The sequence below is a fragment of the Pseudonaja textilis genome, chromosome 1 (assembly GCF_049901715.1).
Source record: "Pseudonaja textilis isolate UNSWEBS1 chromosome 1, rPseTex1.2, whole genome shotgun sequence".
Classification (NCBI taxonomy): Eukaryota; Metazoa; Chordata; class Lepidosauria; order Squamata; family Elapidae; genus Pseudonaja; species Pseudonaja textilis.
In genome coordinates, this window is record NC_141990.1 from 61,520,288 (window position 1) to 61,629,902 (window position 109,615).

Here is a 109,615-nt window from a genome sequence, read left to right on the forward strand (position 1 = left end):
TACGCAAACAGTAAGCATAGGCTGCAAAGCTTGCAGATGCTTTAATGCTTCAAGCTTTTGTGTGAATGCTTTGTCTTGCTTTACTGAATATAGTCAAATACTTTATTTTTTGCACTATAAGACACTCCAGAACTTAAGACACATCTAGCTTTTGGGGAGGAAAACAAGAAAAAAAAAACTGCCTCTGCATCCCAGCATCCATCCGATATTCATCTGGCTCACATCCTTGCAACAAACAGCCTGGTCAGCTTCAGCATGTTATCGCAGCCCCAACATGGGGCTTGACAGGGCTATGCTCCATTGCGCCAATCACCAGTCAACTGAGCTGAGCTAGTGGCGTCATTGGAGAATGCTGGAGCCTTCGCTGTCGAGCAGCTGATTGACAGATCAGCTTCCCAGAACATTGCCAATCAGCTGTCCTAGGCGGGAATCACCGCCTTCGCCATTCACCATTGCCACTGCTGTTCAGCAGCGATGATTAGCAGCAGCAATTGGCATCAGTGGTGATTAGCTAGACCAGCTAATCGGTGGTATTCCGGGAGGCCGATCCAAACTGCCAATCAGCTGCTCTGCAGCAAAGGCTCCAGTGTTCCACAGCAGTGGCAAATGGCAGCAGCAGGGACAGGCGGCGATCTCCCTCCCTGCGCAATATTCGCTCTATAAGACGCACAGACATTTCCACCCACTTTTTAGGTAGAAAAAGTGCATCTTTATAGTGCAAAAAACGCCGTACATTATTTTAAGTTTGGGCTAAAAATTAGACATTCTTATCAAAGTTGGGCAATTCCAGTTTTTGGAGGTTGGAAACAGGATAGTTCAATAAATTTAAAATAAAAATTTTGATGACAAAGTAGCACAAGGAACTACAGCAATTCATGTCCTGTGCCTTCTACTCTTCATAACGTTATATGCTACCAAAGGTACTTAGCTCGCATACTTCAAAGACATACACAATAATATTCCTCTTAAGAGAAGATTTCTTGCAGCTTAATTTTTCTAATTCAACTAGTTTATCAATAGGCATTTCTCTCCTGTTTCAATTAGAAATTCTGTATCAATGAATAATGGATTAAACTGGAAGGATATTCGGGTTTTGCCAGAAAGTAGCTTAAACGTACTACCTTAACTTTGGAAACAGTTGGAATCTCAAGAGAATACTTAGGATGAGAGGAATATTCAAGGTGGTATTTCCCTCCTTTAAACAGAGGCATGTGTCCCAGTAACTAAAAGGTAACTTTTTAAAATAAATGTACTGACAGAATGTTAGGAATAAATATTTTAGATCAGCATATACTGATATTATGCATAAATGTACTAATGACAGCTAGCAGGATTAAAATTCTTAAAAGAATCAAGTATTTTCATGGATATTGACGCAGAAAACTGTACAGCCCAGACACAGATTAACTGACTTGGGGATTTTTTTGCTGACTCTAGGAACTATGCCAGATCATGAAACTGTCATGGTATATAGTGCCAGATCAGCAAAAAGGTAGTATGTAATAGGTGATCCACTACACAGCGGTAAGATTTCTACAACACTGTTGTAATGGAAACTAAGACTAACACAGGAAATTGTACAGTTCACTCTAGGAGTTTCCATGTGCATGTGATTGCAAAGCCTTATCAAAGAATGGCATCCACCATTGCCGGACCACAAATCCTACACAAGGCACTGCGTTATCCTGAATTTTGGTTGTGTCGGTGTTGTGTAAATAACTGTAACAATTGTTCAGCAACTATTGTTCATTGACATCTCGGAAGTCTCATTGTCTTACAGATTGATGCAATCTTGATTAAAGTTGTTCCTCTTCAAATCAGACATAGGGATTTTGATAGCGGTATTTCCCCACAAGAATCTTTAGCGTTCCCAACTTTATTTCTTCTGGATGGATTTTAGCTCCTCTAAGAAGCGCTGGCATTTTCCCATTAGTACTTTGATTGCTTCACTCACCAACACATCTGGAGGCAAGATGCCTGTGGATTCTACAGAGACTGGGGGAGGGGGGGTGAGAAAGGGTCTCAGTTTGAACTATCATAAAGCATAAACAAGATAACATATTAAACTGTTAAGTAGCAGATGGAAGTTGAATAGTAGGATTCATTACTAGGTGCCAAAATACTGCTGTGCTTAAAAGTCTGTGAACCCTTTGAATTTGCAATATTTCTGCATAAATAGGACCCAAAATATCTGTTCTCCATACATGCCCTAAAACTAGATAAGACGAACCCAATTAAACAAATGAATCAAAACCCAAATTGTCTATTCCAGAGCCATATTTTCACTTCTTTTTGAAACTCAGTAAGGATGAACAATTCTTTTTGAAAAGAAGGTGTTCTACAGGAGCAGCACCATCCCTTAGAAGAGCTTCCTGCAGATTAGTGTTTCTCAGTCTGGTCAAGTGTAAAACTTGTGTTCTTCAACTCCCAGAAATTCCCAGCCAGAGAAGTTACTTTGGTGATGGGACCCCAAGAAAGGCTTATTTCCTATATCTTATAGGGTAAACTTCACTTTGGAGCAAGCAGCCTTGGAGATAATCAAATTAAGTATATAAATCAGATTATTTTTAATAAACTATGACAACTGAGATTTGTTCAGTACGTCACAATTCACTGATACATGAATACAAGTTATGACCTTCAACAGAGCCAAGAGAATAATCTACTTTTGGGGCTTTTCAAATAAGTCATGTTCCCAAGATAAGCATTAAGACCTCACTTGCACAAATGTTTTCAGATTTCGAAGCACTGAATGAAGGACTGGCTCAAGCAGATTTAAAGATAGAATTATATAATGCCATTAAAATGACCACTGAGATTATTTGGTTCTATATCATTTTGATGCAAAAACTAACTATAAAAAAAAATACAGAACTGTAGAATAAAAAGCAAGGAAATTACACAAGGTGCTTTGTCATTTGACATTTCGAAGCTACCCTGTTTCTCCAACAATACTGCCTCCCCCAATAGGAAGTCCCAGCATGTTTTATAGGCATGAAATGAAATTAAGCCCCTCCCCCCAAATTAAGGCCTATATTAAAACATGTGAAATGGGGAGGGTTGCCATGAGGAAGTACTTTTGTTGCATACCTGGATATGGTGCTGCCTGCGTTGACCCCGATACGAAGTGCCCCAACAACACGGAGGTCAACATCCAAGCCGCCCGCCCACCCAACGATGCAAGGGGGGGGAATTAAGTCACCCCCGAAAAGACGCCCTAGCCATTTTTTCAGGGCTCAAAAAAAATAAGACCCAGCCTTATTATATGAGAAACACGGTAGTGGTTAACAACAATATTAGACAACCCATAAGTGCAGGCATCCTTCAGCGCAGTCCTATTATAAACTGGCTTTCAAAAGGCTGGCTTTCGGTGGTACTTTTTTTTTTAATCTACAAATTAATAAGGCTGACTGAGCCCCACCAACAACTCTCATTTCTATTATTTCAGCCTCCAAAACAGTCCTAAATCCTATCCATCAAACTTGATAAGTTTAAAAACAAAACTGGAAATGAGACCCCTTTGATTTTCAGAGGCCCAGAAGTCCAATCCTTTACCCCCTCAAAAAAAAAACAATACCATGAAACATTCACCCCATCCTGATGCCAAAAACCTTCTGCTTGTTATTGCCTCCAGGAAAAGGAATATCGCTCCTGATCCAAGGAAAATTGTGTACTCATTACACAATCCATAAAGATCGATAACAAAAGAACATGTAAATTACTCACAGATGTAATGATCTCGTACCCGAGCCAAACGTACAAGATTTTTCAAGTCATCATGACGAAAAATTTCTCTACTGAATGTGTCCAATCGAGCATTAGCCACTCTTGCTACTTTCTTTCCTAGGGGGAAAAAAAAAAAGAAACAATACCTAAATTCCAAAAAATATTAACATATCTTCAATGAAGCTTTTTTATATACAGCTGGATTATGTTTATTCGTCTCTGCTTCAACTCAACTACAAAACAGATTCCAAATAACATCTTGCCCATCTAAATTGCTGATTAATAGGTTGGAAACCTGGACAACAAACCCCGCTCCCTGGGCAGACTGATTCTATGTAGACTTTTCCAAATATCCCTCAATGAATTTAATTGAGTTTTTCTCTTAAGGTTTGTAATCAGTCTTCACTTTTCAGAACCAAACATCAGGCCTTCATTCGATTTTCCGATAGTTGAGGAAAACAGCCTTAGTCTCTGCATAGCAAATAGGAAAAAAAAAGGGAGGAAGGCGTTCAACCAAGCATCCATTTTTGTTGTGGCTATTTTGCCATTTTTTGTAATACAGCCGCCACAGAGCTGATTGGAAGCTCACAAATTAGACCATAAGGAAGGCAAACATGCACTTCATCATAAAGAAGATAGAAAGTTCTGTCATTGCAGGGCGGGGAGGAGAGAAATTGGTCAATGAAATACAGTTTGTGATTTTGTACCATTTAAGGAATGAAGAAAGAAATTTACCTTTGATTTCCTCAATCTCAATAACTCCAGAGGAAAAACACTTTTTCAGCCGCTCAGCTGCTTCCCCTTCAACAGGCTGCAATAAAGTGATTTCTGGCAACAAACGGTAACTGGCTGTGGCAACTGGAGAAAATTTGGCATGATCTTTGCCTAAAGAAAAATGGTGACTTTTAAAAAGCAAATGAATGCAATCAGGCAGCAGTGGGATGAAGTGGAGGCAGAGAGAGAAAGCTGGCAGAAAACTGGATTTGTTCTGCACATCTGTCCAACCCTCTAGATAATAAAAATCAGTTGCACTCTTCTAAATAGGCCATTCATCTTCCATAACATTTGTCAGTAATGCTGCTTGCACCAAAGAAGCTGAACATAGGCAGCGAACACACATGGCAGGGATTCTTAAACTCTGGTGTGCAGAGTGCCAGCATTCCATGTAGTCTTCCCACTAATTCATTGCCAATTAGCTTATCAGTACCCTATTCACCTCAGCCCTTGTCTCCAACCTACTACTACTACCAACCTTTACAATGCGCTGCTTTCCAAAAATGAATTGTTGACTGAAAACAGATTCACTGAAGCACACAAGCGGTAATACAAATAACAACAGGGATGCTACATTTCACATTATTGACTTTATCTAACCCAAAACTCAAATGCAATCTTTATAATACTAAGACAGGAATGACAAAGTACTGTGGACCAGTTATGCTATCTCATAAAGAAAAAAACTTGAGTGATTAAACAAGCCAGAATAATCCAAATGGTAAATCAACTACGCCTTACCCTCTCTAAAAAGGACCCCATCTCCGAGATCTAGCATCTATTGAGAAAATATCAGCCCCATGTACAAAGTGAGTATTCCCTCCTCCTCCCCTCCCCCAAATGAAATTGCCAAATGTATATCAGAACTTTAGCTGTCTCACCAATGCCCTTTACGCAGTGCATAAGTACATCGATCTCTTGGCCAGGACGCAACTGAGCAATGAGGATATCATCATGGACAGGGCGGAAATTTGCATTCATGTTGTCAGCTTGAGATCCTAGTGGTACCCACTCCATGTGTTTGCTGTAAACTATAAGAAGACTATTTTTAAAAAGAGTTGTGCTTACAACTACAAAGACAAACTGTGGCATTATTCAATTATTTGCTGGGCCCTATGCGCTGTTCCAATCCAGCACGGCATCTTCTTAATCAAAAAGGAATAGCTAACAATTATATTCAAAGTGGAGAGAGGGGAAAGAAAAACCACACACACACACACAATCAATTTTGCAAGCCCTGAGTTCCAATTTAAAGAGAAAGATTTGGTAGACTGAGAAGGCTTGAATATGAGATCATGTCAAAAGTTTGTTTGCATTATAAACATAGAACAGTAGAGATTGGTGACTTGAAGCAAGGATTTTACCTTTATGGTTAATATAAAGCTCATTAGGATCTGATGATTCTCTAACCGCCTGAAGATTCTTGCTGCATTTTATTTTCAACCGAAACTGCAATGTGTTAATTTCATCGCATTCATCTTCTGAAAAAAGCAAGGAAGAACAAAGTAAAGCAAAATGCACACACATTGTTTTAAGTTCTACTCAGGAATAGCCAGTTTCAGCCCCTGACAAACACCTCCAACATTATCTTACCTTCACTCTTGTACTCAAAGAGACGAGGATCTGCACAAATAGGAATCAGTCCCAAACGGTGAGCTAGGATTTCATCCTGCACAATGGAGGTGTTGTTGTATACAAAGACTTTTTCCACAGCCATAGTTGGCACCTAAGTAACAATTTGTCAAAGCAGTGGTGCTCAGTATCTATGAATTTCTGGTGGCCTAACATACTAATCTAAACATCAACTCAAGTTAGAAATGTTTAAAACAGGCTTTGTAGACTCCCCAATGTTCTTGTATTCACAGCCCACCTTTATTTCTGAAAAGTTTCTTCAAGCTCCAATAGAAGGAATAGACAATTTTAATAATAAATGAGATCCCAAAGATATCTACTCCGTGTACTTATACCTACTATGCAGATGTAATATAATACTGCCAGTTTGGCTTAGTGGTTAAGGTACCAGGTTAGAAATCAGGAGACTGTGAGTTCTAGTCCTGCCTTAGGCATGAAAGCCAACTTGGATGACTTTGGACCGGTCACTCTCTCCCAACCCAACTTACCTCACAGAGTTGTTATTGTGGGGAAAACAGGAGGAAGGAGGTGTATTAAGTATGCTTGCCACTTTGAGTTACTTATAAAAATAATAAAGGTGGGAGATAGATAGATCAAAGAGAGCAGGGAGGGAGGGAGAGAGAGAGATGATAGATATCACTGGGCTTGCTATTTTGGACAACAGCTTTCTAAAATTCAATGACCTTACCTATAATAATACTCTTTTTCTACAAACACAAAAGTATTTTAAACTTCTACAATGAAACTGCCTAATTTAAAAAACCATTCTAAAGACTTTGTATTACAATTTGTCTTTCACAACAACGTATTTGACAATCCTTCTCAATGCAAATGTTGTGATATTTTAAAGGATATTCCTATGCATTAAAATACCAATATGACTATGCTAGCATTATTTCTGTGGAAAAAAAATCAATACCTCAGCAAGCAAGATCCGTCGGAAAGCATTAGCAATGGCTGCATCAATCCCTACCATGTCAAATTCCAATGTACTTTCATCCATATGGATCATATCTATTCTGAAATTCTGTGGAAACAAAGTTTGAAAACAGGAATCTATAAGCACCTTCTTTTGGTCAAAAAAAGATTTTGCTGACAAACAGTAAGAGACAACAAATCTATTCTTTAAATCGAACCCTGCTATGTACACTGAATATCATTTATTGGGTTTGTAAGCTATAGTTAATAAAGCATGAACTGGTTGAAGAAGTCTTACCATACAATTAAATGATGTCATTATCAATGCTGAATATTCTGATATTTTACAATATTCTACAAATATTCATTTATTCAATTCACATTCTTCCCAGTTTTTCCAGTCAGATAAGCACAGAAAATGGCTCGTGCACATCTTTCATAAACAGCAAGGAATTGAACTAGGTTCTCCGCCATACAAGCAATATCTACATTTGAAAATACACTACAACTTGAACCAAACTACAAACAAGCTAATACGATTCAGAAATAGTGTTTTGCACTGATTTGTTATCAAGTAAAGTTCCAAGGAAATAGGCAACTTTTGACTTTAAAGTGCTTCACAGAAAGAATCACTTCTTTCTCACCTTTTCAAATCTTTGCTTATCCCAAGCATCATTGTATCCTGAATAATTCCCAGGAAAATCTGTTGTGTGGACCTGGAGAGGAAAGAACACTTGGTAACTCTTTGATAGAAAATGCAGATTATGCCAGGTTCAATCCCTGAATAGAGCTGAAATCCTGAACAGCTGCCAACCTGGGTATGTGTTCAATAAATTACAGGTAGTCCTTGACATATGACCATAACTAAGCCCAAAATTTGTTGTTAAGTGAAAAGCTGTTAAGCGAATTTTGTTCTATTTTGCAACATTTCTTGCCACAATTGTTAAGTGTTATTAATACGTTAATAATATGTTTGGCTTCTCCATCGGCTTGGCCTGTCAGAAAGTCACAAAAAATGATCATATGACCTGGAACACAGCAACCGTCATAAATATGAGTCAGTTGCCAAGCATTCAAATTTTGATTATATGACCATGGGGATGCCGCAAAGGTCGCAAATGTGAAAAACGGTGGGTCACTGGTCACTTTTAACTCTTGTAACTTCAAATGGTCACTAAAAGAACTATTGCAATTCGAGGACTACCTGTAATGGCTTAATTCGACATACAGTAGTTTCCAAATTCAAAACCAAGATGACTGCTACAAAAAAATCACTTTACAGAATTACGGGGACAATTGGTGGAGGTCATGCATACATCTGTGCATCTTCAAGCAGCAACCTGCTTTTACGTGGGTAAACTGTCAAATCGCAGTGAATTATCCCAGACAAAATTCGCAAATCCCTTCCTCCCTGTATCACGACACTGTTCGAAGCAGCGCTTCATTCATTCATTCGGCTGCATTAGATTTATACTGCTTTATATTACATAAGTCAGGCTTCTGTCTAGGAAACAGCCACTCAACTCATGAATAAGACCCGCTTCGTGGCCAGACAACACTACCCCTCCACCCGTCCCTCTGCTTTCTTTCGCTTACGTTGCCAACGCCGAATTCGCCCAGAACCACGCGAGTCCGCATCGCTTCCACGCTCCCCGGTGCTGCCATCCTTCACGCAAACGCGTTACATACGGTACAGCCAAGCCCAATGCGCAAGCGCAAAGTTTTACCTTCGAGCAGGAAGGCGTCCTCTCTCACGTGACATTCGAATTCCGCTTGAGCGGCTCTTCCCACCGAACGGAAGTTGGTGGCGGGGATGCCGCCATGTTGTGAGTGGCGCTTTCCAAAATAAACATTTGTGTGTGTTGTGTATATGTGGAGGCGTGCTTTAGAGTCACGGGTCAAGAGGGCGTTTTGAGCGCGTTGTAGACGACGTCTTGAGGATTTTTTTTCCCCGCTTTTCTGTACGTCCTGTCGTTATAAGTTCCTTTTGCGTGGAGTTCGTTTCGTCTGGAACAATCAAGATGGCCCCGTACTCAGGCCGGCTCCTGAGAAATCTCGCGAGAACACCTGAGTCTCCACGTTTCCCCCCCCCTCCTCCGTGCGGCTCTTTAACCCCCCCGAGCGCGGATTGCTCTGGCTTTGCTCCATCCGGGCTTTTTCCGCCTGGGCTTCGGTAGCTCTTCCCTTAGCGGGGCGGGGCGGGGGGAAAGTGAGAGCGCGCCCGGAGGCTTCGGTGCCTCCGCAACCGCTGCTGGGGAAATGTCCGTCCCTGGGGCAGCCGCGGGCGCCGGGGGAGCGAGGAGCGGGGCTGCGACAGCGACTGCGGAGTGGGGAGCCTTCGAAGACAACATGCAGGTAAGGGGAAGTCGGGTAAGGGCTTTCCCGTTTCTTGCGATCCCATCCCCCTAATTCGACTTGGGCTCCCTTCCCCACAGCCGCCGTCGCCCCGTTCCTGGGTTTGCTTCTGGAAACACCCACGCAGGGTAGTCCTCGACCTACGACCACAGTCGAGCCCGAAATGTAGGATGTTAAAGGAAACTTTTCTTAAGTGGCTTTTGCCCCGTTTTACGACCTTTATTGCCCCGGCTGCTGAGTGAGTCTCCAAAGCTTTAGAATAGAATAGAGCTGGAAGGGACCTTGGAGGTCTTCTAGTCCAGCCCCCTCGGCTCAAGCAGAAGACCTGGCCTAGACCATTTCAGACAAGTTCAGTTGCTAAGTTAGCAACAGGGTTGTTAGGTGAATCTGGCTTCCCCGTTTATTTTGCTTATCAGGTGGTCTGCAAAGGGGGATCACATGACACCCCCCCAAGGACCCTGCAACCGTCCTAAATGCGAGTCAGTTGCCAAGGGTCCGAATTTTGATCAGGGGACCGTAGGGGAATGCCGCGAAGGTCATAACTGTGAAAAATGGGTCGTAAGTTACTTTTTTTTCAGTGCTGTAACTTTGAACTGTCTCTAAACTGACTGCCTGTATTATATGGTACACCTCCCAGAGCCCTTCTCTGAGGGAGATGGGCGGTTAAGAAATATGAAATAAAAATAAATTAAAAACACCAACAAGGCTGGAAATGTGCCTGTGTTCTCTGCGTGATGGAGGAGAAGTGGCTGACACTCCCAGCAATGTCCCTTGGAACATAGGCAGTCCATAAAGAGAGTCCTTGCGTGTTGTGCGGACGAGCAAAAAATCATGAACGGTGTCACAGCAAAATAAATACAAGGGAAAGGTCCCAAAGGCGGTTTGTGCCAGAAAGAGGTTAGATTCCACACTCAGATATCCAATCCACCAAATTGCTGCTTAACTTTTTTTTTTTTTTTTTGCAAGCACCTTGCGTACGCTTAGTTCCTGGTTTCTAGGTAGAATTGGACAACAATTGCAGCTGAAAAGATATTCACAACATTAAGTTTAAGCTTGTGCTTGGGTTGCCTATTGAACTAATAAAGGACAGCGATCCGCATTCCATTGTTGTTCTTTGTTTGCCAGACTTAATGAACATTTGGCAGTTTTCACAGGGAAGAGCCCCACCTCCTTGTTGTCAATATTTCTACCAATCCACCCAGGCTCTAGAAGCACTTCTGTCGTCCATTTCTGTTGCCTTTGCTATACTCATAGTTGCACAAGGTTCAAAAATGTATCCATAATGTTGAATGCATTAAAGCAGTGTTTTTTAAACCCTCTGAGAAATCTGCAAAATCAAAATTATTTGCCAGATCTTGAAGGTATTTGCAAATATTAGAGACAAGATCACTCTTTATTATTTTTGTTTCTTAAAAAGTTTTTTCATGAAAAAAATAGTTTAATATTGTTATTTGTACATGATTCAATACCCGAATGTTCTACAAATTATTGTTGTTAGTCATTAAGTCATGTCCAACCTATCGCAACCCCATGGACAACGTTCCTCCGGGCGTTCCTGTCCTCTACCATCTCCCGGAGTCCATTTAAGCTCACACCGACTGCTTCAGTGACTCCATCCAGCCACCTCATTCTCTGCCATCCCCTTCTTCTTTTGTCCTCTATCGTTCCCAGCATTAGTCTCTTCTCCGTTGAGTCCTTACTTCATTAGGTGGCCAAATTATTTGAGTTTCATCTTCAGGGTCTAGCCTTCTAAAGAGCAGTCTATAAATGGATCAGTTTTAATTTTCAATAAGTAAATATTGATACATATAACACATACTGACAAAAGTTCTTTTGGGGTCCTCCATAATTTTTAAAAGTGGGAAGAGGTCACAAAAGCAAAAAACAAACAAACATCGTATTACACAATAAAATGCAGCACACACGGGGTATGGACAAAAGCAAAGAAAAGTTTACAAGAGTAAAATAGTACGAAGTGGTAAAACAGTAAATGGCACTGATATAAATTAAATTTTGGTGGTTGTTCTTTTTCTTACCTTAAATCTTTGGTTACTATTTCTTTCTCTTTTCCTTGATTTTGCATAAATTGTTTATTTACAGTATTTAATTGCTCATTATCATGTATTCTTTTCTCCTCCTATTTCCCTACAACAACAAACCTAATGGGTGAGTTGGGTTGAGAGAGTGACTAACCCAAAGTCCCAGCCAGCTTTAACGCCCAAAGAAAAAACTAAAACTGGAAACTCTTGGTTTCTAGTCTTGTGCTTTAACCACTAGATTAAATTGTACTCACAGTATACTGCCATTATACTGTACTATCAAAAGAAAAACAGTGCATGCTTTTAAAAGGGAAGATATGAATATGTTTCTGAGTACAACAGTATTTGTCATTTTACTGTTGATTTGGCAAATAGAGCAATTTACCCTAAACCAATTGAGCAGGTTTTCTTTCAGGTTAAGGTAAATACTGTCTAAAGATATATGTTCAACATATAGTTTTGGGCTGAGGAAACTGGGCAGCTGCTAGATGCAGCAAAAAGTTAGCATGTTCTGTATCTCCTTGATGGCCTTTAGTGATTGTCTGGATTTTTGTAGTCCAGATATGATAATTCTATCAACTTCCTCTTTTGTGTTTTTTTTTTCTAGCTTTATTTTTCTGTCATTTTCCATTTCATTCTCGGACATATTACCAGAGTGCTTTTTGTTATTTCAGTTTAATCAAACATAAAAACAGAAACAGACTAAACATATAAAGGCAAGCATTGCAGAACAGTAGTGCCTCATTTACTGAAGGGAGCTCACTGGGCCCAGCTGAGGAAGAAGCATTTGGGATATTTTTAAGGACTACAAAAAATGAAGGTTCTAAGGCCTTCATTTGTTTGTTTAATCTTTGAAAAAAATCAAAAGTGGAGATCAGGCAAAAGATCCCAAATATGTGGAATATTTGAAAAAGGATTTTCTCTAGGTCCTGGTGAGTCTACCGAGATAACAACTTATGTGTATTCTCTTTCAGATAGATACAACTCAGAATTTCTTCAATGTCTACTGCCCAGGCCATCATAGAGACTTAAAAATACTACAGTGGAACCTTGGACTGCGAATGCTTCTGTTCACGACCAGATTGGGTAATGACCAGAGTTTTTGCTTCTGTTTTGCTTCTGGTCGTGAACAGATCTTTGGGTGGCGACCAAGCAAACTTGAAAATTGCCACAGCCATTTCCCCTTCGGCGCCATTTTATTTTTGTCCACGCATGCACAGACGGTCATGCTTCCAGTCACAACCAAATCGGGTTACAACCGTAGTCCTGAAGCGGATTACAGCCACTACCCAAGGTTCCACTGTACTTTGAGTTTAGCTCAGAAGCAGACCAGACCTGACCTAATAAAACACTACAACAATGATGTTATAGGAATGATATGATTGCTAGGATCCCATCCCCAGTGGGCTGTGACCTCACAGATATGTTCCACACCACCTGCAGTTTCTAAGCCAGGCCTGTTATAGGACACTTTGTGGTCTGGTTCACGGGTTTCCTGAGCTGCATGTTGTCTCTTACCTTGGACTATTCTTCAGGCTGTTACATTTTTATATTGAAATAGTTTCCAAGGTTACTTAGTGATGTTGAAAACAGCACTTTTGTGAATACTTGTTCTTGCAACTATACATAGAGCTTTTGTTCGTAAGTTCCAGTAATAATCTCTAATTATATCCAGTATCATAATTATATCAGTATGTATGGAAGAATGTAACAAATAGTGAAAAATAGGGTTTTTCCAGCTCTGAGTAGTCTTCATTAGCTGTATAAATTAATATGAAATTCTAAACTGGGAGTAATTCTTATTCTAATGTTTGTAACAGTCTGTGCCTTTTCCTGGTAGACATTTTCTAACTGGATCCTTTTTCTTTGAAGGATTTTTTTTTGGCGGGGGGGCGGTTTATAATCCATAGTTCTTGTTAAGAGAGGATGATTGTGTACCTGTCTTGAGCTGCTGCTTCATTTTTGCGTTATCCAGGGTGGAGGCTCTGCTGTAATTGATATGGAAAACATGGATGACACCTCTGGTTCTAGTTTTGAAGACATGGGAGAAATGCACCAGCGCATGAAGGAAGAGGAGGAAGTAGATGCAGAAGAAGCTGCTGCAGATGAAGAAGATGGAGAGTTCTTAGGAATGAAGGGTTTCAAGGGGCAGTTGAGTCGGCAGGTAGCTGATCAGGTAAATGGAAGCCGTATTGGTTTACTAGTGTTCCTCTGATTTGACGACATTTGAGCTCAGTAGACTCCTGTTTCCAATATGCTTCTGACTCTAGTCCTCAAGGGGACAATGTTCTGATCTTTCTTTCATAATACCCCAAATCTTGGGTCATTAGATAAGGCTCATAATACATTTGTGATACTGTACAAATGATATCATTGTGATTTATAAGTTAGGGTATCATTTGACTCTAACAATTCAACTCAGGCAATTAATTATGTTTAATGAAAACACAGTTTAGTGTAGTGTATTAACAAAATTGCATAGTCAATACTACTTATTTATGAAAAATTGGTTCTACTTCCTTGTCATCTCAGAAGTAAAATAAATCTTGTTCATGGAATTAAGGGAGGGGGAATGTCCAGCCCTGTAGTATCTTTCTGTACATTATAATCCTATACTAAGTAACTCTGCTTTGATGTAGTACGCTAGAAATGCTCTTGATTTGCATTTTTTTAAAGTTCTCTAATTCTTCAGAAGGAGAAAAGAGAGTGAGTTTAATTAATATTTTCCCTTTATTAAGATGTGGCAGGCTGGAAAGAGACAAGCCTCAAAAGCCTTCAATCTCTATGCTAATATTGATATCCTCAGGCCCTACTTTGACGTTGAACCAAACCAAGTTCGAAACAGGTAAGCAAGCCTGTAAGCCTATCAGCTGCCTTATCTATCAGTGCCATTCATACAGGTGCTCCTTATTAACAGTTCAATTAATAGTTTAATTATGTTAATTACAGAGCTGTCATTGTGATTGAAATCAGTTATCCACCATGATATTGTTTTCTGCTAATGAAAAAAGGCCATTCAATTACATAAATATTGTTCAGGCCTAGAAATTCTTTTGTTTTAGTTTTCTATTGGAAGTCTTTTTCAAGCCTTTTTTTTCACAAGTGAAAGGGTATTCAAAATATTCTTAGCTTTGTCTTTCTTTTTCAAAGAAGAGTTTTTAAAAAGCAGAAGGTGAAAGAATGACATGCAAAATTATAGAATATTAATTTTATCAGATGTATTTGATTTAGCACTCTTATTCAGTAAATGTTGATTCAAAGTTTTATTAATCTGTCCCTTTACTAATAATTAAAAGTCAGAAACTTCATTTCTGAGTACGTTAGCTTCTGTGACCATTGTTTCGATCGCAGGGAAACAGCAAGAAATGCAACTTTATACAATAGTTATATCTTTATCTTCTTTTCTTTGCTATACCCTACGGCTTAGTGTTGATATGAGCCTGGCTATGTAAAGATTATATATGGAAAGAGAATTCTATTTCTGTTATATCAGCTCTGGCATTTTTTTTTTATAATCTATTTTATTTGCTACGAAAACCAACAGATGTTTAAATGGGATGACTGTCTTAGTAATCAGATGCTTGCTTTCTAGCTATTAATCTGTACAATCTGTTTTAATTCAGATTGCTGGAATCCATGATACCTGTCAAGATGATCAATTTCCCCCAGGTGAGTTGATTGCTAATGTGAGCTGCCGAAAATCACTTAGATGAGATGGGTGATCAGAAAAATCAAAATCTTCATTATACTACTTCATTTTTTTCAGCTATAAAATTAGTGTAATAGAGTGGTATCTACCTTATGTTTCACCAAGGTAGCCTTCTGTTTTCTAGTTGATAAACTGCTCAAATAGAAGAGAGTAAACAATGCTAAAGAATAATGACCATATGCAAAATGTAGTGGAGCTGTGCTTACATTGCTTCATTCAACACTATATTGTCACATATCTTAGTTTACATTTAGTAAATAGCCTTTCAGCACAGTAGGCAGTCAAACTTGTCACACCATTCAAATGTAATTGTCCCGAAAGACAAATTCTTAGGGCATCATAATTAATTGTAGAATTTGAATTTCAAATTGAATAAACTCAAACTATGAAATTGATTTCATCTAGAACGATATAACATGGCTTTTCATATTACATCAAGTCATTTGAACACTATCAGAATCATTTCACAAACAATTACATAGAATAACTTGCCGTTTATGAAAATAATATAAAAGTTCTTTCCTGATAGTTCTGTTACTCTTGCAAATATTTAAGAAAACATGAATGAGATTTTTGAATATATTTTTAACCAACTGACATAATAAGTTACTTTGAACATTGTTAAATGGCTACCATATATTATTTTCCAGAAGATAGCTGGTGAGCTTTATGGTCCTCTCATGCTAGTCTTTACGCTGGTGGCTATTTTGTTGCATGGAATGAAGACATCAGATACTATCATTGTAAGTAGAGGGAAATTGCTTTCCTGTCTGATAAGTAATCAGTTCTATGTATCTTTTGAACTTCCTTGATGTTGCAGTCATACATGCGTTATTGATGGAAAAAGATTTCTTTGGAGTACAATTAATGCTTATTGCAGACTTCACTACATGGTATATTTATGGGAAGTATTAATTGATAGCCCCATTTGCATTTTTCCTAGAATGCCTGTCTGATATTCCCTTGCTCTTTCTGCAGAGGGAAGGTACATTGATGGGCACAGCAATTGGCACCTGCTTTGGTTACTGGATAGGTGTTTCCTCCTTCATATATTTCTTGGCATACCTATGCAATGCTCAGATCACCATGGTCCAAATGTTGTCACTCTTGGTAAGTAAAAGTCAGTTTTCTACCACAGACTGGTCTATTGGAGTGTAGAGCAAGTTTTCCCAATCTAGAGTCATCTCAAAAGAACATAGTTAAGATAGTCCACCATATCTGGCAAATGTTGAATTAAAGATAGTAGGTTTAACAGTACTGCTATACTTCCATTTTAAGTAAACTGATGTTTTTATATCCATATCAAGTATAGATGAACAACTTTTTGTTAATCCTAGAGCCAATAACGCAGTCTTTATATTCCCAGAGCCAACAGCACAAATTGAATGTTCATGGTATCCATCTTGGGTTGGTTTCTAATTGCTTTTATAACTTTTACTCTTTTGTATCCTGCCCAAGTCTTTTTATTAGAACAGTCTAAAAACATGTAAAATAATATCACACAACATTGAAAGAAAGTTTGTGAGTCCCTGAATGATTCATAATCCAGCAATATTGTGATTTACAATGTGATTTGAGCTTAACCAAACTAAAGCAAGGTATTGTGACATGAAATTTATAAAATTCACTGTTCTTTTTAGATTCAGGCATTACAAAACATTAGATTTTTGATCAATTTCTAAACAATATATTTTCATTAGTCTGCGTATTACTGTTGGCTGTAATAGCCAGACGTTATTTCAATAATCTGCAGATCACTGATAACCAGTTACTATTTTTTTCACTATTATCAGGAAGAACAGCAGAATGAATATAATGGTGTTATTTTTGAGACTTTTCCCTGGCTTCATGCTCTTATAAGCTATGCTTTCTTCCTTCATTTTAAGGGCTATGGACTTTTTGGGCACTGTATCACCCTATTTGTCACCTACAATATCCATCTTCACTCCCTTTTTTATATTTTCTGGCTGGGAATTGGTGGTCTCTCCACACTACGAATGGTGAGTAATAGTCATTGGGAGGCTCTGTGCAAGGGTTCTGGGGAAGGGAATGTTTTCTAAGCCCCTGTCTCGTGAGAGGATGGGCAGTGCTATCCTAGAGGGGGATGCTCCGTCCCCTACATGTTGCCAGAACCTCACTTGCTGCCCTGGATACCGAAACAAATGACCATTGGCCCAAGGGCCACCCTGCCAGTGGTCATTTCCACCAGCTGCTTTGACACTCAACAAATTAGGTTTGGATTGAGATGATATGCACATGAGCTGAAGATGATGATTAATTACACAACAAAAAACTGGGAATGATGGAGTTTTAAGTGGAATAGCTGTTGCACAGGGAAAGTGCCACTCTTGGTACAAGAGACCTTAATCCAGTGGTGTGGATAGGGCTGGAAATATCTCGTGCTGTGGTGGATGATTAGGATATCTAAATGTTTTGTGTTCTTAGTGGCCCACAATGCTTGCTGGACCCACCTTTTTTTTACTATTGGATCATTGATCAGTTTCTGGCACTCAGTCTGTGAGGGCAGATTTTACAAGCTGGGATAGATAAATCCTCTATCCCACTGAGAGTCCAAGCCCCATCAGCTAACTGATTTGGTCCAAAAGCCGTTGTGGCTGCTGCTCATGTTACTACAGCTACTTGGAGCTACAGATGAGAGCTAGGATACAGATGGCAACTATAAAAAGAACCCTGCATACTGTGTAAAGTTTAGAATACTGTATTTAGTTCTGGTCACCATATCTCTAAAGGGATATTTTGTAAGGCTAGGAAGGTGTATAAAAATGATAAATTATTTGGAACCTAAAATAGCTTCCTTTTCAAAAAAAATGGAGAAGATGTGTGGTTCAGAGATAGGAAATACACGTAAATGAATCCTAGAAATTGATATTTTTGTTGTCCCTGTGCTGTTTAGATTTTATATCTGGAGATTGTAAACCGTGAGATCTGATTTCTGTTTTTCCTAGGTGGCTGTGTTGGTATCACGCACAGTGGGACATACCCAACGACTCATCTTGTGTGGAGCACTTGCCACCCTACATATGCTCTTCCTTCTTTACCTGCACTTTGCTTATCATAAGGTTGTGGAAGGTAAGAGAAGAAGTTAAAGCTGTTGGGTTTGGAAGAACTGCCCACTTGTTTCTGACCTTGTAGGGCTAAGCCGCCTTCTTCAGCAGTTCTCCATACTGTTAATCCAGTGCCTTGGTTTTATATGATGACCCCATTCTTGCTTTGGGCAATTTCACACATAATGGCTTTTTTTTTTTAAAAAAACCATCTGTAACTTTCATATGCAGTGGGTATAAAAAGTCTACCTACCCCTGTTAAAATGCCGGACTTTTGAGATGTAAAATCAGACCAAGATGAATCACTTCAGAATAACATTTAAGCTGTACAATTCGATTTAAAAGCAAACTAAAAACTTAGGAGGAAAAATAAAAATAAACTCAAAAATAACATGGTTGCATAAATGTGCGCACCCTTAAACTAATACTTCACTGAAGCACCTTTTGATTTTATGACAGTGTTTGGTCTTTTGGGGTAGAAGCCTATCTTGTCTTGGGAATCTTTGCCCACTCCTTCCCTTGCAAAACCACTCTGAATCTGTCAGGCTATAAGGCAGGGGTCCCCAACCACTGGTCCCCGGACCAGTACCAGTCCGTGGATCATTTTTTACCGGGCCGCAAAGCTTGGGCGCTGCCATCTTGTTTCGACGGCGCTTCCAGGTTTTCGGTTGCTTCCGGTTTTCGGTTGGAAAGTGCTTCCAGGTTTTCAGTTGGAAAGCGGCGTTTGGGTGCTCGTGCCTTAGTTTCGTCGAAGCGGGGGGGCAGCTTTGAAACAAAGAGCTGTCCCGATGGTGGTGGAGTCTCATGTTACTCAGGTACCGGTCCGTGGAAGAATAAATAATTGTGAAACCGGTCCCTGGTTCAAAAAGGTTGGGGGCCACTGCTGTAAGGGTATGCATGCCCTGGTCACCCCACAGATTTTCAATTGGATTCAGGTCTGGGCTGTAGCTAGGCCATTCCAAAGCTTTGATTTGTGGGGGGGGGGAGCCATTCTTTTGTAGATTTGGAGGTATGCTTTGGGTCATTGTCATTTTGAAAGGTGACATTCCTCTTCTTCAGCATTTTAGCAGAGGCCTGAAGGTTTGTGCCAAAATTGACTGATATTTGGATCTGTTCCTAATTCCCTCCATTTTAGAATAGAATAGAACAGAACAGAATACTTCATTGGCCAAGTGTGATTGGACACACAAGGTATTTGTCTTGGTGTAAATATTCTCAGTATATATAAAAGAAAAGATACATTCATCAGGAGTCGAGAATCATAAGGTACGACACTTAATGATAGTCATAGGGTACAATAAGCAACCAATCATACTAAGAAATTTGATTTAAAGCCCCAGTTCCAGCTGAAGAAAAGCATAGTGCTGCCACCACCATGTTTCGCTGTGGGCAGAGTGTACTTTTGGTGATGCAGTGTTGTTTTTACATTAAATTGGAATTATGGCCAAAATGTTCAACTTTAGATCATAACATATTTTCCTGTATGCTTTTGTCAGACTTGATACTGGATGTAGCCGGAGGGATGTTTTTCTTTGTAAGAAAACCCTACCCCACAGCCAAGACATACAAAGAATGTGGGAGATTGCTTAAATGTGGAAAAAAATTCTGAAGTGATTTATTTTGGTTTGATTTTTCTTTTACATCTCAAAGACTTAGTCTATAGGCTTTTTATATCTACTATAGGGAAAGTATATGGCAGGTATGTACCAAATCTATTGTTCCAGAAATGAAAATCTAGCAAAAAACAAACAAACCCTCATGTCCCAGTAGATCTGTCCTTGTCTGATCCTAAAGCCATGTCTGGAGTCCCATACCATGAGCAGCTTCTAGATTGATAAGTTCACTTTTAGAAAATATTAGGTTCCTCCTGAAATAAGCTAGATCAAGACTGAGAGAAAGTGACCACTCCAGAGTTTTCCAGAATGTTTCACTCCTAGAACAATAACCTTTCTTATCCCTAATTCTTGTCTTCAACATATATTGTAGAAAACAATTCATATCAGTAAAAGCAATTCAACAGTGGATCCAACTGTCTTTAGAAGTTGTGGGTTCAGCAGAGGTATTCAAACAGAGACTAGATAGTCATCTGCCAGAAATTCTTACATTTAAATTATCCATGAAAAATAAAGTTGAATGACCCAAATGGACTCTTCTAACATAGTCCTCTGACACTGCAGCCCTTATTTCCAAAATATGTATACATTCATTCAAGTGAAGCAGGTTTTGACTTAAGAAGCATTACAGATAGTCCTTGACTTACAATGATTCATTTAGTGACCATTTGAAGTTAAAACAGCACTGAAAAAAGTGACTTTTTTCACACTTAATGACCATTGCCTCATCTCCATGGTCAGGTGATTAAAATTCTGATGCCTGGCAGCTGACTCCCATTTATGACAGTTGCAACCCTTTGCGACCTTGTACTAAGCGAAATCAACGGGGAAGCCAGGTTCACTTAACAACCATGTTACTAATTTAACAACTGCAGTGATTCACTTAACAAATGTGGCAAGAAAGGTTGTAAAATGAGGCAAAACTTAGTTGTCTCCCTTAGCAACATAAATTTTGGGCTCCATTTTGGTCATAAATTGTATTAGCACAAAGCCTGATTGGAGAGGAGCCAGCTTTGCCTTGAATTGTATCTAAACTATCAGTTTCTTGCACTGCTGATATTTATAAAAGGAATAAATCCCATCTTCATAACTGTCATAATTGTTACATTTCAGCAAGCTGTGATCATGGTTTCCATTGTTCCCTCCAAGCAAAGTCAATGAGGTAACGGGCAGGACATCAGAAGTTGCTATCACTTGGTTAACGATGCCAAGCAGGACTGCTGGAATTGGTCATTGCCAAGAGATAACTGTGTAGTTTAGTGACAGCGATTGTGCTCCCAATTATAAGCTCATAGTCCCATGTACACATAGGGATTAGGCTGAAACAAAAAAAGTAAGGTAATGTAAAATTAACCATGATGAATATTATAGCCTGGTATTTACTACTGATTATTGATTTTTCTCACTTGTAGGCATCCTGGACACATTGGAAAGACCCAACATTCCTCCCTTTCAGAGAGTTGCCAGAGACATTCCAGCCATTTCTTCTGCTGTAATGAATATAACAAACAAAGCAGTTGCTGCATAGACCTAGCCTTACAGACTGGTGTGTTCACCCTGTTTTTCATTGGCTGCTGTTACCACAATAAATGGACAAAGTAACAGCAGTAGTAACTGGCTTATCCGCAGATTTGCTTTTGGAAGAAGACTCCAAGGACATTTCAGAAGAGCTGCCCTTGTCCAACTTTGGCCAAAGTGGATTGGATAGAGCCCTATATATTTAATTGGGATTGCATAAGTCACCCTTTTTCTCCATATATTCTTTGTGCTTGCTTTTGTCTTTTTAGACTATGTGTATCTTCTTTGTCAAGGGAAGAATTAAATTAAATGGATATTGGTTCTCAGTAGTTTCTTCCATTGGACCTTCATCACAAATTGAGAACAGGTACATCACTTAAATGCCCACCGTCATCTTCTGAAGCCAACAATTAGCTGCATCCTGCGTACAGAGTCTTGTATGTCAGGACTGCTATTCTTTGGTTAGCCTAGTAATTTCTTAATGTATGATACTCTAACATTTAATGAAGGCCTCATTTAGAACAATGTAACATTCTTAGTTGAGTAATTAATAAAAGTCATGCATTTGTATTTATAACAGTTTTAGCTCACCCTCTTAATACTATTACGTTATATCTTTCCAAAGCAAATTTAAGCTTTAGCTAATTGTCACCAATTATTTTTGCTTTTAGAAAGTCTCCCTAATATATCATCAGGCTTCTGTATTGTGTTCGTCTGTGAGTCAGACTTTCACAGCCATGGCACAACTATAATGACGTCGGATTTCCATAACTTCCCTGTTGGGTTCTTCCCTAAAGGAAACACATTCCTTGTCTACTATTTAATCAAAAGCACTGCAAAAATGACACTGACTTTTGACTTCTGCTTTTTAAAATAATGCAAGCAACATATAGATCCCATCATTTCATTCTGCTATTTGTTTTCATTTTTTTCCAAACTTTTGAAAGAATTACTGCAGCTCATAAGATGCAACTACTGTATCCTACAAAAACTTGTAGCTAATAAGAGATGACATTACTTGGAACTTTGAATAATTCTACAGGCATATTTTAATTATTTCTTGAAATTAATAGCAAAACATAGTCTGTCATTTGGTAAAGTTATTTTGTCATATCTTCAGAACAGTCAGAACTGGGGAAGGCTAGATAAATGTTTAATCATGATTAGAGAACATTTCATAGTAACCATATCTGGATTAGATGGACATTTACTTTTGACTTCTGCTTTTTAGAAATGGTACATGCAACATTGAGTAACTATCTCTTCATTATGCTATTGGTTTTCATTTTGGTTTCTCCAAACTTTTGGAAGAATTACTGCAGCTCATAAGACCATATCTGGGTTGGATGAACGTGGTACCAACCACAGGTGGAAGGGATAAGCGGATTCCTTCCCTTTGCAAGGATCTGTATTGGTATTGGTGCTTTGTAACTTATTTACAAATAGTGGCAAGGTAGCCATCTGTGCTACAAAACCAAGCAACTTCAAGTGATTAAAGAGAAAGTAGAGCTCCAGAATAATATATCTCAAATGCATATATGAGAGATGGAATATCATCTCAAGTATGGTCTGTATTGTCCCACCAACAGCTAATAGTTTGCATGATTGCACTGCAGAGAGTTGCAAGCCTATAACAGTGATCACAAATGCCATAAAGTGTGCGGAATCTGTAATGCTGAATGAGCGACTATTTAGCATATGTCTTGCATTTTCTACCCTTCTCCCAAGTAGTCATTTATAACCCTTCATTTAGCAACTGTTCCAAGTTACACTGGCCTTGAAACAAGACTGGTTCTTATACTGCTGACCACTGCAGAGATCAAAATTTGGGCACTTGGCAACCAGCAATTTTTGCAGTGTCCCAAAGGTTTGGAATCTTATAATCTGGTTCCTGACAATGGGGGAAGCCAGATTCATTTAATTTTTTTACATTTACTTGTATCCTGCTTTTTTATTATTTTTACAAATATCTCAAGGTGTCAAACATTCAATACATTGTCCTCCCCACAACAACGACTAATGATTAATCCCTAATTACAGTGGTTTGTTTAATGACCATGCTAAAATGGGTCATAAAATTAGTCATGACTCCCTTAATGACCACCTTGCTTAGCAATTCCAGTCCCAATTGTGGTCTTGCTCAGGATTAACTATAGTTTGTCTTGAAAAGACTACTTCGTTACAGCAAAGGCAAGTAATGTATAGTTACATTTCTTTTCCAAAGAGACAAGCATTTGTTGATATTTAAGACTAGTCAACTTTATTATATCATAAACTTGCTGATCAGATCTATTTCATAAATATCTGTGAATTAGGACACCCGCTTGTAGACGTACAGTAGATTACAAGCTAATTTACAAATTCTGGTAAGATATTTTCAATTATCAACCACCATTTAATATCCTAAGAAAGGTACATGCTGCCAACTTGTATTTCTCTAGGAAACACACTGACCACTATGGAACTTATGAGATTGCAATTTAAACAGTGGTCCATAGCCAGAGGAATGGAAGAAAGGAGAGTAGATGGAAACAATTTTATGTTTCTAATTACAATAAGTTCCTTGCTTTTGTTCTCCCCCTTCTAAAGAGTGAATTAATTTTTTTTAACAGTCAAAAAGGTTTACTAGCCCTTAGATAGTAAGAATGGGGAAAAATAAATATATATTTTATGTAGATTTCTTTCAGTAAATAATAAAGAACTTTTAATGGCTTTGACCAAACTCCTAGAGTCCCTTTCCCAATATTGTTCTATCCAACAATAATAAGGCGATTTATTTTAGGGTAGCAAACCAGTTTGAAAACAAATATTTGTTATTTACTATGTACAAACAATTGCGCACAAGATGTAAACAAGGATAGTTGGGGAGAAGGTTCCCAATTTTTATTTTGTTGAGAGCCACATATCTCAAATAATTCATAGTCATACAAGGTAAGAATACACAAAAAGAATTTATCAAACAAGCAATATTTGGTCATAGAATTGACTTGTTCTTAGACATTTAGCAAGCCATAGGTAAACAAATTATTAGGGCCATGTGCCTTTCAAAAATTATTTGGAAGAAGCCTGGAAAAAAGTGACTTAATGAGTAACAGAGAATATATGCTTATTCGAAAACATAGGTACTCCTTGACCTAAAACCATTTAGTGACCAAAGTTCAACAGCACCTTAAAAGTGATGTATAGTAGACAATATTTTAACTGCTAAGAAAAGAAATACTTAGCTATTTTTGGAGATGGAAGCCTAGATAGAAAGCAAACGCATTGAGTGTGTCAGGTAAAGGTAAAGGTTCCCCTTGCAGATATGTGCTTGTCATTTCCAGCTCTAGGGGACAGTGCTAATCTCCGTTACAAAGCCGAAAAGCCAGCATTGTCCGAAGACATCTCTGTAGTCATGTGGCCGGCATGACTAAACACTATTTTTCTACTTGCATTTTTACATGCTTTCGAACTGGTAGGTTGGCAGAAGTTGGGACAAGTAACTGGAGCTCACTCCATTACGCGGTGCTAGGGATTCGAACTGCCAAACTGCCAACCTTTCTGATCAGCAAGCTCAGCCTTAGCCCCTGAGCCACCGTGTCCCTATTGAGTGTGTTACAAACAACATTTAAAAGTTTGAAATAATTTCAAATTTCATACTGAAATTCCTGTTACTGAACAGGTCCAATTAGTATTCCCTGCTCCCCCCCAAAAAAGCTTAGTTGGCTTCTCCTAGGCCTCTCAGAGTTGACTTTTAAATGGAGAAAGCAAGAATATGTTAATCTATTCACTGTTAATCTATCACTAGGGAAATATGTAAACTGCCAAGAATCATCCAGTTGCAGTGGGATGTACAAGAAATAAAATAGAAGTTGCTTTGACTATATTGTTGCTAGTCAGTCATTTCCAGTTCTTCATGATCTAAAGCAGGGGTCCCCAAACACTGGTCCCTGGACCGGTACCGGTCCGTGGATCATTTTTTACTGGGCCGCAAAACTTGGGTGCCACCATCTTGTTTAGACGGCACTTCCGGGTTTTCAGTTGCTTCTGGGTTTTCGATTGGAAAGTGCTTCCAGGTTTTCAGTTGGAAAGCGGCTTTTGGGTGCTCGCACCTTAGTTTCGTCGAGGGGGGGCGGCTTCGAACAAAGAGCTGGCCCAATGGCAGTGGAGTCTCACGTTACTCAGGTACCGGTCCGTGGAAGAATAAATAATTGTGAAACCGGTCCCTGGTTCAAAAAAGGTTGGGGGCCACTGATCTAAAGCATGTGTGTCAAACCCGATTGCATCACGTGACGTATCGTGACTTTTTTGCCTTTGCGGAGCCGGAGTGGCTGTGGCCTGTGCGTGACGCATCCATCACGCGGGCCGCCAGTTTGACATCCTTGACCTAAAGGATATCTGTGAGGGAATGGAGCTAAGTTTGCTGTCTGCACTTAGAAAAAGCACTTGCAGCCCAGCAGAAATACTTCCCATCCCCACCTCTCTGATGCTCTCTCTCAAAGGGCCATAAATTTTATAGTGCCCAAAACTTGAGAGAGTTGAATTCGTTCCTTCCTTCAACCACTCACAAGGTTTATTCAGAAGCATCCCCACAGGTCTTCCAGGTGTCTGGCAAATGGAGCCAGGATGTTCACAGGCAGCTTCACCCCACCCAGGCCCGTAGCCTACAAATCTGTGGGTGTGTAGGAGAAAAGAGAAAAAAATGGCAAGCTGAAAAGGGAGTGGCAGCAACCTCTGGGAATTTACAACAAATTACAGGTAGGCAAGAGGGCTATGGTATCAATCAACTACCAGGACCACAAGTTATGGGGAGCGGCTTATCTTGGTGTGATAACTTCCTGCAGCTCAACTGAAGTGCTCAAAAGCCACCCTGCCTAAGGGTGGAGCTCAGCAGCATTCAGAAAAAAATGTAATCCTACTGAAGCACCCTTTAATCCCAACAAATGTAAGAACTTTCAGTAGGAGACTGTGAAGTTGTATGCCACTTTACAGATGCTGAGCTCTTGTTTGCTTTAAGGACTGAACATTAAAGACGTATTAATATTATTATTATTATTATATATATAAGGCTATATATATAAGCCTTATATATAAGGCTAAGAGGTTGGAGTTACCCTAGAGTAAGAGTAGCTATTGGGGAAGAGGTGTGCTACAACAAAGCATTGTGTAGAGTTATTTGCTATGCTATGGTATGTCCAACCCTTGAAAAACAAAAAATCCTCACAATACCTCTTCAATTTGCTGCCATTGCTTGTTGGGTAAACTCAGGCTCATGCTACCTCCGATCCATAATAATCTAAGCATCTTATCTTGGATTTGTGTGTGTAATGAGTATGTGTGTTATCAGTGTATTTTTTTTTTCTGTGCTTCATATTTTGCTTAGATCTACCTCTTTCTCCAAATTAGCAGACATTTGATTGTTAATCACCATCAAATGTAAACCTTTGAACCTAGATAGAAGTCTATTATTACTTTAACATCTTATTTGCCTATTTGCCTGGGAATAGGCATCACCTATTGATTCAATCTTCCTCTTTTAAAACTGAGCACCCAGCTCTTATGCTGTCTTTTTTCATCTTTAGCATTAAATTCTTGAAGTCTTCAAAGTCATCAAAGTGCTTTTGTACTTTAATCTTGTGTGGAAATACTATGGTTGATTATCCTGCTCTTCCTAGTCTAAGACAAATGTTTTTTCTTCCTTAACTGAGGGCTGAGTATGTTTTTATTTTCAGGTTGCCATTTTCTTTTCTTTGACTCCTCATGATTCTCTACCCTGCAATAATCCACTGAGCAAGAGGAAAGGAACAGCAGGAATTAATTCTGCTTTCCTCTGCATTTTCTGGAATTTAATTAATCACATAAAGCTTCAGCCAAGCAACCACTGCACAGTTTGACTGCTAAAGTAAGCAAAGCTCCTTTATGAAAACACCGCCTCCCCGTTTTATTTTAAAACCAGCTGCTACTTTCTAGGATGAGGATGAACGAAGTCATGGCTAGATCAACTCAGACGCTAAACTTTGCAGGAAACAGACTATTTTCCTGAACAGATGGCCACTGCCAGTGAATTTTTATTGTACTACACTCAGTCACGTTTGTGAGATGGGCAGTTATATAAATGTGAGAACGAAAATAAATGTCACCTCCTATAAATGAAGGTGAACGTATGTGTCCTAGGATAATGTTGCCAGAACCCATCTGGATCAGTCACTGGGACCAGAGGTTTAGTCTTCTGAGCTTTTGGACTTGTGCTGGAGCCCATCCTCAGGGAACTTCTCTCTATCAGAATGTGTAACTTCCTGGCTTTTTCCAAATCTTCTGCCAGAGGAAATCTTAAACGCCTCATGTTCCAATATATCCTTAGCCACCAATCTGTTTCTCACCAAGGATATTGTAAATGGGAATGGGTAATAAGATTGTGTACACAGTCTTTCCAAGGTGAGAGGAATCGCTGTGGGAAGGGAATCCTGCTGCTGTGGGAAACTAATAATTGATTTCCCACCTTCTTGTCTACATATAATTGTATTCTTAGCTCCTCTAAGGGGGGAAAGAGGGGAAGGGTTTCTCAGATAAGCCAATCCTACTCAGAAGGACTGTTCTCTGCCTGGCTTTCTAAGTCATAAGCAAATAAATTGCAGCTATGTAATTTCAGAAACTGGGCTCATGAGAGCAGAAAAAAGAATAGAGTATTACTATATGGTGACAGTGGTGACAGCAGCTCAAAGCGATTCCACAAGAGGATTTCATTTGAAACCAGTCCAGCTTGCCCCTGATCCTGTGGCATCAGCAGTGTTGGAGAGCTAATCCCAGTCATTTCTGATTCCTCAGCAGCATTTCTGAAACGGCGATAAACCTAACCTTTTCCATTAAAATGCTGTGGCTCTGCAGAGCTGGTGGGCAGTCCATGCCCCCATTTGCAAAAACTGCTACCTCCCTGTGGGCCACCTGTCCGTGCAGATTTTTCACAGGAAAGGTGGCAGAACAACTTTTCAACTTGGATAAGGAGGACGTCTATTTCCCTTTGACAGAGAACAGGTGTCAAGAGGATTTTTAGGGCAGAGGAATAGCTCTTTGCTTCTCACTGCAGCAAGGAGAGTAGAAGATTGTGATGATGAGTCACTATTAGCACTCGGGGGAATGGAAAAAAGTAGTGTGTGAAAATGTACTAAGCCAAATTCTGAAGCCTGTTAAGCCTGTCAGATCAACACACTCACTATAGATGGCATAGCCCAGCTGAGTTCTATTTGATCATTCCCCAAAAGTAATTCCCATTGAGATTTACACCCCTTCTCAACATCTATTCAGTTACAGCGTCCATGTTTTGTTTGGAAACAATACCAGCATCTCCACACGAAAAAACAATACTGCCCTTAAAATGCCCAACAGCCGATACCAGACAGTGCATGGAATTATGAGATGATGGAATTATTATGTAACTAAGTCAAAAATTAAACTGATGAACTGGGAATTGGGATGATGAGTTTTTATCCTAGATTGTTTTCCTTTAATTTTATTTGTCTACTTTCCTTTTTCTTCTTCTTCCAAACACTGTTTTGATGCACAGGCTTAGGCAGAACCCCCTAAGTTGTAAGTCTTCTCCAGCAAGATCCACCTGGTACCAAATTGTCTTTAGGATGCCAGGCTAAGAACTTTTATTCTCCCATGCCTTTTAATAATGTGGTAGTCGGTGCAACAGTGATTTTTGTTTTTGCTGTCGCTTCTTTTTCCTTCTGTTACTACTTTAATGTTGATCATAATTTTTAATCTTTTTGGATTTTTGAACTCCGCAAAGTAGTTTATAAAATTAAAACTTTATTAAGTAAAGCTACCTTTTCATTGTAAGTTTTAATTATTGTACTATTTTTACATTGTTAGAGGAAGATGGAGCTATCTTTCTCATGAGTGGTTGCACTAGTGTGCCCTACCACGATGCCTTTTTCAGCACGGTGTGCATGGTTTGTGTGAATGTCAAGGGAGTACTTTGTGTAGGACAGTAAAAGGCAAAGCTAATAATGCAACAGTCATACTGATGTCCTTAAAAGATCCCTCTATGAAGGCTATATATCTTGACTCAGATAACTAAGAAAGAGGCCAAGCATTTTGCTGATATCACACTGGTTTAGATATCATGCTAAGTCATGAAATGGCTTTTCCTATGTGCTGTATGAACTTCACACGCTATCATGACCCCAGGCAATTGTGGCCTGCTAAATTATCTGTGATAGCACAGTCAATAGCAACAATGAGTACTGAGAGAAGGGCCATTATTTAAGCCCATCAGCATCTAGGATCGCCAACATGATTGTCAACGTCCAAGTATGGATATGACACAAGAAGAATCATCATCTAACCACCCATTGAAACACCCCCTACATAACATGTAAACAGAGTGGCAAGCTCTTGTGCCTTAAAGCTGCATCAGGTAGCAAAATCTGGGACCAGGGATTGGGCTAACAAAAACTCTTCCAGATGCACGCTTGCTCATGCATATGTATACCAGACTAGTATGAGCAAATTAGCAAGAACAAAACCAACGATTATCAAAACCAGTTGTGGCCTAATTTTCTTAACAACCTTGCCTGAAGACTACTGATTAATAGCTTCTCAAGATTCTTTTCCCAAGACTAAACATTTCCAGTTCCCTTAATCTCTTTTTTAGGACATAGTTTCTAGACTCTCGGTCATCCCTGTTGCTTCTCTCCAAACATATCTAAATTTGTCTCAATCCATCTTTAATTGTGGTACCCAAAATTGGAACCTGTACTGAAAGTGAAGAATGATTAATGCAAAAAAAAAAAAAAAACCCTATTTCTGATAATGCAAGGTAAAATAAATTTGTATTATTTATATTGCAGTCATTATTTATTGAATTTATATGCCTTCCATCTCAGTGATAATTCAACTCTAGACATCATGTTATATGACTGACTCACGTTCAGTTTGTAGTAACATAACAACATACAATTCAATTTTCTTGATGAATATCATTGATAGCTAGGAAATTCTGGGAACTGAAGTCCACCCACCTGGAAAGTTACCGAGTTTGAAAAACACTGTCCTAATTCCTACATGGTTTTCCCTCGACTAAGAAACAGACCTTATGATTCACATTCTGGAGGATGGTTTTTGATTTTGTAAATGGAAAAGGAAATTTAGCTCTTCCTTCTGAGGTGGAAGGACTGAATTGTTGGAAGAAAAATCCAGGTCCAGTTCCAAGCCAGGAATAAAATGGAGGCTGATTGGAAAGAAAAATTCTGTTTATCGGTGAACAGAACCAACACACACATAGCGTTCAGTTCTGGGACAGCTGACAAAATGGAGTTGAAAGTTTTATCCCTTCTGGATTCCTATGGGGTCATGTAGGAGTCATACAGTCATGGCTGTATAGGCAAAAAGGGAAATGCAAATTCTAGGTGTTTGTCTGAGCTAATCTTGTCAACCTTTGACTTGTTGCTTATGTGAAGTTTCTGTCTGACCCAGTCTTTCTGAATGGATTACCAAATCTGCATTTCTAAAAGCTAGCCTCTTTAGTTTCTGCTTGGGGCAGGGAGACTGGGCTTGTTTCTGCCTCCCTTAACATGTTTTTTTTTCCCCATTTCTCCTTTAGGGGAAATATTTTATTCTGGCTTTTTAATATTCCCCCCAATATTTCATTCTCGAGGAGGGTAGGTTAGTGCTGACTTTCTACAGAATCTGGTTAAGGAAGAAGAAAAAAACCCTCTGAGCATCCATAAAGCAAACTGCGGACTCTCATCTTTGCCCTTTGGGATCTGGTGCTCTTCCCCAGCTATTTTCACCCAGAAGCATCCACAAGAAAGAAGTTTATCCAAAATTAAGTCACCCCCCTCGGATCTAGTCCAGCTACTGCTTTCTAAAATAATTGCGATTCTCTCATCCAGCCCTACCTGGATATTTTTATTTTTCTCTCTAGACCAGGGGAGGAAGAGGATGCTTATGGCTCCTGCAGGGATCGGGCCGCGGAGGGATTTAGTGTGAAAAGTAGTGGCTGGAGGCGCCGCCGAGCGGTTGTCTTGGCAAGAAGCGGCGGCTCCAGTATCGGAGGGTAGCCATAGAAACCGGCCCAGCGCCATATCAAGCTGGATCCTTCCTTCCCCCGGGACACCAGGAGGGAGGAGGCAGAACCGGCCGGCTCCGCTCCGTGCGTCGGTCAAGCTGCGTCAAGGGCTGCAGCGGTAGCCGCGCGTGCGGTAAAAGCAGGAGGAGGAGGAAGCGCCAGAGAAGGGAGGCAGAGCCTGGAGGAGGCTCTGGAGGAGTCGGGCCTTGGTTCCTGCCAGAGGAGAGCAGGTGGGGCCGCGCCAAGGAGAGAACAAGGCGGCAATCAGCCCCCAGGCTGGCGACTCGAGCCTTGCGGGTTGGAAGAAGCGCGCCGGGGGAACGCGGGGTTTGTCTGAAACGGGAGCAAACCCGGAAGATACTCCGCGGACCCTTCACCGGAGGACCCCTGGTTCCCGCTTCTGCGAAATCCAGAAAACCCGCCTTTCCCTGGCTTTTAGATCCTGGAAAGACTTTGGCTCCGATTTGGATTTTGCATTTCTTATTCCTGGGATTTCTGCTGCGCCGCCTATCCGTCCGCTCACTTTCCCATCCATCCTTATAAATGGAGCGCGCTCCTTTTCCCCCCTGTCTAGACGGCAGGCGCTGTTAACCCTCCGGGCTTTCAACTCGGGGTTTTGCGCGGAATTTCCTTCAAATTGCGCGGGGATTGATGCGTCTCCGCGGGTCTAGTTCGGTGCAACACCCCCAGCAGGGTTTTCCCGAATTGCAGATGGTTTTGATCAATGCATTCCTTTTATTTGCAATTGCACCAATCCTCCAATTTTACACGGGGTTATAAGACTGTCGGTTCACTCTTTTCTGTAACGCGGTGTTTTTCTCTCTTTTTAACTGGATTGCCGAGCGCTCCCGGTGCGCTAATCTGGGTTTCCCATATTTTTTGACTGCAGCAATCCGGATTAACGAAACTGTGGAAGGTGTTTGCTGGTTTTCAGGGCGATGTTGCCAGGGTCTATTCAGATCTCTGGGGAGACTTTATCCAGTGCAGAAATTCGGGATATTTGTGAGAGCTTGCGGGAGAACTCCATCAAACTGCTTTCCCTCCGTGGTTGCCAACTATCCGACAGAGATTTCGGTCGCATCTGCAAGGGGGTGGCAGAGTCTCATTCCCTGGCTCAACTTAACCTTAACTTGGGGATTGTTTCCAATATCAATCGGGTCAAGCAATTGGCTGAAGCTCTGAAGACAAACCGCTCGGTCCAATCTTTATTGTGAGTAGGCCCTCCATTTAGTACCAACCGAGAATGTTGCCTCTTAACTCCGGTGGTGCAAATCCTGCAGGGCAAATGCTGTGCTGGTTTCTTGAAAAGTTGTGTTTCAGTGACGTAAATGGAATTTATTTTTTCATTTTATTTATTTTGATTTGTCAATTGCTTACAAGATAATAGGTAGAAGTATATACATAATATGAATACATGAAATGGGTACATATAAGAAAAATAAAAGAAACAATAGGACAGGGATGGTAGGCACATTGGTGCGCTTATGCACACACCCCTACAGACCTTTTAGGAAAGAGGTGAGGTCAATAATAGACAGTCTAAGGTTAAAGTTTTTGGGGTTTGGGGAAGAAACCACAGAGTCAGGTAGAGTATTCCAGACATTGACCACTCTGTTGCTGAAGTCGTATTTCCAGCAATCAAGTTTGGTGCGGTAACCTTGAGTTTGTATCTGTTGTGTGCTCTTGTGTTGTTATGGTTGAAGCTGAAGCATTCATTGACAGGTAAGTCATTGCAATGTATGATTTTATATTCAGTATGTATGAATGTACTCAGGCGAAAATGAGGGCTACTAGAATTCCTTAACGTAGTTCAGTTATCCTTTCAATATTGTTAAAATGGTTATAACTCCAAAGAAACATATTTTCCTGTCCTCAGAGGCAGAATTTGAATGCATTGTAAAGAACTAGAGGTCATCCAGTCCGAAATATTGCTAATTACAGCAATTGAATTCTGCAGGGTAATAGGTAGTCTTTAGTAAATGCCACAAATTAGAATGTTTGCTATTTGAGCTGGAGCTGATAGGTCAAAATCTAATACATTTTAGTAGGAATGCAATCTCCCTACCTTTGTTTAAGAAAGCATGAAAACATAGACCGATATTTTGCCATTTTGATGCATTATGTTGGTGAAACAAATGAACTTCCAAATCTTGTATTAATTTTCAAAAGTCAGTCCTCTTAAATTTATTATATTTTTTTAAAAAGCTGCTTCAGTCCCTATAATTGCAGGTTGTATGATTTTCATTTACCTGATCCAAATACAGTAGTACCTTGGTACTTGTCATTAATTGGTTCCGGAAGTTGTGATCAGTACCAAAAGCTATGATTACTAAATATATTTTTTCCAGAAGGAATAATTAAAATAAAATTAATGCATTCCCAAACCAAGGACAATGCACATTTTAAAGGTAATATATAAAAAGATAGGGTTGTATATCATTACTTTGCATGAGAAATAAACCTAAAAGCTAATAGATTGAATAAAATAAAAACTTTGGCAATAGCTTAGAGTCCTTATATACTGCTTTACAGTGCTTTACAGCCCTGTCTAAGCGGTTTTTACCGAGTCATCCTATTGCCCCCAACAATCTGGGTCCTCATTTTACTCACCTTGGAAGGATGGAAGGCTGAGTTAACCTTGAGCCTGGTGAGATTTGAACTGCCAAACTGCAGTCAGCTGGCAGTCAGTGGAAGTATTACTCTCTTACCACTGTGCCACTGTGGCTCAATAGTACTTTACTTATACTGATGAGGAAAACAAATGCAAAAAATATACAAAATTACCACAGAAGCTAAGAAGAGTGCAAGGAGATGTGTAGAGGGCAAGAGCTACCACATGACTATTGGCTGGAAAGGGTAGTAAATCACAAGATAACCAACACCGACAAGGTCTAGCTTGAGTACCAAACAAAGGATAAGTACCAGGACAAAATGTTCTCAACAGAAAGCATGAAACAGCAAATTCGATGCTATTGGGTACCAAGGTACCACTGTAGTCAGAAAGCTTCAACCAATAATGGGTATGGCTAATGCCAATTATGAATTTGAAGTTTTAAGAAGAGTACATTATTTCTTAAAACTTACCCTATTGGTTCTCAAATAATGACAGTTTTCATTCATATTTTTTAAATGTATTTTTATCAGGATAATAATACACAACCTTTTCTGATATTTATTGTCTTTAGAAAGGTGGGGAATGGTTGCCTCTGGTATAGAACAGTTGCCCTGAACTTGAATATTTGTTACAAAAAAACCCGCAGCAGAATGTTTTATCATTTAATCAATGTTTCAAATTCTCTACCTGTTCTAATTAACAAGTAAATTAAATTAAATTAACAAGTAACTTTCATGAATAAGAACCTACCTAAGGAAAGTCTCAGGGGTGTCCAGCCATGGCAGATTTGTGCTAGCTGGGGAATTCTGGGAATTGAAGTCCACAAGTATTAAAGGTTGCCAAGGTTGGACATCCCTGCTTTTCAAGATCACTTCCTACAAAAGAAATAGGTTCCCAAACAAGACAGTTCAGACAAAAATATTATTAATGGGCTTTTAAACAGTACATTTTATTGATCATTTTCTCTGCCTCTTTCAAAAGGCTCAGGTGTTCTTGTCCTCCATTGTAACCTTCCTGTGTTTTTCTACCAGTGCCTGGTTTCATTCTAATTTCTGGAAAACAAGTATATAGGCAGTAAATATGCCAACTAGTGATTCTCAATGTCAGCCACTTTAAGATGTGTGGATGCTGGCTAAGAATTGTGGGAGTTGAAATTCACACATCTTAAAGTTGCTGACGTTGAGAAACACTGACTTAGGATTTATTTATCATTTGCAAGTCAAAGAAAAGAGAGTCTATAATTCCTTTTTCTTTATGCAGCCTTCATGGAAGTCCTCTGACAGATGCTGGTCTGGCCATTCTCAACCCAGCTTTATCCATCCATCCATCCCTCGTGGCCTTGGATTTGGGGGACTGCATGCTGGGGGATGAAGGTATCAACTTGATTTGTGGCCTTCTTCCTCCTGATGGGGCCAAGTCAGGTAAGGAAGAGAGGACATGTCATCTTTTGCAGCTGTCTCTTTGGGGGAGGTTTATTCCACCAAAGCAAAAGGGACTGTGGGAGTGACAAGAGTACCTTATCCAAAAGAAATTATGGCTTTGGTTTCTTAGTGCAATGGGATCAAATGGAAATCCTCTGGTAGATGGCAAGGCTTTAAGGGAGTTAAGAATAAATGAGTTTCAAGCAAAATGTTTTTAAATGTTTAATAAAATTATATTTAAAAATGATTTTCAACTCTTCACAGGCAATATTAAGAACAGATGTGTACTTCTTTCATGTGAAACTAGAATGGGTTTTTGAATACACATACACACACAAATATGTGAAGCATTCTTCTACAACATAAAAAAGGTTTTCTGTAAATACGATGCATTTGTTTTCAGCAAAACAACTAAATATAGCAAAATTCAAACAAATCTGGAATTATTAGAAATAATACCAGAGAGTGCTTGACTGAGTAAAATGCCCCCACTCCCCCATTCTTCACTAATTTCTAACCCAGATTCCAGTAGGAATTCAAGAGTGGAAATGCTGAATGTATATTCTGCTGAATATGGTTCTTTGGTCTAATACAAAAATAAATGAATAAATCTGTACTTATATATACATATAATCACACACACACGTACACACACACACACACACACACACACACACACTGTAGGGGGTCTGCTCTGATTTAGGTCAATCATATTAGAATGATAACATCCAAGCATAAAGTTTTGGTCAGGGCATCGAAGATTTGATAATTGGAAATAATACCATCATGTGGAGTTTAATAAAGTCTGGAGTTGTCTCAAAGAGAAATGGGCGGCAAACAAAGTCTAATCAATAATACCACAATGACTAAGTTCTGTTGGTTTTGTTTGTGTTGTTTTCTGTAAAAACTCAGCTAAGTCCAGGACAAAATCATAAGACTGGATTTCTTTTATTTCCAAAACTCTTTTTAAAGGATTTAAAGCATTCCAGCTAGATTAGGAAACTCAAACCAACAGAGGAAAGATTAGTGTAATCTAAACATTGTGTAAATAAATTTGTGCTCAAGCTTCATTTGTGACCAATCTAGACTGCTGATACAATAGTGTGCACAATACAAATGTAGCTGTTAAGAAGTTGGATGGAACAGTTCTACCTGGCCAAAACATTATAGGGGCAGATCTGGGTATCTCTTAACAGCTGAGCAACCACTTTTGCAACATTTATAGGCAGTTAGTTCTATTTACCTAAGGAAGAAAAATTGTTTGGGGCATTTTCAAACAGTTTCTGCCTGATAAGAAACCACTGCTGTATAGAAAGCAACGTACCGAGATCTATAAAATCTGATTTGCTCTGCATACATATTTTCAATTTGCCTACTGTCTGTTTTTGATTAGGGGTTTTTTAAACAACCTGCCTCCCTTTTTTCCATTAGGAAAATTGATAATTAATAATTCCTCAGTACACAATAGATTGCAAGAGGTTATAAAGCTCTCTTGCACTAGCTGATGTTAAAGAAAGTACCACTATCTTATTATTCAAATATAAACAAATGGAAAAATGTATATTGTTTTTTCTTTTCTTTTCCAAGTTGGAATTAAATAGATAGAATAGAATTCTTTATTGGCCAAGTGTGATTGGACACACAAGGAATTTGTCCTGGTGCAAATGCTCTCAGTGTACATAAAAGAAAAGATACATTCGTCAAGAATCATAAGGTACAACACTTAATGATAGTCATAGGGTACAATAAACAATCAAATCATACTAGGAAACAGTCAATATAAATCATAAGGGTACAAGCAACAAAGTTACAGAATTAGACTGTGACCATGATTATTACTTTTGACCTTCAGTTAAGGACAAAGTTTTTTTTAATAGAAAACAATCATTTGAGGTTGCTGGTAGTAATTGTACTTTTTTAAGCATTCATCCTTAGGAATTCAATCAAGTGCTGATTTTAAATGGACAGAAGTTACATAAATGAACTTCCTAATGTTATGGTATATTTTAAAAATTAAGTAATAAGTAATGCAATGTTGTTTTTCTGATTATCTAAAACCATAATAATCTTCCCCGGAACATATAGCTGTATATCTTTATTTGATTGAATATTGTAACATCTTGTCTAATTATATAGTCTCTATAGTATAGTATGTTTGCCCACATTATCAGTTCAGCTGATCAGACATATGCATTCATATGTAGAAGTGTACAATGCTAATCAGCTGTGGAAATGTATACCTAAGTCAAAGGGTAATGAATATATACAACATTTTAAGCACATATTCACAATATAGCTTAATAAACAATCTTCTGTTTTGAAAGTATATTTTTGTTTATAGCATCCTGGGCTTGTAGACGAGACATATAAACTGCCATGCAGGTCAATCTGTTATATTTATCTTTTTAATTTCATAACCTCAGTTCTCAACTTATGACCACAATTGAGCACAAAGTTTCCGCTACTAAAAAGGCAGTTGCTGAGTAAGTTCTGCAATAGTTGTTAAGTGAATCATAGTTTTTCAGCAAAGTTGACTTTCCTCATTGTCCTTGCTTGGCGGAAACCGGCTGGGAAGGTTACAAAAAGGTATGACCCATGACCTCGGGTCAGTGCCGTTGTCATAAATACATGCCAGTTGCCAAATTTTGACCAGTCATAAGTGTGAAAAATGTCACAAGTCACTTTTTTTAGTGCCATTGTAACTTTGAACGGTCACTGAACAGAAGGGTTGTGAGTCAAGGGCTACCTGTAGCTATTGTTTGGATTGGAGAATCAGAGAGCAGAACTTCAAATATTCCTGAAACAGCTTTCCCCAATCTCGTGCTCCAGAAGTTGTAGGACTGCAAGTTAGGAATTCTGTGGTTAGGATTTTTGTTCTCATTTCAGCACATCTGAACAGCATTAATTGGGGGAAGGTGGAACATGATCAGATATTTAGCTTATTGTTCCATTATTGTGACAATTGGGGTGGTAAAATAATAACACTGTTGAAGCTTGCCTGTCAGCCACTCAAGCAACTTGAGCTTCTTTTGCTCCTGAAAATGTTTTGCTTCACTTCTAGTTTCTCCATATCTAACATGGATCACCAGATAATTGTAGTGCTAGTTTGAACAATAGCGTGTTGAAAGTATATTTTGAGGTTAGTTGATCAGGGTTGGGTAAGTTTCATCTGCATTAATAATTCAGTGATATCAACTCTGAATGGAAGAGGCTTTGTAAAAGTTGCCTTGAGGTCACTTGGCTCTTCTTTCTTTTATACCTAGGATTGAAGGAACTGACTCTCAGTGCAAATTCTGGCATCACCCCCAAGGGATGGGGACGTCTGGCTATTGCAGTGGCTCATAGTTCACAGGTGCGAGTGTTGAACTTGGACTACAATCCCCTGGGTGAGAGGATTATTTGGATTTGGATACTTGGCAGTGTTTGTGTATCCTTCCGGCTATTAGAGATCTTGTTTGGCTGCTACAGGTTATAACATTTAAGGCTTGCATCTTAAAATAAATCCAGATAATACCCAACGGAGCTACTTAGAAGGCCATTATGTCTTCACGGTTAGGGAAAAAAGTCAAATTGTCCTATGCCATGGATGCCCAATTTTTGGATCTGCCTGAGCCTCATTGACTGAAGTGGAATTGTCTTGGGCAGCATATAAAATATGTAGTTAATGGATGTAAATAACAAACTTTAATTTTTGTTATAAATCTCGTAGGGCTGCCTTATTTGCTGTCCAGGCGGCCTGTGGATTTGACATGGTTGCCTTATACCAACAGTAATTTAAAAGTAGTTTATTCTGTCCTCTAATCAAGAGGATCTAAGGACTATGAGAAGGCTACTTGGGGAAAAAAAGCAAACTTGCAGCTGTGAAGCTGGTTTCTACAAAATCCGCCCAATTGTGCCAGCTTATCCGGTGTTTTCTATCCCAACCTTCTATAGCGCATTGTCTTCTGGATGTGTTGGGACTGTACCTCCCCCACCTGATCTTCAAAGGCTGGTAGGGACTTGGTAAATTTTCAGTCAGGTCTCCCCACAATCTAGTTTTTTTTCCCCTTGTCTGTAAGCCAGGACCATTTTGTCAGGAATAATCTTCTATCCACATGCTTAAAATAGAAGCAATAAAAGAAGGCTTAAGAAAACCACTCCATAATTGAAAGCTGAAAACACAAAACCAAAACTGCCATCGTCACATAGTCTATTCTGGAAAAGTAGGACGGAGGACTACCTCATTCTACGCAAAGGAAGGGCAGCAGAGCACTGTTGGGCCATCTGGAATCAAGATTATGAGCTTCTCCTTCAGACTCTGTGGCAGTACCTCGTTTGCGGGGTCATTGGCTGGATTCTATCCCACATCCTGTACATCTTTACCCCTGGGCTTGGTGAGCATAAGTTATCCCTTTCCCAGCTGCCGCTTCAAAAAATAGCAAGGCAAAGAGGCGTTCAAACAGTGGTTGCCATGGAAACTTCTTCTCTTCCCGGCTGCATTGCTGAGCTGATTTGGCAGCTGGTGAGCCAGGCTGCTCTGTACTACTTACCCCACTAAAGGAGATAGATGTGAACATCTTGGCCATACTTGTGCATGCCCTACCTCACCTTGCTGTCTCAGGATGAATACCCCCCCTTTCCTCCCCTCCATCTCAGTTCCCATGGAGAAGTGCATATCTTTTTATCTGCTAACCAATCATAAGCTGCTAGAGCTAGAGGGCTACCCAGAGACAAGGAGAGAATGATTACTGAAGAGATTTGCTCAGTGTCTAAGGATTTTATTTGATTTTTTTTTTTGCTATTGTTGGGTTATAGTTTGCCAAGGATGAAAAGCAGGAGGAAAAGGAGAATTTCCTCACCGTTGCCTAGCATCTTGCACTGTCAACACACAGTAAAGTATTAACTCAGCATCGTGTTTATAAAGCTGCAACTATGGAATTCAGCATTAGAACCATAATCTGAGGGAAAGCAGAGAAACTTTCAGCATTCAGATGAGTGCGGATGTCCTTCATATTCTGCTACTCTTGAAATGGGTGCATCTGGTGGAGCTGCACTATGTTTTTCTCACATCTCCTGTCTTTCTGTTCCATAGGTGACCAGATAGCAGCAATGCTGGCTGTTTCAGTGGCATCCAGCCGCACCTTAGAAGTCTTAGACTTGGAAGGGACAGGACTTACCAACCAGTCAGCTATGGTAAGGCAGTATCTTTGTTGCCCTTATTTCTCAGTCCTGAAAGTCAGTGTGACAAACACTTGCACATAATCGCCCACCAGTGTATTTTTCCTTTTCTCAAGGAACCCAAGAATTTGCAATTACTTAAAACTTTATGGTGTGGAAGACATCCTACCTCCCATTAGATTTTGGTTTGATGTGAAGGGAATGGGTTTATTTGGTGTTTTTTTTTCCACCAAAAGAGATGGACACACTCACAGGTGTTGGATAGGGTGAATTAGTGATAAAAGAACAGTACCATTCTATGCAGAACTTGCTCTATGTAATTATTGTAATTGGGAATAGGAGGAAATATAACTGTTTTAGGTTAATTGGCCATTCCATCCTTGTTAACCCCTCGTCATCGTAAGTACACTTTAGATCTTGTAGGAGTCTGTCTAAGTTGGTCACCAGGACCAAACGTTTATTCTTCCAAGCTTTCAGGCCCGTGTTGAAGCTCATCCTCAGAGAACTTTTCTCTTCAGAATATGTGCACATGACTGTTCTGAGTTGTATTTATATGATGCCTCTGTTGTATGTGGCTTTTCGTTGTTCCTTCTATTTATATGATGTCTGTGTGTGGTTTTTAGCTGTTAATTAGGGTGCTGATGGCCGGCTATTAAGTACTTAGTTGTTGTTTCCTTGTGCCACCACACTTGGCTCCTAAATACATGGTAAGCTGGTGGTGGTACATCATCACCCCTATTGACTGATCAAGGGCCCGTTTCCCAGGCTTCAATAATTTCTCTGGCTATTTTTGTCCCTGCTCAGCCAACAATCTTAATAGCTGCAAAATTGAATACATGTCCTTGTTCATTGCAATGAGTTTAGGTCCCCTCATCTAACTGCTTGCTCTTGTTCTTGCAGTCTGGTGGTTAGCTTCCTTCCAATCTGTCACAGGGGCAAATCATGCAGGGAATCTGGTAAATTACTTTAAAAGTTTCTCCCACCTCCAACTGATGTTTGTAGTGCATTTTTCTCCCTTGGTTACCTGGTGACTAGAGTGAGCTGTTTTTCATGATGCCCCTGTTCTAACTCAATTCAGATCCTATTGGACATGGTGGAAAACTATCCAACAGCTCTGAAGACATTGATCCTGGCAGAGAACAACATTAGTCCTGAACTACAGCAGCAAATCTCAGACCTTCTTTCAGAGGGAGAGGAAGATGATGAGACTGTGAACCATGAAGTGATGGCCAGAGAGAAGAATTCCTGGATCTGTCAAAGCAGTAAGATTAGTTCCCTCTTGAGAATGGGAGGTGACACTGTGTGGGAGATTTACATGCATGTGGAATTAGGATACTACTTTTTTTGTCTTTTATTTGGAAAGAGGAAAATAATTTTCTTTACTAGAACACTAATCATTTAATTTTTAGAATGTTTCTATCATACTGTAAAACTAATTTGTATTTCAGTCAGTTGATCTGACTTTATAAGGGGGAAAAGTATATTTAGCTATGTAGAACAGTTTAAACAGACCAGATACTTAAACAGCCCACTAGTTGAGACTCCTAGTGATGAGATGCTTTTTCAAAAATAGAGGAATTCTATATTTCAGATCACCATATAAATTGATGGAGAATGGACATGTTCACATTCTTGTAATATTGAAGTTTTGATACTTGTATCTCCAAATTGTATTGTTACTTCATCCCAATATTTATTTGTATTAGCATAATTGGCATAGTTCATCTGGAACTGAAATTCCTCTTTCAGGATGAAATCTTAATAGAAGCCGATGGATACTAAATTTGAATATAAACTAATAGTTAATGCTTTCATGGAGATGGCAAGCCACTTCCAAAATCTTTTCAAGAAAACTGCAGGGAAGACTTCTGGGAAAGAAATGACAAGCTGAAGATGGCACCGCAAAGGTTGAAGCTGACCATGACAGAATGAAGACCCAGCAAGTAGACTGCCTCTCCATAATTTATCTCTGGACAATGAGAGGACTTGAGATCACCCACAAGTGCTCCAGATAGTTGGTCCTCATGGGGAGATCACAAGAAAGTGATCTCAGTAGCTTTAAAGCTCTGGGAGATGAGGGAATAGCTATCTTGTTCAAACTCCATTTGGCTCCTCAAAAAGACACTTGGCTTGCATACTTCCTTTCCTAATCACTTTTGGAAAATATTTGTTAACTGCTTTTCAGCTATTAGGAACTTTCAAATCAACAAATTTTACAACACCCAGTGAGTCTCCTTCAATCCTTTATAAGTTTGAAATAGCAATAGCCTTTAGTCTTATATACTGCTTTACAGGGCTTTACAGCCCTTTCTAAGCAGGTTACAGAGTCAGCATATTGCCCCCAACAATCTGGGTCTTTATTTTACTGACCTCTGAAGGATGGAGTCAACATAACAGTTGTAAATCTGTTAAAAAGTTATTATCCAGGGTTATTCTGTCTTACTATTTGTAATTCCATTTTGTCGGTCATCTCCAACTTATAGTCCAGAATTTATTTCCAAGTATTTCTGCATTAATACTTGTTCATCCCTTTCTTGTCAGTCTTCCAAAATATTCCGTCACAGTTATTGTTTCTTTTTTGGAAGTAATACATTCTTATACTGTAGGAAAACACTGTTGCTGATTAGCTATCAGACGCTAACCCCATTCTTCAAAAATTTCCTGAAATGTCTCAAATGTTGTTTGTCATTGGTAGGTTTCACAAAAGACTCTTTTCTTTTCTTCTGCCTGAAGGCTTTAGTCCCCTCTAGTGTTTTATTTTTAAAATTGCAAAATTTAAATTTCTATTGCTTATTTTCTAATAGACTTAATTCATATTCCCATGAAAAATACTGGATTTAATTATTTCCCAAAGCATTTAACAAAATATTTCAAATGTCTGAACCCCTAATTTGTTTCTGACTTTTTAAGATTAAGTTCTTATTCAGCTTTTTGCTGTTTACCTCAATTTTTTTTAATTATTCAGGCTGTTAATTTATCTTTTGTACTGAAACAAATGTTAACTCACTAGGTGATTTTACAAACTTGTTGCTTTGAAGATTTCTTGCAACTTTACAGTAATTACACTTTCAATGTGTTTAGAAAGTGAGACTTAATGAACCTGGTGTTCTTAAAAGGTTCTGCTGCAGTTGAGGATGGCTTCCTTTGACTCCTAGTGCTGAAACCTGCAGGAAACTGCGGTTATCACTAGATAGAGATGGCTGGATTTTTGCTGTTGTGATTTTGAGACGAAGTTAAAAGAAAAATTCACAGGCTGAAAATTAACCATTTTGCTTTTGGATTTTGGAAGCACTATCTACGGGGCCGAAAGGAAGATAAAAAGTTGCCAGTGTCAATGCTAAAGAAACTTTTTTCCATTTCAGATTCTAGTTCCCAGATGGTCTTGGTAACATCAGGCCTTGGAGAAAGTCTATTAGCGGAAACAGAGATGTGAACAGAATGTCTGATGAGAAAAATATTTCCATGTACTGTATTTGGAAAGATCACATATTGGTAGAAATGTGTATTTTCACACATCTTGTGTAATGGTCTACTGTGCTTCTGAATTCATGTGTGCACAAAGCAGAGATAGGAAAGCTGATATGCCTGTATGCAGATACTGGGCTGTGTGACTGAAGATCCACTTCTTTTCCTACTCTGGAACCAGATCCTAATTAATCAGTCCTTATCATCTGCTTTTGATGATTCAGTTGTGGTATTTTTATATTTTGCCACACTTAACTGATCTTGAAGCTGCTTTTTTCAGATGTATATATTTATGTATAAGAGATATTCTTTTTATTGCTTGTATTTATGCTTGGGTAAAATTTTATAAAATTCACAAAAACATGGCAGAGTTCTGATCTACGTATGGATGAAAAAGCTAGAAGGGATGAGATGTACACTAAAAATAGTAACAGCTCACCTGAGCATAGCATTAGTAAAACACTTTGGCTGCTTGACTCCAAGAATCTTATTGTCTTAATGAAAAGCAGAACACTAATAGAATTATGCTGTAAGAACTTTTTCAGCCAAGGCCTACACTGGACTCAATTTCATGTACTTTGCTGTCTTTACTTTCTCAAATCCATTGTTTCACAAAACAGCAATAGGCCATTAAAAATAAAAGCTACAGCAATCACATAATTGATTGTGGAAATAATATTGATAAATTAATTTAATAAATAAAATGTTGATGCCTACCAACTCTCAAATGATTCTGGGTGGCTCTTCCAAGTTGGGGCTGAAATGAGAGGGTGTATACAGTAGTTACCAAAGACAACTTGTCAGTAAACAAGTTGCACTGCTCAGATAGCTAAGGCCAAGTAAGATGCCCAGAGTAGCACATTATCCATTTTTGCCTTCCTATCCCGCTTCAAGAGGGGACACACAGTCAACTATCCAACTAACAAAGCTGCAGGCCATAAACACATTCCACTTTCAACTCCAGAGCGTTCATCCCCTATCCCACGAGTATTACAGGGGATAGAAGCTGGCAATGCTAGATACCTAGCCCTCTCTGTCCTCAAATGGAACACTGGTGTTGAATGACATCCTCCTCCCTGAAAGTCATAGGCCAGAGATCTCTAGGATCAAGCAGGAATTCACAAAGTAGGCCCAGATTTCTTAGGTTAAACCTTCCTACTCAGCCATAGAAGTGGAGAAAGATAGAAAATACCACTATGGATGATTCAGAGCCAGATTAACTTACAGAAGCAAATATGAGAGAGAGAAAAGTAGCACGGTTCTCCTCTTGTCCCCCTTTCTTCCTCCCCAGACTTCCACTGCAACAAACTAGGCTGACTGCAAAGGGAAGACATATGATGTCAGGTTAACAAGTCATCCTGTCCTCCCACATGCAAATTTGGTTGAAGAGGAAGAGGCAGTTCTCCTTAGATGGAGCAGAAGACTAACATTCGTGCGTCAGATCCATCAGGCTTTTCCAAAAGGCAATCTTTCCACAACTAATTGGGGTGGGGGGGTAGTCTGTAAGTCCCTAGACTAAAAGAATCAGAATCATTTGCTTCTATGGATCCCGTGTTATATCTGTTGTAATTGGGTGTTTGTAATAGAGAGAACTTCCTTTTTTTGCTTCCATTTTCTGAAGTACCTAATACTGTAACGTACTCAAGACAGAATGAGGAACTCCAGGGATGACAAAGTGGGGCTTTGGCCTACAAATTCAATAACTTTCCAAAGGCATTCCTGGACCTGTTCCCATGATACCTCTGATTTTGGAAACTAAAAGTATATAAAGATGAAAAAGATGCTTTTAGGATATCCACAGGACAGAGTGAAGGTTATGTAACACAGAACCCATTAACTGCCTTAGTCCTATTACTAAGAGCCCTCCTTGCCTATTCCATTTTTCCTAGATTTTTGATCCCATGGCCAAGGCAGGAGAAGGCATAATCATAATAGCCAGCCTGGCTTTATGGCATATATTAACCTAAATGACAATACAGGTAGACTACAGGAAAGCAAAGTAATAAAATCAGACCTCATATTGGGACTTTTCAAACAAGGTAATCTATTTAGAAAGCGCTTCTAGAGATATGGATCTTACTGAGATTGAAAAAAGAAACTCCTGACCAACCAACCAGCATATACGCCTATCCCTAATCACCAACGACAAAAAGGCAAAGGAACTAGGGCATAAGACTTTCCTATTCCTTCGGCTCCTACCACACCCAAAGCAGCAAATGGCGAGAAGGGATGCAAATTATTTGGGGGAGGCACAGAAACCCCACATGTGTTGTATTAGCCTTGGCTCCAGCTGGGGAAATAGTTTCTCCCACTGGCAAAAGGGAAGAAATAAGCACCAACCACTATTTCCAGATAAGTGGTGTCTAATAGAATTTGCCTTCCTGTGGGCCCCTTGTAACTTTATGTGTGTGAGTCCTAAAGACTCACTATGAATGCCTTGGGACACATCTGTAGAATTGCCATGCAATACTCTGTGTCCTCCTTTATAAAAACCCCGTGAGCATAACTATTACAATGATTGGATGAAGCATTCTTTGGCAGAGCAGAAGGTAGTTTCTAATAGCAATGGCTATTAACTGTCCAGATGTAAAATTCCACTGTCAGGGACAGCTCTGATATACCATAAAATGCCCTGATTTTGCTAAAGATGACAACTACATTTGACTTACACAAAGTTTTTTTTACAGCAGAAGTGGCATCTAGCTTGTCTAGGTGTTGATACATACCAATTTCAGTAACTACTGTAATTCTATATAGTTTAAAACTACACACACACACTATATTTTTCGAAGCATGTTTTCTTTAGGTAATCCTGGGATTTATCATACCAAAGCTGGTGGTGGTGAAGTGTCTTCCCACAAAAAGCGTGAGAATCTTGTGGTTCTGCCCTGGGTGTGAGTAGGAAGAAGATACCACACAACAAAATCCTCTGTCCATAACTAATAAGTCCAATGAACCAACTTTTTCTTGATTAAAAATAAAATCCAAAGCAATTATATTAAAGCACACATAAATGGATCAATTAAAAAAACTTTCAAAACCTTCATTCCCCCAGGAATGTATCAACAACTAATTCAGAACCAAAGTGATAACATTACAATAGACCCGTGATGGTGATCCTATGGCATGCATGCCACAAACGGCACACAGAGCCATCTCTCTGGGCATGTCAGCTGTCACTCATTGCTCTTCTGGGTTCCAGCACACGCATCTGCGCTGGCCAGCTGGTCTTCGCATGTGCGGGAGCCCCAGAAACGGGAAGAGTATCTCCCTGGTGTGCATGCGTGTGTTGGCCAGCTGGTCTTCGCGCACACATACGCGTTAGAAACCGGAAGACCAGATGGCTGGCATACATGTGCGCACTGGGAAGCTGAGGTTCTGGTTTGTGGTGCTCCTACATGCTGCGCCAGGGAGCTGCTCTTTTGGTTTTTGGTGCGTGTGCGCTCCCGTTTTGGCACTCGGTGCCAAAAAGGTTCGCCACCACTGCAATAGACCATCACACTTTCAGTTTGAGTGAAGATGGAAAAGCATATTAGAGATTAGTTGTGATTACAGCTCATTATCTCTACTAATTTTTATATATTGGCCTTACTTCTATGTATACATTCACTTTGGTCCAACAACTACAGTATATTATTGTACAGTATTACCGTTCTAGAAAATTATATATCTCCTTTGCAAATAAAACATGAAGACCTTGAAAACCAATAGGAGGCAGCAGTGTCTGCATTTTCTAATTAGGATTTTTTTCAGTAAACCCTTCCATGGTTTATAGTTGACTTCCAACCAGAGATGTTTTAGATTTCAAATACAACCTTCAAAGTGGTTGAAGGTGAGATTGAGGTGGATATTAGAGAGCAGAATATCTAGAAGGACTCATGTTGGGAAAGGCTGGTATAAATGTATATCAAGAATTTGAAGGGATCTAAAAACCAAATACTGAAAATTAAAAAAAAAAGAATATATGCTTCTACTTTAGTAAGGGTGCCTCATGCTACACGAAGGTCTTCAGCATCCTGCTAAAGACCAAAGGTCAATTGTTACCTAACTGATTATTCTAGGGGGAAAAATGCGATTTGAATACAATCATAAAGGAAAGTTAATCTTGGTGTAATTTACAGGGAGAGTTGTATCTCAGTGGTAAAGCAAACTTTTGCATTAAGGTGGTTCCAGATTAGATCCCGTGCATTTCTGGTTAACATCATTTAGCAGGTTTTGAAAAATACCTGTGATTGCATCTTTAGAATTTTTGCAGAAGATTTCTATGGTCTGTTTCTGATTCAAGCCACAAAATAAAGAACCAACTGCGGAGACCTATTTTTAAAATAGTTTTATTTCTGCCTTTAAAATATACATTATCAGTTTGAAAATCTCAAAACAAAATGAAAAAAATCCAAAAAAACCCAAAACAAAACACACACCACCACCACCAAAACATTTTACTTGTAGGTTAACAGTCTTGAGTTGGGACTCTAAAGTGTGGGAACAGCTAAAATAAGTCAAGTTCTCCAACAAAATACTGCCAGAGGTGAAGGACTAAGAAGCCAGATTGCACAATTCACCTGATAAATTATACTATTCATTTATAATAATAAAAAAAATATTTCTTTTCTTCTGGCTTTCTTCCCCCAGCCTTTAGCCCATTAAGTTATTACCTACAGGACTACCCAAGTGCTTGGGCGGCATGTCAACAGCACTTCAAAGGTCACTTATAGAAGGGGTTAGCTTAAGGGGTTAAATGGGTACCCATAACCTCTGCAAGGTTTACATTATCCATTTTTGGCTCTTAAACCATATCCAACTTTTTTTTAAAATGTAAAAAAATCCAAAAATTTAAATCCCACCCACTTGGAGGGCTGTGAGGGCCAAAAGAGGGATGGTAGCGACCCTGAGATGATATTTTATGGGTTCCTTCTTTAGCTCAATGTACCTAAGGAGAGGAGGATTTTTTTTTTTTTAATCATCTAGTTATCAGCTATACTTGTGTCAGTATCGGAATGTTTTATGCAGCCAAACACAGAAAGGAGAACTGAATCTGGATTTAACATATTGTAACCGTAATCATCTCAAATCGATTCCATTGACCCAATTAGCTCATGAGAATTATTTCATTTCAACTAGATAAGATTCAACCAATACTGGTTTAAATAAATGGTCACCAAGCTGCCCTATCTCCATCAGTAACCTGATTTAAAAGAATACAGGAGGACTGGAACAGAAAAAAAAAATAGTGACCTTTGTCCTCTTCCATGTAGTGCAGAGAAAATTCAAGGAATTCACAAGCTAAATCAAGAGAATGAACGAAGAAGTAAATAAATATCAGCTGAAGAAATCAGACCACTAAGTATTATGTAAGCTAAAGGAATAATATATTTAGCGCCAGTTTATTAGCAAAAAATACTGTGTTACATCTCACTAATACAATGTAGTAGCTAGCAGCTTAACTAAAGGAATGGTCCATTAATAAGAATTTAAACACGACCATATCCAAAAGGTCAGGTATGACCAGATTGCTGTATTTGAAAAGAAAGGCCATAATATTCTCTAACAGAAAATTACCAAAATCTCATTCAAACAAATAACTGGCAAACAATTAAGGGAAGTAGCCAAGAAGTTTCTCTGGTTGCATGAATAGCATGGCAGGCTAATGAATTCAAATATGGAGGTTTGATTCTTTGATGAAAAATTCTTAACACTATGAATTTAGTCCCTCCCCTCTGACGCGCAAATAACACACAAAAACATAGCCAGAAAGGAAGAACAAAATACTGAATACAAACAAGAAACAAAAAAGGGGGAAAGGGAATAAAAGACCTTGGATAAGGCCTTGGAAAGGCACTAGTGTCAGTTTGGACCCCATATGGGGATGCCCATCTTCATCAGCCATCTCCAAGGGGGCAAACAAGAAGTATCTAATTTTGTGCCGAGAAGAGTCATCAAGAGGCAATCTGGCTGTATGGTTTAGTCTTAGATTAATGTGGATTTCTTCCTCAGCTAGTGAAATAGTTTTATTGACCAGACGTAAGATGACTCAAAATCAAAAAGCTGAGCTGTCTCTTCTACAGCATGTACCACCCCACTCCACTACACCTTTCTGCTCACCCAAAAATGGAGAGATAAGTACATATTAATAGCTGAAGACCTGAAACAGCCTTCCTCAATTTGGCATCCCCTCAGAAGTGTTGAAACCACACAAGCCTATACAGTCACACTTGCTGAGAATTTTAGCCCCTACACATCTAAAGAATAAGAGTGAGGAAGACTAATCCAAAGGAAAACATAGATAGTATACTATCACCAAGACACGATCCAAAGTATCCAAGTGATAGCTAAACAGACAGCTACACAGACTCAGTTCATTATGGCAAACAATCTAGCCCAAGTTGGGAGACTATGGCAGGGAGTCTGAGGTCTAGTTTGGCAGAAAACCCCAAGTTCCCAAATATGGAGCCCCACTCCTCATATGCAACGTGTAAAGAAATGGTAGCGGTGATCCCTGTGCCTCATCTGCCTTGCTGACCAATGCATACAGCCACAGGAATCCTTGGAGAAACAAACAGGAACTCGTCAAAATGTTACAGAATTCACCAAAAGCTTACAGAACTTCTGTTCACTCACAGAAGGCTTCTCACTTCATTCATCTTCTTCGCCTGATGGCTTGGTGGGAGATTGAGGCAAGAAAATAGGGACTAAACATTCCTATCCTGGGCCACAAGCCAAAAAGGTAGAAATACAGGCTTCAGGTGTCTCAGGACTTAATTTGAATCAATTGGAACTGATCAGTAAGTGTGAAGGCAGAATTTTTGAAGAAATGGAAGTCAGGTGGAATCCCGCACCATGCATTTTGAGAAAGGATGCATGGAGGGGAGATAGAAAGCATATCTTTGTTTTAACTGCTCCGTTGTTCTTTTCCCTTAAGAGGGAAAGTCTGTAAGGTAATTACCACCAGATTCAATTTCACATAGTTGAGTGCTTGTGTAGATCTAAAATTGTGCTGGTTTTCCAATCATATATATTATTATAATTGGACTCAGTGTAACTATTTTCTAGATCTTGGCCTTCTAGACAAGGAGAACAGGTTGAAGACGGTAGGCACAGAGAGCACAATTCTATCTCTTATCCACACCTGAGGAGTGCTTGAACAGTCAACATAAGCACAGAAGAGTTGCCAGCATACACCCAAGTGCATCCTGGTGTTAGAGCTGCTTCCCCCTTTCCCATGTATTAAAAAGACAGTAAATACTTAAACATTGCCTAGAATTCCTGGCAAAAAAACCCGAGATGGCAATGCTTTGAGCCTCAGGGCTTGAAGGGCAACCCTGGGAAGAAAATGCAACACTCAACCTGGGTAGCCAAGACAATTCTTCTTCTCCATTCTCAAGTAAGTAAGTTGCCTTGCTCCTGAGCGTGGGTTAAGCTGTCCTTCCGATGTAAATGATGAACCCCCATTCTTTTGGGGCTGCGATGTGGGCGCCCAGGAGGTGGCTTGCTCTTGGCATCCTTGCTCTGCTCAGAAACCCCCTCCTGGCTGTTCACCCTCCTGTCCTGGAACAGCAGTTCCGGTTCTTCAGCTGGGCTCCCAGATGGGTAGTCTATGTAATCTTTGGACTTCTCTGGTGAAGAAATGACAGGCTCTGCCACCCCCTCAGTACCAGACCTTTGCAGTAATTTGCAGCTTTCGTCCTGGGAGAAATCTGTGCTGTAGTCAGAAGAGAAGTGGTTCCGGCGACTCCGAAACTCTGTGCTGTCAATGTCCACGCTTGAGTCCCTGCTTACAGTCCAGCTGCAGCTCTGCACAGATTCTTCGCCATCTGAGTAGGCGGAAGCTACCCGACCTAACTCTTGCATGGAGCGGCTGAAACGTTTCTGGAGCTCCTGTGCCGTGTCGCGGCTAAAAGCAGTCCGGTTTACTAGCACCTGCTCTGTGGCAGGAGGAGCCTTATCTACAAACATCCGTTGCCAGTTGGCTAGTAAATCCTCCTCGGAGCTGGCAGAGCTGGCAAATGTGCTGGGAACCTGTGGGGGGCTGCTGAAGGGGCTGCTTTGAGAAGATCCAGGAACCCGGCTACACTTGGGGGAAGGTTGGTAGGAGCAGCTGGAGGCAGAGCGTTGACCTGAGGCTGGGCTGCTGGGAAAGGGGCGCTGCCTGTCACAGTTCTCATCCTCCCCCTGGACTAAGCTCAAAGAGATAGCTTGGCGGGTAGCATAAGTACAATTGGGCAGCGGGCTGTTCTTTGGAATCCGCACCTTGTCCTCGGAAAACTCAATGACTTTGCGCCCTGGATACATGGGGTGGGGAGGGGGAGGGGTGGGATATGGGCTTAGTTTCTCAAAAGTAGGCACCTCCTTTGGCAGACTCTCCAAGCAGTTCTGTGACTTGCAGCTTCCATTTTGCTGTCTAGATCCCTCCTTCCCCTTGCTTTCTCCTTGCCCCGAACTCACACAAGTTTCAGGAAGAGTGCCACTCATATCTACGTGCACAAAAACATCTTCAGCCATAGAGCAACTTCCACTGCTGGATTTGGCTGAGTTCAGCACAAGTGATTCTGGCTTCTCCAACACTCTAGCAATGACTGAGGTGGGCACAACATCAGAGGGAGCCAAGGTGTGCAGTTCCTCCTGGTCAGGGCCTACAGAATCCTGAGTGTTTTGCAAGTGCTTGTTGACCATATCTTGCAGCTCAGATGGAAGCTAATAAGAAAAAGACAATAGTAGTCTGGAATTAAAATAGCATATAGGAAACAGGGTAAATGGGATGGACAAATGCACCAAGGTGTCTGCAGAGATTTCTGCAAAACCCATGTAAATTGCTTGTTATAACTAAATATAACTGAAGAGTTTTTCAAATATGTTACACCCACATTCAAAATTCTTCTATTTCTATCCCGGAATCAGGGGAAATATTGTGTTTCCAATGTACATTTAGAAGAAATAGAAATATTGCATTCCTTGCTTGTGTTAGGCCAACACAATACTATTGATTGGTGGGGGAAAAAAGCTGATTGTCACACTGAATTGAATGACCAAATCCCTCCCTGCCCTTGTTATAAACTACATCTGCCAGGAAGCATCTAGTAAGTATAGGCCACTGTCTTGGCCAAACTGCCCTACAATTAGTTCAACTGATTTTGGCAACAGAACCACTTTGCACTCCCTGGAAGAATTTTCATAGACAGTCTATCAAGCAAATTATAAGCAAGGAGTATAACATTTTCATCAGCTTTCAACTCTGCAGTCACACAAATAGATTCTCTGCAGAACATTCTACAGCTGAGTTTTTAGCAGAATGTGATCCTTCCCGGCTCTCCTAAGATGCCTTCCTGCAGGACTCAGCTCTTGTTCTTTTCTCAATAAATACTGCAACAATTCCTGTAAACCATGAAAAGAAGAATGACTGGGAACATGAAAACCAGCACCAACGGCAGAGATAGAATAGGGTGAATGCAGAGGTGACATGCAGAGTCTTTGTCCCTGACCAAATGCCCTGGTGATGGGCCAGATGCATTAGGATTGCAACAACAAGCATTGTGTTAACATAAATATCCAACAGTAGAAATGTGTAAACAATGATACCTGAGAACATGATGTACCATGCTTGCAAATATAAATGAAAAAACCACCCTTATATAAATAATAGATAACTCTATATCCTAAAGGGATGTCCACAAGTCATCCGTAGGGTGAGTAGCTTGGCAGTCTATATTTGAAATAATCCATTTTTTAAAAAATGTTGAAAACCAGCATGTACATGAATCTCTTAATATTAAAGCAAGAATGTGATGGCTTTCATCAAGGCACAATTTCAATACAATGGAGCAATTTTCTTATGCAGCGGGGGGAAAAAACCCAGGCTCCAAAGAAGCACTAAAAATAAAAGTACTACTTTACTAAATAAATGCTGTACTTAGGAAAATTAATATGCAAAAAGAAAGCCCAAGAAGGACTTCCAGCTTGAAGGGCTTCGGCGACAGACAGAGATCCGCGATCATGCACGGTTTCTGTCTGGGCTCGCCGCTGGAGCGCCCTGAGCCGACTGGTTTCGGGACTAAGCCACCCCGTAGAGGTGGTGAAGAGGGGGGAGATCGCCAGCAGGGTCGAGGAGAGCCGCATCTCTCCTCCTCAGCTGGCCATTACTCCGTTTCGCGAAGGCGGTTGCAGCGGTGGTCAGAAATGGCCACCACAAAGAAGAACTCGACCGGAAAAGAATGTGCAGGAGGAAGATAAGAAGTGAAAGTTTTGGCTGACCGGGTTAAATTGTAAAAGCAACAACCAAGGTACCCTGGAATTTAAACTTAAAAAAAATAACATCGCTCCCAAAGAAAAGTCGGAAGCAGAGAAGGAAAGTGAAAAGGGAAAGGTTTGGCTTTTTTTTTCTTCTCTCTCCTTCCCTATACTGACAACTAAGAGACTTAAATAAGAAATCGGAAAAATCCGCTTTGACATCAATAGGCAATTAAGCTGAAAATAAAACAAAATGCCAAAGGGATAATAAAGATTTCTGGACATTAAAAACTTTCTTTTTCATAAGCAGGAAGGGAGAGAAAAAGAATAAGGGCAGGATCTGGAAGAGGGAGGAGACTGCCTGGAATTAAAAAGAATCTAAAGTAAAACTTCAACCAGACTTCTAAAAGATACATTTTAACTGAAACTTTGCAACTAAATAGTAAGCCCAGGAAGAGAAATTGAAAAAAAAAAAGAGCAAAAAAGAAACAGCTTGTGTGTATTTGGATTATTTGGTGATCTTTGGATTTTTGATTATTATATTTGAATGACTAAAATCAACTGGGTGGTTGTTTAAAAATTTATACAGTGGCACCACTTCTGGATGAATTGAAAATGGAACTTCAAAAGTACAAAGAAGATGCACAAGAAGGGAAGGGTTCTTTTGGCTTCGTCTTTCAATTCTTAGAAATGGAGATTTGGAACTATGAGAAACAAGAAAAGACAGCAAAACAAGAAGACTGGGACAAAGAAGAAGCCATCTTTAATGAACAAGTAATTCTATGTGGGGAAGAAAAAGGAAATGGGGGAAAGAGAATGGAGAATTTAAGACTTAAAAAAACAACCAAAGAAAAGAAAAATAATTCAAAAAATAAGTATAATACTGGAAAACAACAGAAAGGGGGAATACAGAAGAGAGAAATAGAGGTAGAGAGACAAGGGGGTAAAAAGAGGAGAGAAAAGAAGAGAGGGAAGAAGGAAAGGAAAAGAAGTTACAAAGGACCGGAACAAGATATAGAGAAACAGGACCTATTTAGAGATAATGGGTGAAAATCTAACTGAAAAAGGGATTCTGTAAAAGTACATAAGATTGTATTGTTATATTCGTAATAGAAATAACTTTAGAAAATTGGAAACAACGTATGATTAAAATGAGGGATAAAATAGTTAGTGTAATTTAGTGAAATGTTTGTGAATAAAATAAGTGAAATAAAATAAATGAGAAAATTGAATTAGAAAGGAACGGGAACATTTTAATTAGTTAATGTTTTATAAAATATAAGTGAAGGGGGGGGAATCAACTATGGAAAGCTTATAATTGTTCCCATAGAAGTATGATATTTAATTGAAAAGTAATGTTAAAGATGTTTAATGAATATTAATATTAATGATAGAATTGAATTGGAATGGAATGTTGTTTTAATTATATACATTTATAATTTTTTTTCTTTTTTTAAGAATATAGTGTGTATTTTAAGAATGTACCAAGCAGAATCCGAATGGAAGTTATGTATTATATTGAATTACAACTTTAGGGAAAAGATATAAAAGCGTCATACTCCAATCAGTAACTACAGGAGAAATTTTGTTTAATGAGAAAAGATAATATATAATTGAAACAGGACAGACAAAAAATATAAATACAATGATTTGAATTGAGATGAGATAATTAAAATAAAATTGAGAAAATTAAAAGAGGGGAGAAGTTATACAGAAAATGTAAAATAGTAATAAGATATGGAATAGAATATAAAAATCAGCATGAACCTGAATTTGTATCTGTACGAAGAAATGTAACTCGGGATTATGCTGCTTTCAAAAAAGATGTTTTATTTGTTTGTTTTCTTTCTCTTTGTGAAAACTCAAATAAAATTTACAAAAAAAAAAGAAAGCCCAAGAAAAGTCACTTAATCTAAATCTCCAAGGCAGAATGTTCAAATAATCTTTTGATGCTGTTGATGCCACTGGGGCAATAAACGGCAGGAAAGCAGCAGCCATGTCGTTTGAGCATAAGCTCAAATTCTCAAGCACAGGAATGAATCAAGTGCTCAATTCTACAATATTTTCAAGAATATTCTGTTCAAGTGTAAGGCCTATCTGTATGGTACATAAAGAACACAAAGAAGCACAATGACATCACTAGAATTCATAGCATATTCAATATCTATAGGAATTAATAGCATTTTGGTCTGGTCTCCATTAGCCTGAACTGAAAGCATCTCATTTTAACTAAAATAATATGAAATTCTTGAGATAGAGTGGGATGTTTGAAGATGTCAGTAGCAGCTGATTCTAGACATCAGAATATATACAGGTTAGTTGAAAAATTCATGAAATAATTGATTCTACTGGTGTGTTATTGCAATATTGAAATGGGAGAAAGCAAGTGTTTAAAAATAGTTTTAATGTATAAATGTGTTCTATATACTTATATAATTGTAGAGGTGCCATTTAATTATGGAATAATATAGTATAACTGAAGATGAATTTATCTCTTCCAATAAAGAAAGGGTAGATTTCATATACTGATTTTCAAATCTATCAATATATTTTAAAACGTATTATGCAAACATCATCTATTAATCTTGTTCCTATTTTTAAAAGCTGCAATGAATATAAGTATATGTATAAACAAAGTATAAATGTTTCAACTGTATTTGATGTTAAATCTTGGTCCCAATTCAACTCCGAGTCCAATGATACACCAGTACCAGAAGACTTTCAACATCTACCCTGGGAATAAATCTAACACTATAAAGATCTGTTGGATAAGTAAGGAATCCTTCTCAGTGGTGATAACAATACTTTAGAAACACTGTCAAGAGACAGTAAGTCCTTTCCCTTCATATATTTTGTATATAGCTTTCTGTTTAAGATTGCCATCAGTTTAACTCACAGATTTTTACCCTGAAAGCAGATTTGAACAATATATCTTTTTTTTTTTTTTAACAAAAGCTGTTAGGACTTCTAGTTGACCATGATTGTATTTGTATACTATTCTGCAAGCCTGAAAACCAGCAAAAATATACTCACCGTAATGGTAAAAGCAATAGCAAGAACATACTGAACTTTGGAACAGATTTGTGATATTTATGAAATCTGGAAATCTACCAGATATTTAAACTTCCTAGTCTAACTAGTTTCCTTATTTTCTGTCCTGCTACTAAATTGCCTCCTCACTTTAGTTAAAAAACCCTGTAGTAAACAGATACTTGTACTGGATTACTAGTTCACTTATAAATAACTCATTGTGCTGAGGATTCACATAGAAATGGACAGCTGAAACAAAAAGAGTAAAGTTAGAATGAAGCAGGAAACCTGCAATTCATGAAACTCTTTTCAGGAACCTACTGAATTTAAAGCCAATCAGGCACTGAGAACGAGAAACAACATGTACAAAATGACTGTCATTAACTGTTTTGCAGGAAACAGAAATCCCAGAAAAATAAGGACATGCAGTTCATCCCAGGCCATTAAAGTGATTCACCAGTCCTCAAACCCATTCAGGTTTTTACTCACATCAGCAAATTTGTGGTTTCGAAAGTGAGATTTGTTGCACTTCAGGAGCTGCACTGCTAAGTTACAGTCTAGCCGGTATCGCTCCTGTCAAGACAACACATCATAATTGAAGAGACATAGCTTGAAATGGTTCACAACAATGTGATATCCCAGGCAAAACTACAGAAGTATTCCATAATGATGAAAACGAAACAACTGAGAACTTGCAAGTTTACAGCAACCCAGAATCTGGCAGCTGAAGGCTAAGGGCAGAACCAGTCTTGATCATATCAATTTCCCTCACAAGTCCCAATGAACATTTTAGAAAAATAAAAATGCATTAAAATGTACAGCTACTATCGTCTACTACCTGTTCTAGCTACTAGCCTCTTCTCCATTGGGGCTGATTAAAACTTTTGCAATTTGACAAGTTCATTCACAAACAAGAATAGTTATTTTTAAAACAGGCTTTATGAAAGAAAACTACTGTAAACGGAGAACTTTATAGCTTTAGAAACAGAAGTCAGTAAATAAGGCCTAAGAAAAGGCCTAGACCAGGGGTGTCAAACACAAATTCATTGAGCGCCACATCAGGGTTGTATTTGACCTTGGGGGAGGGCAGCTTGATGTCACTCGTGTCAGGGGCACCTATGGTGACCTGAGAGCTCTCTGACAGTGAAAATGGGCTCCTGAGTTCTGTTTTTACTGGCAGAGGCACCACAGGCCAGTCATTTGCTGTTTCCAGGACAACCCCGTGGGTGAGATCTAAGCATCCCAAGGGCCAGATCTGGCCTGCGGGCCTTGAGTTTGACCCCTCCAGACTAGACCATATTTAGAGATAGGACCATATAGAAGTGATATGTAGGCCAGGCTGATGCATCAGTGTACAAAGCTAAAAGGAAAAATAATAAAAATTTAAAAAAAAATTAAAAAAACAACTCACTGGACAAAAAATGTTTCAGAATCCTTGGTAAAAGTCTGATAGAATAACCCAAGTTATATGGCTGTCAGTTAATGCACTGCATTTCCATACCTAGGTCCTCAAGATATGCTGGCATATGAATCATATCAAGTGGCAAACCCCATATTCATAATTTTTGTACATTTGAGAAAAGCTGTTCTAAACGAAACACTGATAAAGCATCCCAATTTTCACAATCTATCTTCTTGAAAAAGTTTAGCATCAATATGTTGCTTGGATAGCAATTGGACTCTCTTATACACTGCTGGTCTTTTTTTTTAGAATGGTGTTTATTGATCTTTAGCAGGCTGTCGTGTGCTGCTGTTAGGAATGTAAGTCACCTAACAGCTATTTGGGTTGGAAATATATGAACCAGGATAGACATTTTAATACTGTATCTTTAAGAAAATGCAAAAACTGTAATTGGATATGGTTTCTCAAACAGCCATAAGGTGGAGCCAGAAACCTGGGTTGTTTTAGTCTTAGTCTCAAAAGAGTCTCAGAAGAGAGTGTGTCTCAGTGAGTCTGTTTTCCTTCTGTTGGAGAGTTTTGCCGTTCCCCCTAATTGACTGTTATTCTTGAATTTGATGTAAGTCTGATACTGAACTGTTTTTTGATACTGGACTTTGTTATTGGATTATCTCTGGACTGAAAACTGACTGATCTTACCTGTGAATGACTTTGGACTGCTTATTTTGAATTTTGCTTAAACCTTTATTGAAAGTAAAAAACCTACATTTACTCTACAGTGTATCTGTGTGCTGTGTGTGTATTATTCAAACACTTCTCTCAATACGTCTCCCTGTATGCACTCATTCTCCTAATGGGGAATTACCTCAACAGCTGCTCGTCACAGAACTTTAAACACTAATATACTTAAGGATAAGCCTATTAATTATTTCTATTTCTTACACAAGATCAATGCTTTGAAAAAAAGTTTGCTTACATTAAGCTCTTCTAGTTTATTGATAGTTGTTTTGGCATCCAGAAGCTTATTGGTGAGCTCCACAATTTCCCAATCAAGAGTTTTCCGATCCATTTCAGCTTTTTTAATCTAGAGAATAGCAATATACAGGTGATGAGTCATATTAGTCAACAATTGGGCTGCCTTCATATCTTTGCCCTCTTCTCTTCCACACCCTACCCAACTCTAAAAATCAAACTCCTTTTGTTTCTTTAGCAAAAGAAGATAGGAGGTTTACGTAACCCGGGTAATTTTTTGTGTGTGTCTTAGGAAGGCATTACTTAGGAACGCAAACTATGTTTGAGTGTTCATTGACTTCTTCATAACTGTTTGCAAAAACATCATGCAAACATGAAGAATACTCTTTAAATCAGGCATTATGTTTTAAACTAGGCTGGGTGGGCATGAGAAGAGCCGAGCGAGCATCTCTGCTGCTGCTACCCTTGATGCTCCAGCCTCAGGCACTGCAAGTTTGCAAAAGTCCCGGTGCGCAGCCCGTTCCTGCATTCCAAGCGCCCAGGCCGAGCTGCAGCTGTCCCTCTCTCACCAGCGCCAATTCCAATAACAGCGGCAGCAGCAGCGGGAACCGTGGAAGTTACGGAGGCAGCTCCCCCACCCAAGAAGCGGCTGAAACACTTCCATGGTTCCCGCCGCTGTTGTTGGAGAAGGCGCTGGCGAGAGAGGGACAGCTGCAGCTCGGCCTGGGCGCTTGGAATGCAGGAACAGGCTGCGCACTGGGACTTTTGCAAACTTGCAGTGCCCAAGGCTGGAGCACCAAGGGTAGCAGCAGCAGAGACACTTGTTCGGCTCTTCTCACGCCCACCCAGCTGCTCGGGATTAAACCAAAATGCAGTGCACGGCGCTCCCAGGTACCTCAAAATGTTTTTTTTTCTGTTGTTACGGGGACAGGGGAAAAGTGGGAGCGACAGACACTGTTGTTGGAGACGGCGCTGGCGAGAGAGTTGTCAGCACCGGTGGGAACTGTGGAAGCTACGGAGGCCTGAGAAGTGTCAGAAACGCTGCCAGACATCCACGCCGATGCCGCCCGCCTGCTGACCCGGGTAAAGGTGGGGTAAGGGAGCCCTCCATGCTCCACCATGATTGGCTGTTAGGAGCGGCTGATGGTGAGGCGTAGCTGCCCACGGGGCACTCCTAGTGGCAAGTTCCCCCCCCGCCTTCCCCCCCAATTTCAAATGTTTTAAACTAGGCCTAAATTTGGAGGGAGGGGCTTTCCTATGGGGGGGCGTATTGTTGGAGAACACTATATATATGGCATTTAGCTTTGTTCGGGTATTTTCCCACGTCATTGTAGTTGTGTATGGTGTTCGTCTGTGAGTCACAATACACCAGCCTGATGATGGCAGATGAGATTCTGCTGAAACGTTGCTACAACTTTAAAAGCACAACTACAATGACATGGGAAAATACCCGAACAAAGCTGAATGCCATACATGTAAGTACCCGCGAAAACTTAAGAAAATACACACACACACACACACATATTCTTTATAATAAAAGTGATGCGATCAACCAAAAATGAAATACATCTTGGAATGAATTCAAACAAAAATACATACTTTGAGCAAGGTGCATAGGGCAGGTACAATAAATAACAATGATTGAGGGTTTGTTTATTTATTTCTATTCCATCTTTATTATTTTTTATAAATAATTCAAGCGGCAAACATACCAATACCTAATATTTCTTCTTCGTACTATTTTCCCACAACAATCACCCTATGAGGTGAATTGGGCTGAGAGAGATTGACTAGCCCAAAGTATCGCACGCTGGCTTTCATGCCTAAATCAGGACTAGAGCTCCTAGTCTCCTGGTTTCTAGCTTGTGCCTTAATCACTAGACAAAACTGGATAGTGTTTAAAAACTGGATAGCTTTTAAAAAACAGGTAATTCAGAGACTGTCTGAGGGGCAAAAAGTAATGTTTAAATGCATGCCATATTGATAAGAAATAGACTTTAAACTGATTTGTGTATCCTAGCCTTCAATTATTTCTTGAGTCTCCAAGACCATCCTTTTATCCCAACTTCTTCCAAATTAAGATATTTTGCTAAAGTAGCAAAACGTAAGCATTTTAATTATGTATCCTAGGAAGGGAAAATTCTGCTATGAAATTTCAATAGGCATTGGCCTTTCATTTTCAAGCCCTACAAAAGTACCTTACCTTTTCCACAGAAAAGCAGCACAGTACCACACAGGTCATGTGTGCCTCACTCAGTCTAATAGGGTTTGCTTTCAAATAAGTGCACAACAGCCTTTAAATACTAGGTATAGGCTCTTTCAATGGGTGATCAACCTTCCAGCAGCTGAGACCCACCCTTTGGAGCAAAATGAAGGCAATGGGTAGGTTGATGAGGCAAGTGGTTGGGGCTGAGATCTGGCCCGAGTTTGAGGAATGAATGTTGAGATCTGTCTATTATTTTAAGGCTACTTTACTGCTCAATTGCAATCCCACCCAGTAAAGCACTCATAGTAAAGGAGTATTGGTCAGGATGGGATTCAAGGACCAGGAAAATATACAACTGAAATTTGTCCACTTGTGCTTTCCACGAAAATTGATTCTCAGAGTATTCGTTTTGCATTTAAAGTAATACCTTATTGTGTTAAAGCCCACTCAGAAAAGCAGAATTCCTATAACCTTGCTGAAATATATGTTTTGTTTCTTTTTCCAGCTCAAGTTATACAACCTGTGATATAAAATGAGCAGGATCAGAGGCTTTCTGTTATTTCACATGATCACATTTATTTTATTTTCAACTTTATTTGCCACCCATCTCTCAGTTCAAGTGACAAATCATATATCTTTCATAGTAATACAAAGATTACTGGCACTTTTATGCCACTTTTTTGCTTCAGCATAAAAAACATTTTACTGAATTTGAAAAACATGAACTTGTTCCCACGCCATTCTGTCTTGTGAAGCATGAATGTTGATATTGGATTAAAATGATAATGATTTAATACTACATTTGTACTAGAATGAGAAATCCTTAGTTTTGGTTATGGTGATTGAAGCTTCTAAGAACTATACTACCCAACTCCTAGTTCTGCAATGATAAGGAAAAGTACTGTATTTCATGTCAGTTTATGGATTAATTTTTTGGGTAGACAAATGGCATACAGCCCCCCTAAACTATGACATCCCATAATATAGAATGGAGCAAGTCATGCTAGGAAAGGATCAGCTATTTCATTCAAACCCAAGTTGCTGGCTGATTTTCTGGATCCCATCAAACCCAGCTTTTCTGGATCCCATCAAAGACAGTGCAAGTGGGGCTGAGTAATGCATGGACAACAATGAAACTGGAAAGGCTGAAACATGTGAAGAGGAAAAGAAAAACACACAAACGAAAAGACGCAACTGCAAAAATCCAGTTTTGACTGAGAGAGGCCTGAGAGGTGAGCACACCCAGCATGTGCCAGCAGCAGCGTAGGAAGGAAAGAAACAGAGAGAGAGAGAGAAAGAGAGAGGAGAGAAAAAAAGCCATGAGTGTTATGAATGCACATAATATACAAATGTTGGCTCCACTCTGACACCCCACATTTCATGACAAAACCATCCCACCCGGATTCTACAATAAGCAGCACATAATGACACCAAAGACTCTTAAAAAGCTACAAGACAAAACTACAAATAGCTGCACTGCAGGAGAACCCAAAACCCTATTACACAAAACACAAGACTTGGAAGCAATGCCCATTTTCATCAACTCTAAACTGAAATTCTACTCCAATTCTTGATGCATTGCATTTTGATATTACTATACAGTACTATTACTCTTTAAGATTTTAAAAAAGTTAGACCTGCCCATTCTACTCAATATAGGGCCATACAATCACTTACCAGGGCATGCAGCTTCTCCTCCAAATCCTGATTTGTTCTTTGTGAAGCTGTGTAACTATTTTGCAATCTAAGATATAGAAGAGTACCCATGTTACTGAATAGGCACAGAAGTTTCCCCAGGGTGAACACCAGATATGACATATTATACAATGGACTGTGGTATTGTATTTATGGCATGCCTTAAACTCTGCCATGTTTAGGTATTCCATCTCCTTCTGCACTAAGCTGCAGGAAGCTTGAGATAGGAGGTAAAAAATTGGGGAGAAGGTGTAAGAAGGAATAGAGAACAAGCTTGATAAGGAGAAATTATTAAAATTCACTCCAGTAAAAAAGCAGAAATGTTGAAGATTATGATCAAGTAAAGGTTAATCTCTGTCTCTTACTTCACCATCTCATATTCCCCTCCACCTGTGAAGTTGCTATACTAATGATTGCACATTTGTCTCTATTGCCCCCGTTTCTAAGCTGATAATCCATGTGTGTTTACTAAGAAGTGGACTCTCAGTTTGGTTTAAACTACGGTATCCAGGCCTGGTTACATCTAATAAACATCTAATAAATAAATATTGATAAGCAATGAGAAAGGACCCCTTCCCCCTACAACAGTAAGGCATCACTCATGTCAACAACTTTCCCAAACGTAACAAAGCCCTAGATTAGTATTTCTCAATCTTGGCAGCTTGAAGATGTGTGGACTTCAACCCCTAGAAGGGGTTCTGGCTGGGGAATTCTGGGAGTTGAAGTTCACACACCTCCAAGTTGCCAAGGTGGAGGTACAGTGATCTAGATGATGGAAATAAAGTGTGATATATCCCAACAGGTATCACTGATTTCAAGATTCAACTCCAATTGAGACAATGAAGCCATCATATTAGGGAGTCATGGAGAGTCATTTGGATTGGACACATGCCTATCACAATATTCAGTAAAGCTCATTTCTTTCTCTGTTTCCAGCTTCCTATAACTGTCTTCAGTTATTAACCAAGGTATTAAAAAGCCTGACCAAAGAGTCTCTATGTAATTACAGTACAGCTCTGTAAGTCCATGGGTCTTACATAACATTAAGCTATCCAATAGCAAGCCAAATGCTAAAGGAGAAAAAAAATCCAGCTTTGTAAGTGGTGTCTGCATGCCTCAGGACACACATTTCACGTAGAACAATTTCCCTGTACATAATGATCTACAAGAGAATACAGAAGCCTGTGACTTTCCATATGCTATCAAACAACTACTATGAAGAATAACAGCCAGAAGCTTATTGGGAATTGTAATTGAACAACACCTGGAAAGCCCAAGGTTTCCATGATTTCATTTGCAGTATTTCTCTAAATGGCAGAGTATGCTAAAATATATTGCAGAATAAGCTAAACACTACCAACTAAGGAACTGGACTGCTTTGTTTCCTCTCCTCCTCCCCACCTGATGTTCTAAAAGTCACATACCTACGGAATTTGTCTTTAAATTTTTCTAGCTCTTCTCGATTTTGGCCCAACTCCATCTCCAGGTAGTCTTGCCCAGACTCCAACTCCCTCTCCATTGCTTCCATTTTATTGGTGACATAGGTCAGACGTCGACGCAGCTCCTCATTGTCATGCTGCAGCAACCTAAGGTACAAAAAGCAGAAATTTATTTCCAATTAAACTACAGGAAACTTTGCTGCCAATATAGCAATGTGCCTCTGAACAAAGTTCAATTGCATTTCTGGAATCTGGAAAATTAAAACTAGATAAATACATAAAACATAACTTCAATTGTCACCTAATTTAGCTGCCAAGTGAACAAATGAGCTTTATAAATTGAAAAGTTGCTTAAAACAATTGGCTAATTATAACTCACACTCATAGGCACCCAAAACACCATCACTTCCGCATAATATCCACAAGTCCTGTGGACAGAGAATTTCAGTCTTTTTTCTTTCGAGTTGAACATCCAAGGTTCCTTCAGTCTGTGCTCTAGTCTCTATATCATCATTGTCCCCCTCCTCTGAACCAGTTCTAAATTATCAATCAATCAATCAGAATAGAGCTGGAGGGGACCTTGGAGGTCTTCTAGTCCAACCCCCTGCTCAAGCAGCAGACCCTATACCATTTCACATAGGTGGCTGTCTAGTCTTTTCTAAAAACCTCCAGTGATGAAGCCCCTACAACTTTCCGGAAATGTCATCCCAGAATTATGTATGTGGACTCACCAATGTGTAGTAGAGGGGAATAAGGGCTTCACACATCTTTGATACAATATTCCTCTAACAATTATCTCACACTAACTTACATTAGCTTGTTGACAATGAATACACACAAGTCATTCTCCATTATGGTGCTTTCAAGCCAAGAATACTCATGTTTTACTTAGGCATGTCATGCATTTTTCCTCCCTAAATATAACAACCTACATTTTTCCCTTTTGAAGAACGACTTGCTTCTTTTCACTCCAGCCTTCTAAATAGTTCAAATTAGTCTGCAATCTTGTTCTGCCACCTAGGATTTTAACCAGATCTTCCAATTTTGTGTCCTCTACAAATTTAGTAAGCAGCCCATCAATCTCGTTTTCCAGATTTTTTATAAAAATGCAGATTAATACTGGCTGTGAAATAGATTCCAATAGTTACTGCTTTGTAACACGATGTAGAACCATTCATGCTGATTGCCTGAGCACAGTTGACCTTCTGCTGTAGACCAATCTTACTGTGGTGCTATCCAAATTATACTTCAATACTTGTCGAGAATGCCATGTGGAATCTTGTCAAAAGCTTTGCTGGAATTGAGGCAGGCTATATCCACAGCATGGATAGTAAAATAATTGACTTGCAAAGGAGATGAGTTCTGTCTCACATGACCTATTTTTATAAAAAGCTTGGCTTAGCAATTGCAGTATTGTGTTCAAAAAGGTTACAAATGACCTCCTTCACTATTTTGCCCAAACATTTTTCCAGGTACTGATGTTAGGCTTATTTAATCTAAAAAAATCAGAAGGCAAGTAGTCAGTCGAATACTATATTGGTATGCCTGTGATGGTTAAAGATGTAGGGGTGTATTGGGGGGGAGGGAATTCCTAAAATGTTACTTGTGAAATACAAAAGTATATAGTTTCCATTAATTGCTTTTCTAGTCAGATTTTTGTGACTGGTTTTATTTGCTACAGGAGCCCTTTGGGTAGGCTGATTCAGCCTTCCATCCTTTCAAGGTGCCGGTAAAATGAGGATTCCATATTGTTGGGGACAATATGCTGACTCTGTAAATTGCTTAGAGCTGTAAAGCACTAAGGGGTAATATATAAGACTAAGCGCTATTGCTATTGCTATTTGGATAGTATTAAAGATAGTTTTTCAAAATTACTAGCATGTTATCAGACGAGAATGTAAGATGAAAGGAATTTGGGATCAAAAAGAGCATGCAAGATCAGGTAAATCTTATGCACAGAATGAAGATGGCCTTAAGACCGCTTTAAGGAGCAAGCCCACCTGGGCACCAACATCAGTAAATGTGAGCAACTTGCTTTGGTCAGGGAAGGAAAATTCCATGCTTGATCCGGGGTGGAATTCTACCGGTTCTGACCAACTCTGTAGAACCAGTAGCTCTGAAGAGCAACAGACAGAGAGCATACATAGAACCGGTTCTATGTCTGTTGCTGTTTTGGCCCAACCACCTGCCCGGGCTCTTACCTGACCTTTATTTCCTGCTTTTTCAACCATAGCTGCTTTGCGCGACACAGCTGCGGTTGAAAAAGCAGGAAAAAAGTGCTTTTTCAACTGCTGTGCACCCGCATGCTGTGCTGCTCAGCTGTCCAGGCAGCTCACTGATGATATGCACGCATGTGCAGCAAAACGTAAAATCACCGAACCGGTAGTTATACCGGTCGGATCCCACCCCTGTCCTTGATCATTTCTTTACTACTCTACAGACAGGGAGTTTAATTGTAAAAAGTAGGTCACCTATCTATGCAAACAGTTCCTTCTTAGTTTACAGCCTTTAAATTAAGCACAGCAACCGGATGGAGCGAAATAGCTCAGGTATCTTCCCCTGAAAGTTAAAAGTTGCTCAATAATGTATGTGTTTCAGGGAAAACTAATAACATTGCAGGAAGGAAAATAACCACCCCATTTTTACCTTGATTTCAATATTCATATTAAGAGAACTATCCACTTCTAAGTCACCAAATAATTTTCTAGGTGAAGATTCACATATTGGCTTTGGAAATACTGATGCATAAGGATTATATTGCCAAATCCATACATTTACATCTATGTAATTCTCTCAAAGATTCAATAATTCTGTTCTTCACAGCATTATCATCTGCAAATATTTTACCTAATTTTCCAAAAACATAAAATAATATTTTCAAGATACATAAATAGATGATCAAACTTGCAATGGATAATGTTCTTAAATTAAGCTGTTACAGCAGCACTAAGACAAAGATAACACTGGAGTTTTAATTTAATAATTCTTCAGCTGGGTTTCTGTGAAGAGCATCCTTGGCAGTTTAAGCTCAAGTCAGCCATTATTATCTTAACAATGATCATCTTTGCCAGACTTAAAAGTTATACATTAGTTCTTTTTAAGCATATTGAAAAGTTAACAGAGGAAAACTTAATTCCACAACATCAGGAAATAAGCAGAGATAATATAACGTGAAACCAGAAGTACTACAAACAACTATGAAACAAAACAAGGTCTGGGATACTTACTTTATCCTTTCTGCATCTGTCAAGGGCTCCTACAGAAAAGAAAAGGAAACAGAATTAAGGTTTAATTAAAAGTATGAACTAGTTATCAGAATAGCAAACTAAACCATACAAATGCTAAATGGAAAAAATAAGGGCAAGTTTGGATAGTGGTTTGTATCATGTCTTGAAACCAGGAGACTCTGCATTCTATTCCTGCCTGAACTCAGTTGGGCCAATCACTCTCTCAGCCCTAGGAAACAGGCAATGGCAAACTACATTTGAAATCTTGCCAAGAAAACTGCAGGGACTTGTGCAAGCAGATGCCAGAGGACAAGATCAACCTGAAAATCAGATTTCTGGTGAAGCCACAAATATTTTCGAGAAACTGCCTATGCTAGGCCACAACTGTGGTTATGAAGAGAGGACAATTTATATTAAGAACACAGATTATTCTGAACAAATCTCTCAGTCACAAGGCTTATTACACAAAAAGTATTTAGGATTTGTTTTATGGCAAATACACTTCTCAAAAAAATAAAGGGAACACAAAAATAAGATATCCTAGATCTGAATGAAATATTCTTATTAAATACTTTGTTCATTACATAGTTGAATGTGCTGACAACAAAATCACACAAAAATTATCAATGGAAATCAAATTTAGCAACTCACGGAGGTCTGGATTTGGAGTTACACTCAAAATTAAAGTGGAAAAAAACACTACAGGCTGATCCAACTTTGATGTAATGTCCTTAAAACAAGTCAAAATGAGGCTCAGTAGTGTGTGTGGCCTCCACGTGCCTGTATGCCCTCCCTACAACACCTGGGCATGCTCCTGATGAGGTGGCGGATGGTCTCCTGAGGGATCTCGTCCCACACCTGGACTAAAGCATCCCCCAACTCCTGGACAGTCTGTGGTGCAACATGGCGTTGGTGGATGGAGCGAGAAATGATGTCCCAGATGTGCTCAATTGGATTCAGGTCTGGGGAATGGGCGGGTCAGTCCATAGCATCAATGCCTTCGTCTTGCAGGAACTGCTGACACACTCCAGCCACATGAGGTCTAGCACTGTCTTGCATTAGGAGGAACCCAGGGCCAACCGCACCAGCATATGGTCTCACAAGGGGTCTGAGGATCTCATCTCGGTACCTAATGGCAGTCAGGCTACCTCTGGCGAGCACATGGAGGGCTGTGCGGCCTCCTAAAGAAATGCCACCCCACACCATTACTGATCCACTGCCAAACCAGTCATACTGAAGGATGTTGCAGGCAGCAGAACGTTCTCCACGGTGTCTCCAGACCCTGTCATGTCTGTCACATGTGCTCAGTGTGAACTTGCTTTCATCTGTGAAGAGCACAGGGTGCCTACCAGTGGCAAATTTGTCAATCTTGGTGTTCTCTGACAAATGCCAAACATCCTGCACAGTGTTAGGCTGTAAGCACAACCCCCACCTGTGGACGTCAGGCCCTCATACCACCCTCAGGAAGTCTGTTTCTGACCATTTGAGCAGCCACATGCACATCTGTGGCCCGCTGGAGGTCATTTTGCAGGGCTCTGGCAGTGCTCCTCCTATCCCTCCTTGCACAAAGGCGGAGGTAGCGGTCCTGATCCTGGGTTGTTGCCCTCCTACGGCCTCCTCCACGTCTCCTGAGGTACTGGCCTGTCTCCTGGTAGCACCTCCATGCTCTGGACACTATGCTGACAGACACAGCAAACCTTCTTGCCACAGCTCGCACTGATGTGCCATTCTGGATGAGCTGCACTACCTGAGCCACTTGTGTGGGTTGTAGACTCCGTCTCATGCTACCACTAGAGTGAAAGCACCACCAGCATTCAAAACCATCAGCCAAAAAGCATAGGAACTGAGAAGTGGTCTGTGGTCACCACCTGCAGAACCACTCCTTTATTGGGGATGTCTTGCTAACTGCCTGTGCTTTCCACCTGTTGTCTATTCCATTTGCACAACAGCATGTGAAATTGATTGTCAATCAGTGTTGCTACCTAAGTGGACAGTTTGATTTCACAGAAGTGTGAAATTGTGTTATTTAAGTGTTCCCTTTATTTTTTTTGAGCAGTGTATATTCTTTCAGTCAAAACTTAGGTTGACTTAAGCCTTTCCAGACATTTATTTATTCCCTTCTATCACCACAAACTATTCTACATTCAATGTATCACTGTTGTTTTGGGATGTTAGCAAAATGCTATATTGTGCCATAAATCAGTATTAAATCAATTACTCTAGCAATCCTATCAATAAAAAAATAAGATAAATGATATTGCTATCAAGGACCTAGAACATTCTTTACCAACTCCATTTTACAGAAAGGGTAGACTCACAACAAACTAAGATATTTTAGGCCAACAAAAATGAAACTATCTAAATTCATCCTCTAAATGTTATGGTTTGATAGGAATTTGAATCCAGATGTCCTCAATCGGTCAAGTGTTAAAACTTACTATTGCTTAGTATTTCTATTTACTTTTACTTCATAATTATCTTTCAAGGTTTGGGAAGCTTTGAATCAGAAATCCTCAGTGGTCCAAACTTTTAACTATCATAGTTTTCAATTGTTCCCTTTGTCTATGGAGGAGATTTTCAGTCATCCAGGTGATTGTTGTCCTAAAGGTGCTTTTTCAAAAGGCAACTGGACTTTCTTCGTTTTTCCTTGAAGTTTCACTTCTCATCCAAGAAGCTTCTTCAATTCTGACTGAATAGTGGAGGATGTAAATATAAATCCTTCCATCCTCCACCATTCATTCAGAACTGAAGAAGTATCTTGGATAAGAAATGAAACATCCTCAAAGAAAAATAAAGTCTAGTTACTTTTGAAAAAGCACCTTTGGAATAATTGCTCCTTCTCTTCTTGCTCATTGCTACTTTCAGCATATTTGTCACATATAGAGTTGTCAAACAAGATATTCCACACTTTTTATTATTTGCTTTCACACAGCATTTGAATCAGAAGGAAAGGTGATTGATCAGATAGCAAGGAGGAGGAAGAGCAGGCATACAAAACCATGACAACAGAAGAAAAAAAATCATTTAGAAGACCCAATATCTTCTTAAATCTGATATCAGAAATTACAGAATCTTCTGTTAGACTTAGAGCATTTAACTTACGAATTATTTTCCTTGGATAAAGGAATGGAAGATCTCAAGAACAGTGCTTAGATGAAAATGTGCATTTATTAGCCTGTCTGACCCAGTAAGTAAATTGCAGTAAATGCATTTAATCTTTTAAGCTACAACTTTGCAATCTTGCAATCAGATAACAAACAACAGCAGCAGGATTTACTGTTTTACTATTCAAATTAATGCAAAAGAGGTGCTCTAAACTGACCACACAATAAAGGTGTTGAAAAAATGCCTTGAAGAAACAAACCAAAGCAATCCACATTTGAATATAAAGGGATATAAATTACCAGAATGCTTGAAAAGTTCCCATTTAAGAAATGGGCTGAGTTTACTTATTACATAATAAACTCTTTCCAAAGAAAACAAGGCTAAAAAGCTTTATATTAAATCCTCAACTGAGGAATGAGGGAGAAGCTCCCTTCCTATGCTTATTGCTACAACAGAAATGTATTTTAAGTGAAAGATTGGTTACTTATCCCCTCTTTCTAAGCACCTACCTTGTTAATAGCTAAGCTGAAAGAAAGAAATTCTAAGTGATATACTACCATTCCCTTGTTTCCAACACAAGGGAAGATAGGAGCTCTTTTTCTCCTCCAGGTAGCCTCACACCAAAGTGACATGTGGCCAGGTGGATTGCAAGTACATACCAAGTATTCATTTTGGTCCTGCCTTGTATCGTTTCCTCCCACCTGCTTATTTTCCATGAGGGTAGTTATTTTCCCTGAAGGTGGATGCTGTTGCTTAAAAGATACATTGACAAACTCAATTCCACTAGGTACTACAACTGATATTGAGACAAATCCACCACCTGTTTCTCCAAAGACCAAAGCTTCTCTGTGCTGACCTTCCTCACTAGAGCAAGCTTTCTCCTTTGTCTAGATGTCCTGTCCATCTCCTCTGGAGTCTTCCTATGGCAGAATATTATTTCAAGGCCCCCTCGCCTCCATTCTTCTCTTCTCTTAGCTAGACAAGGGCTTTTCTTAGCAATCTGCTTAGTGCCTTCAAGCAGGCTTTCCTTCTGCCCTTTTCGTGTGGAACATTTGGAAACCGCGAAAGACTTCTGGATTCTTTCTTCTCCACTAACTTCACCCAAAGAATGCAAATGGACAGGACTCAGGACTCTGTGGGTGATCTCATCCAGGAACTTTGAGAACTGGAGCTTCTCCTGTCTTTTTTTGTCTTTTCGTTGAACAAACTCTGAAGAGCTAACATTGTGACATTCAGATGCATGCCTGTCATGTCTCTTGAGGCAAGGTTGAAGGTCATTATACTGTTGTGATTGGTTGCTTTGGGTCAGGGTTTCTACTGAGTTGGATGTTCCCAAGCTTTGAGGCTGCACATTCAGCATCTTTGTCTGTTTCAAGATGCCTTTGAGAGGTAGGTGAGTGGTTGGAATATGGAATTTCCTTGGTGCCAATACCTCAGCAGGTTCTTTGAACATAAGAGAACTTCTACTTTTGAAGGAGCAGATTGGCTTTTGGCCTTCATCTCCAGAAGCCATTAGTGTCTCTACGCTATGGCTCATGAACTTACTGAGCCACTTTTGACTAGGATACTGAGAGTACTTCATACTCTGTTTCTCTACTTTCCAGCTGGGAAGTACAGCAGAAGATAGATTCCAACTCTTCAGGTTTAGCTCTCCTTGGCATAGTGCTACTTTCTTGTCACTACTTGACTCCAAAGACAAGGAAGGAAAGTTAAAATTGCAAACCTCCTCATACCCATCCACCTGCCGTTTAAGGTCATCTGTCCTGATACAGCTGAACCCCTTTTGCAGATACACCAGATCCTTAACTGCCTTGATTTCAGTTACCTGATTCTGCTCTGCCAAAATCACACCATCATATTCATCACACAGAATGGGCAGCTCATGATGAATCTCACGATGTTGTGGTGGAGCCTTACGGTAAGGCTTCTTGGAAGGTACTGTGCTTGTCATTGTCTTTCTTGCTTGATTTTCACCACAGGTCACCTGCCAATAGCAGAAATTACAAAAAAAGAGTCATAGATGCCCCCAAAGCCAAGCATGTTTTCAGGAGACAATCAAAAATCTGCTGACTCACAATAGCCATATAATCCAAGAACAGAGGAAAGCTGCAGGCCAGAGTGTGGGAATAGTAACTGCAGTATAAAGAAAGAGCAGAAGAAAAAACACAGCGGTGTCAGCCCAGCTAGTGAGAGCAAAAGCAAGTTCATCCTTTCACTGCGTGTGATGTACACACACACACACACACACAAACACACACACGGCATGTGTCCAGATTATATATAGCATATGAGCACAAACCTTGGAGCAAAATATTGATTGGGCTCTTTAGGAAAGGCCAAAAACATTCCAGACAACAGTGACAAACTAGACAGGAGCTCTTGATCTAATGCTGTCAGAGCCAACAATGACAACAGAGAATAAGCTGAAGATATGAAATATAAGACAAGCTGGAATAGTTGTATGCTTGAATCAATTAAAGGCAAATTATTTTTGAATGAGAGAAGGACACAAACAGCCCAAAGAAACATCCGCTGTTAATTCTTCCTCAAAAGCCAAGGGCAAAGCCAAAGACAGATCCTAAATGGAAAATGCAAGCATTTCCAAAACTGAAGGTGGCTATTCATACAATAAATATCAGAGTAGTGACCAACAAATATCATAAAAATAGTCTTATATCCATAAAATGCATCAAAAATAAGTACTATCATATTTCAAATATTTAAAAAGCAGAAAACATACAGGATAGGCTTCACCCACACAGCAGTAGAGTTCATCCACAAATGATAAATCAATTTCCCCATTCTTCCCCAATATATATATTGCATAACTATATATATACCAGACATACTATGCAGTTTCTAATAGGGATAAATAGCTAAGGTTATATGAACTGCTAGATTAGGCTTTCATTATCTGTGATATAGCAAACACAGCATTTAAGTTACTATCAGATGGCACAACGAGCCTGTCAGCAAAGACGAGGTGCGTCTGACCCCCTTTGGAAACCAGGCAGGCTGGCTTCAAACCAGTATGGCCATGATAATCTCCCCAGAGTATTCAACAGTGTTGTAGCCTATCTCTATCTACAGCATATCTATATTGCATTTAAAGAGTACTGTACATAGTATGCTATTATGCATGCTATCATCATTCAGGATCAATACAGAACTGTCTATTGACAATAACTGCAAGCAGAACTCACTTCAGTTCATACTAAGGTAGAAATATAGCATGAATATAATTAATAAGATTGACATACCTATCTTGTAAAAACAATGCAAAGCATTGTAAGAAACTGACAAAGAATGCTCATAGCAAAGATCAGTAAGGTCAGAAGAGGCTGAAAAAAAAAAGAAATATTGTAAATCAGACAACACTTTGCAGAAAGGAGCTTATCTCCTTTGCAAGCAAGCAGTTTCTTGTCTATTTCCTCCTGTACAAGGAATGCATGTCCTTGAGCCAACAACGCAATAAGATCTAGTACTCATAGTCATAAGGGGCTTTGCAATCCTCAAGAACTAGCATGTTGCAATGCTTGGTTAAAGCAGACCAAAAGGTAAAGAAGAATATAGGGAGGAACACAGAATCTCCAAGGAATTTCATTCTGTGTAGCACCCAGAGTCACTCTTCCAAATTAAACAGAAATGTGATGAAGCCATATTATTTCTTCTGTCCCTGATTCAATAAAGATCCTACTGTATAAATGGAGGTATGCTACTGTATATTAGAAACAATATTTTACTGTAACCATACAATCATAGGAAAACTGGACTTAGCAACAACCTCTGAGAGAGAACTAGTAAGCTGATGATCCATAAAAATTCCAGTAGAATGCAAAATCATTTGGCTATTTCTCCCATCTTTTAATTCCACTATTTAAAAAAAAACAAAGATTTTATTTTATTCACCAGTTGTTAGAAATTTCACAGAATTAAAATGGCTATAAATTCACTCCTTAAAGTATCATTGAGAAAACGTGTCTTACACATATAATGCAACGATTTGCATTATAGGAGTCACAAAAGTGATAACTCTTGGTATCGGAAGCCTGTCCTCAGAAAGCCTTTCTCTATGTCAATATTTCGCATAGTAGGAAGGATCCTGGTTTAGTAATAAGATCACATACTTTTAGTCTATCACACTCACCAGTTTAAAGGATCAGCTGCCCATGATAGGAAATACAGTACTGGAATAGCTGAAATTAGTATAGACAATACTGGAGACAAGACAGCTCTGAGTCAGCTGAACAAATACTCTGATCTAGCATAACGTAGCTTCTTTGGTTCATCTCCCCCATATCAGGAACAACATGAAGCCTCCTTGAAGAAATAACTGAAATGGAATCTTATAGAGAGAGGTGCAGTCCTCAGGCTACATGAAACTTATAGGCAATGCTCACAGTAATGTAATGGATATACTGAAATACTTACCAATCTGGGTTCTGATCTGAAGTCTGAAAAAGGCACTCAATCCAAGGATCTAAGAGTTGGGGGGAAAAAAGACATCCAGCTTATCATGAATACCTCCTCTACCTCAAATGTTTCAGCTTGAGGAACCTGCAATTTCTGTTGTTTTAAAGCACTCCCAACACTGAAGTTGCAGAACACCTACTGAAGTAAAGTACTTTATCCACGATTGGAAATATTCGGTGATCCAAATAGGACTATAAGGATTCTTTCAGTTTACAAACTTTACTGTTTGTTACAACTGGAAGATAAGATCTTTAAAAATTAAGCTGTGATTGAGACCAAATTATATTCAGTCATGAATATGACCAGAGTGGAAAATAAGCTTTTACATCAACAAGAGGATAAAGGAAAATTCTATTCTTAGATGCCTAAGTAAAGATTTCATTTTCAAACTTTTTTGTTTGTGGGGGTTTTTTGTACAATGTGCTAGTGTTCAAGCATTTTATTGTATAAAACCAAGTTTTAAAGGCTGGTTTCCCATCAAAGACCATCTGTAATGCCATTTCCCATTTTAAAAAAATTGAGGTTCTGAGGTACAATCCTCCCATCTTCCGTACTATACATCCAAAGGCCTAAAAAGCAACCTGTACAAATAGTAACTTAGAACTGCCATACTTTAACATTTGACCTAAACTTAAATATGGTTAATTTGCAAATGACACTGAAAAGATTAAGTAGAAAGACCTCAAGCTTCAAAATTAATAGAGCAGGAAGTCAGCAAGGCTTGTATAAGCTGCTGAAACAAGTCTTATAGATGCCCTGCTATTGGCCTTGCCCCAACAAGTTTGTTGGCCCCTTTCCTTACTACAGTGTTTTCTTTGGGCCTCAATGAATACAGAATAAACAATCTCACAATAGCACAGCTGGGGAAAAAGCAGCTCAAAAAAGGACTCACTATGTTTTGCAATTCCATACAAGTAAAGAAAAACTTTCTGAACATCTTTTTTTTTAAAAAAAAAATCTTATGTATGAGGGGGAAAGCAGGTATAAGATCTGTCCTGCTTAATTCCTTTCCTAAATCTCAGTTTATATCTACCAGGATTTTCTGTACTTCCTGCCGTGAATAGCCCCCAAGATTAATAGAATATAAATAATTCCTAATTATTTATCAGCATATCATAAAAATATTGTGAAAAGCCATTTTATGAGGATGATTATTAATTCATTGATTTATTATGGAAATGTTTGGAAACAAACTAATTGCAACTGGTAGGAAAATCCCAAGGGAAAGCCAATGTGTTGAAGTTTACTATCAAACATGTGCTCCAAGAGATTATTTCCTCTAATATTATATTACTTACTACCATTATAGCTGCACTGCGCAATGGAGCCTCTCCTAATAACTGGTGGATTTTCCAGCCTATCTATCATAGGGAAACAAATTAGCTTCCACTGAAGTTTATTTTAAATATATACTAAATAGGTTGATAGTAGGGCTAGTTGTATGGTTTTTATTGTACAAATAACAAAATGATTGGTCAGTTAATGCATTTGGCATATTTTATTTTTATTTTTACTTTAAATTTAATGCAATGGTTTTAATCCTACATAAATTGGTTCTAGAAGAAAAAATATGATCTTGGTTATTCTATTATCATTTCATGCAAGGTAGCATACTATCTTTCATTATTATCGTTTAAGGAAAATAGCAACACATGGCACCATTTTCCTATTTTGCTAATTTAAATTAGATTGCTGAAGGACTACCCTAGATTCTACAGTATGTGATAGACAGGGAATTTATTTTACTGAAAAGTGATCTTTATTTTCTTTTAAATAAGGTGTATTTGTTTGCTTGTTTATACAATAATTCAAGCCAGTCCTTGATATCTCCCAATCAAAATACTGCCAATTAATTTTACAGCTCAGCAGAGATGTACCAAAAAGGTATAGAGGTATAATTCCTATATATGTCAACAGTCTTGTTAAACTAGAAAAAATAGTTTTGTTGAACTAAAATGGCAATGACTTTATAATGCAAAGAGAATAATCACAAATTGTATATAAAGGTCATGTCAGGATTCATCATATAATTTTTGCAAAAAGAACATTAAATACAATTTACTTTTGTAGTCAAAACAAAATGTTTGTACTCTTGTTAGTACTGTATGCTTTCAAAGCTTTTGATTACTTAAGCTGATGTTATTGCTATAAAAAGCTACGTTCTGAAAATCCTTTATGATTGCGCATAATTCAAACATAAGCAGATCAAAAGCCATTGTTTAGGGAAATAACATGACATCAAAAAGCTTAGCCTGTTTCGGGGAATAAAGAAAGGGATTTTTTTCTTCCCAATTGAATCACTAGCTAGATTAATAAAAGCAGCAGTCAAAATAAAAAAAATAAGATAAAAAATAATCCACATAAAAGCAAATTAACCATACATATAAATTGCTTTTCATATTTAAAACTTTACACAGTTTAGACTTTTTAATCTTAAGAATTTTGGATGCATTGATTTAAAAATAAATCTGAAATGCGAAAACATCATTTAATCCAAAGAATTAAAACAATAAGAAACTAGAAAAAAAATTAAATCACTATTTCTTGATTAGACACTGTCCTCTAAATCACCACCTGTTGTCTTATTTCAAATGCTGTCAAACACCCTAACTTAATAAAATGGAAAATAATAATAAAAAATGTAGCCATGATAATAACAAAAAATATAGCTTTAGAAAAATAAAAAGCAAAAATGACATTCAGCTATTAAAACTAAAGAATTAAAAATCTCTAATTTTGTTTGAGAACAGCTTCTTACAAAACAATTTGTTTCCATCAGATAAATAGGTCATAATTCACAGTCCACTTTATATGGCTTTTCCATAGGCTTGGTGCCCATGGGCAAAAATATTTGCATCTTCAGAGCAGCCTTTTCTGATGACTCAAATGAGTATCACAAATTTGTCAGTGGGGAAAAACTGAAGAACCTACTACAAAGAAGTAGCTTGATTCAATAGAAGTATGAACAAATTTTCCTTAAAAATAATCATTCAGGACAAAACTTTGCATAAAATATCAAATATCTTTGAGATTTGTTGCATCTTTCTTTCAAAAGGAACCAAAGTCCAGGTATTTATAATATACAAGAGTACAGAATAGTACCTAATCTAAAAGCATATGGGAAATAAATTAGGGCAGGGACATTTAAATTCACCTTTGGGAAAATATATCATTCGATACCTACCTACCTTATAAATCCAAATAAAACAACCCAGGAAGAATAAGGCAATCAAAAATATTAGTCAATGATATCGCCTCCACTATTACACTATACATTCTATCATGTTTCTCTTCCGCTGGAGAAGGGATTTTTATTTACATATGTGGCTTAAATGTCCTGAAATATAGCAATCTGGGGATCTGGTAAAGAACATAATCTCAGGCATTATACACCAGAGAATTACAGCTTTATCTTGATGTTTTAACACTTTTATAATGTGTATGAACTTAGTGCATTTTATGCTAAGAGCAGCATATATAAAAACTGCTATGTATTGGAAATACTATGAGGTGAATTGTTCCATTAAGGAATTGCACTGAGAGAATAAAATTAACGGAAAGAAAGTTACTACTTTTGTCAACATATCAAAGCAACATTTGGGGGGGATTATAAAAATCTTTTCTAATATATATCTTTAGGCAGACCTTTGATAAACAGAAAAGGAGGATCTTTGTATCAGTTCTCATAAGAAACATGGAAGTGTTCATGTAGAACAATTTATCTTTTTTTACTGTTACTGTAAGTACATATATATAAAATAAAACATTTAAAAATATTTTAATTGCAGGCCCTTTGGGGGATGCTTTCCCCTTCTGGATTTAGGGAATAAGCAATCACAGAAAGAACTTTCTGCTAGTGCTTCTCTGGTTTCATCTGTCATTTCAGTCCCTGGCAAAGGACTCGCTATGTTCCCAAATAGTGCAAAACATTGAATTGTGTTAGTTTCTTCTCTAGTGCTGGTGTTTCCCTGTAACACTGTTGCTGTTGTCTTATTCATTTGTTGAATTTCTCTGCAATCAGTTTTAATGTGTTTGTAAATACCTTGCCTAAGATCGTGTTATTGAAGATAAGGGAAGAAGTTTGGATTCCTAAAAAGGATTCCTGGAAGCCCAAGGGATGATGTTATTATTTCCAATTATCAAGCCCTGCATAACTCTTTTCCTTCTTTCTGGATTACATTATGTTATAGCAACAAATGCTGGAAGTTATGCACGTACATACATACCTGCATACATGCATTCATACCTACATATTTGTATATGTTTGTATATATGTATATAAAATAATGAGAAAATTTTTTGTTAAGTAATTCCAAATTTTTCTCATTTGGCAAAGGATTCTCAAGTTATGGACTTAAATCGACAACAGCAACAATAAAAAACCTCAAAGACCCTATTCACTAGCAATCTTTGATATTTATTATTTTTTAAAAAAGTTTTGTATTAATCCCTTTAAATTAAATTGCTCTACTGTACTACAAAGATCTGGTCTATGTTTACTGAGAGCTGGAGTAATAAACCCCTCATCAACTTCCTGGAAATTGCTTATCTATCACTTGATTGAACTAATCTTGCTTGTTACACTAAACAATTTTTTGCTTTAGTTCTACTTCATCAATCCCACCCAAAATAAAGCTTTTGAGGTACAATGGTAAGATCAGTACAAAAAGTTATAAAATCCCCAAATAGGTCTCTCATAAAATAAAGATATTTACAGACCTAAAGTGATGTCCTGTCCAAACATGTTTGTCCACGTGGCTTCAAAAGTAGTCTCCTAACTGCATCCAACAGAATCTGGCTGAAGGCTCCTGAAACTTGAGAAATGAAATCCTGCATGAGTTACTAATCAGCCTGACACACAAACAATTATAATAACTTGCAGGAATTAGGACTACTCTAATTCACATTTTCTAAGGAGAGCTAAACAGAACCGTCAAGCTACAATTTGACAGGGTATTGGAATTCTGAAATTATCATCCACAATTTAAAAAAAAAAATCCAGGTAGACCTGAAACTTGATGACCATGCTACTGGCAAGAATCTTAGATTTCTTTTATAGCCTGTTTCCCTGGAATAAATTTTAGCCTTGGGACAAAAGCCATCCAAATATCATTGTTTCCGGGCCTGGGTTTGGTGTGTTAGTGGAGCTTTTTTTTTAACTGTTAATGGCTGCTTGCCTCCAAGCTATTATATATTTTGTGATATGTTTTTGATTGTTTTAAGCTATAGGTAGGATGTTATAAGCTGCCTAGAATATTTTATTTATAATAAATAAATAACAATTATGCAAATATTTTCATCAGTTTACTACCTCATGATTCTGGCAATAATCATGGCAGTTCAACTTGATTTGCAATAAAATGAGCACAAACTTTCAGAATGGGGCTAATTCTTGCCACATGAATAGATTTCAAAACAAGTTCATGGAGCTTAAAATTGTAATTGATTTGCACAAATAATTGCATTAGTTCAGGCTAAAGATTACAAAAGACACAGTTAATACTATAAAGGGGGCTGCCTTTTCAAAATATAATGTAAACTTTAGTATATAGTTTAAACTTCAGATTAAAAATCGAATTTTAAGAACTACTTTAATTGCTTGTAGCCTTTTCATACTCTTAGCTGCACACTGCAAATAGATAAAATACAGGTGCTGAGGTCTACTATATAGATTTTCCTCTCTTCTAGATTTAACTCCAATTAGACTGCTTTCTGGGAATTATGACAACATTTTAGAATATTTAATAATCATTACGCATTTAAATAATTAGTTACCTAGGAGAGCCTAGCTAAAGAGATGAGACTATTAAAAAGAGAATAACCAAATTGAAATTTCCTAACTCTTATGAAATAGTTACTAAATTTATCATTTAAAAGAACCTATACAAAGCTGCTTGCAAATGAAGATTGTTTTAAAAGCATTTCTAAACTGCCTATGTTTATTTCTTAAATTTATATGCCGCCCATCTTGTCACTGAAAGGAACTCTGGGCAGCTTTTGGTTCTTCCCATTTCTAAAAAGCATTTTATTTCCCTAAGAATTATTGTTTAAGATTTCTTCAGCACTCTCCATCCTGAAGCCCTTTATAAATGCTAAGAACACATGTACAAGCACATGCACTCTGTTTCCAAAAACAACATATGTGCCTCCAAAAAAGGTTCATCATGTTGCTGCAAAACTATGGGGGGGAAACATGCAACAACAGGAAGTTCTACAGCTGGCTAACCGGTTACAAACAGCGGCAATCTTTACAGCTGAAGTTTATGAAAGATGTTACCCAATTTAATTAGGGCCATCTTGAGAAGCAAAAGTTCAGTTTTTTCAGTTTACAGGTTTTTTTTTCAAAACATTCCTATAAAGTAAGTTGGCAAGTATCAGTTGAAGTTCACATATCTTAAAAGTTGCTAAGGTTGAGAAAAACTATGGTAAAGGAAGGAACCCTCAAAAGTTCAATTCCCAGTCTACAGAGCAAAAAAACTATGCAAGCCATGATTCCATTTTCTTTCATCTCACTGTATGCTGGCTGGGGAATTCTGGGAGTTGATATCCACATATCTTCTTAAGGTTGCCAAGATTGAGAAACACTGTTCTATCAGTAATAAATTCCCAAAATGGCTTAAATCCCAAAGCTTTAGTCATGAATATCTTAATACAATTTGGCAAAACAAAACTCTTTATAGTTATGTGAAAATTAGGTAAATGATTCTCTACTCCTGAAAAAATTTCCTAAGAGACCATCTTGACAGTAATAATGCTGCGTAACATACAAAACCCACAACCAGATAAATTTAAGATTCACTAAATTGTTGAGTAAGTAAATTAGCATGTACTTACTGATTTTAATAGCAGTCTTCACACAGAGAACTCACAGCCTAGAAGAAGAAAAAAAGTAGATTATTTATATGTCAGCCCAAAGTTGACATAAGGTGGTACAAGACAATCCTGTGAATTCTGGACATACTTTATAAGGCAAGATGCAATAATGGCACTTACACTATAATTCCAATACTTACACTAGCTATAGAACTTGACTTTACAATATAGCACATGACAAAAATCAAACTATAATTATGACAACTATTTTTTTTCAGCTAGTGAAGACCAGCTTTGCTAAACATATGAAAATCCACTTAAATTGCAGGCAGCTGCCCGCTTGTTTCCAACTATTCTTTAACCTTAAAAGTAGTATTTGAGGCAGTAATAAGAAACAGAAGATAGTAAACTTCCTTAAGAGAAAAAAAGATGATTATTTATCTATGATGAGCTGGAGGGTGCTATGTAGCCTGATGACAGCTTCAATGGCAATTTTGCAGTTTTTTTAAAAAGACACAGAAGCACACAACTACCCATAATATGTAGTTTGATCCCATGTTTACCAATTTGTGCTGGCAATGAAATAAATCTGTCATATTAATTTTTCTCCAGGAGAGGGTGCTTTAGTACAAGCAAAAAAGCAATGCTATTGTCATATGGATTCAAGCGTATGAAGGTAGTTTTAAATAGACCAAGCCCCTAGCCACTTATTATTAATAAATCAACCTAAAAAGATGGTTTCATGAATTTCTGCATAATTTATCATCACCCCAGCAAAACAGAGAATATCAAGTGGAGAACACAGAGATACCATTTTATTTTGTTATGCATTAAAATACAAGACAGTCTATAAGGATATCCAGAAATCAGTAAAAACCCGGGATCCACTTTTTTAGGTATTAACCAGCAGGCATCTTATACACAGTTCTAGACACAGCTTCAAAAATATTTCTTATATCAAATTACATTATAATCCCATACAAGCTATTTATATTACACAATGATCCTAACCTTCCATCACTTTAAATTCACCCGTGGCACAATGAACACTGGTGGATCTTAGTAGAAATTATTAGGTTACAGTCTCTGTGAATCTTGACACAGATATTAATCTTGATCACAGTTATGTGGTCTACCATTCTATACAAAATACAAAAAGGCCCTTGTGAAGAGAAGAAAAGGGCCATCTTTTCACCTATTTTAGAGAAAGCTAGCACTTCTAAAACGGTAAAATTGATGTGGTTAATTTTAGATAATGTATTTGATTTTAAGTTCAGTAAATCATGTTTGGTATATCAATCTATTAAAACAAAAATAAAATGAAAGAAACTTAGCTGAGAATAACATTTCAGGAAAAGACAACCCCCTCTCCCATTCCCAAACAGTTCCTTGGGCTGTCATGATCTTCCTTTATTATGTAGCCTGACAAGACCCAAATATCTGAATGAAGGAATTATGTCATTTTCTTGATATGCAAAATATTCCTACCATCAAAATGCATCCTATTTCAACATCATTTTGCACAGGGTACCGTTTGAGAAATGTAGCAGATAACCCATCAGCAAGTACCTGACTAATAATATGACAGATGCATGGAAGAAAAGTCTCCTCAAATGATCTTAAGTCTATTAAAGGGGAGGAAACACTATTTCTTTTTGAGCTAGAAGTAGTTAGGTGATATTGCTCATTGGGCTGGCCTTTGGAAAGACTGTTTCTTCCTGCAGAGTTTGACCTGTTTTGGTTGTTTAACGTAAATTCAATTCCTCTGATTTCACAAGTATGGAGAAGCCTGAGTTTAAACATAGTAGTCTGCAATTGCATCTCTGAGCCCTCCTACTTATGTGCCTGCAGGCCACCAGGTGTGGCCAGGAATGGCACAAGCTACACATTGAACACACCTTTGATGTGGAGCTGAAACCATGTAGCTGTAGGGCATGAACAGCACGCCGCCTGCCGCCATGCTGACTCTATACACAGGAATGCAGGCTTAAACCACAGGCCAAGAAAGGCAAACACACTGCATTCCACGAAAGGCACAGAACAAAAACAAGCAGCCAAGCCCACGTGTCCTCCATACCACCTTGAAATACACCAGCTATAGACGTCCACAACTTCCTCAGTCATGCACTGGAGAAAGCACAGGAGCTACCAACATCTGCTTTGGCATAAAATAAAGAAGATGAAAGGATAATTTAATTTAAAAGGAACAAAAAAAGGATGCTGAAGGAATTTAACATTTTGAGCCAGCCAGGTCTCCAACATTTATTGCCAGTGAACTCAAGCATGCTGTCCCCCATGGCATACCTAATTAACCTCAAATACCAACCACTGGAGAGCCTTTATTCTTGCACAATGTCACACCCTCCACTTAGCTGTCCTTAAAGGGCCAATACAGGAAGATTCCCTACCCACAGAGACAATTTCCTTTGTCCTAGGTAGAGGCTAATATTTGGAATAGACTCTCCTGCTTGAGCAGGTTGGACTAGATGACCTCCAAGGTCCCTTCCAACTCTGTTATTCTATGAATCTACAACCATAAACACATCGAAACAGCAGAGCCATGTGGTACTTCTAGAAAGTTGGAAGACCATAAGTTCAAGTTCTGTCTTAACTATGGAAGCTAACTAGGTGACTTTGGTCCAGTCATTCTCTCTCAGCCCAACCCATCTCACAGGGTTGTTGTTCTGAGGAAAACAGGAGGAGGAAGATGGATATGTTTGCTACCTTGAGTTATTTGTAAATATAACTAAGGCAGGAAATAAATGAATGGATGAATCAATCAATCCCAGAGCACACGGGACAATTCTATACCTCCTTGATGACTGCAGATACTAATCTGGCTACAAGATAGGAGCTCTCGCCTCACAATTAGGAGACTGTGAGTTTGATCCTAGGTAAAGGCTAATATTTGGAATAGACTCTCCTGCATGAGCAGGGACTAGATGATCTCCAAGGTCCCTTCCAACTCTGTTGTTCTATGTTGCCAGGTTCTATGGAGCAGTACTCAAAATCCATAAGATGTTGATCTACCCAATCCATAAACTAGTTTTAATAAGCATTTAGTTCATTATTTAAAAGTACTTTATGTTATGAAAGACAGTTTGCCATATGCTAACTTTTTTCACTCCACACCTTCAATTTTTAGATGTGTTTTTTACATATATTTTAACTTTTAGCTGTTTTAAAAAATTAAATTTTGATGTAACTTTTATGCTGTTTATAATCCTGTGTACCTCACTCTCCTTATGATGGTATATTTTTTGTTATACATACTTTTAATATCCTTTAGGGTTTTTTAAACTAATTGTTTGTATCCCAGTCTCCTTATCCTGGTCTATGACAATAAATATTTGATTCATGTATTCATCATCAGGACAAGTTTCAAGAGAAGTCTCTAATATACTTTAAAAAAAAATTTATATAGAAGGGCAGTGGTGATGATTCCCAGAATCATCACCACTGCCCTTTTATATAAAATTACTATAAATGTAAGTCCAAAATTCTAGCTGAATTATGAAGTTTTTTGTGTGGCTCTACTGTGTCTCAGACGTGATTGTTTTGACTTATAGGATAGCCCATATTTTAAAATACACCTCTGGGCAGCTCACAGCAATAAAACCAAAAATCAGCACCATCAATCCATACAATCCTTAAGCTCCAACCTTACCTGATCCCCATGGGTGGGGGAGAGCCAAAGCCCTTTTACAGTTTTCCAGAAGGCTAAAGGGATGGATCCAAGGGGAAGGGAGTTCCACAGTCAAGGGCTGATAGCGAGTCTCACTAGATGGCAACACTTAAAGGACAAGACCCCAGAAAGTGCCTACTCTATCTAGTCTAATGTAGCAGGCAGATAGTCTCAGAGAGTGGTGGTCCCCCAAATACCCCATCCTTTACTTAGTTATAAAATTGAATACTTTGATTTCCTTCATTATTTTTTTATCAGGGCAAGTAGCATGACTGAAAAACCAACTGTATTACTTTGACATATTAGTGCCCTAATATAATAATAGCAGTGGCTAGACAATGAACAGGAAGCCTTATAACTCCATTACAAATGAATTGTAACCATTTTTTTCCAAGTACAAACAGCTGTCCACAATACACAGAATAATGTAAGTGTGCTGCACTAATAATACACAATAAAAGGGCATTACTGAAACAGTAAACTTTCTTTCAGGAAGAGCTACTGCCTATCTTTCTGACAAACTCAGATAAAGCTGAACAGCACACACATACACACCCTCCATTTTCCTCATACATGTTCTACTTTTAAGCCTGTGGGTTTGAAATACTGATTGTGGGTTATTGTTTTTTCATCAAAGACCCTGTGTTTAATATAGGACTGACTTGAAATGACCCTGTAGTAAATTACACAACTCCTTTTACAGACAAGAAACCTAAACCGGAATGCTGTAAAGAGTAGGAGCAGGCTGGAACACATTGACAAGGTAAACACAATCCAGTTCATGACTTTGTGTATTCCAAGACAACTACTTCACATTCTTCACCAACCACTCTGGAAAACACTTTTTCCCCAATGTATTAAGGCCGGGAACAAGAAGTTTGTAGGGTGGTCACATTCATTTCCCAAGTGACCCAAAAGCAACAAAGTAAAAGCACATGTCAGAGGGGAAAAACCAGAAGAAAATGGAGAAGCCCTTCTACCAGTAATCCACTTCCTGACTGACAAGCCTCGTCTGTCTTGTCTATGAAGGCTGCAATTCACCCGGAATTCAGATGGTCAGGAAAGCAATGGACCCAGAGGAGGTGTTTCTACAGCTCACCCACTCCCACCCACATTTATTCTTTGTGTGTTTTACAGCATCTCAGGGCATGGCCCTCATCCTGCCACTGGTGGGCGGGCAGAGCTAGAGAGAAGGGGCCCTTTATAATTGTAGTGTTGCAATCTGCCAGCCTGGCCAGGCAGCCTGTTCCTGCCTGCACATATTAAATACCTTATAACTGATTACACCCCCATGGGGCATGATTAGCAGTCTCCAGAGAACAAAGTCTACTTTCATAGGAATAAGAAGAGACACGTACTACTAACTTACTATATACAGCTGGGCAAAGAGTAAAACAAGAAGAACGAAACTCAGTTGTATGCCCACTATTTCTTTCATTCCTCCTAACCCACCCACATCTTTCTTCATTGCTTACAGAGACTCTGAATGTTTTTCAAGAAGAAATAGGCAGGGATAAGACTAAGAAGTCCTGCGTCTAAGAAAGCATTGTCTTCCATTAAAAAAAAAGAGAGATGCTGATGCTGCATGAAATATTAGTTAAAACAGGAGATCAGAGTCTTCGGCTAATATATGATTAATTTAATTCAGACAGATAACCAACATGATGCAACATTAAAACTAAATTTTAATGGGGGGGAGATGTCATCACTTTCAATAGCAGCAAACACCCAGAAGCAGGAAAGAGTGAGTTAGAAATCTATCTCATGTAAGCCATGCCTTGCCTGCTAAACAAATAAGAGTAAAGGCTTGTCTGACTCATTGGGTTAACCTGGGGGCAGGTAGCAAACAGCATGTAGATTCTTGTTTCATTTCAGGGCATAATGTAGCTTTCTCCCACTTATTATGAAAGTTTCTAGTCCTCATTAGTATTTCACTAAAGAGTAAAACAACAACTTCAACAGTCAATAATTTATACAATGTAAACTTGGAAACATTAAGTGGTTAGTATTAGTACAATAACGCATGCCATGTAATTATTCAAATCAGTAAAGAGGCATGTCTTACTTGCCATCGTAAAAATTACAAATTTAAATTCAACAGGATATTTTGTACAATGACACCACAGCTCTGAAATGGCTTGTGATTGCAAGCTCTTTTAAAAATCTCCTTTTCTAGTCTCTCAGAGAAATCTATTGGTTAGAGTTTTCTCCATTTTAATTAGCTTAATCTGGCAGTTTTTGTTTAATTATAGGCTTTCTGGGTTTGTTCACTAATCTGTGATCATCATGCTTTTAAACAGCTGTTGTTGCAGGACTTTGGCCCATAAAGCTAGACTAGAAATATTTTTTTTTAAAGTAATCAAAGTTTTCAGAACATTGCTACATCCCAGCCTATCCTCAATGGACATGAAGTTGCATTCAGGAGAAAACTTCATTGTTTCTGTCTTGTTAATCAGCTTTTGAAATTAGAATGAGGATAAATTACAGTGATCAGGAATAAAATGTTACATCTTTCAAATGTATTAACATATCTGAATAAGGTATACTGTATACTCATGACTCTATTTCCTTTCAGTAAACTATGTTATATAGAGCGAAAAGTAAAAAATAGAAAACTAAAACAGTTAAAGATATTGCATAACTATATATCATTTATCCTTTCTACATAACCAAACCATCTCAATGAACTTCTTTCTTAATAATATCCAGTCCACGTCATTCAATCTAAATTTTCTTTTTTTATTATGCACACTTATTAAGTATCTATTTCAATCCTGGTCAATTTACTTTTGTTTCTCCTGACATACCCAACTCGCACTTCAATATAACAAAGCAGACAGAAATATGGTTTTATAAAATCATTTGCACCTCTTTCAACAAATATCTGTTCCTCATAATAGATCATACTACCCACTTCTCTTCTACCAGTACTTGCCCACCTTAAATTTTCTCCATCCATATTCGTCTGTCTAATAAATATCATACCAAGGTACCTAAATCATTCTCAGTATTTCCTTTAATAAGTCACTAATATGTAACATATTTTACGGCATTTGCATGCCATCTAACTCGACAACTTGAGGCACCTTACAATGTACAATCTAAAGACAGCTATAACATGAAAACACAAATGATACTGAAATTTACATTAAGAAATTATTATGTAATAATTATGTTTTTTTAAAAAAGTTTTCAAAAAGACGTAGTCATTTCAAGTAGACATTAAACAGGATGAGAGATAATTTTCTCTGATGCAATCCACACTGGTATCCCCAATTACTTGATCCCTCCTTTCCCAACAACACAAAATGGCATCAGCCACTCAGGAAAGCGTAGAATTACCTCAGAATGGTATCTCCAATTTCCAACTTTTTAAAAGGTTATGAATGTTTCTGACAGATTTAAAAGGATAAGAAGAGTGCCCTTCTGTCTCCAAGTTCCTCTACAGATAATCTTCAAGAACATCAATGTAGTCTTCATACCAGGCCTAGGTTTAAAACCCAACTAAAAGGACCCCACATAATCATTCTTATTCAGAGTTCTTTGCATCTGAATAACAACCACTTTCTCAGAAATGTTACAAAGTGATAGAATCATCTGAATGTAAAAATACAGCACAATGACGCCCCAAGCCAACATACCTGAAGTGTAGTCATATTCCTTATACATTCATTTCTAAGTTCAAGAAAGAATAAAAGTATAATTGTGCATACCTCTCTTGCTCTATTCAATATTGAACTTACAGATTTTCCTCACTTCAGTTTCATCCCACAATATTTCACCACTTTTAATTCCATTCACACTGCTGTACACGTCTTCTTGAACCCCTTTCGCCTATTTCTGTGCTGTGCTGCCTTATTGTGGCAGAATATGTTCCTGGGATGATGAGCAAAGAAAATTGGGACTATGTGCCAACAGTATATATAGTACAGTAGTATACAGTATATTCCCAGCAGGGTCACCAAAGATGTGAAGGTCATCCCAGCTGCCCAGCTAAAGCAAGCCGGCATCTATATTGGGCAGCACCAATATAGAAAGATGCTGGAGACAGACAATCATTTTAATGACAATGGCATTCATGCTGCATAGGAGAAGGCAATGGTACACCACTTCAGTATTTTTACCAAGAAAACCACATGGATAGAAAAGAAAAAGTGACTCACAATGCCCAATGTTGGGCATCTTTAGTCAGATGACATTCAACATACTATTTAGGATCTTCCAGGGCAGGGGAACCTTTTGGACCTCAGGGACCACCAAACTCATAATTTTAGATCCCAGGGACCACAAACTGGTTCTGTGGGTGTGGCCTAATTTGTGGGTGTGACTGGCTGGGCATGGCTTGTATGTAAATATTATAAATTTTTATATAAATATTAAATTTGTTCTTTAAAAAAAGAGCAACTTTTATCCAAACTCAGGCAAAACAGGCAGACTGAGTTGCTCACAGAATCATTCAGTGATCTATATATCTGCCATCGGCTAGCTCAGTCTCTCAAATTTGCTTGCCATTAGTCTGCTAATGAATTTGAATTTGCTTGCAAGCAAACCTTCAGTCCTAAGGGAGGTTCAGCTGTACTTAAAAGCAGAGCTGAAGATCTAAAGACTAGCTAGAAAGCAAGAAATCCAACCATTTTCTGCTTCCTAGCTAATCTAAATCTCCCAACACAGCGAAACAGCTGATGGCCGGAAAAAGGAAAAATAGCAATTTAGCAGGCAAGTTTACCAGGTAAGGAATGAGCGGGTGGGGTGGCTTCCCACGGGCCATGTGGGGGGTGCAGCCTTGTGTTTCTGCGCACTGGATTAATTGCTTTGGAGGGGGTGCTCTGCGGGTGAGATTTCTCTGTGGGCCACCAAAATTTTCTCACAGCCCACCGGTTGGGGACCACTGTTCCAGGGTACTAAAGGTGTTTATGATATGGATGAATTAAAGCCATTGGGATATCTACCTGCTAATATTCCCAGAAAGTGGGGCATTTCTACAGAAACTGTAGAAGCAAAGATAATTACAGTAAAAAACATGGAAAACAAGCATGAACCCGGGAGAGTTCAACATGATAAAAGATGAAATAATACTACTAAAAATTGTTATTTTGGCATCAGCAAGCTAAGATGCATTAACATCATACTGACTGAAACTTTTAGTCAGAAAATCACCATATTTATAACTGAGGATATGAAAATAAAAATTAGGGGTGACTTTTATAATAAAATGATGTAAGAACAATACTTGGCTGCAATGCAATTGATGATCAAATAATATCAATTAGATTTTGTGGACAACCGTTTAATCTGATGGTAATTCAAGTTTATGATCCAAACACCCATGTAGAAGCAGCTCTGGATTAGTTTTATGATTAACTTCAATTTGAAAGTGATGGAAAATGCAAGCAGGATGTACGGCTTTTGATAAAGAATGCCTAAGTTGAAACATTAAAGAGGAAATCTCAAAGGTGCTGAATGTTGTACAATTTTTTCAAAACTCATCTTTAGTTCTTTCGGTGCAGGACATGCTATACTGCAGTATTGACTCCTTATCCACTCTACTATGCAGAATGGAGTCTATAATACTATTAAGTAATAGCCTTTACCAACAATTTATCCCTTCACAAAGCCTACTATGTTCCAAAACCAAATTGGCACACAAAGAGCAAATCAAGACTTTTGGAAGAACTGAGTTCATCTGAAGTGAAATGATAAAAATGAGGATCAATTTCCCATACTATGAAATTCTACACTTTAGGTCAATTGCTATTATTATAGATAACAATCTATAATATGAAACCCCCAATTTTTACTTCGTTCGTTCGTTGGTTCATGGATTTCTTAAAGGAACAGGGAGACTAAAAAAAAGAAAACCCAGACAATTAGGATTCAATTGTTTGCTGTTACTTGCCACAATGGCAAAGCTCCAAAACTGCAGTATCAACATCCAAATACAGATATATCTAGAGACATACCAAGAAAAAAATGTGTTCTGAAATATCAGACCACAAAAATGAATAGTTTCCAGCTACCTGAATTCAATAAAAGTTAAAACAGGTTTAGTCCAGAGGCAGGCTCCGTATAATCTTTGACTTAGCAGTTTTCAGAAAGACATGCTTTGGAGCATTCAGAATGCTATCAGTTACAAATATGTTGAATTTCTAAGTGATTCTGAATCATCTAAAAATACAATTATTAGCTACAGCAATAGCACTTAAGACTTATATACCACTTCACAGTGCTTTACAGCCCTCTCTAAGCAGGTTACAGAGCCAGCATATTGCCCCCAACAATTTGGGTCTCATTTTACCGACCCTGCAAGGATGGAAGGCTGAGTCAATCTTGAAACAGTGAGAATCGAACTGCTGAACTGCCAGCAGAAGTAGTCTGCAGTACTGCATTCTAACCACTGCACCACCACAGCTCTTAAAGCATTCAACAGAAAAACACAATGGAAAACCAGAGAACAATACCCTGAAAAATACCCAGTGTAGTTACTGAAAATATTTTAAGCAATTTGAAAAATATTAAGCATTCTATGAAAAGATGTTCCACACCACAAATCTACAGCCTGATAAAAGACCAATAAATCCCTATATACAATGAAATCTGAAATCAGGACCTCCTCTGCTAAACATAGGGAACATCAAATGGTCATAGGTGCTCCTTGAGTGTACAGTATTAAGTAATTTAAATAATGTATTGATTCTGGTTCCAATAACAATTGTACCACAGTGTTTTATAACATGAGATAAAAGTCTCCTCCCCAATATCTGGAACATATGACAATATATTCATTGCTCACAAATACTAATCACCACGAAAGAAATGTTTCTCCCTCTCCCAGTACCCAATGTATTAGAATGTAACATTTACCTGAATACTGGCTTCTATTTGTAAAATACCGATTACCAATTCAACAGTAAGCAACATGATCATAAATTACTCTTGTAGCACGGAATAATACTACTCACTATCCTATCTTATGCAAATCCCCTACCTCAATGACTAAACTAAATGCTTTTTGGTACAGAGAAAATACTTCTGTTATTGCACTCTCTCCATTACCAGCATTTAGAACCAGAGCAGAAGGCCCTTATTTAGCTCATCAGAGGCCTTCTACAAACCGTTAATCCCAGGGTGCAGCTGTTTCTCAAATGCACTGGCATGAGCAAACTGTAAACGATTTATGGCGCGTGGCAGAAGGACTGTTGGCTTCTCCCATGGGTGGAGTTTCACTTTAAGATCATGTTTGGACTAATGTTTATATTACATGTTGTCAATCAAGCTGCAAACACTAGATGCAAAATACTCACTGTATCAGCTGGGGGCCTATGACTGCACTCAATGATAGAAGAATTCTTTCAACAATAACTAAATATTGGTGAGAGGGAGATTTAGATTATACTGTTTATTAATTAAACCTGCAAGTCTTTTAAAGCTATTAACAAAGTTTTGAATGTATTGCTTGATAAACTCACAGATTCATAACATTTATAAATTCCATAAAAACATAAATGATATATTCCATTTTTCATATTCAATTTGAAGTCATGTTCACATTTTTAAACCTTACTCTTTCCAAAATTATTGGGAACATAACTTCCCAAAATAACCATAATTATAGTTATTAAACCAAAATAGAAAACAGCAGGGCAACTACTCACCAGGTGCATGAGCTCCCCATCACTTTATATTTCTAGCATAAATTGTTTATAGAGATGGTTGTGATGTTAAATAAATGAACAATGAAACTGGCAATCAAACTTGGAAAATGACTATAAACATAACCAAGCTGTGGAATCAAAAGATATTTTAATTAAATATATTGTCATTCCTTTGTTTTAAATATTCCAAATTCCCCTTACAGTAATTTAAATGGTTTAAAAATCTGTAATTAGGTAAAACATTAAAATTCCTATTAGCCTATTAATTATTTTTACCTTCAATTCACAGACTGGGATTATCAAATTACCCTTCTGTCCCAATAATTTCCAAATAAGCCTCACAGAGGTTAATGCTTGAAATGAAGTAGAATTGTGACAATAGAGGAACCAAGCCCCTGCCATAATGTAAGAAGGATCTAATGATGATGTAATAACTTTTAATTAATGGTTTTGGACTTTATTACCAGAATCCCATGGAGAAATAGAAGTCGATATACATGTTTCATGGTAAAGGTAAAAGTCAGGAAAGTTAAAACACCCATCATTTTTGATAACTATCATTGAGATAAAAGCATTGCCCTTCAAATAAAAACCTTCTTAACAATTTCTTAACCTGCTTGAAATATCCCTAAGGTATTAACATGGGAGTTCACTTTGAACATATATATATATCCCTAATAAACTCAGTGGAATTTTACCATCTATTTCTATCAATAGTAACATGAGATAAACTGTTTAAATATTTACATTACTGAATTCTTTTTTTTTTTGGATACTTATTCCAAGATATTTAAAAGAGTTATCTGATATAAGGCTGTACAATTAACTAATGCTAAGAATTTGTTGACATCCACTTTTTGTCTGTACTTGTTTGTGAGATAAAATGAACAAATGAAAGCATTTAATCTTTTCTCTTTGCACTGAAGGAAAGGTTATATGAAACCAAGGATCATTCCTAATCTTCATTCAGGTATGATTATAGAGGGGCAATTACAACTGCTGAAAAACTGCTAAAGCCAAAGTAAATATTTCCAAATCTCAGTAATTATGACACAAGCTTTTATATATGAAATATTACATTTATTTAGAGATGTGTAAAATTCATCAATCCAGGAACAAACTGTTCTGAATAATTTCAGAACATTCTGTTTCCATCTGGATCATGCCAAAATTTCTTCCAACCACACTGTTCCAGGAAGATGTCTGGTGGTATCCAAAAGTAAATTTTCTGAATTGGAAGCAGTTTCAGTAGAGCCAGTGCCGATCTTGCTGCAAAATAAAAATGTTTCACTGACATCTTATGTCAAGAAAGTCTCAAAGGATTCACTTCCAAAACCCATCAAACCATTTTCCAGAATGACATGGTGATGCATGTCCTAAGATTAACCAAACTGAAATTACTTGAAAATGGGGCACTGCAAACTAAAACGGAGATTAAATAGTTAAGTTCAGTAGTTCAGTTTAAGGTGTTTCAGATTCAGGACAATATATAAGTCAAGGCAGTAGAGATTCAAAGAAATTAAGACAGTCACAATATCTCACTTTAAACAGTAGCTTTGTAGGAAGCCCCACCTCTCAGGTTAAAATATTCTTTATTCTTAATATTAAAAAGAGGCAGGATAGAATATTTCCCCAAAGGAGAAATGGAGAAAAATCTTAACAAAGGCAGAAAGCAGCCCCAGTCTTTCTGCCATAGGAAAACAGCTTCAAACTAAAAAGCTTTAGGAATACAGATTTTGTATCCATTCAGAAAGGCTGGGCCAATCTATTCATAAACAAAACACCTTCAGCCACAGCTCGGGAACTGAAGGGATTAAGAATTTGCGTCCCCCCCTACCAAATTCTAAGGACAGGACATGACCTTTAAGACATAAAAGGATTTACCCACCACCATTAGAATAGCAAAAGAAACAAGGCTCACTACATTGCACAATCTCCTGGAGTATCTCAGAACCCTATAAAAATCCATCCTTTCACTCAGTCATTTTGTCAGCCACCCCAGAAACATTGCTGCTGTCCCTGAAGTTTTTGAAAACCAAATAAACCTTCTTTCCTTGCAGTCAGCCTCCATTTTATTTCTAGCACCTTTCTCCTGACTTGGAACCAGACTAGATTTTTCTTCCCACACCATAAAAGAAAACAGACTTCTATTATAAGAAAGCATATTTATTCCCTTTTTAACAAAAGGGACAATTTAGAATGTTGTGAATAATATTTTAAAGCTTTTAAAAAATTAAAAACAAGAAAAGAAATAGAATAGAGATGTTATGCATGTGATTTATTCCTTACCCCTCCAAAATACTCTCAAATTATCAATTGCATAGTCAAAAAATTGTGATCTTAAATTTAGCATAAAGGGTTAAAATAAATATGATCATGGAAAGTAATTAACAAATAAAACACAATACATTTTAATGGTGTTCATTTATAGGAACATATTAAAGCACATGAGACAAGCTGCTGTACATAAATAGAAAGCAAATCTCACACTCACAAGCACTGATGTTACCCAGTTGGGTAATGAAACTTCTGCAAATAACCAAGCTAGAGAGCACCAAAGACTTCACACAGTACAACCCTGAGCAACACATATTTTCCTCTATTGCAGGGGTGTCAAACTTGATTTCATTGAAGGGCGCATCAGGATTGCATTTTACCTTGGAGGGCCAGAGTGGGCGTGGCCAGAGTGGGTGTGGTCAGCTCGACATCGTGTCAGAGGTGCCTGTGGTGGCCCAAGCCCTCTGCCAGAGAAAACAGGCTCCTGAGCTCTGTTTTCGGCTGCAACAGCTCCTGTAAATAACCCTCTGCCAGTGAAAACAGAGCTCAAGAGGGCTGTGTGCAGCCCACCCGAGTTCTGTTTTTGCTGGCAGAGGCACCGCAGGCCAGTCCTTCGCTGTTTCCAGGGTGGCCCTACGGGCCAGATCTAATCACCCCGCAGGCCGGATCTGGCCCCCGGGCCTTGAGTTTGACACCCCTGCTCAGTTGGAACTTTAGTTATAGCAACTATTTAATAACATCTTATGTTCTAATGCTGTTGCTAACTGAAGGATGTTAAAGCAACAACTGGAGGAACATACAAACCAAACATGTTCAATGCAATTTCAGGAGCAAATAGTGGTAAAGTCTATTTAGTATGATAAGAATAAAATATTGTCTTTGCTAGATGCAAACTTCTGACCATTAATCTCAATTTGTTTAAAGTAATAATTAACAGTGTCTTAACTTACCATCGCAGTTACATCAAAGCGAAGTTGTAATCCAATAAATGAAATACTGTAGTTATAGGTCATACTCCAAGACAATACCCTTTCAACAAACTTCTCTTTAATGTCACCTACTTAAGTCAATTTAGGCGAATGTATTTATTGCCAATATTTATTCCACTTTTCCACTTAAAAGACACTTAATGAGGCCTGAAAATTAGGTACTTAAACAAATTCTTATACTCTACAGAAAAGGATTAAAAGGATCTGTTTTGGTATATAAACAATTCCTAACAAAATTCATTTTAATTTTGTTTTCCCAAGTCCTTGTTCATTTTTTACTGGTAAAGCGAGACTAAACTACAACCAAAAAATCTTCAATTGTTAAACATCTTCCTATTCTCTTGTTATTCTTCTTCAGTTTAATTTAAAAGAACCATGTGTAAAATATACTTAGAAGATTACATATCCCAGATATGTGTCAAGGATAATAAGTGATTGCAAACATTCTGTGTGTATACATAGAACTCAATATGTAATCTTTGCATTAACATTTTTTTAAAATTCAATTTTTCATTCTGGATCAGACCCAAAGGATTTAAAGTTCTAAGCCCCTTAGAATGAAACTTCACTTGATTTTTACATACAAAAATGAAATAAACATAAAATATTAAAATGCAAAGTGAAAAAGATACTTTTTACAGAAAACAGGGATTGAGGAAACTTGTATTAGAATGCATACAATTGGCAGAATATTAGAATAACAGAGTTAAAAGGGACCTTGGAGGTCTTCTAGTCTAACCCCCTGCTCAAGCAGAAAAACTTATACCATTTCAGACAAATGGTTGTCCAATCTCATCTTAAAAACGTCCAGTGTTGGAGCACTTACAAATTCTGGAGGCAAGTTGTAAGCTGCTGACTTATATTTAAGTGATTGTCCACTAGGATTCCAAGATCTCTCCCACAGTTACTACTATTGAGCAAGTGCATTTGTTTTTTCTTGCCTAAATATAGAACCTAATTTTTCTCATCACTAAATTTTGTTTTGTTTGACAGAGCAGGTGTTCAAAACTGTCAAGATCCTTCTGTATCTTAAGCTTTTCTTCTGGAGTGTTGGCTATTTCTCTCAGCTTGGTGTCATCTGCAAATTCGATGAGTTTCCTGTTTATCCCCTCATCTAAACAACTGATGAAGATATAGAAGAGTACTGGGCCAAAACAGAGCCTTGCTGCACATTTCCCTCCATGTAGATGCAATTCCATTAAGCACTACATGTTGAGTATGTTTGGTCAGCCAGCTACAAATTCAACTGTAAATGTGTAACTTAACACGAAATTATTAAAACAGATGTACTGTATAGAATATAATAGAATTCTTTTATTGGCCACGTATGATTGGACACACAAGGAATTTGTCTTGGTACAAATGCTCTCTGTATACATAAAAGATACATTCGTCAAGAATCATAAGGTACAACACTTAATGAGTCATAGGGTACAATAAGCAATCAAATCACACTAGGAAACAGTCCATATAAATCGTAAGGATACAAGCGACAAACTTACAGTCAAACAGTCACAAGTGGGAGGGGATGGGCGATAAGGAGTGATGAGAAGATTAATGCTAATAGTAGTGCAGATTTTGTAAATAGTTGGACAGTGTTGAGGGAATTATTTGTTTAGCAGAGTGATCGCGTTCGGGAAAAAACTGTCCTTGTGTCTAGTTGTTCTGGGGTGCAGTACTCTATAGCATCATTTTGAGGGAAGGAGTTGAAACAGTTTATGTCCGGGATGTGAGGGGTCTGTAAATATTTTCACAGCCCTCTTTTTGACTCATGCAGTATACAGGTCCTTGACTGAAGGCAGGTTGGTAGTAATTGTTTTTTCTACAGTCCTAATTATCCTCTGAAGTCTGTGTCTGTCCTATTGGGTTGCAGAATCAAACCAGACAGTTATAGAGGTGCAGATGATAGATTCAATAATTCCTCTGTAGAACTGTATTAGCAGCTCCTTGGGCAGTTTGAGCTTTCTGAGTTGGCGCAGAAAAAACATTCTTTATTATGCTTTTTTGATGACGTTTTTGATGTGAGGTGTCCATTTTAGGTCATGTGATATAATAGAACCTAGAAATTTGAAGGTCTCTACTGTTGATACTGTGTTGTCTAGTATTGTAAGAAGTGGTAGTATGGGAGGTTTCTTCTAAAGTCTACCACCATTTCTACAGTTTTGAGTGTGTTCGGTTCCAGATTGTCCCAGTTACATCACAAGGCAAATTGCACAACCTCCTGTCTGTATGCAGATTCGTCACTGTCTCGAATGAAAAAAGTGTGATTCTGCCTAGCTTCACCTGCTGCTTCCTGTCTGTTAGGAAGCTTATCATCCACTTACAAGTGTGTTCAGGTACCACTAGCTGGTTTAATTTAGTTAGAATAATGTCTGGAATGATGGTATTGAATGCTATACTTAAGTCTACAAAGAGGACCCTTGCGTAGGTATTTGGAGATTCAAGGTGTTGTAGGATGTAGTGCGCAGCCATATTAACAGCATCATCTGTCGATCTATTTGCTCGGTATGCAAACTGCATGGGATCTAAAAGCGGATCCGTGATGATTTTCAGGTGGGACAGCACAAGCCTTTCAAAAGTTTTCATAACTGCTGATGTTAGAGCAACTGTCTGTAGTCATTCAGTTCCTTGAGGGAGGCTTCTGTGGCACTGAGATGATAGTAGAGCACTTGAAGCAAGAAGGAACACAGCACATCTCTAGTGATTTATTAAAGATTTGGGTGAAGATGGAGGCCAACTGGTCAGCACAGACTATTAAGCAAGAAGGAGTTATCTTGTCTGGCCCTGGTGCTTTTCCTGGCTTTTGTCTGTGAAATAAATCTTGCACTTCTTTTTCAGTGATCACCAGAGATTGTGAACCCTATGGGTTGAGGTCAGTTGTAGGAGGCTTGGCTGTTGTTTGGTGTGTTTGAGATGGGGGTTGTGGAGATAAGTGGCTGCAGTTTCCTTTCAAACCTGCAGTAAAACACATTCAGGTCATCTGCTAGTTGTTGATTTCCTTCTGCCTGGGAAGAAGGTTTGCTGTAGCCAGTGAGGTTTTTAAGAGTTTTCCACATATTTGCTGGTTCATTTGTTGAGAACTAATTCCTTAACTTTTCAGATTAGCTTCTTTTTGCTGCTCTGATCTCTCGTTAAAATGTTTCTGGCCTGATCGTATAGCACTCTGTCACCCTTTCTGTAGGCCAATGAGGAAAGAGTCCAAGTTGAATTACAGAAAAGCTGGAAAATTATCCTTGATTAGCAGGACAAAATCAAAGCACTGTATAAAAGAAATATATGACTACTTTTAAAGCATTCACACAAGATATTCCTGTACCCCAAAGTAGCAGAAACTCTTTAAAAATCAAGAATTGATTTTGGAATAAACCAAAACATTGAACAAAAATAAATAAGACTTCCTTCAATATTTGGTAGCCTAGATTCATTAATATAAAATCCACTAATCTCCCATTCAATTGTTTTAGAAAAACAGACTTGGAAGTATCCTGGATTACTTGCTTGGATTATCTTTTGATAAAATAGGGAAGGTAGAACTTTTAATCAGTTCTCATTAAAAATATAAAACTATCTAATAGAACTGAGGTATACATCATTTAACTACCTGTTGTACTGTGATATTGTAGAAACATAGCCAAATCTTTAAAAAAGTTTTTAAATAAAGAACTATTTACACCTATTGCAACTGAAGCCAATAATAAGAGCAATTGTACATACATTTGGTAGGTTACTGAATTACCAATTAGTTGTCTCCCTTTGACGCAGGTAAGCAAACGCAAGGCAAAGTAAATTTCTACAAATTCAGTACCTTTCCACATTCATACATATACATAATCAAATGCTCTCTAGCTGCTTTTCAAAATCCAGGAATTTCAGAACTATTAAAAAAATGTATATTAAATAGAAATATTAAAAAAATGAAGCTTGGTAGGTGCATTTCTAGAACACATTTTTGTAGTTCAGTTTCCCATGTCCGCCATCAAGGTTTTGGTGGCTGCAGAAAAATGGTGAAGTACCTTACCTACCCCTGCTTCAAGTTGTGATTTCAAGAACTTTAATCACCCTGAACTCACTGCATAAATACGTCCTCAAATGTCCATAACCTTGACGAAATTAAACAATGCTTTGTCAAGAAAATAAAAAAAGTAAAAAATAAATACCACAAAAAAAGAAAGGTATATTATTATTATTTCAAAATACATAGTTATAATTCTATATATAATTATCTGAATTATTATTCAAGTATATATATGTTTCTAATACATATACATCAGAGGTTATATTCAGCAGGTTCTGACCAGATCTGGAGAACTGGTAGCGGAAATTTTGAGTAGTTCGGAGAACCGGCAAATACCACCTCTGACTGGAGATTTTACAGTATCCTTCCCCTGCCACACCCATCAAGCCACGCCCACAGAACCAGTAGTAAAAAAAATTGAATTCCACCACTGATATACATATAAAACATTCATGCTTTTTTGTGTTTTAATTTTTTTCCCCATGTTTTTGGTCATTATTTTAAAAAGTAGTAAAATAATAAAAAAAATTAAAAAATTAAATTATGCATTTGTTACGAAGTCTAAGAACAAGAATATACATCCTTCAGGTCCTCAAACTCGACATACAACAAAATAGTTGCAACCTTTCTACAAACACTGGATATTTTCTGATTCAAAACAGCAATTAAGGGGATAGCTGCACCGCCAGTTTCATTTTTCCTTGTACTATAATGCTTATTTTATTCAATTGCATACTTACTTAAAGGAGTTCCTCCTTTATTATCTTCTTTTGTCCCAATGGCCCCACAACGTCTCCATGGTAGAAATCTAACAGCCTTCAAATCATAATTAGGGCATTTGTTTTAGTATAAATTAGACAAAGGAGGATTATGTCAAACTAGTACACTCTCCTGATTTTCTCAGCCCCCAAGACAGCAGAGTTTCAAGATAAATGCCAACTAAAGTTCACTCAAGCCTGCGACGTGGAGAGACGGATGGAAAGATCAAATTCCACATGCTTCTGTGCTTTGAGAGTAAGTAAAAGAATTTCCTTACTGCTTGAACCTGGAGAGCTTCCAAGTAGAGAAATGAGCTTGATGACTTCTTAAAGATGGGAACATGATTGCTTTACTCAATGGAGGTAAAATTGCTTCACCTCTGAAGAGTGAATTTATCACCTCATGGAGACCCATCCCCAAAGCTTTTTTGACAGCGGCAGACTTAATTCAAAAGGTGAACTTTTATAAATCAACCTGCAAATCCTTTCAAGTGGTGATTTTTGTCACTTCATACAGCCACAATGGAACTTCAGCAAGCTGTGATTATCTGAGCTCTTGAATCTGATTAAGCACTGCACACAAAGAAAAAGAACAGCATTAAATACCTAGAGCTGAAAGTAACTCTGGTGGCCTTTTATGTGAAAATCAAATTGTAATCTCATTTTACCTCTGCAAAAATTCCCCTCACCAGTAGTGGCTCACAAATCATAAGTTAATTTTTTTTTAATGCTTTACATCAGCGGTTCCCAACCTTTTTTGTACCACAGCCCGGTACTGGCATCACAAAATGATCCACGGACCGGTACCGGCATCAGCACATACGACCAAGGCAAGGTGAGCCAAGTGACCGGCCAGCCAACCATCCTCCGCTTCTCCCTGCCACCTTCAACTCCTCCTTTGTACCTTCTCACGGTCGATGGGCTTTTCAGGCTCTTTCTTAATCTCCTCCTGAGTAACGCGAGACTCCACCGCCATCGGCATGGCTCTTTGTTCGAAGCCGCCCCCCCCCTTCGACGAAACTAAGGTGCGAGGATTCCTTCAGCACCCAAACGCCGCTTTCCAACTGACAACCGACAAGCTCACCTGGAAGCACTTTCTCAAGCGCCGTCAAAACAAGATGGCGGCACCCAAGCAAAGTAAGTGGCCCGGTACAAAATGATCCACGACTGGCACCGGTTCAGGGCCCAGTGGTTGGGGACCCCTGTTTTACATTATTCATTTGGTTAAGTGAAATCAATATTGATCAGAATGAACAATATGATAGCAAAATTATTTCAGTCAGGAAAAAAACTGAGGTTCATGGCACTTCTTAATGAACCCATTCTAGACCAAGAGCCTCAGTTGAGAAATCTCTCTAAATCTTACCACCACCTCAAGAGGAAACACATTAAACAAGAGGCTCTTTCGGCATCTGTTCCCTATTTCTCAACACCCTGAAATAGCACCTTTGCAACCAGTAGAATTTTCTGTCAATCAAGCAGCTTATCGTTTAATATATTTGCACCATGAAACAATTATAATCACTCGAAGTTTTCCTCTACTTTGCATGTTAAAGTGTTTGCAGAGTATCATCTGCAAACCAGCCACAGAATAGATTATCTGAATGGGCACAGAACAAAAATGGTTTGAGTCTTTAAAAAGAACAGGCAGTGATAAATAATACGTCAAAAGGGAACATAAATGTGAGAGCATATGAATAGTGGGAGAAATATATATATATAAAATACAGAGGCGGCATAATAATGGAAGACAGATTTTTTTTTTAATAGTACCATTCATGATTAAAGAAGTTAAAAGAAAACTGAAAGTATTATTTCCTTCAACTGGGCAAGTTGCAATACATTTCTATAGTTAATTCTTCTATAGAGGACATGTATTGTAGGTCAATTTAATAACTATTCTCAATTTTTCTCTGATGGAAAAATCCCTTTGTAAAGTTAAAATATAGAGCATTGTATAATGAACTCTTCCTTTCCAGAGGAAGAAAGGAAAAAACCAAAATTAGATCTATGTCCTATACAGATTTCTTATTTGAGTTACTTTATTAGGAGACATCAGCCTCTTTAAAAATGATCTATCTAGAAAACTGTCATTGCTTACTTTTGTTAACTATGGAGATCAAGTCATGCCAAGTTCTGCTTAAAGAGAAGAACCAAATTCAGACTCTGAATCTGTACTACAAATTCCTACAGAAATACAAAGCATGAAACAAAAGGACTAGCATATCAATAGAATAAAATAGTCCTTGTAAAATGAAGAAATAAGCAATATTAAGTGCCAATGTCTAAATCCTGTATTGTGAAACTTGGTCACTCCAATAAAAGATAAAATTTAGATTTTTTTATGCAATAGGTTTTTATTATTTTTTAAATAAAACATAACAAAAAGTGGTAGAAAAATAGAGGTCATTTATTCCATCCTTCTGAGGTGGGTAAAATGAGGACCCAGATAGTTGGGGCAATATGCTGACTCTGTAAACCGCTTAGAGAGGGCTGTAAAGCACTATAAAGCGGTATATAAGTCTAAGTGCTATGCTATTGCTATTCAAAAGAGACCTAAACAAAGTTAAAAAGGAAAAAAAAATGAACTACTCCTCACCAACAATCAACACACAGATAAACAGGGATTAACACCAGAATTTATACCAGACAAAGCTGCATTAAACAATACCCAAATCAAGGAACGACCAAGAAGAAAAACCCCTCTTCAATACTGACAGGGCTAGCTTAAGCTACTATATATAAACAGAGAGCATACCCCACCTCCTCTAGCACTGCAAATGTTACTTACTCTGGTAACACAACATTCGCAAGCAAACAGCCAAGTTAAGAGAACACCAAATACTCCATTTCCTAGGGAATTCTCAGTTTTCATGGCAGGTCCTATTTCCTAGAGCTGAGAGACAAGGACTGGCACTAAGTCAACCAGCTAAGGTGAGACTGGAACTCACAGTCTCTCAGTTTCTGGCCTGATGCCTTAACTCAGGGGTGGGCAACTATGGCCTTTTATGAATTATGGACTTCAACTCCCAGAATTCCTGAGCAAGCCATGCTAGCTCAGGAATTTTGGGAGTTGAAGTTCACAAGTCATAAAGGGGCCATAGTTGCCCACCTCTGCCTTAACTGTTACATCAAACTGGCTCTCACACAGAACCATATAAAATTTTCAAATGAAGAAATTATTTTGGATTACATGCACTATTTTCAAGCAAAGCAGAAACAACCGTCAACTGAACATGAACAACATCTCAATCACCACATCTAAGATTACTTTACTATCATGAAAGATGCATCTTTCGTGTGCTGGTATTATCAGTATAACAATTTACCTCTCTCAAAAGACAAATATGCAGTCTAAGTTTAAAACCACAGCTCTAAATAAGCCTTTCTCATTTCCTCTCAGTGAAACCGAGATTAGACATTATTGCCCATCAGTTTAACCTCATATGACTTTTTCCCCTTTCATATCTTCAGTCAACAACTTCCCTTGCCAGCAGGGAAGGGAACATATTGGTTAAGACAGCATTCACAATTTCATATTTTTATTTGGATTACATTAATCCTAAATAATTATATTCATAATTACTGCTATATATTTCTAAAGTCTGTATCATTCATAGTATCTGGTACATGAAGAATCAAGCATCTCCCCATTCCAGCCACACGTATTATAATATATAAATGGGTGGTAAAATATAGCAATTCACACTACATAAAGCCACCTGAATTTTCCAAAATGATGCAAGATTATGAGTTGCTATATCTCTTCATTAAAAAATAGTTAAGGAAACAAAGGGAAGGAAAGGGGAGAAAAATGATTTCATGGGACAATGTAATCTATACCGATTACATTTTTCCCTCTCCTGTCCCCCTTTTTCCTATTTTATTCAATGTGGAAACTTGCAAAGTAGCAATGGTTTTGTAACATTTCATTTGGTGTAAAATAAATTAGCCTCTATAGATTAAGTTTATTATGGCCAACACAGCTAAAATTAATTTTTAAGTCACTGTGACTTTCAGCTGAAACTATGTAAAGTATCATTGTTTTTCAATTCATCAACGTCAGGATTAAACTCATGGTGTTTGTCTTTGGAAATAGATTATATTTCTGTTTAAGGAACTGATCCTTTAATTCTGCCTCAGAAATAAATCTATGTCCCACCTTCATAAATCCCTTATTTGTATTCCCAATCCACATTGCACTGCAGTTCATCTCCAAATACTGTGCAATTTATAAACAGGGAGTTGCTTCATATTAGAGCCACTGTATGCACAAACAAAAAAGCAGAAAGGCACTTTCTCGTTTTCTACAATTTAAGTGCATCTGTTCTAGACTTGTAGAACCTTATCTATTGCTGCTATCTTGGCTGAGAGTAGATTCTGTAATATCCCCAATTATAGGTGCTTTTTAATCTTGGCAAAGGATAGACTGGTTCTGATTTAGTCCCTCTTCAGATTTTTCGGACTAAGTTAATTCCTACCTTTTCAAACATTTCCAAGTGACAGTTCGCTCACTGAGTGGAATTTCTTTGAAAATAGAAAAGATATGAAATTGCCTTTATGTGTTTATCATCAGAAAAAGTATTTTTATAATAATTAAAATAAAAGTAATGTAAGATTTATGTAAAACTCCTTTCAGAATGTTTCTATAGTATTTTCTTCAACTTACCTTAATATGTACCATTATTAATTAACTATATCTTGGCTCTTGGTTGTGACCAAGTTTTGTATACATGTTTACATTTGTTTACTAATTTCCATATTATTATTTGTCAAAATGAACCTATTTCCTATGTAATAATATGACTATGTCATACAGCATAGTCATTGTTTGTTCAAGTATTATATCCATTTGGTGTGAAAATTCAGATTCTAAGGGTATGTATAAATTAGGTGGTAGATATTAAGTTTTTCTTTAAAACAAGTAGTTTAAATAAACAATGTATCACTTATAACTGAGGCTACACATTTTCTTAACTGTGTGTTCCATAATTCATTCAAATATATATATTTAAAAATAGCAAGTGAAAGAGAATAACAAGATCAAAGTTTCCTAAGTCTTAACTTTCCAATAATATACAGAAAACCATCCTGCAAAATAATAAATCATACATGACAAACTAAATACAATGTGCAGATGGATAGAAAAGTTGAATCTAAATGTCAAATTATAAACAAAGGAGCACATTCAGAGGAATGGGCTATTTTCAGCATGTTGGCTAATGAGTTATTTTCTGAATTAAAGAGTTGGCTTTTCAGTTAATTCAGACGTATATTCCCAAATCCAGATATATCACCATTTTACTTCACACTACATTCCATGCTATTTTTGATTCAATTTTACTGTGAGAAGGTTTATTTATTTCCACAATACATATGTTTGGCAGCTGCATAATATGGAGCCTCGGTGGTGCACTGATTATAATGCAGTATTTCAGGCTAACTCTACCCACTGACAGGAGTTCGATCCTGACCGGCTCAAGGTTGAATCAGCCTTCCATCCTTCTGAGCTTGGTAAAATGAGGCTCCAAACTGTTGGAGGCAATATGCTGACATTATAAACCGATTAGTGTTGTAAAGCACTACAAAACTGTATATAAGTGCTATTGCTATTGCTATGCTAATTCATGTCAATGAAGTAAGTTAATGAAGTAAATATAGCTATCTGGATTGTATTTCAGTGCAGTGTAAACCTAGACAATATAAGTACTGTAACCCATGAATAGACATGTTGGGCAAATACAGCTTTTATTTTATGTCTGCTTCATTTTTTACTTCACAAAAGGAAATAAACAATTTTATTTTTTGGTAAGACTAAACCTAGGTGTTCAGAACTCATGTTTAACTAAATCAGATTTTTATTGAATAAACCTAATTGGGTTCATATGATCAGTTCATAAACTGAACCAGAAAGTTACTCCAACTTTCTGAGTTTGCACAGCCCACAAGCTGCAAGATAACAAATCATATTCTTGCATAGCACAAATATAATAGAACTGGAGAGAACCCAAAGGACCCAGAGATGAAAATATATTTAACCCAGATGCTTGAAGTTTGCTAAGGGCCATGCATGTAAGCACTCTTTCTATACACCACGAATGCAGTTTCATTATTAGCTTAATCCTGAGAAATCGCAGCTCAAAATAATCTAAGCTACAAAGTTCGCTGAAGGATTTTGGATCCGTTGCTCTCCTTCTCCTTCCCATATCTACCTTGAGGACTGCTACCAATGAACGATGGAGAAAGGGAAGCGTGCTATTTTAAGCGTCTTTAAAGTTTGGCAGAACATAAATGCAATTTGTAAAAAGAAAAAAGAAAAACATCCTCTGCAACATGTCGGCGTTAAGATAACCATGCGAGGATTTGCAGCCCAATTAAAAAAATAAAAATAAATCACCGTGACAGGACCTTTGCTCCTTTACCCGTTTCTAAAGCCTTCTCCACAATGAACCTGCATTGCAATACACCGCTCGTCCTCGTCGTACCGTTCTCCTCATTGTACCTCACCCCCAACTGCCCTCGCCTATTCACAAAGCCAACCCAAATGCCTGCAGAAACCACCCTGCCCGCCGCTCTCGCTCGCAGGAAGACACGGGGGCAAAAGCTGGCGCCAAGTCTGAACGGCTGGCACCAAGTCTTTACCCTAGTGATTGGGCTACGTCAGTTCTCTCTCCCCGCCTCCCGCAAAATCTCGGTGCGGGCTATATTTGAGCGCAGGCTGCTTCGGGATTTTGTACCTTGCCTGGGAGGGCGAACTTCAGCTGCAGCCTTGCGGTTACCAGCCACAAAGCCACACCGTCTCCGGGACCGGGAGGCGAAGACGCGACGGCGCTTAGTTCCCGCCCTTTTCCCCTCCCACCCGGGCGGTTCATAAGCAGGCAGCTCCGAGGGGGTAGAGCTGATTATTATTACCTCCACGGGATCAGGGGTCCTGAGGCGAGGATGAGCCGCCTCCGACCCGCAGCGGAGACCCACGCAGTTCATCTAACTCTTGAGGAGTTTGCGGCTCTCTCGGCGACGGGGAGGCTGCTCCTGCCCGCTCAGTCGAGCTGGAGGATCGGATTCCTGCTTCGTCGCTCCGGCCCGAGGCGGATCATTTCATATCTTCGGCAAACTTTGCCTGCTTTTTTTTTTCCCCCCTCCCACCCACCGCCCGCTGCCCCTCTCGGCCCGGACCCTCCCGCTCAGCTCAGGCCGCCATTTTGCCGCGGGGCACGCCGGATAATCCGGCGGAATCCCCACGTAGCGGCGTGGTTGCATCATCACCCAAAGGGGGGGAAAAAAAGAGCCGGAAGAAAGCGAGAGGGGAGGGGGAGGCTCCGCTGGCGTCGGGAGGGTTGCCATGGCACTGGGAAAATCGGGGGTGGGGGAGAAAGGTGTGAGGGGCGCGAGGTGGTCCTCGCGCTTCTCTGCGGCATTTAGGCGGCTCTTCCGCCGCGTTCATCCCGAAGGAAACTCTCGAGGAATGGAAAGGGGCTTCCTTTTGAATGCGACTAAGTCTGGAGCCAGAAGCTGCAATCCTTTCACTCTGGAATAAAACCTGGCCTATCTGGGTGAATGCTTGGATGCACTATCCCACATTTTAAAGTATTTGAATTTCCC

General features: G+C 38.4%; 4 protein-coding genes across 11 annotated transcripts; 2 read left to right on the forward strand and 2 right to left on the reverse strand.

Annotated features, from left to right (window-relative positions):
* Positions 1 to 1,527: 1,527 nt before the first annotated feature.
* On the reverse strand, positions 1,528 to 8,759 carry POLR1C (RNA polymerase I and III subunit C). The gene is made up of 9 exons (XM_026695552.2): positions 8,647 to 8,759; positions 7,695 to 7,766; positions 7,052 to 7,159; positions 6,094 to 6,226; positions 5,865 to 5,981; positions 5,382 to 5,531; positions 4,462 to 4,611; positions 3,727 to 3,843; positions 1,528 to 1,995 (listed from the first exon to the last, which is right to left on the reverse strand). Exons 1-9 carry the CDS (start codon positions 8,713 to 8,715, stop codon positions 1,877 to 1,879), a joined length of 1,035 nt encoding a protein of 344 aa, XP_026551337.1. The 5' UTR covers positions 8,716 to 8,759; the 3' UTR covers positions 1,528 to 1,876.
* Positions 8,760 to 9,055: 296 nt separating this feature from the next.
* Positions 9,056 to 21,671, forward strand: YIPF3 (Yip1 domain family member 3). Of its 2 annotated transcripts, none has more exons than XM_026695545.2 (9): positions 9,056 to 9,405; positions 13,420 to 13,620; positions 14,183 to 14,289; positions 15,068 to 15,113; positions 15,804 to 15,896; positions 16,132 to 16,263; positions 17,040 to 17,153; positions 18,120 to 18,243; positions 21,244 to 21,671. In XM_026695545.2, the coding sequence occupies exons 1-9, from the start codon at positions 9,310 to 9,312 to the stop codon at positions 21,357 to 21,359; spliced, it is 1,029 nt and encodes a 342-aa protein (XP_026551330.1). In that variant the 5' UTR covers positions 9,056 to 9,309; the 3' UTR covers positions 21,360 to 21,671. The 2 variants fall into 2 exon arrangements, with proteins under 2 accessions (XP_026551330.1, XP_026551331.1); XM_026695546.2 differs by having other exon boundaries at positions 9,139 to 9,405; positions 15,807 to 15,896.
* Positions 21,672 to 31,372: 9,701 nt separating this feature from the next.
* Positions 31,373 to 44,773, forward strand: LRRC73 (leucine rich repeat containing 73). 3 transcript variants are annotated; one of them, XM_026695544.2, is made up of 6 exons: positions 31,373 to 32,610; positions 35,275 to 35,435; positions 38,699 to 38,821; positions 40,507 to 40,607; positions 41,671 to 41,854; positions 42,342 to 44,773. In XM_026695544.2, the coding sequence occupies exons 1-6, from the start codon at positions 32,339 to 32,341 to the stop codon at positions 42,344 to 42,346; spliced, it is 846 nt and encodes a 281-aa protein (XP_026551329.1). In that variant the 5' UTR covers positions 31,373 to 32,338; the 3' UTR covers positions 42,347 to 44,773. The 3 variants fall into 3 exon arrangements, with proteins under 3 accessions (XP_026551329.1, XP_026551328.1, XP_087791888.1); XM_026695543.2 differs by having other exon boundaries at positions 31,377 to 32,610; positions 43,955 to 44,773; XM_087935762.1 differs by having other exon boundaries at positions 31,381 to 31,630; positions 43,955 to 44,773.
* A 3,599-nt stretch (positions 44,774 to 48,372) lies between these two features.
* On the reverse strand, positions 48,373 to 109,241 carry TJAP1 (tight junction associated protein 1). 5 transcript variants are annotated; one of them, XM_087935752.1, is made up of 16 exons: positions 108,926 to 109,164; positions 82,659 to 82,696; positions 80,544 to 80,638; positions 75,783 to 75,831; positions 74,612 to 74,692; positions 73,651 to 73,774; positions 73,427 to 73,484; positions 73,177 to 73,335; positions 68,252 to 68,275; positions 65,952 to 66,121; positions 65,005 to 65,166; positions 63,563 to 63,629; positions 63,081 to 63,110; positions 59,684 to 59,791; positions 57,798 to 57,881; positions 48,373 to 52,748 (listed from the first exon to the last, which is right to left on the reverse strand). In XM_087935752.1, exons 6-16 carry the CDS (start codon positions 73,695 to 73,697, stop codon positions 51,435 to 51,437), a joined length of 2,223 nt encoding a protein of 740 aa, XP_087791878.1. In that variant the 5' UTR covers positions 73,698 to 73,774; positions 74,612 to 74,692; positions 75,783 to 75,831; positions 80,544 to 80,638; positions 82,659 to 82,696; positions 108,926 to 109,164; the 3' UTR covers positions 48,373 to 51,434. The 5 variants fall into 5 exon arrangements, with proteins under 5 accessions (XP_087791878.1, XP_026551325.2, XP_087791863.1 ...); XM_026695540.2 differs by lacking the exons at positions 63,081 to 63,110; positions 65,952 to 66,121; positions 73,427 to 73,484; positions 73,651 to 73,774 and having other exon boundaries at positions 68,247 to 68,275; positions 108,926 to 109,241; XM_087935737.1 differs by lacking the exons at positions 63,081 to 63,110; positions 65,952 to 66,121; positions 73,427 to 73,484; positions 73,651 to 73,774; positions 108,926 to 109,164 and adding an exon at positions 108,422 to 108,665 and having other exon boundaries at positions 68,247 to 68,275.
* Between the last annotated feature and the right edge of the window lie 374 nt (positions 109,242 to 109,615).

Excerpts from the sequence above, each read along its gene's own strand:
- POLR1C (XM_026695552.2), bottom strand. The coding sequence starts at position 8,715 with ATGGCAGCACCGGGGAGCGTGGAAGCGATGCGGACTCGCGTGGTTCTG. Across the intron at positions 7,160-7,694 it reads ATAAGCAAAGATTTGAAAAG|AATTTCAGAATAGATATGAT; the intron begins GTGAGAAAGAAG and ends TTGTTTCCACAG. Across the intron at positions 5,532-5,864 it reads GCTTTATATTAACCATAAAG|TTTACAGCAAACACATGGAG; the intron begins GTAAAATCCTTG and ends GTCTTCTTATAG.
- YIPF3 (XM_026695545.2), top strand. The coding sequence starts at position 9,310 with ATGTCCGTCCCTGGGGCAGCCGCGGGCGCCGGGGGAGCGAGGAGCGGG. Across the intron at positions 14,290-15,067 it reads CCAAACCAAGTTCGAAACAG|ATTGCTGGAATCCATGATAC; the intron begins GTAAGCAAGCCT and ends GTTTTAATTCAG. Across the intron at positions 15,114-15,803 it reads AGATGATCAATTTCCCCCAG|AAGATAGCTGGTGAGCTTTA; the intron begins GTGAGTTGATTG and ends ATTATTTTCCAG.
- LRRC73 (XM_026695543.2), top strand. The coding sequence starts at position 32,339 with ATGTTGCCAGGGTCTATTCAGATCTCTGGGGAGACTTTATCCAGTGCA. Across the intron at positions 32,611-35,274 it reads CGCTCGGTCCAATCTTTATT|CCTTCATGGAAGTCCTCTGA; the intron begins GTGAGTAGGCCC and ends TTCTTTATGCAG. Across the intron at positions 40,608-41,670 it reads TTACCAACCAGTCAGCTATG|ATCCTATTGGACATGGTGGA; the intron begins GTAAGGCAGTAT and ends AACTCAATTCAG.
- TJAP1 (XM_087935748.1), bottom strand. The coding sequence starts at position 72,933 with ATGAAGTACTCTCAGTATCCTAGTCAAAAGTGGCTCAGTAAGTTCATG. Across the intron at positions 68,276-72,216 it reads AAAGGAGAAAGCTTGCTCTA|GAGCCCTTGACAGATGCAGA; the intron begins GTGAGGAAGGTC and ends TCTTTTCTGTAG. Across the intron at positions 63,630-65,004 it reads TTTAAAGACAAATTCCGTAG|ATTGCAAAATAGTTACACAG; the intron begins GTATGTGACTTT and ends TCTATATCTTAG.